The sequence below is a fragment of the Heptranchias perlo genome, chromosome 17 (assembly GCF_035084215.1).
Source record: "Heptranchias perlo isolate sHepPer1 chromosome 17, sHepPer1.hap1, whole genome shotgun sequence".
NCBI classification, from domain to species: domain Eukaryota; kingdom Metazoa; phylum Chordata; class Chondrichthyes; order Hexanchiformes; family Hexanchidae; genus Heptranchias; species Heptranchias perlo.
The window spans coordinates 63269303-63413014 of record NC_090341.1 but is presented as its reverse complement, the minus strand read 5'-3'; the positions used below and the strand labels follow the sequence as shown (position 1 = coordinate 63413014).

General features: G+C 50.3%; 1 pseudogene; it reads left to right on the top strand.

Moving 5' to 3' along the window:
• The first annotated feature begins 73054 nt into the window (after positions 1-73054).
• On the top strand, positions 73055-130624 carry LOC137333951 (zinc finger protein 229-like; annotated as a pseudogene).
• Positions 130625-143712: the final 13088 nt, after the last annotated feature.

Here is a 143712-nt window from a genome sequence, read left to right as displayed (position 1 = left end):
GCCTGCCTGAGTCCTCCCAGCCTGACTAAGTACTCCCAGCCTGAGTCCTCCCTGCTTGACTCCTCCAAGCCTGCCTGAGTCCTCCCAGCCTGCCTGAGTCCTCGCAGCCTGCCTGAGTCCTCCCAGCCTGCCTGATTCCTCCAAGCCTGCCAGATTCCTCCCAGCCTGAGTCCTCCCAGCCTGCCTGATTCCTCCCAGCCAGCCTGAGTCCTCCCAGCCTGCCTGAGTACTCCCAGCCTGAGACCTCCCAGCCTTCGTCCTCCCCGCCTGAAGGCTCCCAACCTGAGTCCTCCCAGCCTGCCTGTGTCCTCCCAGCCTGTGTCCTCCCAGACTGCCTGAGTCCTCCCAGCCTGCCTGAGTCCTGCCAGCCTGCATGATGCCTCCCAGCCTGAGTCCTCCCAACCTGAGTCCTCCCAGAGTGCCTGAGTTCTCCCAGCCTGCCTGAGTCCTCCCAGCCTGCCTGAGTCCTCCCAGCCTGCCTGAGTCCTCACAGACTGCCTGAGTCCAGCCAGCCTGCGTGAGACCTCACAGCCTGCCTGAGACCTCCCAGCCTGCCTGAGTCCTCCCAGCCTGCCTGAGTCCTCCCAGCCTGCCTGAGTCCTGCCAGCCTGCGTGAGACCTCACAGCCTGCCTGAGACCTCCCAGCCTGCCTGAGTCCTGCCAGCCTGCGTGAGACCTCCCAGCCTGCCTGAGACCTCCCAGCCTGCCTGAGTCCTCCCAGCCTGCCTGAGTCCTGCCAGCCTGCCTGAGTCCTCTCAGCCTGCCTGAGTCCTCCCAGCCAGACTGAGATCTCCCAGCCTGAGTCCTCCCAGCCTGCCTGAGTCCTCCCAGCCTGCCTGAGCCCTCCCAGCCTGAGCCCTCCCAGCCTGAGTCCTCCCAGAGTGCCTGAGTCCTCCCAGCCTGCCTGAGTCCTCCCAACCTGCCTGAGACCTCCGAGCCTGAGTTCTCCCAGCCAGCCTTAGTCCTCCCAGCCTGCCTGATTCCTCCCAGCCAGCCTGTGTCCTCCCAGCCTGCCCGATTCCTCCAAGCCTGCCAGAGACCTCCCAGCCTGATTCCTCCCAGCCAGCCTGAGTCCTCCCAGCCTGCCTGAGTACTCCCAGCCTGAAACCTCCCAGCCTTAGTCCTCCCCGCCTGAAACCTCCCAACCTGAGTCCTCCCAGCCTGCCTGTGTCCTCCCAGCCTGTGTCCTCCCAGACTGCCTGAGTCCTCCCAGCCTGCCTGAGTCGTCCCAGCCTGCCTGAGTCCTCCCAGCCTGAGCCCACCCAGCCTGCCTGAGTTCTCCCAGCCTGAGTCCTCCTAGCCTGCCTGAAACATCCCAGCCTGAGTCATCCCAGCCTGCCTGTGACCTCCCAGCCTGACTCCTCCAAGCCTGCGTGAGTCCTCCCAGCCTGATACCTCCCAGCCTGAGTCCTCCCAGCCTGTGTCGTCCCAGCCTGCCTGAGTCATCCGAGCCAGAGTCCTCCCATCCTGCCTGAGTCCTCCCACCCTGCCTGAGTCCTCCTAGCCTGCCTGAGTCCTCCCAGCCTGCCTGAGTCCTCCCAGCCTGCCTGAGTCCTCCTAGCCTGCCTGAGTCCTCCCAGCCTGGCTGAGTCCTCCCAGCCTGCCTGAGTCCTCCCTGCCTGCCTGAGTCCTCCCTGCCAGCCTGAGTCCTCCCAGCCAGAGACCTCACAGCCAGAGACCTCCCAGCCTGAGTCCTCCCAGCCTGAGACCTCCCAGCCTGTGTCGTCCGAGCCTGCCTGAGTCCTCCCAGCCTGCCTGAGTCATCCGAGCCAGATTCCTCCCAGCCTGCCTGAGTCCTCCCAGCCTGCCTGAGTATTCCCTGCCTGTCTGAGTTCTCCCATCCTGAGTCCTCCCAGCCTGCCTGAGTCCTCCCAGCCTGCGTGAGTCCTCCTAGCCTGCCTGAGTCCTCCCAGCCTGCCTGAGTCACCCCAGCCTGCCTGAGTCCTCCAAGCCTGCCTGAGTGCTCCCAGCCTGGCTGAGTCCTCCCAGCCTGCCTGAGTCCTCCCAGCCTGACTAAGTACTCCCAGCCTGAGTCCTCCCTGCTTGACTCCTCCAAGCCTGCCTGAGTCCTCCCAGCCTGCCTGAGTCCTCGCAGCCTGCCTGAGTCCTCCCAGCCTGCCTGATTCCTCCAAGCCTGCCAGAGTCCTCCCAGCCTGAGTCCTCCCAGCCTGCCTGATTCCTCCAAGCCTGCCAGATTCCTCCCAGCCTGAGTCCTCCCAGCCTGCCTGATTCCTCCCAGCCAGCCTGAGTCCTCCCAGCCTGCCTGAGTACTCCCAGCCTGAGACCTCCCAGCCTTCGTCCTCCCCGCCTGAAGGCTCCCAACCTGAGTCCTCCCAGCCTGCCTGTGTCCTCCCAGCCTGTGTCCTCCCAGACTGCCTGAGTCCTCCCAGCCTGCCTGAGTCCTGCCAGCCTGCATGAGCCCTCCCAGCCTGAGTCCTCCCAGCCTGAGTCCTCCCAGAGTGCCTGAGTCCTCCCAGCCTGCCTGAGTCCTCCCAGCCTGCCTGAGTCCTCCCAGCCTGCCTGAGTCCTCACAGACTGCCTGAGTCCAGCCAGCCTGCGTGAGACCTCACAGCCTGCCTGAGACCTCCCAGCCTGCCTGAGTCCTCCCAGCCTGCCTGAGTCCTCCCAGCCTGCCTGAGTCCTGCCAGCCTGCGTGAGACCTCACAGCCTGCCTGAGACCTCCCAGCCTGCCTGAGTCCTGCCAGCCTGCGTGAGACCTCCCAGCCTGCCTGAGACCTCCCAGCCTGCCTGAGTCCTCCCAGCCTGCCTGAGTCCTGCCAGCCTGCCTGAGTCCTCTCAGCCTGCCTGAGTCCTCCCAGCCAGACTGAGATCTCCCAGCCTGAGTCCTCCCAGCCTGCCTGAGTCCTCCCAGCCTGCCTGAGCCCTCCCAGCCTGAGCCCTCCCAGCCTGAGTCCTCCCAGAGTGCCTGAGTCCTCCCAGCCTGCCTGAGTCCTCCCAACCTGCCTGAGACCTCCGAGCCTGAGTTCTCCCAGCCAGCCTTAGTCCTCCCAGCCTGCCTGATTCCTCCCAGCCAGCCTGTGTCCTCCCAGCCTGCCCGATTCCTCCAAGCCTGCCAGAGACCTCCCAGCCTGATTCCTCCCAGCCAGCCTGAGTCCTCCCAGCCTGCCTGAGTACTCCCAGCCTGAAACCTCCCAGCCTTAGTCCTCCCCGCCTGAAACCTCCCAACCTGAGTCCTCCCAGCCTGCCTGTGTCCTCCCAGCCTGTGTCCTCCCAGACTGCCTGAGTCCTCCCAGCCTGCCTGAGTCGTCCCAGCCTGCCTGAGACCTCCCAGCCTGAGCCCACCCAGCCTGCCTGAGTTCTCCCAGCCTGAGTCCTCCTAGCCTGCCTGAAACATCCCAGCCTGAGTCATCCCAGCCTGCCTGTGACCTCCCAGCCTGACTCCTCCAAGCCTGCGTGAGTCCTCCCAGCCTGATACCTCCCAGCCTGAGTCCTCCCAGCCTGTGTCGTCCCAGCCTGCCTGAGTCATCCGAGCCAGAGTCCTCCCATCCTGCCTGAGTCCTCCCAGCCTGCCTGAGTCCTCCCAGCCTGCCTGAGTATTCCCTGCCTGTCTGAGTTCTCCCATCCTGAGTCCTCCCAGCCTGCCTGAGTCCTCCCACCCTGCCTGAGTCCTCCTAGCCTGCCTGAGTCCTCCCAGCCTGCCTGAGTCCTCCTAGCCTGCCTGAGTCCTCCCAGCCTGGCTGAGTCCTCCCAGCCTGCCTGAGTCCTCCCAGCCTGCCTGAGTCCTCCCTGCCAGCCTGAGTCCTCCCAGCCAGAGACCTCACAGCCAGAGCCCTCCCAGCCTGAGTCCTCCCAGCCTGAGACCTCCCAGCCTGTGTCGTCCGAGCCTGCCTGAGTCCTCCCAGCCTGCCTGAGTCATCCGAGCCAGAGTCCTCCCAGCCTGCCTGAGTCCTCCCAGCCTGCCTGAGTATTCCCTGCCTGTCTGAGTTCTCCCATCCTGAGTCCTCCCAGCCTGCCTGAGTCCTCCCAGCCTGCGTGAGTCCTCCTAGCCTGCCTGAGTCCTCCCAGCCTGCCTGAGTCCTCCCAGCCTGCCTGAGTCCTCCAAGCCTGCCTGAGTCCTCCCAGCCTGCCTGAGTGCTCCCAGCCTGGCTGAGTCCTCCCAGCCTGCCTGAGACCTCCCAGCCTGACTAAGTACTCCCAGCCTGAGTCCTCCCTGCTTGACTCCTCCAAGCCTGCCTGAGTCTTCCCAGCCTGCCTGAGTCCTCCCAACCTGCCTGAGACCTCCGAGCCTGAGTTCTCCCAGCCAGCCTTAGTCCTCCCAGCCTGCCTGATTCCTCCCAGCCAGCCTGTGTCCTCCCAGCCTGCCCGATTCCTCCAAGCCTGCCAGAGACCTCCCAGCCTGATTCCTCCCAGCCAGCCTGAGTCCTCCCAGCCTGCCTGAGTACTCCCAGCCTGAAACCTCCCAGCCTTAGTCCTCCCCGCCTGAAACCTCCCAACCTGAGTCCTCCCAGCCTGCCTGTGTCCTCCCAGCCTGTGTCCTCCCAGACTGCCTGAGTCCTCCCAGCCTGCCTGAGTCGTCCCAGCCTGCCTGAGACCTCCCAGCCTGAGCCCACCCAGCCTGCCTGAGTTCTCCCAGCCTGAGTCCTCCTAGCCTGCCTGAAACATCCCAGCCTGAGTCATCCCAGCCTGCCTGTGTCCTCCCAGCCTGACTCCTCCAAGCCTGCGTGAGTCCTCCCAGCCTGATACCTCCCAGCCTGAGTCCTCCCAGCCTGTGTCGTCCCAGCCTGCCTGAGTCATCCGAGCCAGAGTCCTCCCATCCTGCCTGAGTCCTCCCAGCCTGCCTGAGTCCTCCCAGCCTGCCTGAGTATTCCCTGCCTGTCTGAGTTCTCCCATCCTGAGTCCTCCCAGCCTGCCTGAGTCCTCCCACCCTGCCTGAGTCCTCCTAGCCTGCCTGAGTCCTCCCAGCCTGCCTGAGTCCTCCTAGCCTGCCTGAGTCCTCCCAGCCTGGCTGAGTCCTCCCAGCCTGCCTGAGTCCTCCCAGCCTGCCTGAGTCCTCCCTGCCAGCCTGAGTCCTCCCAGCCAGAGACCTCACAGCCAGAGACCTCCCAGCCTGAGTCCTCCCAGCCTGAGACCTCCCAGCCTGTGTCGTCCGAGCCTGCCTGAGTCCTCCCAGCCTGCCTGAGTCATCCGAGCCAGAGTCCTCCCAGCCTGCCTGAGTCCTCCCAGCCTGCCTGAGTATTCCCTGCCTGTCTGAGTTCTCCCATCCTGAGTCCTCCCAGCCTGCCTGAGTCCTCCCAGCCTGCGTGAGTCCTCCTAGCCTGCCTGAGTCCTCACAGCCTGCCTGAGTCCTCACAGCCTGCCTGAGTCCTCCAAGCCTGCCTGAGTCCTCCCAGCCTGCCTGAGTGCTCCCAGCCTGGCTGAGTCCTCCCAGCCTGCCTGAGTCCTCCCAGCCTGACTAAGTACTCCCAGCCTGAGTACTCCCTGCTTGACTCCTCCAAGCCTGCCTGAGTCCTCCCAGCCTGCCTGAGTCCTCGCAGCCTGCCTGAGTCCTCCCAGCCTGCCTGATTCCTCCAAGCCTGCCAGATACCTCCCAGCCTGAGTCCTCCCAGCCTGCCTGATTCCTCCAAGCCTGCCAGATTCCTCCCAGCCTGAGTCCTCCCAGCCTGCCTGATTCCTCCCAGCCAGCCTGAGTCCTCCCAGCCTGCCTGAGTACTCCCAGCCTGAGACCTCCCAGCCTTCGTCCTCCCCGCCTGAAGGCTCCCAACCTGAGTCCTCCCAGCCTGCCTGTGTCCTCCCAGCCTGTGTCCTCCCAGACTGCCTGAGTCCTCCCAGCCTGCCTGAGTCCTGCCAGCCTGCATGAGACCTCCCAGCCTGAGCCCTCCCAGCCTGAGTCCTCCCAGAGTGCCTGAGTTCTCCCAGCCTGCCTGAGTCCTCCCAGCCTGCCTGAGTCCTCCCAGCCTGCCTGAGTCCTCCCAGCCTGCCTGAGTCCTCACAGACTGCCTGAGTCCAGCCAGCCTGCGTGAGACCTCACAGCCTGCCTGAGACCTCCCAGCCTGCCTGAGTCCTCCCAGCCTGCCTGAGTCCTCCCAGCCTGCCTGAGTCCTGCCAGCCTGCGTGAGACCTCACAGCCTGCCTGAGACCTCCCAGCCTGCCTGAGTCCTGCCAGCCTGCGTGAGACCTCCCAGCCTGCCTGAGACCTCCCAGCCTGCCTGAGTCCTCCCAGCCTGCCTGAGTCCTGCCAGCCTGCCTGAGTCCTCTCAGCCTGCCTGAGTCCTCCCAGCCAGACTGAGATCTCCCAGCCTGAGTCCTCCCAGCCTGCCTGAGTCCTCCCAGCCTGCCTGAGTCCTCCCAGCCTGACTAAGTACTCCCAGCCTGAGTCCTCCCAGCCTGCCTGAGTCCTCCCAGCGTGCCTGAGTCTTCCCAGCCTGCCTGAGTCCTCGCAGCCTGCCTGAGTCCTCGCAGCCTGCCAGAGTCCTCCCAGCCTGCCTGATTCCTCCAAGCCTGCCAGAGACCTCCCAGCCTGATTCCTCCCAGCCTGCCTGAGTCCTCCCAGCCTGCGTGAGACCTCACAGCCTGCCTGAGTCCTCCCAGCCTGCCTGAGTCCTGCCAGCCTGCCTGAGACCTCCCAGCCAGACTGAGATCTCCCAGCCTGAGTCCTCCCAGCCTGCCTGTGTCCTCGCAGCCTGCCTGAGTCCTCGCAGCCTGCCAGAGTCCTCCCAGCCTGAGTGCTCCCAGCCTGCCTGAGTACTGCCAGCCTGCCTGAGTCCTCGCAGCCTGCCTGAGTCCTCCCAGCCTGCCTGATTCCTCCAAGCCTGCCAGAGTCCTCCCAGCCTGCCTGATTCCTCCAAGCCTGCCAGAGACCTCCCAGCCTGAGTCCTCCCAGCCTGCCTGATTCCTCCCAGCCAGCCTGAGTCCTCCCAGCCTGCCTGAGTACTCCCAGCCTGAGTCCTCACAGCCAGAGACCTCCCAGCCAAAGCCCTCCCAGCCAAATCCATCACAGCCTGAGCCCTCACAGCCTGAGCCCTCCCAGCCTGACTGAGTCCTCCCAGCCTGAGCCCTCCCAGGATTCCGGAGTCCTCCCATTCTGCATGAGACCTCCCAGCATTAGGCCACCCAACCTGCCTGAGTCCACCCAGCCTGCCTGAGTGCTCCCAGCCTACCTGAGTCCTCCCAGCCTGCCCGAGTCCTCCCAGCCTGACTAAGTACTCCGAGCCTGAGTCCACCCTGCTTGACTCCTCCAAGCCTGCCTGAGTCCTGCCAGCCTGCCTGAGTCCTCGCAGCCTGCCTGAGTCCTCCCAGCCTGCCTGATTCCTCCAAGCCTGCCAGAGTCCTCCCAGCCTGCCTGATTCCTCCAAGCCTGCCAGAGACCTCCCAGCCTGAGTCCTCCCAGCCTGCCTGATTCCTCCCAGCCAGCCTGAGTCCTCCCAGCCTGCCTGAGTACTCCCAGCCTGAGTCCTCCCAGCCTTCGCCCTCCCGGCCTGAAGCCTCCCAACCTGAGTCCTCCCAGCCTGCCTGTGTCCTCCCAGCCTGTGTCCTCCCAGACTGCCTGAGTACTCCCAGCCTGCCTGAGTCCTGCCAGCCTGCCTGAGACCTCCCAGCAGAGTCCTCCCAGAGTGCCTGAGCCCTCCCAGAGTGCCTTAGTCCTCCCAGCCTGCGTGAGTTCTCCCAACCTGCCTGAGGCCTCCCAGCCTGAGTCCTCCCAGCCTGGCTGAGTCCTCCCAACCTGCCTGAGTCCTCCCAGCCTGCCTGCGTCCTCTCAGCCTTCCTGAGTCCTCCCAGCCTGCCTATGTCCTCCCAGCCTGCCTGAGTCCTCCCAGCCAGACTGAGACCTCCCAGCCTGAGTCCTCCCAGCCTGCCTGAGTCCTCCCAGCCTGCCTGAGTCTTCCCAGCCTGACGAAGTACTCCCAGCCTGAGTCCTCCCTGCTTGACTCCTCCAAGCCTGCCTGAGTCTTCCCAGCCTGCCTGAGTCCTCGCAGCCTGCCTGAGTCCTCGCAGCCTGCCAGAGTCCTCCCAGACTGCCTGATTCCTCCAAGCCTGCCAGAGACCTCCCAGCCTGATTCCTCCCAGCCAGCCTGATTCCTCCCAGCCAGCCTGAGTCCTCCCAGCCTGCCTGTGTCCTCGCAGCCTGCCTGAGTCCTCCCAGCCTGCCTGAGTCATTCCAGCCTGAGTGCTCCCAGCCTGCCTGAGTACTGCCAGCCTGCCTGAGTCCTGCCAGCCTGCCTGAGACCTCCCAGCCTGAGTCCTCCCAGAGTGCCTGAGCCCTCCCAGCCTGCCTGAGTCCTCCCAACCTGCGTGAGACCTCCCAGCCTGAGTTCTCCCAGCCAGCCTTAGTCCTCCCAGCCTGCCTGATTCCTCCCAGCCAGCCTGAGTCCTCCCAGCCTGCCTGAGACCTCCCAGCCTTTGTCCTCCCAGACTACCTGAGTCCTCCCAGCCAGCCTGAGTCCTCCCAGCCTGCCTGAGTACTCCCAGCCTGAGTACTCCCAGCCTTCGTCCTCCCCGCCTGAAGCCTCCCAACCTGAGTCCTCCCAGCCTGCCTGTGTCCTCCCAGCCTTCGTCCTCCCAGACTGCCTAAGTGCTCCCAGCCTGCCTGAGTCATCCCAGCCTGAGTGCTCCCAGCCTGCCTGAGTACTGCCAGCCTGCCTGAGTCCCGCCAGCCTGCCTGAGCCCTCCCAGCCTGAGCCCTCCCAGCCTGAGTCCTCCCAGAGTGCCTGAGTCCTCCCAGCCTGCCTGAGTCCTCCCAACCTGCCTGAGACCTCCGAGCCTGAGTTCTCCCAGCCAGCCTTAGTCCTCCCAGCCTGCCTGATTCCTCCCAGCCAGCCTGTGTCCTCCCAGCCTGCCCGATTCCTCCAAGCCTGCCAGAGACCTCCCAGCCTGAGTCCTCCCAGCCTGCCTGAGTACTCCCAGCCTGAAACCTCCCAGCCTTAGTCCTCCCCGCCTGAAACCTCCCAACCTGAGTCCTCCCAGCCTGCCTGTGTCCTCCCAGCCTGTGTCCTCCCAGACTGCCTGAGTCCTCCCAGCCTGCCTGAGTCGTCCCAGCCTGCCTGAGACCTCCCAGCCTGAGCCCACCCAGCCTGCCTGAGTTCTCCCAGCCTGAGTCCTCCTAGCCTGCCTGAAACATCCCAGCCTGAGTCATCCCAGCCTGCCTGTGACCTCCCAGCCTGACTCCTCCAAGCCTGCGTGAGTCCTCCCAGCCTGATACCTCCCAGCCTGAGTCCTCCCAGCCTGTGTCGTCCCAGCCTGCCTGAGTCATCCGAGCCAGAGTCCTCCCATCCTGCCTGAGTCCTCCCAGCCTGCCTGAGTCCTCCCAGCCTGCCTGAGTATTCCCTGCCTGTCTGAGTTCTCCCATCCTGAGTCCTCCCAGCCTGCCTGAGTCCTCCCACCCTGCCTGAGTCCTCCTAGCCTGCCTGAGTCCTCCCAGCCTGCCTGAGTCCTCCTAGCCTGCCTGAGTCCTCCCAGCCTGGCTGAGTCCTCCCAGCCTGCCTGAGTCCTCCCAGCCTGCCTGAGTCCTCCCTGCCAGCCTGAGTCCTCCCAGCCAGAGACCTCACAGCCAGAGACCTCCCAGCCTGAGTCCTCCCAGCCTGAGACCTCCCAGCCTGTGTCGTCCGAGCCTGCCTGAGTCCTCCCAGCCTGCCTGAGTCATCCGAGCCAGAGTCCTCCCAGCCTGCCTGAGTCCTCCCAGCCTGCCTGAGTATTCCCTGCCTGTCTGAGTTCTCCCATCCTGAGTCCTCCCAGCCTGCCTGAGTCCTCCCAGCCTGCGTGAGTCCTCCTAGCCTGCCTGAGTCCTCCCAGCCTGCCTGAGTCCTCCCAGCCTGCCTGAGTCCTCCAAGCCTGCCTGAGTCCTCCCAGCCTGCCTGAGTGCTCCCAGCCTGGCTGAGTCCTCCCAGCCTGCCTGAGACCTCCCAGCCTGACTAAGTACTCCCAGCCTGAGTCCTCCCTGCTTGACTCCTCCAAGCCTGCCTGAGTCTTCCCAGCCTGCCTGAGTCCTCCCAACCTGCCTGAGACCTCCGAGCCTGAGTTCTCCCAGCCAGCCTTAGTCCTCCCAGCCTGCCTGATTCCTCCCAGCCAGCCTGTGTCCTCCCAGCCTGCCCGATTCCTCCAAGCCTGCCAGAGACCTCCCAGCCTGATTCCTCCCAGCCAGCCTGAGTCCTCCCAGCCTGCCTGAGTACTCCCAGCCTGAAACCTCCCAGCCTTAGTCCTCCCCGCCTGAAACCTCCCAACCTGAGTCCTCCCAGCCTGCCTGTGTCCTCCCAGCCTGTGTCCTCCCAGACTGCCTGAGTCCTCCCAGCCTGCCTGAGTCGTCCCAGCCTGCCTGAGTCCTCCCAGCCTGAGCCCACCCAGCCTGCCTGAGTTCTCCCAGCCTGAGTCCTCCTAGCCTGCCTGAAACATCCCAGCCTGAGTCATCCCAGCCTGCCTGTGTCCTCCCAGCCTGACTCCTCCAAGCCTGCGTGAGTCCTCCCAGCCTGATACCTCCCAGCCTGAGTCCTCCCAGCCTGTGTCGTCCCAGCCTGCCTGAGTCATCCGAGCCAGAGTCCTCCCATCCTGCCTGAGTCCTCCCAGCCTGCCTGAGTCCTCCCAGCCTGCCTGAGTATTCCCTGCCTGTCTGAGTTCTCCCATCCTGAGTCCTCCCAGCCTGCCTGAGTCCTCCCACCCTGCCTGAGTCCTCCTAGCCTGCCTGAGTCCTCCCAGCCTGCCTGAGTCCTCCTAGCCTGCCTGAGTCCTCCCAGCCTGGCTGAGTCCTCCCAGCCTGCCTGAGTCCTCCCAGCCTGCCTGAGTCCTCCCTGCCAGCCTGAGACCTCCCAGCCAGAGACCTCACAGCCAGAGACCTCCCAGCCTGAGTCCTCCCAGCCTGAGACCTCCCAGCCTGTGTCGTCCGAGCCTGCCTGAGTCCTCCCAGCCTGCCTGAGTCATCCGAGCCAGAGTCCTCCCAGCCTGCCTGAGTCCTCCCAGCCTGCCTGAGTATTCCCTGCCTGTCTGAGTTCTCCCATCCTGAGTCCTCCCAGCCTGCCTGAGTCCTCCCAGCCTGCGTGAGTCCTCCTAGCCTGCCTGAGTCCTCCCAGCCTGCCTGAGTCCTCCCAGCCTGCCTGAGTCCTCCAAGCCTGCCTGAGTCCTCCCAGCCTGCCTGAGTGCTCCCAGCCTGGCTGAGTCCTCCCAGCCTGCCTGAGTCCTCCCAGCCTGACTAAGTACTCCCAGCCTGAGTCCTCCCTGCTTGACTCCTCCAAGCCTGCCTGAGTCCTCCCAGCCTGCCTGAGTCCTCGCAGCCTGCCTGAGTCCTCCCAGCCTGCCTGATTCCTCCAAGCCTGCCAGAGACCTCCCAGCCTGAGTCCTCCCAGCCTGCCTGATTCCTCCAAGCCTGCCAGATTCCTCCCAGCCTGAGTCCTCCCAGCCTGCCTGATTCCTCCCAGCCAGCCTGAGTCCTCCCAGCCTGCCTGAGTACTCCCAGCCTGAGACCTCCCAGCCTTCGTCCTCCCCGCCTGAAGGCTCCCAACCTGAGTCCTCCCAGCCTGCCTGTGTCCTCCCAGCCTGTGTCCTCCCAGACTGCCTGAGTCCTCCCAGCCTGCCTGAGTCCTGCCAGCCTGCATGAGGCCTCCCAGCCTGAGTCCTCCCAACCTGAGTCCTCCCAGAGTGCCTGAGTTCTCCCAGCCTGCCTGAGTCCTCCCAGCCTGCCTGAGTCCTCCCAGCCTGCCTGAGTCCTCACAGACTGCCTGAGTCCAGCCAGCCTGCGTGAGACCTCACAGCCTGCCTGAGACCTCCCAGCCTGCCTGAGTCCTCCCAGCCTGCCTGAGTCCTCCCAGCCTGCCTGAGTCCTGCCAGCCTGCGTGAGACCTCACAGCCTGCCTGAGACCTCCCAGCCTGCCTGAGTCCTGCCAGCCTGCGTGAGACCTCCCAGCCTGCCTGAGACCTCCCAGCCTGCCTGAGTCCTCCCAGCCTGCCTGAGTCCTGCCAGCCTGCCTGAGTCCTCTCAGCCTGCCTGAGTCCTCCCAGCCAGACTGAGATCTCCCAGCCTGAGTCCTCCCAGCCTGCCTGAGTCCTCCCAGCCTGCCTGAGCCCTCCCAGCCTGAGCCCTCCCAGCCTGAGTCCTCCCAGAGTGCCTGAGTCCTCCCAGCCTGCCTGAGTCCTCCCAACCTGCCTGAGACCTCCGAGCCTGAGTTCTCCCAGCCAGCCTTAGTCCTCCCAGCCTGCCTGATTCCTCCCAGCCAGCCTGAGTCCTCCCAGCCTGCCTGAGTACTCCCAGCCTGAAACCTCCCAGCCTTAGTCCTCCCCGCCTGAAACCTCCCAACCTGAGTCCTCCCAGCCTGCCTGTGTCCTCCCAGCCTGTGTCCTCCCAGACTGCCTGAGTCCTCCCAGCCTGCCTGAGTCGTCCCAGCCTGCCTGAGTCCTCCCAGCCTGAGCCCACCCAGCCTGCCTGAGTTCTCCCAGCCTGAGTCCTCCTAGCCTGCCTGAAACATCCCAGCCTGAGTCATCCCAGCCTGCCTGTGACCTCCCAGCCTGACTCCTCCAAGCCTGCGTGAGTCCTCCCAGCCTGATACCTCCCAGCCTGAGTCCTCCCAGCCTGTGTCGTCCCAGCCTGCCTGAGTCATCCGAGCCAGAGTCCTCCCATCCTGCCTGAGTCCTCCCACCCTGCCTGAGTCCTCCTAGCCTGCCTGAGTCCTCCCAGCCTGCCTGAGTCCTCCCAGCCTGCCTGAGTCCTCCTAGCCTGCCTGAGTCCTCCCAGCCTGGCTGAGTCCTCCCAGCCTGCCTGAGTCCTCCCTGCCTGCCTGAGTCCTCCCTGCCAGCCTGAGTCCTCCCAGCCAGAGACCTCACAGCCAGAGACCTCCCAGCCTGAGTCCTCCCAGCCTGAGACCTCCCAGCCTGTGTCGTCCGAGCCTGCCTGAGTCCTCCCAGCCTGCCTGAGTCATCCGAGCCAGATTCCTCCCAGCCTGCCTGAGTCCTCCCAGCCTGCCTGAGTATTCCCTGCCTGTCTGAGTTCTCCCATCCTGAGTCCTCCCAGCCTGCCTGAGTCCTCCCAGCCTGCGTGAGTCCTCCTAGCCTGCCTGAGTCCTCCCAGCCTGCCTGAGTCCTCCCAGCCTGCCTGAGTCCTCCAAGCCTGCCTGAGTGCTCCCAGCCTGGCTGAGTCCTCCCAGCCTGCCTGAGTCCTCCCAGCCTGACTAAGTACTCCCAGCCTGAGTCCTCCCTGCTTGACTCCTCCAAGCCTGCCTGAGTCCTCCCAGCCTGCCTGAGTCCTCGCAGCCTGCCTGAGTCCTCCCAGCCTGCCTGATTCCTCCAAGCCTGCCAGAGTCCTCCCAGCCTGAGTCCTCCCAGCCTGCCTGATTCCTCCAAGCCTGCCAGATTCCTCCCAGCCTGAGTCCTCCCAGCCTGCCTGATTCCTCCCAGCCAGCCTGAGTCCTCCCAGCCTGCCTGAGTACTCCCAGCCTGAGACCTCCCAGCCTTCGTCCTCCCCGCCTGAAGGCTCCCAACCTGAGTCCTCCCAGCCTGCCTGTGTCCTCCCAGCCTGTGTCCTCCCAGACTGCCTGAGTCCTCCCAGCCTGCCTGAGTCCTGCCAGCCTGCATGAGGCCTCCCAGCCTGAGTCCTCCCAGCCTGAGTCCTCCCAGAGTGCCTGAGTCCTCCCAGCCTGCCTGAGTCCTCCCAGCCTGCCTGAGTCCTCCCAGCCTGCCTGAGTCCTCACAGACTGCCTGAGTCCAGCCAGCCTGCGTGAGACCTCACAGCCTGCCTGAGACCTCCCAGCCTGCCTGAGTCCTCCCAGCCTGCCTGAGTCCTCCCAGCCTGCCTGAGTCCTGCCAGCCTGCGTGAGACCTCACAGCCTGCCTGAGACCTCCCAGCCTGCCTGAGTCCTGCCAGCCTGCGTGAGACCTCCCAGCCTGCCTGAGACCTCCCAGCCTGCCTGAGTCCTCCCAGCCTGCCTGAGACCTGCCAGCCTGCCTGAGTCCTCTCAGCCTGCCTGAGTCCTCCCAGCCAGACTGAGATCTCCCAGCCTGAGTCCTCCCAGCCTGCCTGAGTCCTCCCAGCCTGCCTGAGCCCTCCCAGCCTGAGCCCTCCCAGCCTGAGTCCTCCCAGAGTGCCTGAGTCCTCCCAGCCTGCCTGAGTCCTCCCAACCTGCCTGAGACCTCCGAGCCTGAGTTCTCCCAGCCAGCCTTAGTCCTCCCAGCCTGCCTGATTCCTCCCAGCCAGCCTGTGTCCTCCCAGCCTGCCCGATTCCTCCAAGCCTGCCAGAGACCTCCCAGCCTGATTCCTCCCAGCCAGCCTGAGTCCTCCCAGCCTGCCTGAGTACTCCCAGCCTGAAACCTCCCAGCCTTAGTCCTCCCCGCCTGAAACCTCCCAACCTGAGTCCTCCCAGCCTGCCTGTGTCCTCCCAGCCTGTGTCCTCCCAGACTGCCTGAGTCCTCCCAGCCTGCCTGAGTCGTCCCAGCCTGCCTGAGACCTCCCAGCCTGAGCCCACCCAGCCTGCCTGAGTTCTCCCAGCCTGAGTCCTCCTAGCCTGCCTGAAACATCCCAGCCTGAGTCATCCCAGCCTGCCTGTGTCCTCCCAGCCTGACTCCTCCAAGCCTGCGTGAGTCCTCCCAGCCTGATACCTCCCAGCCTGAGTCCTCCCAGCCTGTGTCGTCCCAGCCTGCCTGAGTCATCCGAGCCAGAGTCCTCCCATCCTGCCTGAGTCCTCCCAGCCTGCCTGAGTCCTCCCAGCCTGCCTGAGTATTCCCTGCCTGTCTGAGTTCTCCCATCCTGAGTCCTCCCAGCCTGCCTGAGTCCTCCCACCCTGCCTGAGTCCTCCTAGCCTGCCTGAGTCCTCCCAGCCTGCCTGAGTCCTCCTAGCCTGCCTGAGTCCTCCCAGCCTGGCTGAGTCCTCCCAGCCTGCCTGAGTCCTCCCAGCCTGCCTGAGTCCTCCCTGCCAGCCTGAGTCCTCCCAGCCAGAGACCTCACAGCCAGAGACCTCCCAGCCTGAGTCCTCCCAGCCTGAGACCTCCCAGCCTGTGTCGTCCGAGCCTGCCTGAGTCCTCCCAGCCTGCCTGAGTCATCCGAGCCAGAGTCCTCCCAGCCTGCCTGAGTCCTCCCAGCCTGCCTGAGTATTCCCTGCCTGTCTGAGTTCTCCCATCCTGAGTCCTCCCAGCCTGCCTGAGTCCTCCCAGCCTGCGTGAGTCCTCCTAGCCTGCCTGAGTCCTCACAGCCTGCCTGAGTCCTCACAGCCTGCCTGAGTCCTCCAAGCCTGCCTGAGTCCTCCCAGCCTGCCTGAGTGCTCCCAGCCTGGCTGAGTCCTCCCAGCCTGCCTGAGTCCTCCCAGCCTGACGAAGTACTCCCAGCCTGAGTACTCCCTGCTTGACTCCTCCAAGCCTGCCTGAGTCCTCCCAGCCTGCCTGAGTCCTCGCAGCCTGCCTGAGTCCTCCCAGCCTGCCTGATTCCTCCAAGCCTGCCAGATACCTCCCAGCCTGAGTCCTCCCAGCCTGCCTGATTCCTCCAAGCCTGCCAGATTCCTCCCAGCCTGAGTCCTCCCAGCCTGCCTGAGTACTCCCAGCCTGAGACCTCCCAGCCTTCGTCCTCCCCGCCTGAAGGCTCCCAACCTGAGTCCTCCCAGCCTGCCTGTGTCCTCCCAGCCTGTGTCCTCCCAGACTGCCTGAGTCCTCCCAGCCTGCCTGAGTCCTGCCAGCCTGCATGAGACCTCCCAGCCTGAGCCCTCCCAGCCTGAGTCCTCCCAGAGTGCCTGAGTTCTCCCAGCCTGCCTGAGTCCTCCCAGCCTGCCTGAGTCCTCCCAGCCTGCCTGAGTCCTCCCAGCCTGCCTGAGTCCAGCCAGCCTGCGTGAGACCTCACAGCCTGCCTGAGACCTCCCAGCCTGCCTGAGTCCTCCCAGCCTGCCTGAGTCCTCCCAGCCTGCCTGAGTCCTGCCAGCCTGCGTGAGACCTCACAGCCTGCCTGAGACCTCCCAGCCTGCCTGAGTCCTGCCAGCCTGCGTGAGACCTCCCAGCCTGCCTGAGACCTCCCAGCCTGCCTGAGTCCTCCCAGCCTGCCTGAGTCCTGCCAGCCTGCCTGAGTCCTCTCAGCCTGCCTGAGTCCTCCCAGCCAGACTGAGATCTCCCAGCCTGAGTCCTCCCAGCCTGCCTGAGTCCTCCCAGCCTGCCTGAGTCCTCCCAGCCTGACTAAGTACTCCCAGCCTGAGTCCTCCCAGCCTGCCTGAGTCCTCCCAGCCTGCCTGAGTCTTCCCAGCCTGCCTGAGTCCTCGCAGCCTGCCTGAGTCCTCGCAGCCTGCCAGAGTCCTCCCAGCCTGCCTGATTCCTCCAAGCCTGCCAGAGACCTCCCAGCCTGATTCCTCCCAGCCTGCCTGAGTCCTCCCAGCCTGCGTGAGACCTCACAGCCTGCCTGAGTCCTCCCAGCCTGCCTGAGTCCTGCCAGCCTGCCTGAGACCTCCCAGCCAGACTGAGATCTCCCAGCCTGAGTCCTCCCAGCCTGCCTGTGTCCTCGCAGCCTGCCTGAGTCCTCGCAGCCTGCCAGAGTCCTCCCAGCCTGCCCGATTCCTCCAAGCCTGCCAGAGACCTCCCAGCCTGATTCCTCCCAGCCAGCCTGAGTCCTCCCAGCCTGCCTGAGTACTCCCAGCCTGAAACCTCCCAGCCTTAGTCCTCCCCGCCTGATTCCTCCCAACCTGAGTCCTCCCAGCCTGCCTGTGTCCTCCCAGCCTGCCTGAGTCCTCCCAGCCTGAGTCATCCCAGCCTGTCTGTGTCCTCCCAGCCTGACTCCTCCAAGCCTGCGTGAGTCCTCCCAGCTTGCCTGAGTCCTCCCAGCCTGCCTGAGTCCTCCCTGCCAGCCTGAGTCCTCCCAGCCAGACACCTCACAGCCAGAGACCTCCCAGCCAAAGCCCTCACAGCCTGAGCCCTCATAGCCTGAGCCCTCCCAGCCTGACCCTGTCCTTCCAGCCTTACTGAGTCCTCCCAGCCTGACTGAGTCCTCCCAGCCTGTGTCCTCCCAGCCTGCCTGAGTCCTCACACCCTGAGTCCTCTCAGCCTGCCTGATACCTCCCAGCCTGAGCCCTCCCAGGATTCCGTAGTCCTCCCAGTCTGCATGAGACCTCCCAGCCTTAGGCCACCCAGCCTGCCTGAGTCCACCCAGCCTGCCTGAGTGCCCCCAGCCTACCTGAGTCCTCCCAGCCTGCCTGAGTCCTCACTGCTTGCCTGATTCCTCCCAGCCGGCTTGAGTACTCCCAGTCTGAGCCCTCCCAGCCTGCCTGATTCCTCCCAGCCTGCCTGAGTGCCCCCAGCCTACCTGAGTCCTCCCAGCCTGCCTGAGTCCTCACTGCTTGCCTGATTCCTCCCAGCCGGCTTGAGTACTCCCAGTCTGAGACCTCCCAGCCTTCGTCCTCCCCGCCTGAAGGCTCCCAACCTGAGTCCTCCCAGCCTGCCTGTGTCCTCCCAGCCTGTGTCCTCCCAGACTGCCTGAGTCCTCCCAGCCTGCCTGAGTCCTGCCAGCCTGCATGAGACCTCCCAGCCTGAGTCCTCCCAGCCTGAGTCCTCCCAGAGTGCCTGAGTTCTCCCAGCCTGCCTGAGTCCTCCCAGCCTGCCTGAGTCCTCCCAGCCTGCCTGAGTCCTCACAGACTGCCTGAGTCCAGCCAGCCTGCGTGAGACCTCACAGCCTGCCTGAGACCTCCCAGCCTGCCTGAGTCCTCCCAGCCTGCCTGAGTCCTCCCAGCCTGCGTGAGACCTCACAGCCTGCCTGAGACCTCCCAGCCTGCCTGAGTCCTGCCAGCCTGACGAAGTACTCCCAGCCTGAGTCCTCCCTGCTTGACTCCTCCAAGCCTGCCTGAGTCTTCCCAGCCTGCCTGAGTCCTCGCAGCCTGCCTGAGTCCTCGCAGCCTGCCAGAGTCCTCCCAGACTGCCTGATTCCTCCAAGCCTGCCAGAGACCTCCCAGCCTGATTCCTCCCAGCCAGCCTGATTCCTCCCAGCCAGCCTGAGTCCTCCCAGCCTGCCTGTGTCCTCGCAGCCTGCCTGAGTCCTCCCAGCCTGCCTGAGTCATTCCAGCCTGAGTGCTCCCAGCCTGCCTGAGTACTGCCAGCCTGCCTGAGTCCTGCCAGCCTGCCTGAGACCTCCCAGCCTGAGTCCTCCCAGAGTGCCTGAGCCCTCCCAGCCTGCCTGAGTCCTCCCAACCTGCGTGAGACCTCCCAGCCTGAGTTCTCCCAGCCAGCCTTAGTCCTCCCAGCCTGCCTGATTCCTCCCAGCCAGCCTGAGTCCTCCCAGCCTGCCTGAGACCTCCCAGCCTGTGTCCTCCCAGACTACCTGAGTCCTCCCAGCCAGCCTGAGTCCTCCCAGCCTGCCTGAGTACTCCCAGCCTGAGTACTCCCAGCCTTCGTCCTCCCCGCCTGAAGCCTCCCAACCTGAGTCCTCCCAGCCTGCCTGTGTCCTCCCAGCCTTCGTCCTCCCAGACTGCCTAAGTGCTCCCAGCCTGCCTGAGTCATCCCAGCCTGAGTGCTCCCAGCCTGCCTGAGTACTGCCAGCCTGCCTGAGTCCCGCCAGCCTGCCTGAGCCCTCCCAGCCTGAGCCCTCCCAGCCTGAGTCCTCCCAGAGTGCCTGAGTCCTCCCAGCCTGCCTGAGTCCTCCCAACCTGCCTGAGACCTCCGAGCCTGAGTTCTCCCAGCCAGCCTTAGTCCTCCCAGCCTGCCTGATTCCTCCCAGCCAGCCTGTGTCCTCCCAGCCTGCCCGATTCCTCCAAGCCTGCCAGAGACCTCCCAGCCTGAGTCCTCCCAGCCTGCCTGAGTACTCCCAGCCTGAAACCTCCCAGCCTTAGTCCTCCCCGCCTGAAACCTCCCAACCTGAGTCCTCCCAGCCTGCCTGTGTCCTCCCAGCCTGTGTCCTCCCAGACTGCCTGAGTCCTCCCAGCCTGCCTGAGTCGTCCCAGCCTGCCTGAGACCTCCCAGCCTGAGCCCACCCAGCCTGCCTGAGTTCTCCCAGCCTGAGTCCTCCTAGCCTGCCTGAAACATCCCAGCCTGAGTCATCCCAGCCTGCCTGTGACCTCCCAGCCTGACTCCTCCAAGCCTGCGTGAGTCCTCCCAGCCTGATACCTCCCAGCCTGAGTCCTCCCAGCCTGTGTCGTCCCAGCCTGCCTGAGTCATCCGAGCCAGAGTCCTCCCATCCTGCCTGAGTCCTCCCAGCCTGCCTGAGTCCTCCCAGCCTGCCTGAGTATTCCCTGCCTGTCTGAGTTCTCCCATCCTGAGTCCTCCCAGCCTGCCTGAGTCCTCCCACCCTGCCTGAGTCCTCCTAGCCTGCCTGAGTCCTCCCAGCCTGCCTGAGTCCTCCTAGCCTGCCTGAGTCCTCCCAGCCTGGCTGAGTCCTCCCAGCCTGCCTGAGTCCTCCCAGCCTGCCTGAGTCCTCCCTGCCAGCCTGAGTCCTCCCAGCCAGAGACCTCACAGCCAGAGACCTCCCAGCCTGAGTCCTCCCAGCCTGAGACCTCCCAGCCTGTGTCGTCCGAGCCTGCCTGAGTCCTCCTAGCCTGCCTGAAACATCCCAGCCTGAGTCATCCCAGCCTGCCTGTGACCTCCCAGCCTGACTCCTCCAAGCCTGCGTGAGTCCTCCCAGCCTGATACCTCCCAGCCTGAGTCCTCCCAGCCTGTGTCGTCCCAGCCTGCCTGAGTCATCCGAGCCAGAGTCCTCCCATCCTGCCTGAGTCCTCCCAGCCTGCCTGAGTCCTCCCAGCCTGCCTGAGTATTCCCTGCCTGTCTGAGTTCTCCCATCCTGAGTCCTCCCAGCCTGCCTGAGTCCTCCCACCCTGCCTGAGTCCTCCTAGCCTGCCTGAGTCCTCCCAGCCTGCCTGAGTCCTCCTAGCCTGCCTGAGTCCTCCCAGCCTGGCTGAGTCCTCCCAGCCTGCCTGAGTCCTCCCAGCCTGCCTGAGTCCTCCCTGCCAGCCTGAGTCCTCCCAGCCAGAGACCTCACAGCCAGAGACCTCCCAGCCTGAGTCCTCCCAGCCTGAGACCTCCCAGCCTGTGTCGTCCGAGCCTGCCTGAGTCCTCCCAGCCTGCCTGAGTCATCCGAGCCAGAGTCCTCCCAGCCTGCCTGAGTCCTCCCAGCCTGCCTGAGTTTTCCCTGCCTGTCTGAGTTCTCCCATCCTGAGTCCTCCCAGCCTGCCTGAGTCCTCCCAGCCTGCGTGAGTCCTCCTAGCCTGCCTGAGTCCTCCCAGCCTGCCTGAGTCCTCCCAGCCTGCCTGAGTCCTCCAAGCCTGCCTGAGTCCTCCCAGCCTGCCTGAGTGCTCCCAGCCTGGCTGAGTCCTCCCAGCCTGCCTGAGTCCTCCCACCCTGCCTGAGTCCTCCTAGCCTGCCTGAGTCCTCCCAGCCTGCCTGAGTCCTCCTAGCCTGCCTGAGTCCTCCCAGCCTGGCTGAGTCCTCCCAGCCTGCCTGAGTATTCCCTGCCTGTCTGAGTTCTCCCATCCTGAGTCCTCCCAGCCTGCCTGAGTCCTCCCACCCTGCCTGAGTCCTCCTAGCCTGCCTGAGTCCTCCCAGCCTGCCTGAGTCCTCCTAGCCTGCCTGAGTCCTCCCAGCCTGGCTGAGTCCTCCCAGCCTGCCTGAGTCCTCCCAGCCTGCCTGAGTCCTCCCTGCCAGCCTGAGTCCTCCCAGCCAGAGACCTCACAGCCAGAGACCTCCCAGCCTGAGTCCTCCCAGCCTGAGACCTCCCAGCCTGTGTCGTCCGAGCCTGCCTGAGTCCTCCCAGCCTGCCTGAGTCATCCGAGCCAGAGTCCTCCCAGCCTGCCTGAGTCCTCCCAGCCTGCCTGAGTTTTCCCTGCCTGTCTGAGTTCTCCCATCCTGAGTCCTCCCAGCCTGCCTGAGTCCTCCCAGCCTGCGTGAGTCCTCCTAGCCTGCCTGAGTCCTCCCAGCCTGCCTGAGTCCTCCCAGCCTGCCTGAGTCCTCCAAGCCTGCCTGAGTCCTCCCAGCCTGCCTGAGTGCTCCCAGCCTGGCTGAGTCCTCCCAGCCTGCCTGAGTCCTCCCAGCCTGACTAAGTACTCTCAGCCTGAGTCCTCCCTGCTTGACTCCTCCAAGCCTGCCTGAGTCTTCCCAGCCTGCCTGAGTCCTCCCAACCTGCCTGAGACCTCCGAGCCTGAGTTCTCCCAGCCAGCCTTAGTCCTCCCAGCCTGCCTGATTCCTCCCAGCCAGCCTGTGTCCTCCCAGCCTGCCCGATTCCTCCAAGCCTGCCAGAGACCTCCCAGCCTGATTCCTCCCAGCCAGCCTGAGTCCTCCCAGCCTGCCTGAGTACTCCCAGCCTGAAACCTCCCAGCCTTAGTCCTCCCCGCCTGAAACCTCCCAACCTGAGTCCTCCCAGCCTGCCTGTGTCCTCCCAGCCTGTGTCCTCCCAGACTGCCTGAGTCCTCCCAGCCTGCCTGAGTCGTCCCAGCCTGCCTGAGTCCTCCCAGCCTGAGCCCACCCAGCCTGCCTGAGTTCTCCCAGCCTGAGTCCTCCTAGCCTGCCTGAAACATCCCAGCCTGAGTCATCCCAGCCTGCCTGTGTCCTCCCAGCCTGACTCCTCCAAGCCTGCGTGAGTCCTCCCAGCCTGATACCTCCCAGCCTGAGTCCTCCCAGCCTGTGTCGTCCCAGCCTGCCTGAGTCATCCGAGCCAGAGTCCTCCCATCCTGCCTGAGTCCTCCCAGCCTGCCTGAGTCCTCCCAGCCTGCCTGAGTATTCCCTGCCTGTCTGAGTTCTCCCATCCTGAGTCCTCCCAGCCTGCCTGAGTCCTCCCACCCTGCCTGAGTCCTCCTAGCCTGCCTGAGTCCTCCCAGCCTGCCTGAGTCCTCCTAGCCTGCCTGAGTCCTCCCAGCCTGGCTGAGTCCTCCCAGCCTGCCTGAGTCCTCCCAGCCTGCCTGAGTCCTCCCTGCCAGCCTGAGTCCTCCCAGCCAGAGACCTCACAGCCAGAGACCTCCCAGCCTGAGTCCTCCCAGCCTGAGACCTCCCAGCCTGTGTCGTCCGAGCCTGCCTGAGTCCTCCCAGCCTGCCTGAGTCATCCGAGCCAGAGTCCTCCCAGCCTGCCTGAGTCCTCCCAGCCTGCCTGAGTATTCCCTGCCTGTCTGAGTTCTCCCATCCTGAGTCCTCCCAGCCTGCCTGAGTCCTCCCAGCCTGCGTGAGTCCTCCTAGCCTGCCTGAGTCCTCCCAGCCTGCCTGAGTCCTCCCAGCCTGCCTGAGTCCTCCAAGCCTGCCTGAGTCCTCCCAGCCTGCCTGAGTGCTCCCAGCCTGGCTGAGTCCTCCCAGCCTGCCTGAGTCCTCCCAGCCTGACTAAGTACTCCCAGCCTGAGTCCTCCCTGCTTGACTCCTCCAAGCCTGCCTGAGTCCTCCCAGCCTGCCTGACTCCTCCAAGCCTGCCTGAGTCCTCCCAGCCTGCCTGAGTCCTCGCAGCCTGCCTGAGTCCTCCCAGCCTGCCTGATTCCTCCAAGCCTGCCAGATACCTCCCAGCCTGAGTCCTCCCAGCCTGCCTGATTCCTCCAAGCCTGCCAGATTCCTCCCAGCCTGAGTCCTCCCAGCCTGCCTGATTCCTCCAAGCCTGCCTGATTCCTCCCAGCCTGAGTCCTCCCAGCCTGCCTGATTCCTCCCAGCCAGCCTGAGTCCTCCCAGCCTGCCTGAGTACTCCCAGCCTGAGACCTCCCAGCCTTCGTCCTCCCCGCCTGAAGGCTCCCAACCTGAGTCCTCCCAGCCTGCCTGTGTCCTCCCAGCCTGTGTCCTCCCAGACTGCCTGAGTCCTCCCAGCCTGCCTGAGTCCTGCCAGCCTGCATGAGGCCTCCCAGCCTGAGTCCTCCCAACCTGAGTCCTCCCAGAGTGCCTGAGTTCTCCCAGCCTGCCTGAGTCCTCCCAGCCTGCCTGAGTCCTCCCAGCCTGCCTGAGTCCTCACAGACTGCCTGAGTCCAGCCAGCCTGCGTGAGACCTCACAGCCTGCCTGAGACCTCCCAGCCTGCCTGAGTCCTCCCAGCCTGCCTGAGTCCTCCCAGCCTGCCTGAGTCCTGCCAGCCTGCGTGAGACCTCACAGCCTGCCTGAGACCTCCCAGCCTGCCTGAGTCCTGCCAGCCTGCGTGAGACCGCCCAGCCTGCCTGAGACCTCCCAGCCTGCCTGAGTCCTCCCAGCCTGCCTGAGTTTTCCCTGCCTGTCTGAGTTCTCCCATCCTGAGTCCTCCCAGCCTGCCTGAGTCCTCCCAGCCTGCGTGAGTCCTCCTAGCCTGCCTGAGTCCTCCCAGCCTGCCTGAGTCCTCCCAGCCTGCCTGAGTCCTCCAAGCCTGCCTGAGTCCTCCCAGCCTGCCTGAGTGCTCCCAGCCTGGCTGAGTCCTCCCAGCCTGCCTGAGTCCTCCCACCCTGCCTGAGTCCTCCTAGCCTGCCTGAGTCCTCCCAGCCTGCCTGAGTCCTCCTAGCCTGCCTGAGTCCTCCCAGCCTGGCTGAGTCCTCCCAGCCTGCCTGAGTATTCCCTGCCTGTCTGAGTTCTCCCATCCTGAGTCCTCCCAGCCTGCCTGAGTCCTCCCACCCTGCCTGAGTCCTCCTAGCCTGCCTGAGTCCTCCCAGCCTGCCTGAGTCCTCCTAGCCTGCCTGAGTCCTCCCAGCCTGGCTGAGTCCTCCCAGCCTGCCTGAGTCCTCCCAGCCTGCCTGAGTCCTCCCTGCCAGCCTGAGTCCTCCCAGCCAGAGACCTCACAGCCAGAGACCTCCCAGCCTGAGTCCTCCCAGCCTGAGACCTCCCAGCCTGTGTCGTCCGAGCCTGCCTGAGTCCTCCCAGCCTGCCTGAGTCATCCGAGCCAGAGTCCTCCCAGCCTGCCTGAGTCCTCCCAGCCTGCCTGAGTTTTCCCTGCCTGTCTGAGTTCTCCCATCCTGAGTCCTCCCAGCCTGCCTGAGTCCTCCCAGCCTGCGTGAGTCCTCCTAGCCTGCCTGAGTCCTCCCAGCCTGCCTGAGTCCTCCCAGCCTGCCTGAGTCCTCCAAGCCTGCCTGAGTCCTCCCAGCCTGCCTGAGTGCTCCCAGCCTGGCTGAGTCCTCCCAGCCTGCCTGAGTCCTCCCAGCCTGACTAAGTACTCTCAGCCTGAGTCCTCCCTGCTTGACTCCTCCAAGCCTGCCTGAGTCTTCCCAGCCTGCCTGAGTCCTCCCAACCTGCCTGAGACCTCCGAGCCTGAGTTCTCCCAGCCAGCCTTAGTCCTCCCAGCCTGCCTGATTCCTCCCAGCCAGCCTGTGTCCTCCCAGCCTGCCCGATTCCTCCAAGCCTGCCAGAGACCTCCCAGCCTGATTCCTCCCAGCCAGCCTGAGTCCTCCCAGCCTGCCTGAGTACTCCCAGCCTGAAACCTCCCAGCCTTAGTCCTCCCCGCCTGAAACCTCCCAACCTGAGTCCTCCCAGCCTGCCTGTGTCCTCCCAGCCTGTGTCCTCCCAGACTGCCTGAGTCCTCCCAGCCTGCCTGAGTCGTCCCAGCCTGCCTGAGTCCTCCCAGCCTGAGCCCACCCAGCCTGCCTGAGTTCTCCCAGCCTGAGTCCTCCTAGCCTGCCTGAAACATCCCAGCCTGAGTCATCCCAGCCTGCCTGTGTCCTCCCAGCCTGACTCCTCCAAGCCTGCGTGAGTCCTCCCAGCCTGATACCTCCCAGCCTGAGTCCTCCCAGCCTGTGTCGTCCCAGCCTGCCTGAGTCATCCGAGCCAGAGTCCTCCCATCCTGCCTGAGTCCTCCCAGCCTGCCTGAGTCCTCCCAGCCTGCCTGAGTATTCCCTGCCTGTCTGAGTTCTCCCATCCTGAGTCCTCCCAGCCTGCCTGAGTCCTCCCACCCTGCCTGAGTCCTCCTAGCCTGCCTGAGTCCTCCCAGCCTGCCTGAGTCCTCCTAGCCTGCCTGAGTCCTCCCAGCCTGGCTGAGTCCTCCCAGCCTGCCTGAGTCCTCCCAGCCTGCCTGAGTCCTCCCTGCCAGCCTGAGTCCTCCCAGCCAGAGACCTCACAGCCAGAGACCTCCCAGCCTGAGTCCTCCCAGCCTGAGACCTCCCAGCCTGTGTCGTCCGAGCCTGCCTGAGTCCTCCCAGCCTGCCTGAGTCATCCGAGCCAGAGTCCTCCCAGCCTGCCTGAGTCCTCCCAGCCTGCCTGAGTATTCCCTGCCTGTCTGAGTTCTCCCATCCTGAGTCCTCCCAGCCTGCCTGAGTCCTCCCAGCCTGCGTGAGTCCTCCTAGCCTGCCTGAGTCCTCCCAGCCTGCCTGAGTCCTCCCAGCCTGCCTGAGTCCTCCAAGCCTGCCTGAGTCCTCCCAGCCTGCCTGAGTGCTCCCAGCCTGGCTGAGTCCTCCCAGCCTGCCTGAGTCCTCCCAGCCTGACTAAGTACTCCCAGCCTGAGTCCTCCCTGCTTGACTCCTCCAAGCCTGCCTGAGTCCTCCCAGCCTGCCTGACTCCTCCAAGCCTGCCTGAGTCCTCCCAGCCTGCCTGAGTCCTCGCAGCCTGCCTGAGTCCTCCCAGCCTGCCTGATTCCTCCAAGCCTGCCAGATACCTCCCAGCCTGAGTCCTCCCAGCCTGCCTGATTCCTCCAAGCCTGCCAGATTCCTCCCAGCCTGAGTCCTCCCAGCCTGCCTGATTCCTCCAAGCCTGCCTGATTCCTCCCAGCCTGAGTCCTCCCAGCCTGCCTGATTCCTCCCAGCCAGCCTGAGTCCTCCCAGCCTGCCTGAGTACTCCCAGCCTGAGACCTCCCAGCCTTCGTCCTCCCCGCCTGAAGGCTCCCAACCTGAGTCCTCCCAGCCTGCCTGTGTCCTCCCAGCCTGTGTCCTCCCAGACTGCCTGAGTCCTCCCAGCCTGCCTGAGTCCTGCCAGCCTGCATGAGACCTCCCAGCCTGAGTCCTCCCAACCTGAGTCCTCCCAGAGTGCCTGAGTTCTCCCAGCCTGCCTGAGTCCTCCCAGCCTGCCTGAGTCCTCCCAGCCTGCCTGAGTCCTCACAGACTGCCTGAGTCCAGCCAGCCTGCGTGAGACCTCACAGCCTGCCTGAGACCTCCCAGCCTGCCTGAGTCCTCCCAGCCTGCCTGAGTCCTCCCAGCCTGCCTGAGTCCTGCCAGCCTGCGTGAGACCTCACAGCCTGCCTGAGACCTCCCAGCCTGCCTGAGTCCTGCCAGCCTGCGTGAGACCGCCCAGCCTGCCTGAGACCTCCCAGCCTGCCTGAGTCCTCCCAGCCTGCCTGAGTCCTGCCAGCCTGCCTGAGTCCTCCCAGCCAGACTGAGATCTCCCAGCCTGAGTCCTCCCAGCCTGCCTGAGTCCTCCCAGCCTGCCTGAGCCCTCCCAGCCTGAGCCCTCCCAGCCTGAGTCCTCCCAGAGTGCCTGAGTCCTCCCAGCCTGCCTGAGTCCTCCCAACCTGCCTGAGACCTCCGAGCCTGAGTTCTCCCAGCCAGCCTTAGTCCTCCCAGCCTGCCTGATTCCTCCCAGCCAGCCTGTGTCCTCCCAGCCTGCCCGATTCCTCCAAGCCTGCCAGAGACCTCCCAGCCTGATTCCTCCCAGCCAGCCTGATTCCTCCCAGCCAGCCTGAGTCCTCCCAGCCTGCCTGAGTTCTCCCAGCCTGAGTCCTCCTAGCCTGCCTGAAACATCCCAGCCTGAGTCATCCCAGCCTGCCTGTGACCTCCCAGCCTGACTCCTCCAAGCCTGCGTGAGTCCTCCCAGCCTGATACCTCCCAGCCTGAGTCCTCCCAGCCTGTGTCGTCCCAGCCTGCCTGAGTCATCCGAGCCAGAGTCCTCCCATCCTGCCTGAGTCCTCCCACCCTGCCTGAGTCCTCCTAGCCTGCCTGAGTCCTCCCAGCCTGCCTGAGTCCTCCCAGCCTGCCTGAGTCCTCCCAGCCTGCCTGAGTCCTCCCTGCCTGCCTGAGTCCTCCCTGCCAGCCTGAGTCCTCCCAGCCAGAGACCTCACAGCCAGAGACCTCCCAGCCTGAGTCCTCCCAGCCTGAGACCTCCCAGCCTGTGTCGTCCGAGCCTGCCTGAGTCCTCCCAGCCTGCCTGAGTCATCCGAGCCAGATTCCTCCCAGCCTGCCTGAGTCCTCCCAGCCTGCCTGAGTATTCCCTGCCTGTCTGAGTTCTCCCATCCTGAGTCCTCCCAGCCTGCCTGAGTCCTCCCAGCCTGCGTGAGTCCTCCTAGCCTGCCTGAGTCCTCCCAGCCTGCCTGAGTCCTCCCAGCCTGCCTGAGTCCTCCAAGCCTGCCTGAGTGCTCCCAGCCTGGCTGAGTCCTCCCAGCCTGCCTGAGCCCTCCCAGCCTGACTAAGTACTCCCAGCCTGAGTCCTCCCTGCTTGACTCCTCCAAGCCTGCCTGAGTCCTCCCAGCCTGCCTGAGTCCTCGCAGCCTGCCTGAGTCCTCCCAGCCTGCCTGATTCCTCCAAGCCTGCCAGAGACCTCCCAGCCTGAGTCCTCCCAGCCTGCCTGATTCCTCCAAGCCTGCCAGATTCCTCCCAGCCTGAGTCCTCCCAGCCTGCCTGATTCCTCCCAGCCAGCCTGAGTCCTCCCAGCCTGCCTGAGTACTCCCAGCCTGAGACCTCCCAGCCTTCGTCCTCCCCGCCTGAAGGCTCCCAACCTGAGTCCTCCCAGCCTGCCTGTGTCCTCCCAGCCTGTGTCCTCCCAGACTGCCTGAGTCCTCCCAGCCTGCCTGAGTCCTGCCAGCCTGCATGAGACCTCCCAGCCTGAGACCTCCCAGCCTGAGTCCTCCCAGAGTGCCTGAGTCCTCCCAGCCTGCCTGAGTCCTCCCAGCCTGCCTGAGTCCTCACAGACTGCCTGAGTCCAGCCAGCCTGCGTGAGACCTCACAGCCTGCCTGAGACCTCCCAGCCTGCCTGAGTCCTCCCAGCCTGCCTGAGTCCTCCCAGCCTGCCTGAGTCCTGCCAGCCTGCGTGAGACCTCACAGCCTGCCTGAGACCTCCCAGCCTGCCTGAGTCCTGCCAGCCTGCGTGAGACCTCCCAGCCTGCCTGAGACCTCCCAGCCTGCCTGAGTCCTCCCAGCCTGCCTGAGTCCTGCCAGCCTGCCTGAGTCCTCTCAGCCTGCCTGAGTCCTCCCAGCCAGACTGAGATCTCCCAGCCTGAGTCCTCCCAGCCTGCCTGATTCCTCCAAGCCTGCCAGATACCTCCCAGCCTGAGTCCTCCCAGCCTGCCTGATTCCTCCCAGCCAGCCTGAGTCCTCCCAGCCTGCCTGAGTACTCCCAGCCTGAGACCTCCCAGCCTTCGTCCTCCCCGCCTGAAGGCTCCCAACCTGAGTCCTCCCAGCCTGCCTGTGTCCTCCCAGCCTGTGTCCTCCCAGACTGCCTGAGTCCTCCCAGCCTGCCTGAGTCCTGCCAGCCTGCATGAGACCTCCCAGCCTGAGTCCTCCCAGCCTGAGTCCTCCCAGAGTGCCTGAGTTCTCCCAGCCTGCCTGAGTCCTCCCAGCCTGCCTGAGTCCTCCCAGCCTGCCTGAGTCCTCCCAGCCTGCCTGAGTCCTCACAGACTGCCTGAGTCCAGCCAGCCTGCGTGAGACCTCACAGCCTGCCTGAGACCTCCCAGCCTGCCTGAGTCCTCCCAGCCTGCCTGAGTCCTCCCAGCCTGCCTGAGTCCTGCCAGCCTGCGTGAGACCTCACAGCCTGCCTGAGACCTCCCAGCCTGCCTGAGTCCTGCCAGCCTGCGTGAGACCTCCCAGCCTGCCTGAGACCTCCCAGCCTGCCTGAGTCCTCCCAGCCTGCCTGAGTCCTGCCAGCCTGCCTGAGTCCTCTCAGCCTGCCTGAGTCCTCCCAGCCAGACTGAGATCTCCCAGCCTGAGTCCTCCCAGCCTGCCTGAGTCCTCCCAGCCTGCCTGAGTCCTCCCAGCCTGACTAAGTACTCCCAGCCTGAGTCCTCCCAGCCTGCCTGAGTCCTCCCAGCCTGCCTGAGTCTTCCCAGCCTGCCTGAGTCCTCGCAGCCTGCCTGAGTCCTCGCAGCCTGCCAGAGTCCTCCCAGCCTGCCTGATTCCTCCAAGCCTGCCAGAGACCTCCCAGCCTGATTCCTCCCAGCCTGCCTGAGTCCTCCCAGCCTGCGTGAGACCTCACAGCCTGCCTGAGTCCTCCCAGCCTGCCTGAGTCCTGCCAGCCTGCCTGAGACCTCCCAGCCAGACTGAGATCTCCCAGCCTGAGTCCTCCCAGCCTGCCTGAGTCCTCCCAGCCTGCCTGAGTCCTCCCAGCCTGACTAAGTACTCCCAGCCTGAGTCCTCCCAGCCTGCCTGAGTCCTCCCAGCCTGCCTGAGTCTTCCCAGCCTGCCTGAGTCCTCGCAGCCTGCCTGAGTCCTGCCAGCCTGCCTGAGACCTCCCAGCCAGACTGAGATCTCCCAGCCTGAGTCCTCCCAGCCTGCCTGAGTCCTCCCAGCCTGCCTGAGTCCTCCCAGCCTGACTAAGTACTCCCAGCCTGAGTCCTCCCAGCCTGCCTGAGTCCTCCCAGCCTGCCTGAGTCTTCCCAGCCTGCCTGAGTCCTCGCAGCCTGCCTGAGTCCTCGCAGCCTGCCAGAGTCCTCCCAGCCTGCCCGATTCCTCCAAGCCTGCCAGAGACCTCCCAGCCTGATTCCTCCCAGCCAGCCTGAGTCCTCCCAGCCTGCCTGAGTACTACCAGCCTGAAACCTCCCAGCCTTAGTCCTCCCCGCCTGAAACCTCCCAACCTGAGTCCTCCCAGCCTGCCTGTGTCCTCCCAGCCTGCCTGAGTCCTCCCAGCCTGAGTCATCCCAGCCTGTCTGTGTCCTCCCAGCCTGACTCCTCCAAGCCTGCGTGAGTCCTCCCAGCCTGATACCTCCCAGCCTGAGTCCTCCCAGCCTGTGTCGTCCCAGCCTGCCTGAGTCCTCCCAGCCTGCCTGAGTCCTCCCAGCCTGCCTGAGTATTCCCTGCCTGTCTGAGTTCTCCCATCCTGAGTCCTCCCAGCCTGCCTGAGTCCTCCCAGCCTGCCTGAGTCCTCCCAGCCTGCCTGAGTCCTCCCTGCCAGCCTGAGTCCTCCCAGCCAGACACCTCCCAGCCAGAGACCTCCCAGCCAAAGCCCTCACAGCCTGAGCCCTCATAGCCTGAGCCCTCCCAGCCTGACCCTGTCCTTCCAGCCTTACTGAGTCCTCCCAGCCTGACTGAGACCTCCCAGCCTGTGTCCTCCCAGCCTGCCTGAGTCCTCACACCCTGAGTCCTCTCAGCCTGCCTGATACCTCCCAGCCTGAGCCCTCCCAGGATTCCGTAGTCCTCCCAGTCTGCATGAGACCTCCCAGCCTTAGGCCACCCAGCCTGCCTGAGTCCACCCAGCCTGCCTGAGTGCCCCCAGCCTACCTGAGTCCTCCCAGCCTGCCTGAGTCCTCACTGCTTGCCTGATTCCTCCCAGCCGGCTTGAGTACTCCCAGTCTGAGCCCTCCCAGCCTGCCTGATTCCTCCCAGCCTGCCTGAGTGCCCCCAGCCTACCTGAGTCCTCCCAGCCTGCCTGAGTCCTCACTGCTTGCCTGATTCCTCCCAGCCGGCTTGAGTACTCCCAGTCTGAGACCTCCCAGCCTTCGTCCTCCCCGCCTGAAGGCTCCCAACCTGAGTCCTCCCAGCCTGCCTGTGTCCTCCCAGCCTGTGTCCTCCCAGACTGCCTGAGTCCTCCCAGCCTGCCTGAGTCCTGCCAGCCTGCATGAGACCTCCCAGCCTGAGTCCTCCCAGCCTGAGTCCTCCCAGAGTGCCTGAGTTCTCCCAGCCTGCCTGAGTCCTCCCAGCCTGCCTGAGTCCTCCCAGCCTGCCTGAGTCCTCACAGACTGCCTGAGTCCAGCCAGCCTGCGTGAGACCTCACAGCCTGCCTGAGACCTCCCAGCCTGCCTGAGTCCTCCCAGCCTGCCTGAGTCCTCCCAGCCTGCGTGAGACCTCACAGCCTGCCTGAGACCTCCCAGCCTGCCTGAGTCCTGCCAGCCTGCGTGAGACCTCACAGCCTGCCTGAGACCTCCCAGCCTGCCTGAGTCCTCCCAGCCTGCCTGAGTCCTGCCAGCCTGCCTGAGTCCTCTCAGCCTGCCTGAGTCCTCCCAGCCAGACTGAGATCTCCCAGCCTGAGTCCTCCCAGCCTGCCTGAGTCCTCCCAGCCTGACTAAGTACTCCCAGCCTGAGTCCTCCCAGCCTGCCTGAGTCCTCCCAGCCTGCCTGAGTCTTCCCAGCCTGCCTGAGTCCTCGCAGCCTGCCTGAGTCCTCGCAGCCTGCCAGAGTCCTCCCAGCCTGCCTGATTCCTCCAAGCCTGCCAGAGACCTCCCAGCCTGATTCCTCCCAGCCTGCCTGAGTCCTCCCAGCCTGCCTGAGTCCTCCCAGCCAGACTGAGATCTCCCAGCCTGAGTCCTCCCAGCCTGCCTGTGTCCTCGCAGCCTGCCTGAGTCCTCGCAGCCTGCCAGAGTCCTCCCAGCCTGCCCGATTCCTCCAAGCCTGCCAGAGACCTCCCAGCCTGATTCCTCCCAGCCAGCCTGAGTCCTCCCAGCCTGCCTGAGTACTCCCAGCCTGAAACCTCCCAGCCTTAGTCCTCCCCGCCTGATTCCTCCCAACCTGAGTCCTCCCAGCCTGCCTGTGTCCTCCCAGCCTGCCTGAGTTCTCCCAGCCTGAGTCCTCCCAGCCTGTCTGTGTCCTCCCAGCCTGACTCCTCCAAGCCTGCGTGAGTCCTCCCAGCCTGATACCTCGCAGCCTGAGTCCTCCCAGCCTGTGTCGTCCCAGCCTGCCTGAGTCCTCCCAGCCTGCCTGAGTCCTCCCAGCCTGCCTGAGTCCTCCCAGCCTGCCTGAGTATTCCCTGCCTGTCTGAGTTCTCCCATCCTGAGTCCTCCCAGCCTGCCTGAGTCCTCCCAGCCTGCCTGAGTCCTCCCAGCCTGCCTGAGTCCTCCCTGCCAGCCTGAGTCCTCCCAGCCAGACACCTCACAGCCAGAGACCTCCCATCCAAAGCCCTCACAGCCTGAGCCCTCATAGCCTGAGCCCTCCCAGCCTGACCCTGTCCTTCCAGCCTTACTGAGTCCTCCCAGCCTGACTGAGTCCTCCCAGCCTGTGTCTTCCCAGCCTGCCTGAGTCCTCACACCCTGAGTCCTCTCAGCCTGCCTGATACCTCCCAGCCTGAGCCCTCCCAGGATTCCGTAGTCCTCCCAGTCTGCATGAGACCTCCCAGCCTTAGGCCACCCAGCCTGCCTGAGTCCACCCAGCCTGCCTGAGTGCCCCCTGCCTACCTGAGTCCTCCCAGCCTGCCTGAGTCCTCACTGCTTGCCTGATTCCTCCCAGCCGGCTTGAGTACTCCCAGTCTGAGCCCTCCCAGCCTGCCTGAGTCTGCCCAGCCTGCCTGATTCCTCCCAGCCGACCTGAGTCCTCCCAGTCTGAGCCCTCCCGTTGACTACCGGTCTGCACAGAGACACTGACTCCCGGTCTGTACAGTGTCACTGACTCTGAGTCTGTGTCGTGTCATTGACTCCCGGTCTGTGCAGAGTCGCTGAATCCAGGCCTGTACATAATCAATAATTCCCCATCTGTATAGAGTTACTGACTCCTGCTCTATACAGAGTCACTCAATTCGGTCTCTCCAGATTCACTGACTCCCGGTCTGTACGCAGTAACAGAATTCCGGTCTGGACAGAATTACTGATTCCCGGTCTGCACAGCATCACTGACTCCCGCTCTGTACAGTGTAACTGACTTCCGGTATGTGCAGAGTCACTGATTTCCGGCCTTTTCAGAGTCACCGACTCTCGGTCTGTGCAGACACACGGACGCCCGGTCTGCACAGAGTCACTGACTCCCGGTCTGTACAATGTCACTAACTCCCGGTCTGCACAGAGTCACTGACTCCCGGTCGCAAAGAGCCACTGACTCCAGGTTGGGGAGAGTTATAGAACAAAGAGATCTAGGAGTACAGGTTCATAGCTCCTTGAAAGTGGAGTCACAGGTGGATAGGGTGGAGTCGCAGGTGGATAGGGTGGTGAAGAAGGCATTCAGCATGCTTGGTTTCATTGGTCAGAACATTGAATGCAGGAGTTGGGATGTCTTGTTGAAGTTGTACAGGGCATTGGTGAGGCCACACTTGGAGTACTGTGTACAGTTCTGGTCACCCTATTATAGAAAGGATATTATTAAACTAGAAAGAGTGCAGAAAAGATTTACTAGGATGCTACCGGGACTTGATGGTTTGACTTATAGGGAGAGGTTAGACAGACTGGGACTTTTTTCCCTGGAGAGTAGGAGGTTAAGGGGTGATCTTATAGAAGTCTATAAAATAATGAGGGGCATAGATAAGGTCGATAGTCAAAATCTTTTCCCAAAGGTAGGGGAGTCTATAACGAGGGGGCATAGATTTAAGGTGAGAGGGGAGAGATACAAAAGGGTCCAGAGGGGCAATTTTTTCACTCAAAGGGTGGTGAGTGTCTGGAACGAGCTGCCAGAGGCAGTAGTAGAGGCGGGTACAATTTTGTCTTTTAAAAAGCATTTGGACAGTTACATGGGTAAGATGGGTATCGAGGGATATGGGCCAAGTGCAGGCAATTGGGACTAGCTCAGTGGTATAAACTGGGCGACATGGACATGTTGGGCCGAAGGGCCTGTTTCCATGTTGTAACTTCTATGATTCTATGATTAATTCCCCGTCTGTACAGAGTCACTCAATCCGGTCTGTCCATTGTCACTGACTCCCGGTATGTAGGCAGCAACAGACTTCCGGTCCGGACAGAATTACTGATCCCCGGTCTGCACAGAGCCACTGACTTCAGGTCTGCACAGAGACACTGACGCCCGGACTGTACAGAATCACTGGCTCCCGGTGTGTACTGAGCCACTGTCTCTTGGTCTTTACAGATTCACTGACTCCCTGTCTGTGCGGAGCAACTGATTCCGGTGTATATAGAGTCACTGACTCCCGGTCGCAAAGAGCCACTGACTCCAGGTCAGTACATAATCAATAATTCCCCGTCTGTACAGAGCAACTGACTCCCGGTCGTACCGAGTAACTGACACCCGGTATGCACAGAGTTACTGACTCCCGGTCTGTACAGAATCACTGACTCCCTGTTTGTCCAGGGTCAGTGATTCCCCGGTCTGCACAGAGTTACTGACTCCCGGTCTGTACAGAGTAATTGACTTCCGGTCTATGCAGAGTGAATGACTCTCGGTCCGTACAGAATAACTGACTCCCCGTCTGGACATAGCCACTGTCTCTCGGTCTGTACAGAGTATGTGCAGAGTCACTGATTTCCGGCCTTTTCAGAGTCATCGACTCTCGGTCTGTGCAGAGACAAGAACTCCCGGTCTGTACAGGGTCACGGACTCCTGGTCTGCACTTAGTCACTGACTCCCGGTCTGTACAGTGTCACTAACTCCCGGTCTGTGCAGATCACCACCTCCCGGTCTGCACAGAGTCACTGACTCTCGGTCTGTACAGTGTCACTAACTCCCGGTCTGTGCAGATCACCACCTCCCGGTCTGCACAGAGTCACTGACTCTCGGTCTGTACAGTGTCACTAACTCCCGGTCTGTGCAGATCACCACCTCCCGGTCTGCACAGAGTCACTGACTCTCGGTCGCCAAGAGCCACTGACTCCAGGTCAGTACATAATTAATAATTCCCTGTTTGTACAGAGTCACTGTCTCCCGGTCTGTACAGCGTCACTGACTCCCGGTCCAACAGAACCATTGGCTCTCGTTCTGTACAGATCCACTGTCTCTCGGTCTGTACAGATTCACTGACTCCCGGTCTGTTCAGAGTCACTGAATCCGGTCTGTACAGAGTCAATAATTCCACGTCTGTGCAGTGTCACCATCTCCCGGTGTCGAAAACTTGATTACCTATTATACACAATGCATTAACTCCAAACATTTATTTTCAGACAAGTAAGAATTTATTAAAAGAAGCTTGAGCTCAAGGGAAGCTGTGTTCCAAGCAATGGTTGGAACCACCTCTTCGCTGAGCAGATGAAACAGTTAACTTTTATACAGTTCAATTAGTAATGTCTGTCCATCATAGAATATGGGCGTACATGTACACTCTCATTGGTTCAAGTGGTTAGTCAATCAAAAATAGGGAACCCACCCTCTTGTTCTCATGTCTGTCTCGTGGTTCTTTAACAGAGTCTGGGAAACACGTTTCCCTTAGCAACACTGTTTTCTTATCAGTGGTTTTGTACCTAGCCTCAAGGCTATATGGTCATTCATTTCAGTTAGTCAGACAGTTATCTCATAAGCAGACAATAGCTCTTCTGTGTGTCTTTGCTGGGAACCGAACATAACCATTCTATTGTATTCATCTGGTCAGCTAACATGGTCAACTTTATCCATCATGCTTTGCAGCTTTATGGTTTAGGTGTATTAGAAAGTCAATTTTGGTCAGGCATTCCTTTATGGTTTTCCACATTCCCCCTTTTTTCCTATATATATATATATAAAAGGACAATGCTCTAATAGAGCATTATTCCATCCAGACGTTCAAGCTCCTCCTGTGTCACCTCATCCTGTGTCACCCCTACTTGCACCATCAAATTTGTGGGTGCTATATGTCTACCCAGATTGGACATCATAACACAGCAGCATTTGACAAAGCAATAGGCTATAAGAATTATAACAACAAATATGACTAGTCCCTGAACGAGAGAAGTCCCAGTAGAACCCAGCCATCCTGTTGCCCAGCCCCAAAGAGTGAATGAAGGGGGCTGCTTGAATTTCTCAACTTCCCTTTGGATGTGATCGGCCAAATCAGTAATATTCTCTGAACTATCAGGTACGTAGGTACAACATTCAGATCCAATTAGTGCGCATGTTCCTCCTTTCTCTGCCAATCGGTAATCAAGGGCCATATGGTTTTGTCAGGTGACCGTACGAATGGCTATCATTTCTGCGCTTATTTCCTTTAAGGCTTCTGCCGTATCATTAGCGACTATTTCCCAGATATTGGCTAATTTAATAATTTCTCTGGTGGCCATGCTCACTCCCCACCTAGGGAAAGCAATGGCCCAGGATCGGTCAGCCTTAGTAATTACCCTCTTTACTCGTTGCCCAGCAGGATATTGAGGCAGGGATGATGAGTGTTGGATATATGGGATCACATATCCCAAGTAACATGATCCTGTCCATCTTTGAGGCAACCATGGGTATGCCTTGTGGCCACAATTTTCACATCGTTCACCTGAGGAAGGAGGTAGCCTCCGAAAGCTTGTGAATTTAAAATAAAATTGCTGGACTATAACTTGGTGTTGTAAAATTGTTTACAACAAATAAAGTAGGTTTCATTATATGCAGTAATTGCAGGGGAATTCTTTATGTTTATTCTATCTATGTAAATTTGGCCACCTGTGCAAGGCTTCCATCTGATGGTACTGCTGATGCTGGTTACTGTCATATTTATATACTGAGTGCAATTACTCCATCCCACTATATCACCCCTTACTGAATTCTTACTCAAACATATTGCTCCATTAGTTCTTGGTGTATTTGTAAGGATTAGAAAAGGAGGTTTATGGGTCTGATCGTAATTAGGTTGGTACCACCCCCGAAATCTGGTTTCACATTTTGTTGTGATTGTGTACTCCTTCCATTGCTTTCTCACAAACATTGTCTTATTTGTTCTCGCACTCGTCCAGCCACTATCTCGCATTCTGTTCCCATTAATTTCAATTTGATTTATTACCCACTCTGCTATTTCTTGGGAAGTTCGGGGGACTGGTCTGAGTGGAATGCCTCCCTTGAATTGAACTGGGATATGTGAGCACACCCAGCAACTAGAGATACCTTGACGCTTTACATACATATATGACATGTATAAAAAAGTATTGACATGCAGTTCCCTTGAAACACGATTGAGTCTACTTGCAGCAGGGGTTGTAGCAGGTTTTATGCCGGTTCCCACCCACACGATCAGCCAATTATTCTCATTTGATTTAAAAGTTTAGGACATGCCATGCTGCAACAGTCTCTTATAACAGTTTAATTAATCAGTCAGTTTTTTTTTCTGGTACGCCACCGCCGGGGTCCTTGTATGGGGATTTATGGGTTAATTAATCAACTACTAGGCCTGACCTTTGAACTCGAGATTGGGACCCACCCCTTTATATCCCTTAATCAAATTTCATCCCTACAATATCCCGTTAGATGCTATACCTCATCTTAACCAGGTTCCCTTCGTGTTGGCCACCAGTCCTGGTGGAAGAGAGGCAGAGCATCTGATAGTCCTATCAAACTATGATTGTCTTCCCTTTTACATGCACCTTACCCCAGCGGGTGCTACTCCCGGTACCATTAAGATGTGTTCTTAGTTGAAATCACAGAGACAATGGGGACATTCTCACCCAGGCTCTGTTTTACTATCTTTGCCAAACCCTTCATCCTCTGCTTACATTTATTACATGCAATGAAAATCAAGAATCATATTGCAAAAAACTGCACTATGACTAATTCATGTGAAATTAATCTAATCTGAGGATGGATCTGTATATTCAGTCCCAAATTCCAGAGGTCATTCCACCAAGTGGTGACTTTAATTTGGTCAATGTCATGCTTAATATTTTTTATTGTCCTGTTGTAGGTTATAATAAACCTTCTGGGAGAGGCGTATCTCCATTCGCAATGCTTTCAAATATTTAGGCAACAGGGGTGTCAGATACCCAAATGTGTCCTGATATTCTTTTAAGTCCTTTTTGACATTCTCAGAAACTTGTAAGGTGGTGAGGTTATGCCGTTGTATCTCTACCAGTTCCTCGGGTCCAATCCAAACTGGGACTTCAGGAATGGAGCAGAACTCTGGACTTAAAATATCACAAGTTAAATTGGCATATTTAAATGTTTTCAAATTAGTTGTAACACAATATTCGCCCTCTCCGGCATATGCCACTTATGTGGGTTTTAGATCCGCCTCTAGGGCCTCCATGGTACAGTTAATATCCTGATTGGTACCGGTATTGTTAAACCCACATTGCTTCTGGGCTGTGTCCAACACTATGTGGACATACAGTGACAGCATGTCTAGTAATATCCCTTTAATTTTGTTCCAGCCAAATTCCCTTTAATTTTTTTCAGCATATGGTAACATATTGTGATGGGATATTTGCATTCCGTCCTTCACTACCCCAATATTCTGTACTTGGTACACCTCTCGTCCCTGGGTTTCAGGTGCCATCACCAGTATTACTAGTACCAACCCTAGGAGCCCTCCTCCGTCAGGATTACACTCCACTTGAGTGGGGCACACTCGCACCATGGCCCTGAATTGGCAAGGGGTGATGTTCTTGTTTGCTAACAGCCGGTTGGAGGTACCACCTCCATCATGCCCACAGGTCAGGTTCACCCTCAGTTTGTTGATTCGTTATTCATAAGGGCACTTCCCCTGCCTGTATCTGGGCTAGGTTCTCTCGTGTCTGTTCCACAATCCAGTTACCATATGTACTGCAGATGTCATTAGCAGCCGCCTGCTAAGATACGTTATATTCCTCTTTTATTTAATTTATTAATGGTTTGGGCATGTGTTTCTAGCACTGTAGCTATCCTTTGCAAATGTATGGTCAGCATTTGATCCTCAGACAATTCCTTATCTGTATTTTAATTTATTTTTTAAATATATCTTTAATGCGAGACCCTAAATCTCTGACCTTTTGATCTAATGTTGCCAAATCAATGTTACTGTCCGATACAATATTTACAGTCAGCTCCAATATCCCAAAATGTGTTTATTTTATGTAATTTCTTCTTGAACCGCTTTTCATTTCCCAAAATATCCCACTACATTGTGCCCAAGTCCCTTCTATCATTTCACAATTATCCCAACTTGAGAGCAGTATTGTTGGACTGACAGGACTTGTCAATGTAAAATTTTCTTCCCTCTCGAAAATAATTCTTCCTTGATACACAGCATTCAATAGGAACCATTTAGACTGGACTTCTTTTATTTTAAAATATAATTTGATTATCCCCTTAAATTACAAGAAAATTTTTCTTTCTCGAGTGCTTGAATAGCAACTCATATAAATTTTTCTTATCAATTCCAATTTCAGAAACAAATTATGTCCAGGCTTTGTGGTTTTATAGTAGAGATGTAGTGCTCATAATTACTTTTGGATGTAACTCCCATATCTTCCCACCTCGAGCACTCTGTTTCGGAAGACAATAAATGGGTTAAAACAAAACAAATCACAATGTTTTCAAAAGAAGATCACCACGCTGTGGCATTTGGTATCTGCTGATGTCTGCAGCTAAAGTCTTAAATTTTTAACACCACTGGATTGTTTCCTGCACCAAATTTCTCCAGCAAAGGTTGCACCGTAACTTTGTAACTACTCTTGGTAATCCTGCACCATCAACACTCACGTGGTCCCAAAAAAAACCAGGGTCACCTGTTCTAAAAGAAACACAGAAAATCCATTGCGGCTCTTCTTGAGAGCCCAAGGGGTTAATTTGTCAAATCATCATTTATTATTTATTTTGTCCAAAGGAATAATCCTTTTACCTGAAACAAATCCAGAAAACTAAACAGGAGAGAGAAATTGCCTAGTCTCTCGCTCTCTCTCTGGAGCTCGCAACCTGTCTGAAATAAACCCTGTCTCTCCCACATACAGATGTACGTAGGACTGCAGACTGGAATTTCCAACTCCAAGTCCTAATCTCCGTGCTTTCAAGATGTCCAAATCAATGGTGCTAACAACTGAGGCACCCGTATTAAAGGCAGTTGCTATATCACTTATCACAGATCTTTACGTCTCTATCTCTTTTACGATGTCCACCTCCATTCCATGTCACGCTTTGTTTTAACACTTGAGTTAGGAGGTGTTGATATAATTGTTGAGTTTTCTTAGCATTCTCAATGCGAGTTATATAATTTGTCAGGGAAGGTCTCCCTCTTTGGTCAGATCTTGTATTGGAGCGACTATTCATGAACAGTTTCAAATAAAATTGAATGGCCCCAGAACTTGTCGAACTTCCTTATCATACTGTGGCGGGGTAAAACTGATAGGCGTTTAGTACCCTGTGTCAGTACATAGCTTAAGTAATGGACTTCCAATTGTCTAACCTATGCTTTTTCTTCATACGATTTGTTTTACATTCCTTACTTATCAATTTTTTTTCTCAATGTAGCATTGTCTGTGTGGAAACTTATATCTCAGTCAATTGTAGCCTTTGGCATTTCCGAGTAATTGGGTCAATTTTAATAATATAACCGATACCAATTGTTACCTCATGTTCACCTGTGTTCTGGGCAAGCCTCAGACAGTTCTCAACCGATTGGGTCATTTCTATCTGTTTGAACTGCTCTTGGCATGACAGTCTGGCTTCTTGGGATGGAAGGGGTTAATATTAACTTGCTCTCATGGTAGCATTAATTCGATACTTTTCCCTTTGAGATTAAGTTTCCACATCCCACCTTCAAATTTTCTCTTCACACAGGTTTGACTGATTTTTTTTTCACATTTATGGATTGCTTTACACTATATATTTTGCACACTATTTTTGAGATTTATTTTAATCATAGTGTTTTATCAATCACAATAGCACAAAATGCTTCGAAGATCAGAGATCATCCTGCAACTGTAACTTGTAATTCTGCACTTTATCTTTTCTTTTACAATTAAACCTCATTTTGTTTTGGTGAATTGAAAACAGATGTCGGTGTCCTTGGAAGGGGTTCACTTTTTTTTTAACAAAACGACGGAGCGCAGCGTTCTCAGCATACGTCAACGTAATTTTCACATAAATTTTTTTTTAAATTCATACCGGGAAACAACATCTCCCATCGTACACTTCAGTTTATATCAACTTTTGTTTTAGGTACCCCTCAATTTTCACATTGCTTAGTAAGTTTTATAATTTGTTGTCCAATTCATTTTTTGTTTCACATACTTTTCGTGGGTATGAATATAACCAACTCTCCGAGCTGTTCCAGCTTTCCGACTTTCCCTATCATGGTGATACCAGATAGCTTTTTTTTATCTGTCCCATCAATGTTTTTTTAAACCACAGCCAATCACAAGATAAAAATTCAAAATGCCAATTTTTTTTTACTTTTTGCAGTTTATTTTAACAAAACATTTACATCCTGTCGACTACGCCAATTTGTTGTGGGAAAAATATGCTCTAATTCACCACTCAGAGTCAGACTTAAAGGTTCAACATGCAGTTGATTGGACAAAGCTTTGGGAGAAACGCTTGGCACCCCGCGGTGCTCGGAGAGTTTGATGCCGGATGGTCCTGACTACTTGTGCTTCACGATCCGAAGTACCCTTGTGCCTCTACGTCCACTTCATGGTCCTGACCTTTGCGTGGGGGATTTCCCCTCTTAACAACCGGTCTAAGGCTACGTGTTTGAGACAGGCACTTCCTTGTCCTTAGTCGATCAGCACAAGCAATCATTTCCTGTTTCTACCCAACAGTCCCATAACTTCCCCCAACTTTCCCCTGTTTTAACTGCATTGTTGGCTCAGTGTGACTCCCACAGTTCAATAATCTCTACTCCAGTTCGCCGATCGAGGCCAACCGATCAACTCACCAGCAGTGAGATCCTGCCGACTACGCCAATTTCTTTTTAAGATCCCATGTCTGGAATTTAACATGCTCGCATTTTATAAGAACCAGAATTTAATAGGTCACTTAACCTCAATAACTCCAATTTTAATTCAGCAATATCAGAATTAAACACAAGACAAAACAGATACATCACACAAAAGAAGAAAACACGTAAGACGCAGTAAGAAGGGGGCGTGGCCCACAACACCGACAGAAAACACTGATCAGGACAGGCTTTTTAAAGGGACAGTACACTAAAACAAAAGAACCTTTCTTTTTTGGGTCTCTGTCTTTTAAACATTTTTCTACTCACTTAATTCTATCCATATTAAATGTGCCGTCTTCGGGAAAGGGATATTTCTTAGTCCTGGTCCATTTGGACCAAACTATCAACTCGTCAGTTGTTTCTTTCCCAACGTTTCTGTACATGTAAGCAGCAGGTGTTCCCTTTGGAGAGATTTTGCTTATAGTTTATACAATCCTCCACACTGTAATTACACAACAATCAAGGCCTATCTTAACTATCACAATTCAATACTTGATAATTCAGCTGATTGGACAAGACGTCATGTGTTCTCTTCACCTACTTTAGGGTCCTGGCCCCAATAACCAGCCCAGGCTGGGTGTGTGAGAGAAACGTCTGCACTTAGTTGAATCAGCTGACTTACGCAAGACTTTTTTTTTAAAGTGCTCCTTCCCTTGAGCACTATCAGTGTTTCTACCTAAACACTTAATTCAGGTAAACCAGAATTTCACACTTTTCCAAATCCATGACATCCACTCCAGTCTGCGTTTGTCGCCACTACAGACTTGTAATTTCACACTTTTCCGAATTACACAACATCTAATCTGCGCTTGTCCAAATTACAACTTTATACTAAGAATTTTTTTTAAACAAGCCTGTAAGCTGATTACCTTTTCTGTTTTCCTGGCGCCTTTTCCACTAGCAGCTGACAGTTTGTTGGTCCTTACATCGACCTCAAGTTCAGTCTAATCACTGGTATCACAGATCTACTCCGTTATTGCTCTCTCTCAGTCCGTTACTACAACACCGCAGCTGACAATATCGAGTAATCTATCGCGCGTCTCTTTTTTTTCTGTCCCCTTTTTCTTTCCTTGTCTATACGAAACACATTTCCTATGATCGCCTTCCAATTCCTAAAGGCAAACAGAAGAATTAGTCACGTCAGTTAATGCATTCACTCATCAATCGCAGTGTGTCTGGGTTCGTACAGACAACTTGAGTCCGTACTTACCAGGGATCACAAGCGATCTCGGTGGGACCTCCAAGAAACTGTCAAAAACTTGATTACCTATTATACACAATGCATTAACTCCAAACACTTATTTTCAGACAAGTAAGAATTTATTAAAAGAAGCTTGTATACAAGGGAAGCTGTGTCCAAGACAATGGTTGGAACCACCTTTTCGCTGAGCAGAGTTAACTTTTATACAGTTCAATTAGTAATGTCTGTCCATCATAGAATATGTACATGTACACTCTCATTGGTTCAAGTGGTTAGTCAATCAAAAATAGGGAACCCATCCTCTTGTTCTCATGTCTGTCTCGTGGTTCTTTAACAGAGTCTGGGAAACACGTTTCCCTTAGCAACACTGTTATCAGTGGTTTTGTACCTCGCCTCAAGGCTATACGGTCATTCATTTCAGTTAGTCAGACAGTTATCTCATAAGCAGACAATAGCTCTTCTGTGTGTCTTTGCTGGGAACCGAACATAACCATTCTATTGTATTCATCTGGTCAGCTAACATGGTCAACTTTATCCATCATGCTTTGCAGCTTTATGGTTTAGGTGTTTCAGAAAGTCAATTTTGGTCAGGCATTTCTTTATGGTTTTCCACACCGGTCTATCCAGAGTCACTGACTCCAGGTCTGCACAGAGAAACCGACTCCAGGTCTGAACAGAGTCACTGACTCTCGGACTGTACAGAATCACTGGCTCCCGGTGTGTACTGAGCCACTGTCTCTTGGTCTGTACAGATTCACTGACTCCCTGTCTGTGCGGAGTAACTGATTCCAGTGTATATAGAGTCACTGACTCCCGGTCTATACAGAGTCACTGACTCCCGGTCTATACAGAGTCACTGACTCCCGGTCTATACAGAGTCACTGACTCCCGGTCTGTACAGAGTCACTGACTCCCGGTCCAACAGAATCACTGGTTCCTGGTCTGTACAGAGTCACTGACTCGCCCGGTCTGTACAGAGTCACTGACTCCCGGTCCAACAGAATCACTGGCTCCCGGTCTGTACAGATTCACTGACTCCCGGTCTGTACAGAGTCACTGAATCCGGTCTGTACAGAGTCACCGTCTCCCGGTCTGTACAGAGTCACTGAATCCGGTCTGTACAGAGTCACTGACTCCCGGTCTGTACGCAGTAACTAACTTCTGGTCCATGCAGTCTCACTGACTCCTGGTCCGGACAGAATCACTGACTCCCGGTCTGCACAGAGCCGCTGAATACCGGTCTGCACAGAGACACTGACTCTCGGTCCATGCAGTCTCACTGACTCCCGGTCCGCACAGAATCACTGAATCCTGTCTGTACAGTGTCACGGACTCCCGGTCTGCACAGAGCCACTGACTCCCAGTCCGAACAGAATAACAGACTCCCGTTCTGTACAGAACCACTGACTCCCGGTCTGTACAGAGAAACCGACTCCAGGTCTGTACAGAGTCGCTGACTCCCGATCCTTACGCTGTGGAGAGTCACTGAATCCGGTCCATACAGAATCACTTGTACGGAGTTTTTACCTCCCGGTCTGTAAAGATTCACTGACACCCTGTCTGTACAATGTCACTGACTCCCGGTCTGTACAGAGTCACTGACTCCCGGTCTGTACAGGGTCAGTGATTCCCCGGTCTGTACAGGGTCAGTGATTCCCCGGTCTGTACAGAGTCACTGACTCCCGGTCTGTACAGGGTCAGTGATTCCCCGGTCTGTACAGAGTCACTGACTCCCGGTCTGTACAGATTCATTGAATGCCTGTCTGTATAGAGTCACTGACTCCCGGTCTGTACAGTGTCACCGACACTAGGCCTGCACAGAGTCACTGACTAACGGTGGAACGTGAAGCCCACAGACAGCACGGCCTCCCAGTCCTTCCTGTCATCTATCTTGGAGGTTTTAAATGACAGCAAGTGGGAGAGTCTGGATCAGCTGCTATTTCTGGATGAACTGACAAAAGCCGTCTGATCCTTCAAGACAAGTAAAACTGAAAGGAAGCAATGGCTTAATGTTTGAGTTGTACTCAATTCTGTGGGACTGGAAAGGCCCAGACCTACTGGAAGTGGACGGGAGTAAGCTTCTGGCAAGTGGCATGTCAGAATCCATGAGGAAAGGCATCATCACCCCTCGTTTACAAAAGGAAGGGGGAGAGGGAAGAAATCAGAAATTGGCGTCCCATTTCCTTGCTTAATGTTAACTACAAAATTCTGTCCAAGGTCATCGCCAATCGGGTCAAGTCTGCCCTGGAGCGAGAGATTCACCCGGATCTGACCTGTCCTGTACCCAGCAGGAAGATCCCTGATAGCCTGGCACTACTCATGGATACAATCGCCTACGTGCAGGACAGGGGGGTGAACACCTGCCTCATCAGCCTGGACCAGGAGAAGGCCTTTGACAGAATATCCCACAAGTACATGATGGACGTGTTCTCCAAAATAGGGGTTGAGAAGGGAATCCACGACTGGATACAACTGCTCTACATCTGCAGTGAAGTCCTAATCAACGGGTGAGAATCAGAAAGCTTTCCAGTGAGTTCTGGAGTCAGGCCGAGCTGTCCTTTCTCCTCTGCCTTGTTCTTGTGTTGCATCGAAACCTTTGCCGAGTCCATCAGGAAGGACGCAGGTATCAGGGGGGTGATGATCCCAGGCAGTGGAGGTACTCAGGTCAAGGCCTCCCTGTACATGGACGATGTCACCGTCTTCTGCTCAGATCAGCTCTCGGTCCGCAGATTGATGAGCATCTGCGACCAGTTTGAACTGGCCTCAGGGGTCAGAGTTAATTGCAGCAAGAGTGAGGCCATGTTCATAGGGAACTGGACCGACCAATCCTTTGTCCCCTTCACCGTCAGGTCAGATTACCTGAAGGCGCTGGGAATCAGTTTTGGGGTGTGCACCAAGAACTGGGAGGAGCCTATTGCTGAAGTGAAGCAGAAAATGGGACTGTGGGATCGATGATTCCTCTCGATCGTGAGTAAGAACCTGGTTATCAGGTGCGAGGTGCTCTTGGTGTTGCTGCACGTGGCACAGGTCTGGCCCATACCTCGCTCCTGCGCCGCGACAGTCACCCGAGCCGTTTACCACTTTATCTGGAGATCAAAAATGGACCGTGTGCAGGGACAGGATGTACAAATCTCCAGAGAAAGGGGGGAAAACGTACCCAACGTCGTCCTCATACTGATTACCACCTCACATGATGAGGGACGCACTGGAGGTGGGTGCAGCCGTCGCAACGACTCTATGGGGAAAGGCTACAGTTTAGGGCTCTCCCCTCATTGCATACTGAGGGGCTAAAATCAGAGAAAAATGCCTTTGGGCCAAATGTGTAAAGACAAATTAATATAATGTATTGTACCCGTAATCTGTAGTGACTGTAATACAATGAGGCAACCTAGGGTGTCATGAACTGTAATGTACGATGTATGAATGTATGATGTGTAACTGTATTGTTTGTATCGTGACATTTGAAATGTACTGTATGTACCGTTGCAAATTGCATGACCTGTGTAGTATTGTTTGAAGTGTGATATTTGAATTGTACTGTAGGTACCTTGACAAATTTTATGAATAAAGTGTATTTTTCAAACAAAAAAAAGTGCTCGTGTAAAACAACTGTGTTCAGGAAGAATCATAGAAGTTACAACATGGAAACAGGCCCTTCGGCCCAACATGTCCATGTCGCCCAGTTTATACCACTAAGCTAGTCCCAATTGCCTGCACTTGGCCCATATCCCTCTATACCCATCTTACCCATGTAACTGTCCAAATGCTTTTTAAAAGACAAAATTGTACCCGCCTCTACTATTGCCTCTGGCAGCTCGTTCCAGACACTCACCACCCTTTGAGTGAAAAAATTGCCCCTCTGGACCCTTTTGTATCTCTCCCCTCTCACCTTAAATCTATGCCCCCTCGTTATAGACTCCCCTACCTTTGGGAAAAGATTTTGACTATCGACCTTATCTATGCCCCTCATTATTTTATAGACTTCTATAAGATCACCCCTTAACCTCCTACTCTCCAGGGAAAAAAGTCCCAGTCTGTCTAACCTCTCCCTGTAAGTCAAACCATCAAGTCCCGGTAGCATCTTAGTAAATATTTTCTGCACTCTTTCTAGTTTAATAATATCCTTTCTATAATAGGGTGACCAGAACTGTACACAGTACTCCAAGTGTGGCCTCACCAATGCCCTGTACAACTTCAACAAGACATCCCAACTCCTGCATTCAATGTTCTGACCAATGAAACCAAGCATGCCGAATGCCTTCTTCACCACCCTATCCACCTGTGACTCCACTTTCAAGGAGCTATGAATCTGTACTCCCAGATCTCTTTGTTCGATAACTCTCCCCAACGCCCTACCATTAACGGAGTAGGTCCTGGCCCGATTCGATCTACCAAAATGCATCACCTCACATTTATCTAAATTAAACTCCATCTGCCATTCATCGGCCCACTGGCCCAATTGATCAAGATCCCGTTGCAATCCCAGATAACCTTCTTCACTGTCCACAATGCCACCAATCTTGGTGTCATCTGCAAACTTACTAACCATGCCTCCTAAATTCTCATCCAAATCATTAATATAAATAACAAATAACAGCGGACCCAGCACCGATCCCTGAGGCACACCGCTGGACACAGGCATCCAGTTTGAAAAACAACCCTCTACAACCACCCTCTGTCTTCTGTCGTCAAGCCAATTTTGTATCCAATTGGCTACCTCACCTTGGATCCCATGAGATTTAACCTTATGTAACAACCTACCATGCGGTACCTTGTCAAATGCTTTGCTGAAGTCCATGTAGACCACGTCTACTGCACAGCCCTCATCTATCTTCTTGGTTACCCCTTCAAAAAACTCAATCAAATTCGTGAGACATGATTTTCCTCTCACAAAACCATGCTGACTGTTCCTAATTAGTCCCTGCCTCTCCAAATGCCTGTCGATCCTGTCCCTCAGAATACCCTCTAACAACTTACCCACTACAGATGTCAGGCTCACTGGTCTGTAGTTCCCAGGCTTTTCCCTGCCGCCCTTCTTAAACAAAGGCACAACATTTGCTACCCTCCAATCTTCAGGCACCTCACCTGTAGCGGTGGATGATTCAAATATCTCTGCTAGGGGACCCACAATTTCCTCCCTAACCTCCCATAACGTCCTGGGATACATTTCATCAGGTCCCGGAGATTTATCTACCTTGATGCGCGTTAAGACTTCCAGCACCTCCCTCTCTGTAATATGTACACTCCTCAAGACATCACTATTTATTTCCCCAAGTTCCCTAACATCCATGCCTTTCTCAACTGTAAATACCGATGTGAAATATTCATTCAGGATCTCACCCATTTCTTGTGGTTCCGCACATAGATGACCTTGTTGATCCTTAAGAGGCCCTACTCTCTCCCTAGTTACCCTTTTGCCCTTTATGTATTTGTAGAAGCTCTTTGGATTCACCTTTGCCTGATCTGCCAAAGCAATCTCATATCCCCTTTTTGCCCTCCTGATTTCTCTCTTAACTCTACTCCGGCAATCTCTATACTCTTCAAGGGATCCACTTGATCCCAGCTGCCTCTGCATGTCATATGCCTCCTTCTTCTTTTTGACTAGTTCCTCAATCTCCCGAGTCATCCAAGGTTCCCTGCTTCTACCAGCCTTGCCCTTCACTTTATAAGGAATGTGCTTACCCTGAACCCTGGTTAACACACTTTTGAAAGCCTCCCACTTACCAGACGTCCCTTTGCCTGCCAACAGACTCTCCCAATCAACTTCTGAAAGTTCCTGTCTAATACCATCAAAATTGGCCTTTCCCCAATTTAGAATTTTAACTTTTGGGCCAGACCTATCCTTCTCCATAGCTATCTTAAAACTAATGGAATTATGATCACTTGTCCCAAAGTGATCCCTCACCAACACTTCTGTCACCTGCCCTTCCTTATTTCCCAAGAGGAGGTCAAGTTTTGCCCCCTCTCTAGTCGGGCCATCCACATACTGAATGAGAAATTCCTCCTGAATACACTCAACAAATTTCTCTCCATCCAAGCCCCTAATGCTATGGCTGTCCCAGTCAATGTTGGGAAAGTTAAAGTCCCCTACTATTACCACCCTATTTTTCTTGCAGCAGTCTGTAATCTCCTTACATATTTGCTCCTCAATTTCCCGTTGACTATTTGGGGGTCTGTAGTACAATCCTATCAAAGTGATCTCTCCCTTCTTATTTTTCAGTTCTACCCATATAGACTCAGTGGGCGAACCCTCGGATATATCCCCTCTCACTACTGCCGTGATGTTCTCCCTAATCAAGAACGCAACTCCCCCTCCTCTCTTACCTCCTGCTCTATCTTTCCTATAGCATCTGTACCCTGGAACATTGAGCTGCCAGTCCTGCCCCTCCCTTATCCATGTTTCAGTAATAGCTATAACATCCCAGTCCCATGTACCCATCCATGCCCTGAGTTCATCTGCCTTGCCCATCAGACTTCTTGCATTGAAATAAATGCAGTTTAATCTAGACTTCCCTTGGTCTTTGCCCTGCTTTCTCAGACCATCTGTCCGGTCATGTTCTGTACACTCTCCCTTACTGCCTTTTGTTTCTGTCACCATTTTATTTCCCACTGACTTCCTGCATCGGTTCCCATCCCCCTGCCACATTAGTTTAAACCCTCCCCAACAGCACTGGCAAACACTCCCCCTAGGACATTGGTTCCAGTCCTGCCCAGATGCAGACCGTCCAATTTGTACTGGTCCCACCTCCCCCAGAACCGGTTCCAATGGCCCAGGAATTTGAATCCCTCCCTCTTGCACCATCTCTCAAGCCACGTATTCATCTTAGCTATCCTGTCATTCCTACTCTGACTTGCCCGTGGCACTGGTAGCAATCCTGAGATTACTACCTTTGAGGTCCTACTCTTTAGTTTAACTCCTAACTCCCTAAATTCAGCTTGTAGGACCTCATCCTGTTTTTTCCTCATGTCACCTTTGGTTCTTTTGCCAATCACCTTAAATCTATGTCCTCTGGTTCTTGACCCTTCCACCAATGGGAACAGCTTCTCCCTGTCTACTCTGTCTCGACCCTTCATGATTTTGAATATCTCTATCAAATCTCTTCTCAACCTTTCAGTTTCAAGGCCTTCACATCTTTCCTAAAGTGCGGTGCCCAGAACTGGATGCAATACTCAAGTTGTGGTCAAACCAGTGTTTTATAAAGGTTCATCATGACTTTCTTACTTTTGTACACTATGCCTCCATTAATAAAGCCTAGGATCCCGTATGCTTTCTGAACTGCTTTCTCAACCTGCGCTGCCACTTCCAACGATTTGTGCACATATACCCCCAGATCTCTCTGTTCCTGTATCCCTTTTAGAATTGTGCCCACTATATATTGCCTCTCCCCGTTCTTCCTACTGAAATGTATCACTTCACATTTTTCTGCGTTAAATTTCATCTGCCACGTGTCCGCCCATTCCACCAGCCTGTCTATATCCTCTTGAAGTCTATCACTATCCACCTCACTGTTCACTACACTTCCAAGGTTTGTGTCATCTGCAAATTTTGAAATTGTGCCCTGTACACCCAAGTCCAATTCATTAATATATATCAAGCAAAGCAAAGTACCAACCCCTGGGTAACACCACTGTACACCTGCATCCAGTCTGAAAAACAGCCGTTCACCACTACTCTCTGTTTCCTTTTATTTAACCAATTCTGTACCCATGTTGCTACTGCTCCCTTTATTCCATGGCCTTCCATCTTGATGACAAGCCTATTATGCGGCACTTTATCAAACGGCTTTTGGAAGTCCGTATACGCCACATCAACTGCATTGCCCTCATCGACCCTCTCTGTTACCTCATCAAAAACATCTATCAAGTTAGTTAAACACAATTTGCCTTTAACAAATCTGTGCTGGCTTTCCCTAATCAATCCACACTTGTCCAAGTGACTGGTCATTCTGTCCCAGATTATCATTGCTAGAACTTTCCCCACCACTGAGGTTAAACTGATTGGTCTGCACTTGTTGGGTTTTATCCTTTCACCCTTTCTTGAACAATGGAGTAACATTTGCAATTCTCCAGTCCTCTGGCACCACGCCCATATCGAAGGATGTTTGGAAGATTGTGGCCAGTACCTCTGCAATTTCCACCGTTACTTCCCTCAGCAACCTAGGGTGCATCCCACCCGGATTGGGTGACTTAGCTACTTTAAGTACAGCTAGCCTTTCAAGCACCTCCTCTTTATGAATTTTTAACCCATCCAGTATCTCAACTACATCTTCCTTTACTAACACCCTGGCAGCATCTTCTTCCTTGGTAAAGACAGATGCAAAGTATTTATTTAGTACCTCGGCCATGCCCACTGCCTCCATGAGTAGATCCCCTTTTTGGTCCCTGATCAGCCGTAGCCCTCCTCTTACTACCCGTTTACTGTTTACATGCCTATAGAAGACTTTTGAATTCCCTTTTATGTTTGCTGCTAGTCTATTCTCATACTCTCTCTTTGCCCCTCTTATTTCCTCTTTCACTTCCCATCTGAACTTTCTATATTCAGCCTGGTTTCACCTGCATTATCAACTTGACATCTGTCATACATACCTTTTTTCTGCTTCATCTTTCTCTCTATCTCTTTCATCACCCAGGGAGCTCTGGCTTTAGTTGCCCTACCTTTCCCCCTCGTGGGAATGTACCTAGACTGTACCCGAACCATCTCCTCCTTAAAGACCGCCCATTGTTCAATTACAGTTTTGCCTGTCAATCTTTGATTCCAATTTACCCGGGCCAGGTCTGTTCTCATCCCATTGGAATTGGCCCTCCTCCAATCCAGTATTTTTACTTTAGAGTGGTCCGTGTCCTTTTCCATAGTTATTCTAAACCTTATGATACCATGATCAGTGTCCCCTAAATGTTCCCTCACTGACACTTGCTCTACTTGGCCCGCCTCGTTCCTTAGAACCAAATCCAGGACTACCTCCTTCCTCGTTGGGCCGGAAACGTACTGGTCAAGAAAGTTATCCTGGACACATTTCAAAAATTCCTCCCCCTTTTTGCCCCTTATATTATAATTGTTATCACAGTCCATGTTAAGATAGTTGAAGTCCCCAGTTATCACTACTCTACGGCTTTTGCACCTCTCTGTAATTTCCCTGCAAATTTGCTCCTCTATATCCTTCCCACTAGTTGGTGGCCTATAGAATACACCTAGTAGTGTAATGGCACCTCTATTGTTTCTTAACTCTAACCATATAGATTTCTGTCCTTGACCCCTCCGGGACATCCTTTCTTTCCAGTACTACAATATTCCCCTTATTCAATAATGCCACCCCACCTCCTTCCCTATCTTTCCTGAGCACTTTGTATCCAGGAATATTTAGTACCCAATCCTGCCCTCTTTTGAGCCAGGTCTCTGTTATCATCACAACATCATATTCTCATGTGACTAAATGCACCTTATTTAACACGATTCGAGCGTTTACACCTATCTTAGTACTTCTTGTATTCTCTCTTAGTCTGATCCCACCAAATACCATACTATTCTTACTCTAGTGCTATCTTTCTCACCCAATCCTTTGTGCACCTTGGTACTCCTTTCTAATACTACATTCCCCTGCCAAATTAGTTAAACCCCACCGCACCCCCTCCCACCCACCACACACAGCACTAGCTTTTGCACCTCTCTGTAATTTCCCTGCAAATTTGCTCTCCTATCTCCTTCCCACTAGTTGGTGGACTATCGAAAACACCCAGTAGTGTAATGGCGCCTCTGTTGTTTCTTAAATCTAAACAAATAGATTTCTGTCCTTGAACTCTCCAGAGCATCCCCCCGTGAGGTGATTGGTCGCAGTTCAATTTAGGTGCTACCGGTTCGGCCTGTACAGGTCCCACCTCCCCGAGAACTGGTCCCAGTGCCCCAAGAATCTAAAGCCCTCCCTCCTGCACCATCTCTCCAGCCACGCATTCATCTGCTCTATCCTCCTCTTTCTATACTCGCTAGCACGTGGCACCGGGAGTAATCTAGAGATTACTACCTTTGAAGTCCTGCTTATTAATCTCTTTCTGAACTCCTAAAGTTCTGCCTGCAGGCTCTCATCCCTTTTCCTACTTATGTCGTTGTTACCGAAATGGACCACGGAACTGAAGATTGTAGGTTCGACTCCAACCTGAATGGAAAGTTTTTGCAAACTGTGGATTACTTTATGACTGTAGAGATGCTTTTTCTCCATCTCTCACCTCATCTTTCTGTCTTTGCTGGATGCCAAAATCAAGATCTTTTGCTTACTGCAGAACACCAAAAGATTTGCTGCCCCTTGACCTCTCTGTACCCAAACACACGGCGAAGCTTAGGAAATAAGTGGACGATGGGCTCACTGACAACACTTTTGTTTCTGTATAATTGCCCCAAAGAAAACGACGAGTGGAGAACACAGGGATTAATTTCACTATTTCTCACATGTTAAGTGAGCATTCTGCCAGTTGAGCTAATTCCCCATTTTCTGTGCATAAATTGTCCTTCACAGTTCCCGCCTCGCACTCACCTCCAGGGTGCTCCATGACCAGCAGAGAAATCTTGCCTTGGGTTGGCCCGCTCCTTGAATATATTAAATACTTTGCTCCAATCGGTGTTATCAAACATCAGCAAGCGAGCAACAGCAGAACGAGGAAGACACAGTAATCATGAATGATGCTGAGAAGAGCCTGACACTGGCAGGGCAGATGAAGTCACCAGAAAGCAACAGCTGCCCGAGCTTGAGGGAGCAGCGAGAGCCCTGTCTGAGTGACTGATCGAAGACTTTTTTGTCTGAAATTGAGGGTGGTTTGAAGTGTTGCTGCTCAAAGGCACTCCCTGTTGGTGAGCAGAGGGAAATACTCGAGTCAAACAGCCGTGTTCGGGCAGACACAGAGAGCTTTTAGGTTTGAGAAAGGAAAAGAGGTGTCCTGTGCCTGAGCGCCAACTTGTTAATCTGTAAGCTACCTATAAAGTTAGGAGAGCGACCTTGACGTATTTAATGCTTATTCCAAAAGCACACTCGCTCCTTCGAGCCAGAATTGAAACAGAGAACTAGAAATAACTTTGCTTTGATTCATCCTCTACAATCTTCTGCATTACCAGATGAGCTGTCGAAGGGAAGTGGCGAAAGTCCTTCCCTTTGATGATTGTTCACCATTCGCCTGTTGACACGCCTGAACTCATGGATTCATGTGCACATGACTGAGACTGACTCGGTACCTGCTCATATCACAGGGCTCTGTGAGTGTGAGCTGCTACTTATTGCTTATAACATGAGCCAGTGGCGCAATGGATAATCCGTCTGATTATGGATCAGCTGATTGTAGGTTTGACTCCAATGTAGCTTGGTTGTTTTTTTGCAAACTGTGCATTATTTTATGACTTTCAATACCTTGCAAGCTGTCCTAATTGGTGGTGCTGCCTGGCTCCATACCTGGTAAGTGCCTTCTTAGCGCAGTGAGCAGTGTCATAATCTGAAAATCCTGAATTCAATCTTCAGAGAAGGTATCAGGGATTAGGAAGCTTTTTTTCCATCTTTCACTTAATTTTTCCATCTTTGCTGCAAAACAAAATCAAGAACTTTTGCTTACTGCAGCAAATCTTGACCTCTCTACCCAAACACACAGTGAAGTTTAGGAAGTCCATGGGCTATGGACTCGCTGACAACACTCTTGTTTCTGTATAATTGCACCAAGACAATCGGTGAGTGGAGAATATAATCAACGATCCCGCTACTTCTCACAGGCCAAGTGAGCGCTCTACCAGTTGAGTTAATCCCCCGTTTGCTGTTTGTAAATTGCCCCTCATAGTTCCCGCCTTGCACTCGCCTCCAAGCTGCTCGATGACCAGCAGAGAAATCTTGCCTTGGGTTGGCCCACTCCCTGAATATATTAAATACTTTGCTCCAATCGGCAGTATCGAGCATCAGCAAGTGAGGAACAGCAGAACGGGAAGCCCCAGTAATCATGAGTGATGCTGAGAAGAGCCCGAGCCTGTGGAAGGAAGACGAGGTCACCGGAAAGCAACAGCCGGCCGAGCTCGAGGAGCAGCGAGAGCCCTGACTGACTGACTGATCGAAAACCATTTTCCCTGAAATTGGTGCGATTTGAGGTGTTGCTGCTCAAAGGCACTCCCTGCTGGTGAGCAGAGGGAAATGCTCGAGTGAAACAGCCGGACTCGGGCAGAGACAGAGAGCTTCAAGGTTTGAGAAAGGACAAGTGGTGTCCTGTGCCTTAGTGGCAACATGTTAATCTGTGAGCTGCCTGTAAAGTTAAGAGAGTGAACTTGAGGTAATTGCTGCTTACTCCAAAAGCACACTCCGTTCCTTCGAGCTGGAATGGAACCAGCGACTTCATGATGACTTTATTTGGTTTTTTTACTCTAGTCTTCTGCTCTACCAGCTGAGCTATTGAAGGGAAGTGATAAAAAATTATTATCTTTGGTGATTGTTCACCGTGTGCCTGTTGACACGTTCAGACTCGTGGAGTCCGGTGCTGATCGAAGACTTCTTTTGCCTGAAAGCGAGAGCTGAGTGTTTTGAAGTATTGCTGCTCAAAAGCACTCCCTGCTGGTGAGCAGAGGCAGAGCAGCCTTGTTTGGGCAGACACAGAAAGTTTTAAGGTTTGAGAAAGGACAAGTGGTGTCCTGTGCGTTCATGGCAACATGTTAATCTGTGAGGTGCCTGTAAAGTTAAGAGAGCGACCTTGAACTAATTGCTGCTTACTCCAAAATCACACGTTCTCCTTCGAGCAGGAATTGAACAAATGACGGAAGGATGACTTTGTCCTATTTTCCACAACAGTCTTGTCGCTCGACCAGCTGAGGTATCGAAGGGAAGCGGAAAAACTGTTTGGTGATTGTTCACCGTGCACCTTTGACACACCTGGACTCGTGGATTCCAGTGCTCATGACTGAGGCTGACTCGGTACCTGCTCATACCGCAGTGCTGTGGGAGTGGGAGCTGCTCCGTGTTCTCCACAGCCTGGGCCAGTGACACAATGAATAATGGGACTGATTATTGATCTGGAGATTGTGGGTTCAAGTCTACGGAGGGTGTAAAGTGGAAGGCCGGGCCTGGAGAGCATTGGAATAGTCGAGTCTGGAGATAAACAAAGGCACGGATGAGGGTTTCAGCAACAGAATTTCATTCTGGCAGTTGGGATTTGTTTCTGCTGATGTTAATAACCACTATAACTGGGCTGAAATTCAATATTCTGGATTGATGTCAAATAAATCAACTTTGTTTCAAACAGAATACGTCAATTACTTGATGAATTCAAGATAAGAGACTAATTGATGTCCTAATTACCGATTATTATGCCTTTTCTCCTATCTCACTCTAGATTATTTCAGTTCTCGTACCTTCAGTTTCTCTCATGGCCAAGTCCCAATTCCCCGGTCCTTCCCGAGTGCCTCTCCCAGCCTTGGGATCCAGGGAAGGTATCAGTAATGTACCCGGGATCACTAAACACAAAACCCAGTCTGTGAATCACTTTCAGCGACTGGACTTATCGTGTGTCCCACAGCATCTCTCTCATCTTCAATGTGTGAATAGAGCATCAGGCCTGGAAATCATGCTTTAAATTTAAATCCACTCACCAAAAGTATTTAACAAAATACAAACAAGTAAACACTTCACGGAACAATAATCCAGCACTAAATTCAAAGGAGTAAGTCTGTTATCAAATTACTTGAGTGGACAGAATAAAGAAAAATCCCAACTCTCAGATCGCCTCGAATCCTTTGCAAACCTTGACAGTAATCAACAAGTCTAATTGAATGTTGACCTTTATCTTGAGTGGGGTTGGAATACAGAAGTGATGCTTCAGTTGTAATGTAAACAATTTTACAACACCAAGTTATAGTCCAACAATTTTATTTGAAATTCACAAGCTTTCGGAGGCTTCCTCCTTCCTCAGGTGAATGTTGTGGAAATGAAATCCTCGAACCCTTCGCATTTATAAATCACAGAACAATACCTGGTGATTACAGATAGTTTTTCCAACTGCCCGTTGCCAAGGCAATCACAGTGTGCAGACAGAGAGGTATTACCTACAAGGCCACCGAATATACAGACACCCAAAAAAAAAAACAGAGAGAGAGAGGCAGAAACATAGAAACATCCGGAAGGAAGAGAAAGACAGCAAATGACCCGTTATATTAAAAACAGATAACATTTGTTCGCTGGTGGGGTTACGTGTAGCGTGACATGAACCCAAGATCCCGGTTGAGGCCGTCCTCATGGGTGCAGAACTTGGCTATCAATTTCTGCTCGACGATTTTGCGTTGTCGTGTGTCTCGAAGGCCGCCTTGGAGTACGCTTACCCGAAGGTCGGTGGCTGAATGTCCTTGAATGATGAAGTGTTCCCCGATTGGGAGGAAACCCTCCTGTTTGGCGATTGTTGCGCGGTGTCCGTTCATCCGTTGTCGCAGCGTCTGCATGGTCTCGCCAATGTACCATGCTCTGGGGCATTCTTTCCTGCAACGTATGAGGTAGACAACGTTGGCCGAGTCACAGGAGTATGAACCATGCACCTGGTGGGTGGTGTCCTCTCGTGTGATGGTGGTATCTGTGTCGATGATCTGGCATGTCTTGCAGAGGTTACCGTGGCAGGGTTGTGTGGTGTCGTGGACGCTGTTCTCCTGAAAGCTGGGTAATTTGCTGCAAACGATGGTCTGTTTGAGGTTGGGTGGCTGTTTAAAGGCGAGTAGTGGAGGTGTGGGGATGGCCATAGCGAGGTGTTCGTCGTCATTGAGGACATGTTGAAGGCTGCGGAGAACATGGCGTAGTTTCTCCGCTCCAGGGAAGTACTGGACGACGAAGGGTACTCTGTTGGTTGCGTCCCGTGTTAGTCTTCTGAGGAGGTCTATGCGATTTTTCGCTGTGGCCCGTCGGAACTGTCGATCGATGAGTCGAGCGTCATATCCCGTTCTTACTAGGGCGTCTTTCAGCGTTTGTAGATGTCCATCGCATTCCTCCTCGTCTGAGCAGACCCTGTGTATTCGCAGGGCCTGTCTATAGGGGATGGCCTCTTTGACGTGGTTAGGGTGGAAGTTGGAAAAGTGCAGCATCGTGAGGTTGTCCGTGGGCTTGCGGTAGAGTGAGGTGCTGAGGTGCCCGTCTTTGATGGAGATTCGTGTGTTCAAGAAAGAAACTGATTCTGAGGAGTAGTCCATGGTGAGCTTGATGGTGGGATGGAACTTGTTGATGTTATCGTGTAGTCTCTTTAGTGATTCCTCGCCGTGGGTCCATCGAAAGAAAATGTCGTCGATGTATCTGGTGTATAGTGTTGGTTGGAGGTCCTGTGCAGTGAAGAAGTCCCGCTTGAACTTGTGCATGAAAATGTTGGCGTATTGGGGTGCGAATTTGGTCCCCATGGCTGTTCCGTGTGTTTGGGTGAAGAACTGGTTATCGAAGGTGAAGACATTGTGATCCAGGATGAAGCGGATGAGTTGTAGGATGGTGTCTGGAGATTGGCTGTTGTTGGTGTTGAGTATTGATGCTGTCGCAGCAATGCCGTCATCGTGGGGGATACTGGTGTAGAGTGCCGAGATGTCCATCATGGTGAGAAGTGTTCCTGGTTCAACTGGTCCGTGGGTGCTGAGTTTTTGTAGGAAGTCTGTCGTGTCGCGACAGAAGCTGGGGGTTCCCTGTACGATGGGTTTCAGGATGCCCTCGATGTATCCAGAGAGGTTCTCACACAGGGTTCCGTTGCCTGATACGATAGGACGTCTGGGTGTGTTGGCTTTGTGTATCTTTGGGAGGCAGTAGAAGTCTCCCACGCGGGGAGTGCGTGGGATGAGAGTGCGTAGGATGCTTTGAAGGTCTGGATCGAAGGTTTTGATCAGTTTGTTGAGCTGGTGGGTGTGTTCTTTGGTCGGATCTGCGGGTAACCGTCTGTAGTGTTCCTGGTTGTCCAGTTGTCGGTATGCTTCTTTGCAATAGTCCGTTCTGTTCTGTATGACTATGGCTCCTTCTTTGTCTGCTGGTTTGATGACGATGTTGCGGTTGGTCTTGAGAGCGTTGATGGCGTTGCGTTGAGCTCGGGTGACATTCTGGACTGTCTTCTGAGTGCGGCTGATGAATCTGGCATTGACGCATTTCCTGACAGCTTGAGCATACATGTCAAGCTGAGGGCAGCGACCCTCCGGAGGAGTCCAGTATGACTCTTTCCTCTTCGGTTGCTGTACTGCGGATCCCTCTGTCTGCTGTTCTGGATCATTGATTGTCTCATTGGGTTCGTTGCTGAAATCTTGGGATTTGTGGAAGAATTCCCGGAGCCTCATTCTCCTGATGAATTCCTCTGTGTCCGCCGCGAGACTAGTGGGGTCCATTTTGGTGGTGGGGCAGAAATTGAGCCCTCGGCTGAGAACTTCGATTTCGTCTGGTTGAAGGGTGTTGTCGGACAAATTGACGATGGACTTCCCTGTGGTTGCAACCGTGGTACCAGGGGAAGCTTGGTCGATGCTGGTGGTGATGCCGAGTTTCTCAAGCTTCCTGCTCTTGGTTTTAATGTAGGCAGCGTAGTTCCGTTGCCTCGTCTGTTTGGCGGTATCTCGTAGCTGGTCTGCTGTGTCCTGAGTACAGGTTGAGAGTATGGACTCTATCTTAGTTTCGAGGTTGCGGCGTCTGCTGTAGGACGCAACACGGGATGCAACCAACAGAGTACCCTTCGTCGTCCAGTACTTCCCCGGAGCGGAGAAACTACGCCATGTTCTCCGCAGCCTTCAACATGTCATCAATAACGACGAACACCTCGCTATGGCCATCCCCACACCTCCACTACTCGCCTTTAAACAGCCACCCAACCTCAAACAGACCATCGTTTGCAGCAAATTACCCAGCTTTCAGGAGAACAGCGTCCACAACACCACACAACCCTGCCACGGTAACCTCTGCAAGACATGCCAGATCATCGACACAGATACCACCATCACACGAGAGGACACCACCCACTAGGTGCATGGTTCATACTCCTGTGACTCGGCCAACGTTGTCTACCTCATACGTTGCAGGAAAGAATGCCCCAGAGCATGGTACATTGGCGAGACCATGCAGACGCTGCGACAACGGATGAACGGACACCGCGCAACAATCACCAAACAGGAGGGTTCCCTCCCAGTCGGGGAACACTTCAGCAGTCAAGGACATTCAGCCACCGACCTTCGGGTAAGCATACTCCAAGGCGGCCTTCGAGACACACAACGCAAAATCGTCGAGCAGAAATTGATAGCCAAGTTCCGCACCCATGAGGACGGCCTCAACCGGGATCTTGGGTTCACATCATGCTACACGTAACCCCACCAGCGAACAAATGTTATCTGTTTTTAATATAACGGGTCATTTGCTGTCTTTCTCTTCCTTCTGGATGTTTCTATGTTTCTGCCTCTCTCTCTGTTTTTTTTTTGGGTGTCTGTATATTCGGTGGCCTTGTAGGTAACACCTCTCTGTCTGCACACTGTGATTGCCTTGGCAACGGGCAGTTGGAAAGACTATCTGTAATCACGTATTGTTCTGTGATTTATAAATGCGAAGGGTTCGAGGATTTAATTTCCACAACATTCACCTGAGGAAGGAGGAAGCCTCCGAAAGCTTGTGAATTTCAAATAAAATTGTTGGACTATAACTTGGTGTTGTAAAATTGTTTACAATTGTCAACCCCAGTCCATCACCGGCATCTCCACATCAGTTGTAATGAACCTTGGACCGACCCCATCTGGAGAACTGGGCACCGAACCTAAGGAGAGATAAATCGGTCTTGGAAAAGATACATTGCATATTCACCAGAATGATGCTGGGGTTAAAAGGATTAAATTATGAGGATAGGTGGCATAAACTTGGATTTTATTACAATGAGTTTAGAACATTGAGATGTGATCTCATCGAGATGTTTCAAATAATAAATGTATACAATAAGGTAGATACAGAGAAATGATTTCTTCTGGAGGGGGAATCCAGAACAAGAGGGCATAAGAAATAGGAGCAGGAGTGGGCCATACGGCCCCTCGAGGCTGCTCTGCCATTCAGTAAGAACATGGCTGATCTTCTATGTTAACTCCACTTTCCTGCCCATTCCTTGAGTCCCTCGGTGTCCAAAAATCTCTCGATCTCATTCTTGTACATACTCAACGACTGAGCAGCCACAGCCCTCTGAGTTAGAGAATTCCAGATATTCACAACCCTCTGAGTGAAGAAATGTTTCCTCATCTCAGTCCTAAATGGCTGATCTCTTATCTTGAGACTATGCTCCCTAGTTCTAGACTCTCCAGCAGGGGGAAACAGCCTCTCAGCATCTAACCTGTCAAGCCCTCTAAGAATGTTAGACATTTCAATGAGATCACCTCTCATTCTTCTAAACTCCAGAGAATATTCTGCTCAATCTCTCCTCATACAACAACCCTCTCATCGCAGGAGTCAATCTAGTAAAATTTTGTTGCACCCCATCAAACGCAAGTAAATCCTTCCTCAGGTAAGGAGACCAAAACTGGACGCAGTACTCCAGGTGTGGTCTCACCAAAGCCATAGAGTCATAGAGTTATACAGCACGGATAGAGGCCCTTCGGCCCATCATGTCCGCGTCGGCCATCAAGCCCTGTCTACTCTAATCCCATATTCCAGCATTTGGTCCATAGCCTTGTAAGCTATGGCATTTCAAGTGCTCATCCAAATGCTTCTTGAATGTTGTGAGGGTTCCTGCCTCCACAACCCTTTCAGGCAGTGAGTTCCAGACTCCAACCACCCTCTGGGTGAAAAAGTTCTTTCTCAAATCCCCTCTAAACCTCCCGCCTTTTACCTTGAATCTATGTCCCCTTGTTATAGAACCCTCAACGAAGGGAAAAAGCTCCTTAGTATCCATCCTATCTGTGCCCCTCATAATTTTGTACACCTCAATCATGTCCCCCCTCAGCCTCCTCTGCTCCAAGGAAAACAAACCCAATCTTCCCAGTCTCTCTTCATAGCTGAAGCGCTCCAGCCCTGGTAACATCCTGGTGAATCTCCTCTGCACCCTCTCCAAAGCGATCACATCCTTCCTGTAGTGTGGCGACCAGAACTGCACACAGTACTCCAGCTGTGGCCTAACCAGTGTTTTATACAGCTCCATCATAACCTCCTTGCTCTTGTATTCTATGCCTCGGCTAATAAAGGCAAGTATCCCATATGCCTTCTTTACCACCTTATCTACCTGTTCCGCCGCCTTCAGGGATCTGTGAACTTGCACACCAAGATCCCTCTGACCCTCTGTCTTGCCTAGGGTCCTCCCATTCATTGTGTATTCCCTTGCCTTGTTAGTCCCACCAAAGTGCATCACCTCGCACTTTTCCGGGTTAAATTCCATTTGCCACTGTTCCGCCCATCTGACCAACCCATCTATATCGTCCTGCAGACTGAGGCTATCCTCCTCGCTATTTACCACCCTACCAATTTTTGTATCATCAGCGAACTTACTGATCATACCTTTTACATTCATATCCAAGTCATTAATGTAGACCACAAACAGCAAGGGACCCAGCACCGATCCCTGTGGTACCCCACTGGCCACAGGCTTCCAGTCACAAAAACAACCTTCGACCATCACCCTCTGCCTTCTGCCTTCTGCCACTAAGCCAGTTTTGTATCCAAAGTGCCAAGGCACCCTGGATTCCATGGGCTCGTACCTTCTTGACCAGTCTCCTGTGCGGGATTTTAACGAAGGCCTTACTGAAATGAACATTGTAATAGGAACCTTATGGCCAATATGGGGATTGAACTCGAGGCCTTGGCATTATTAGCACCACGCTCTAACCAACTAAGCTAACCGGCTATACACCCTATATAATTGCAGCAAGGATTCCTTACTCTTATTCTCCAACTCACTTGCAACAAAGATCAACATTCTATTTGCTTTCCTAATTGTTTGCTGTACCTGCATATTAACTTCCTGTGATCCGTGCACAAGGACACCCAAATCCCTCTGGACACCAACATTTCTGAGTCTCTCACCTATTCAAAAAATATTCTGCTTCCCTATTCCTCCTACCAAAGTGAAAAATTTCCACATTTCCCCACATTGTACTCCATCTGCCACCTTCTTGATAATCTTACAATTAGAGCTAGGTCATTTACGAGCAAAATAAGGTAACAATTTTTCACACAAAGGGTGGTGGAAATTACAAACTCACTTCCCCGAAAGGCTGTGGATGCTGGGGGTAATTGAAATTTTCAATATTGAGATTGATAGATTTGTGTTGTGTGAGGGTTGAAAGGGATATGGAGCAAAGGCGAGTAAATAGAGTTGTGGCACAGACTAGTCCTGATCTAATTCAACGGTAGAGCAGACTTGAGGGGCTAAATGGCTAATTCCAGTTCCTGAACCCAGTCACTGACACCAATCTCCTCCTGTCTGATATAAACCAACCCCACACTCACTGACACCAATCTCCTCCTGTCTGATATAAACCAACCCCACACTCACTGACACCAATCTCCTCCTGTCTGATATAAACCAACCCCACAGTCACTGACACCAATCTCCTCCTGTCTGATATAAACCAACCCCACAGTCACTGACACCAATCTCCTCCTGTCTGATATAAACCAATCCCACACTCACTGACACCAATCTCCTCCTGTCTGATATAAACCAATCCCACACTCACTGACACCAATCTCCTCATGTCTGATATAAACCAATCCCACACTCACTGACACCAATCTCCTCCTGTCTGATATAAACCAACCCCACAGTCACTGACACCAATCTCCTCCTGTCTGATATAAACCAACCCCACACTCACTGACACCAATCTCCTCCTGTCTGATATAAACCAACCCCACAGTCACTGACACCAATCTTCTCCTGTCTGATATAAACCAACCCCACAGTCACTGACACCAATCTCCTCCTGTCTGATATAAACCAACCCCACAGTCACTGACACCAATCTTCTCCTGTCTGATATAAACCAACCCCACAGTCACTGACACCAATCTCCTCCTGTCTGATATAAACCAACCCCACAGTCACTGACACCAATCTCACTGAACGGTGGAACAGGATCGAGGGGCTGAATGGCCTACTCCTGTTCCTAATGTTCCGATGTCACACTGAAGTTGCTAACATTCCTCTTCACAGTTCTTAATGCTCCCTATCTTGATGTTGTCAGGAAATGTTGATCTTATGCCCTTGTACCCAAGCCCAGGTCATTGCTCTGTATTGAGAGGAGCAATGGTCCCAACACTGCCCCTGGGGACACCACTGTTTATATCCCCACTGTCTGAAAAACATCCATGAACCACTACTCTGCCCTTTATCAAACTTCCCATCCACACTGACCCACTCCCTTTAATACCGTGAGCTTTAATCTTATCAACAAGCCTCCTGTCCGGCATCTTATCAAACACTTTTTAACAATCCATCTTCACAACACCCATTGCATTTTATCCCTACACTGTGTTATTTCCTCCAATAATCCCTGCTGTCTGTCCTGAATTAATCCATTTTATCCCTACACTATTGTTTGCTCCAATAATTCCTGCTGTCTGTCATGAAGCGGAGCGGATCGGAGCAGAGGGAGCATCCGATAAAAGGCGGGACTTCAGAGGGAGCTGCAACGGATTTCGAAGTGACATCAGGAATCAGAAAGGGACGCGACACAGGGAAGGCACCTGATTGGTGAGTAGGTTCAGGTGAGTATTTCTACTTATCGACAGTAACTAAAGCAAAAAGAAAGGGAAGGTCTGCAGGTCTTATAGCAAGTTGCGTTTTTTTTAGTGAATCAAGGTCCCTAGTGTAGTTAACATTCTCTAAATTAAGAATAATTTAAAGGAGTAAACTCCTTAAAGGGAGTGGTAAGTAGTTTTTCTTTCCTTTTTTTCTCTTGACATTGTAGTTGTTGTTAAGCTAACTTAAGGGTTAAGTCATGGCAGGAGATCCCAGCGCCGTGTCATGTTCCTCTTGTGGGATGTGGGAATTCAGGGATCCTTCCTGTATCCCTGATTCCTTCACCTGCGGGAAGTGTGTCCAGCTGCAGCTATTGTTTGACCGCTTGACGGCTCTGGAGCTGCGGATGGACTCACTTTGGAGCATCCGCGATGCTGAGAAAGTCGTGGATAGCACGTTCAGTGAGTTGGTCACACCACAGATAAAAATTACCGAGGGAGACAGTGAATGGGTGACCAACAGACAGAGGAAGAGTAGGAAGGCAGTGCAGGGGTCCCCTGCGGTCATCTCCCTCCAAAACAGGTATACCGTTTTGGATACTGTTGGCGGAGATGGCTCACCAGGGGAAGGTGGCAGTGGCCAGGTTCATGGCACCGTGGCTGGCTCTGCTGCACAGGAGGGCAGGAAAAAGAGTGGCAGAGCTATAGTGATAGGGGACTCGATTGTAAGGGGAATAGACAGGCGTTTCTGCGGACGCAACCGAGACTCCAGGATGGTATGTTGCCTCCCTGGTGCAAGGGTCAAGGATGTCTCGGAGCGGCTGCAGGACATTCTGGAGGGGGAGGGCGAACAGCCAGTTGTCGTGGTGCATATAGGCACCAACGATATAGGTAAAAAACAGGATGAGGTCCTACAAGCTGAATTTAGGGAGTTAGGAGTTAAACTAAAGAGTAGGACCTCAAAGGTAGTAATCTCGGGATTGCTACCAGTGCCACGGGCTAGTCAGAGTAGGAATGACAGGATAGCTAGGATGAATACGTGGCTTGAGAGATGGTGCAAGAGGGAGGGATTCAAATTCCTGGGCCATTGGAACCGGTTCTGGGGGAGGTGGGACCAGTACAAATTGGACGGTCTGCATCTGGGCAGGACTGGAACCAATGTCCTAGGGGGAGTATTTGCTAGTGCTGTTGGGGAGGGTTTAAACTAATGTGGCAGGGGGATGGGAATCGATGCAGGAAGTCAGTGGGAAGTAAAGTGGTGACAGAAACAAAAGGCAGTAAAGGAGAGTGTACAGAACATGACCGGACAGATGGTCTGAGAAAGCAGGGCAAAGACCAAGGGAAGTCTAGATTAAACAACATTTATTTTAATGCAAGAAGTCTGATGGGCAAGGCAGATGAACTCAGGGCATGGATGGGTACATGGGACTGGGATGTTATAGCTATTACTGAAACATGGCTAAGGGAGGGGCAGGACTGGCAGCTCAATGTTCCAGGGTACAGATGCTATAGGAAAGATAGAGCAGGAAGTAAGAGAGGAGGGGGAGTTGCCTTCTTGATTAGGGAGAACATCACGGCAGTAGTGAGAGGGGATATATCCGAGGGTTCGCCCACTGAGTCCATATGGGTAGAACTGAAAAATAAGAAGGGAGAGATCACTTTGATTGGATTGTACTGCAAACCCCCAAATAGTCAATGGGAAGTTGAGGAGCAAATATGTAAGGAGATTACAGACAGCTGCAAGAAAAATAGGGTGGTAATAGTAGGGGACTTTAGCATTCGGGGCTTGGATGGAGAGAAATTTGTTGAGTGTATTCAGGAGGAATTTCTCATTCAGTATGTGGATGGCCCGACTAGAGAGGGGGCAAAACTTGACCTCCTCTTGGGAAATAAGGAAGGGCAGGTGACAGAAGTGTTAGTGAGGGATCACTTTGGGACCAGTGATCATAATTCCATTAGTTTTAAGATAGCCATGGAGAATGATAGGTCTGGCCCAAAAGTTAAAATTCTAAATTGGGGAAAGGCCAATTTTGATGGTATCAGACAGGAACTTTCAGAAGTTGATTGGGAGAGTCTGTTGGCAGGCAAAGGGACGTCTGGTAAGTGGGAGGCTTTCATGTCCATGTCGACCAGTTTATACCACTAAGCTAGTCCCAATTGCCTGCACTTGGCCCATATCCCTCTATACCCATCTTACCCATGTAACTGTCCAAATGCTTTTCAAAAGACAAAATTGTACCCGCCTCTACTACTGCCTCTCGCAACTCGTTCCAGACACTCACCACCCTTTGAGTGAAAAAATTGCCCCTCTGGACCCTTTTGTATCTCTCCCCTCTCACCTTAAATCTATGTCCCCTCATTATAGTGCAGCTCCAACAACACTCAAGAAGCTCGACACCATCCAAGATAAAGCAGCCCGCTTGATTGGCACCCCATCCACCACCCTAAACATTCACTCCCTTCACCACCGGCGCACTGTGGCTGCAGTGTGCACCATCCACAGGATGCACTGCAGCAACTCGCCAAGGCTTCTTCGACAGCACCTCCCAAACCCGCGACCTCTACCACCTAGAAGGACAAGGGCAGCAGGCGCATGGGAACAACACCACCTGCACGTTCCCCTCCAAGTCACACACCATCCCAACTTGGAAATATATCGCCGTTCCTTCATTGTCGCTGGGTCAAAATCCTGGAACTCCCTTCCTAACAGCACTGTGGGAGAACCGTCACCACACGGACTGCAGCGGTTCAAGAAGGCGGCTCACCACCACCTTCTCGAGGGCAATTAGGGATGGGCAATAAATGCCGGCCTTGCCAGCGACACCCACATCCCGTGAACGAATAAAAAAAAAAAATAGACTCCCCTACCTTTGGGAAAAGATTTTGACGATCTACCTTATCTATGCCCCTCATTATTTTATAGACTTCTATAAGATCACCCCTTAACCTCCTACTCTCCAGGGAAAAAAGTCCCAGTCTATCTAACCTCTCCCTATAAGTCAAACCATCAAGTCCCGGTAGCATCCTAGTAAATCTTTTCTGCACTCTTTCGAGTTTAATAATATCCTTTCTATAATAGGGTGACCAGAACTGTACACAGTATTCCAAGTGTGGCCGTACTAATGTCTTGTACAACTTCAACAAGACATCACAACTCCTGTATTCAATGTTCTGACCAATGAAACCAAGCATGCCAAATGCCTTCTTCACCACCCTATCCACCTGTGACTCCACTTTCAAGGAGCTATGAACCTGTACTCCTAGATCTCTTTGTTCTATAACTCTCCCCAACGCCCTACCATTAACGGAGTAGGTCCTGGCCCGATTCGATCTACCAAAATGCATCACCTCACATTTATCAAAATTAAACTCCATCTGCCATTCATCGGCCCACTGGCCCAATTTATCAAGATCCCGTTGCAATCCTAGATAACCTTCTTCACTGTCCACAATGCCACCAATCTTGGTGTCATCTGCAAACTTACTAACCATGCCTCCTAAATTCTCATCCAAATCATTAATATAAATAACAAATAACAGCGGACCGAGCACCGATCCCTGAGGCACACCGCTGGACACAGGCCTCCAGTTTGAAAAAGAACCCTCCACAACCACCCTCTGTCTTCTGTCGTCAATCCAATTTTGTATCCAATTGGCTACCTCACCTTGGATCCCGTGAGATTTAACCTTATGTAACAACCTACCATGCGGTACCTTGTCAAAGGCTTTGCTGAAGTCCATGTAGACCACGTCTACTGCACAGCCCTCATCTATCTTCTTGGTTACCCCTTCAAAAAACTCAATCAAATTCGTGAGACATGATTTTCCTCTCACAAAACCATGCTGACTGTTCCTAATCAGTCCCTGCCTCTCCAAATGCCCGTAGATCCTGTCTCTCAGAATACCCTCTAACAACTTACCCACTACAGATGTCAGGCTCACCGGTCTGTAGTTCCCAGGCTTTTCCCTGCCACCCTTCTTAAACAAAGGCACAACATTTGCTACCCTCCAATCTTCAGGCACCTCACCTGTAGCTGTCGATGATTCAAATATCTCTGCTAGGGGACCCGCAATTTCCTCCCTAACCTCCCATAACGTCCTGGGATACATTTCATCAGGTCCCGGAGATTTATCTACCTTGATGCGTTAAGACTTCCAGCACCTCCCTCTCTGTAATATGTACACTCCTCAAGACATCACTATTTATTTCACCAAGTTCCCTAACATCCATGCATTTCTCAACCGTAAATACCGATGTGAAATATTCATTCAGGATCTCACCCATCTCTTGTGGTTCCGCACATAGATGACCTTGTTGATCCTTAAGAGGCCCTACTCTCTCCCTGGTTACTCTTTTGCCCTTTATGTATTTGTAGAAGCTCTTTGGATTCTCCTTTGCCTTATCTGCCAAAGCAATCTCATGTCCCCTTTTTGCCCTCCTGATTTCTCTCTTAACTCTACTCCGGCAATCTCTGCACTCTTCAAGGGATCCACTTGATCCCAGCTGCCTATGCATGTCATATGCCTCCTTCTTCATTTTGACTAGGGCCTCAATCTCCCGAGTCATCCAAGGTTCCCTACTTCTACCAGCCTTGCCCTTCACTTTATAAGGAATGTGCTTACCCTGAACCCTGGTTAACACACTTTTGAAAGCCTCCCACTTACCAGACGTCCCTTTGCCTGCCAACAGACTCTCCCAATCAACTTCTGAAAGTTCCTGTCTAATACCATCAAAATTGGCCTTTCCCCAATTTAGAATTTTAACTTTTGGGCCAGACCTATCATTCTCCATAGCTATCTTAAAACTAATGGAATTATGATCACTGGTCCCAAAGTGATCCCTCACTAACACTTCTGTCACCTGCCCTTCCTTATTTCCCAAGAGGAGGTCAAGTTTTGCCCCCTCTCTCGTCGGGCCATCCACATACTGAATGAGAAATTCCTCCTGAATACACTCAACAAATTTCTCTCCATCCAAGCCCCGAATGCTATGGCTGTCCCAGTCAATGTTGGGAAAGTTAAAGTCCCCTACTATTACCACCCTATTTTTCTTGCAGCTGTCTGTAATCTCCTTACATATTTGCTCCTCAACTTCCCATTGACTATTTGGGGGTTTGTAGTACAATCCTATCAAAGTGATCTCTCCCTTCTTATTTTTCAGTTCTACCCATATAGACTCAGTGGGCAAACCCTCGGATATATCCCCTCTCACCACTGCCGTGATGTTCTCCCTAATCAAGAAGGCAACTCCCCCTCCTCTCTTACTTCCTGCTCTATCTTTCCTATAGCATCTGTACCCTGGAACATTGAGCTGCCAGTCCTGCCCCTCCCTTAGCCATGTTTCAGTAATAGCTATAACATCCCAGTCCCATGTACCCATCCATGCCCTGAGTTCATCTGCCTTGCCCATCAGACTTCTTGCATTAAAAAAAATGTTGTTTAATCTAGACTTCCCTTGGTCTTTGCCCTGCTTTCTCAGACCATCTGTCCGGTCATGTTCTGTACACTCTCCTTTACTGCCTTTTGTTTCTGTCACCACTTTACTTCCCACTGACTTCCTGCATCGGTTCCCATCCCCCTGCCACATTAGTTTAGACCCTCCCCAACAGCACTGGCAAACACTCCCCCTAGGACATTGGTTCCAGTCCTGCCCAGATGCAGACCGTCCAATTTGTACTGGTCCCACCTCCCCCAGAACCAGTTCCAATGGCCCAGGAATTTGAATCCCTCCCTCTTGCACCATCTCTCAAGCCACGTATTCATCCTAGCTATCCTGTCATTCCTACTCTGACTAGCTCGTGGCACTGGTAGCAATCCTGAGATTACTACCTTTGAGGTCCTACTCTTTAGTTTAACTCCTAACTCCCTAAATTCAGCTTGTAGGACCTCATCCCGTTTTTTACCTATATCGTTGGTACCTATATGCACCACGACAACTGGCTGTTCACCCTCCCCCTCCAGAATGTCCTGCATCCCTGACCCTTGCACCAGGGAGGCAACATACCATCCTGGAGTCTCGGTTGCGTCCGCAGAAACGCCTGTCTATTCCCCTTACAATCGAGTCCCCTATCACTACAGCTCTGCCACTCTTTTTCCTGCCCTCCTGTGCAGCAGAGCCAGCCACGGTGCCATGAACCTGGCCACTGCCACCTTCCCCTGGTGAGCCATCTCCCCCAACAGTATCCAAAACGGTATACCTGTTTTAGAGGGAGGTGACCGCAGGGGACCCCTGCACTGCCTTCGTCCTCTTCCTCTGTCTGTTGGTCACCCATTCACTGTCTCCCTCAGTAATTTTTATCTGTGGTGTGACCAACTCACTGAACGTGCTATCCACAACTTTCTCAGCATCGCGGATGCTCCAAAGTGAGTCCATCCGCAGCTCCAGAGCCGTCAAGCGGTCAAACAATAGCTGCAGCTGGACACACTTCCCGCAGGTGAAGGAATCAGGGATACAGGAAGGAGCCCTGAATTCCCACATCCCACAAGAGGAACATGACACGGCCCTGGGATCTCCTGCCATGGCTTAACCCTTAAGTTAGCTTAACAACAACTACAATGTCAAGAAAAAAAAAGGAAAGAAAAACTACTTACCACTCCCTTTAAGGAGTTTACTCCTTTAAATTATTCTTAATTTAGAGAATGTTAACTACACTAGGGACCTTGATTCACTAAAAAAACACTACTTGCTATAAGACCTGCAGACCTTACCTTTCTTTTTACTTTAGTTGCTGTAGATAAGTAGAAATACTCACCTGAATCTACTCACCAATCAGGTGCCTTCCCTGTGTCGCGTCCCTTTCTGATTCCTGACGTCACTTCGAACTCCGTCGCAGCTCCCTCTGAAATCCCACCTTTTTATGGGATGCTCCCTCTGCTCCGATCCGCTCCTCTCAGCTGTTCTCAGCGCTCTGAAGAACTCAATCAAATTCGTCAGACATGATTTTGCTTTTAACAAATCTATATTGGTTGTCATTTATTAACCCATGTTCTTCCAAGTGAGAATTAATTTTAACCCGGATTCTGGTCTCTCGACGTTTCCCACCACCGATGTTAGGCTGACTGGCCTGTAATTGCCAGATTTAATCCTCTCCCATATTTATGAACAGGGGTGTGACACTTGCAATCCTCCAGTCCTCAGACACCACTCCCATATCCAAGGAGGATTGGAAGATTGTGGTCAGAGCCTCCTCTATCTACACCCTTACTTCCCTCAGTAATCTCGGAGGCATCCCATCTGGACCGAAAGACGTTTTTACTTTGAGCACTGCCAATCTTTTAAGTACCTCCTCTTTATTTATTTTTATCATCTCCAATATCACTACTACCTCCTCCTTTACTGTTACAATGCCAGAATCCTCGTCTCTGGTGATGATGGATGTAAAGTATTCATTTAGTGCCTCAGCCATGCCCTCTGGCTCCACAAGGAGATCTCCTTTTTTGTCCCTAATCGACCCCACCCTTCCTCTGACTCCCCTTTTACTGTTTGTATGTTTATAAAAGACTTTTGGATTCCCTTTTATGTTAACCACCAATCTATTCTCATACTCCCTCTTTGCACCTCTTATTCCCTTTTTTCGATCTCCTCTGTACTTTCTTTGTTCAGCCTGGTTCTCTACTGTATTATGAACCTTACATTCGTCATAAGCCTCCCTTTTCTGTTTAATTTTAATCTCTATCTCTTTAGTTATCCAGGGAGCTCTAGCTTTGGATGCCCTTCCTTTCTCCCCCGTGGGGATCTGTCTACTCTGTACCTGAACCAACTCCTCCTTGAAGGCCCCCCATTGTTCAATGACTGTTCTGCCTGCCAATTTTTGATTCCAATCCACCTGGACAAGATCCCTTTTTAACTCACTGGAATTAGCCCTCCGCCAGTTAAGTATTTTCACATTTTTTTGTTCCTTGTCCTTTTCCATAACTATTCTAAACCTAATGAGATTATGATCACTGCTGCCCCACTGAAACAAGCTCCACTTCATTATCCACACCGAGCCCACTGCTGCACTCACGTTCACTCTCTCACGTTCACTCTCTCACGTTCACTCTCTTACGTTCACTCTCTCACATTCACTCTCTCACGTTCACTCTCACATTCACTCTCTCACATTCACTCTCACGTTCACTCTCACATTCACTCTCTCACATTCACTCTCTCACGTTCACTCTCTCACGTTCAATCTCACGCTCTCTCATTCATTCTCTCACATTCACTCTCTCACATTCATTCTCTCACATTCACTCTCTCACATGCACTCTTTCACGCTCTCTCACATTCACTCTCTCTCGCTCTCTCAGCCTTTCACTCGTGGTTTAGGGCCACTGAAAGATGATGTAATGGGTTTGGATTTCAGCACAGGGTGGAGAGAGAGTGTGAGGGACGGGGATTTACAACTTTGGGGGAACAAGAGAGGAAAGAATGTTCCGTAGAAACTAGAATAGCCTGTTCTGAATTTCTATCCTGTATTTACAGTGATAACTTTTGTAAACTCCTTTTACAGGATAATAGAAGGGGAGGATTTGCAGACAGGAAACTCAAACCAAAGATCACGTCAAGATCTGACAGAGTCACTCGATTCATCAGGACTTGAATATCATCGGCCTTTGAATGTGGAAGGAGAAATGTTTGTCTGTTCTGTCTGTGGGAAAAGATTTGAAACATCAGTGTGAGTGGAAAAGCACCGAGACTCTCAGACCCGAGTGAGAGTGTTCCAGTGCACTGAGTGTGGAAAGAGCTTTAACCAGTTACACAGCCTGAAAAAACATCACACCATTCACAGCGGGGAGAAACCGTACACGTGTTCTGTGTGTGGACGAGGCTTCAACTGATCGTCCAACCTGGAGAGACACAAGGACACCCGGACCATGGAGAAACCGTGGAAATGTGGGGACTGTGGGCAGGGACTTAATTACCCGTCAGAGCTGGAAACTCATCGACACAGTCACACTGGGGAGAGGCCGTTCTCCTGCTCCGTGTGTGGGAAGGGATTCACTCCGTCATATGGCCTCCTGATACACCAGCGAGTTCCCACTGGGGAGAGGCCGTTCTCCTGCTCCATGTGTCAGACGAGATTTACTCGGTCATCCCACCTTCTGTCACACCAGCAAGTTCACTCTGATGAGAGACCTTTGAAATGTTCTGACTGTGAGAAGAGATTTAAAAGCAGAAAAAAACTGCTGAGACATCATGGCACTCACACTGGGGAGAGGCCGTTCTCCTGCTCCGTGCGTAAGAGATTTACTCGGTCATCCCACCTTCTGTCACACCAGTAAGTTCACACTGGGGAGAGACCTTTAAATGTTCCGACTGTGAGAGGGTTTTAAAAGCACAAATGATGAAACACCAATGCACTCACACTGGGGAGAGACTGTTCACCTGCTCCCTGTGTGGGAAGGGATTCACTATTTCATCCCACCTTCTGAGACGGGTTGCACCCAAGCAGAACTGGGACCAATATCCTCGTGGGGGCATTTGCTCGTTCTGTTGGGGAGGGTTTAAACTAGTATGGCAGGGGGATGGGAACCAAAGGGCAGGTATAGATAGGAGAAATTCAGACCAGGTAACGGGAAGCAGAAAAGCAGTTAGTTACATAGTTAGTGACTCAGAAAGGGAAAAGAAGGAAAGGTTAAATAGTGTTCAGCACAGGAATTTGACGGGGTTAAAGGGCATATACTTCAATGCAAGGAGTATTACAAACAAAGCAGATGGGGTGATATAAATCGTGTACAAAATTATGAGAGGCCGGGATAGAGTAGACAGGAAATACCTGTTTCCCTTCGCGGGGAGTTCAAGAACTAGAGGACATAGATTTAAGCTGATTGGCGGAAGGATTAGAGGGGACATGAGGAAAAACTTTTTTACCCAGAGGGTGGTGGGTGTATGGAATTCGCTGCCCGACTTGGTGGTAGAGGCAGGGACCCTCAACTCTTTTAAAAAGTACCTGGACCTGCACCTAAAGTGCTGTAAGCTGCAGGGCTATGGACCAGGTGCTGGAAGGTGGGATTAGAATGGGCACCTGGTTGTTCTTTGAGCCGGCGAGGACACGATGGGCCGAATGGCCCCCTTCTGTGCTGTATCATTTCAATGGTGCTATGGTTCTATGAGCTGAGGGCACAGATAGACACATGGCAGCATTATGTTATTGCTATAATGGAAACCTGGCTTAAAGAGGGGGATAATTGGCAGCTCAATATTCCTGGATATGGTTTTCAGGCAGGATAGAGTGGGTGATAAGAAAGGAGGGGGGGTAGCATTATTGGTTAAAGAGTCAATTACAGTTGTGAGAAGGGATGATATTCTAAATGGATCATCAATCGAGGCCATATGGGTTGAGCTAAGAAATAAAAAGGGGGCAGTCACACTACTAGGAGTGTACTATAGACCCCCGAATAGTGAAAGGGAGATAGAAGAACAAATATGTAGGCAAATTTCTGAGTGCAAAAATAAGAGGGCAATAATAGTCGGGGACTTCAACTACCCTAACATCGATGTGGAGATGCCGGTGATGGACTGGGGTTGACAATTGTAAACAATTTTACAACACCAAGTTATAGTCCAGCAATTTTATTTTAAATTCACAAGCTTTCGGAGGCTTCCTCCTTCCTCAGGTGAACGTTTGTTGGAACAAGTGAAATTCTACGGGTACAATGCAGACACGTCCCCTCAAAGAAAAAGGGTGACACTGCCAAATTTAGAGCCCCCTAGCTGTCTAAGATAAAGCAGAAAAAGAAAGCTTATGACTGTCACAGAATTCTAAATATTGCAGAAAGCCTAGAGGAGTATAGAAAGTACAGGGATGACGTAAAAAAGGAAATAAGGAAAGCAAAGAGAGGGCATGAAAAAATATTAGCTAGTAAGATTAAAGAAAACCCAAAGATGTTTTATTAGTACATTAAGAATAAGAGGATAGCTAAGGAAAGGGTGGGACCTATCAGGGATGATAAGGGTAACTTGTGTGTGGAAGCAGATGATGTGGGTAGGGTTTTAAATTAATATTTTGTCTCCGTATTCACAAAGTAAAGGGATGATCTGGACGTAGTAGTTGAAGAGAGATGTGAAATACTGGATAAGGTAAACATAACGAGAGAGGAAGTACTAGAGGGACTGGAATCCTTGAAAGTTGATAAGTCACCAGGGCCGGATGGATTGTTTCCTAGGCTATTGAACGAAGCCAGGGAGGAAATAGCGGATGCTCTGAGGATCATTTTCCAATCCTCACTAGATACAGGGGAGGTACCGGAGGACTGGAAGACTGCAAACATAGTACCATTGTTTAAAAAGGGTACGAGGGTAAGGCCGAACAATTATAGGCCGGTCAGTCTTACCTCGGTGGTGGGCAAACTATTAGAATCAATACTGAGAGATAGGATAAACTGTCACTTGGAAAGGCATGGTTTAATCAGGGATAGTCAGCATGGATTTGTTCAGGGAAGGTCATGCCTTACAAATCTGATTGAATTCTTTGAGGAAGTGACAAGGAGGATTGATGAGGGTAGTGCAGTCGATGTTGTCTACATGGATTTTAGTAAGGCATTTGACAAGGTCCCACATGGCAGACTGGTCAGAAAGGTAAAAGCCCATGGGATACAGGGAAATGTGGCGAATTGGATCCAAAATTGGCTCAGTAACAGGAAACAAAGGGTAAAAGTCGATGGATGTCTTTGCGAATGGAAATCCGTTTCCAGTGGTGTGCCACAGGACTCAGTGTTGGGTCCCTTGCTGTTTGTGGTATATATTAATGATTTGGACTTGAATGTAGGGGGGCATGATTGGCAAATTGCAGACGACACAAAAATTGGCCGTGTAGTTGACAGTGAAGAGGATAGCTGTAGACTCCAAGAAAATATCAATGGGTTGGTGGAGTGGGCGGAAAAGTGGCAAATGGAGTTCAACCCGGAGAAGTGTGAGGTAATGCACTTAGGGAGGGCAAACAGTAAAAGGGAATACGCAGTAAACGGGAATATATTGAGAGGGGTAGAGGAAGTGAGAGACCTTGGAGTGCATGTGCACAGGTCCCTAAAGGTGGCAGTACAGGTAGGTAAGGTTATGAAGAAGGCATACGGAATGCTCTCCGTTATTAGCCGAAGTTTAGAGTACAAAAGCAGGGATGTAATGATGGAACTGTATAAAACGTTGGTAAGGCCACAGCTGGAGTATTGTGTGCAGTTCTGGTCACCACATTACAGGAAGGATGTAATTGCTCCAGAGAGAGTGCAGAGAAGATTTACAATAATGTTGCCAGGGCTTGAAAATTGCAGTTATGAGGAGAGATTGGATAGGCTGGGGTTGTTTTCCTTGGAGCAGAGGAGGCTGAGGGAAGACTTGATTGAGGTGTACAAAATTATGAGGGGCCTCGATAGAGTAGACAGGAAGTACCTGTTTCCCCTAGATGAGAGTTCAAGAACTAGAGGGCATAGATTTAAGCTGATTGGCGGAAGGATTAGAGGGGACATGAGGAAAAACTTTTCTACCCAGAGAGTGGTGGGTGTATGGAATTCGCTGCCCGACTTGGTGGTAGAGGCAGGGACCCTCAACTCTTTTAAAAAGACCTGGACCTGCACCTAAAGTGCTGTAAAGTGGGATTAGAATGGGCACCCAGTTGTTCTGCGAGCCAGCCCGAACACGTTGGGCAGAATGGCCCCTTCTGTGCTGAATCTTTTCTATTGTTCCATGGCTACCTTATATCCAGTAATACCAGGTTATGGCTGTTGTCAGAAATAGTCCCTTCGTGGTCACCAATTGTAGGATTTAAACCACTATTTTCAGGATTATAATCTAATCCAATCTAAGGACTGGTTCCTGACAACAACAAGATCACCACAGTACTGGTATTATGGTTAAAGGCAAAACAGATTTAGTAAGCACAATTAGTACAAAAAGGTGATATGTAACAAAGAGAAATAGTCACAGTGTTCCTTGAAACCTCGGAAGTATCCCTCCAAGTGATGCGGCGCGGACTCTCTCCCTCTCTCTCTTTCTCTCTTGCTGTGTTCTATTGACTGAAGAGTTCTCTTCTTCCTTGCCAGAATCTTGTGCGCCTTCCTCAGCTTTTGAAGTCTCTTCTTTTCCCCTTTCTCAGTCTATGTGGCGGATCACTATCACATCCACATCTCTCAGACTTAACATTATTCATGTCTCTCAACCTTCAGAAGTTACATTCCAAGCATAACTCCTGGTACCATCCGTGCCTTGTTATTACAGACTTAACGGTACCTTATCTTAGAGTTTACATTGCCAGCCTTCACAGAACCGTTTGTATAAACAGACTTCTCCTCACTCGCTTGCGGAGGCTCGAGATAGAGAGGCCGAAGCCTGCGTGACTCCTTGATTTAATTAACCTTCAGTCCCAGTTATCTCCATGTCTTTTAGACATTATGCTATTCCAGCTCATTCCTCCCTTAGCGCCTGTGATTTCTCCAAGGTCTGTTAATTCCCACTTTACTGTTGTCAGCATCCTTTTAGTTTTAACTGCAAATTTGACTATAATAACCATCATGCATCCTTCTCGGCCCACCAGCACTTTCTTATTGAACACACGTTACATGGTTCATACTATATTAATACACAGTACAGTTTACATTTACAGATACATAGAATCATAGTACATTTCGTTCTACTTCTACTATTGATTATAATTATACAAAATTTTTTCTGTTATTGGGTTAATCCTTACACGTTGTTCTTCCTGACTCTAAACACCATTGTAAAGGAGCCTTCTGTTCTGTGCCTAAAAGCTCTGAACCATGGAAGAGAGCGGCTGGGACACATTTCTTACACGCCTCAAGATTAACCCACATGGCGACTTTGCTGTCAGTGAAGAGAGACGGGAAAGACCAAAGTGCCGTTTGCCTCTCTCGGTGTGGCCCTGAAGGACTGTGTCCAGGCTGAAGTTCTGTTTCCACCAGACGATCCTCCCCCAGATTGTCCTTTCTGAGCTCCAGTCAGGTGATGCTAAACACTCAGGTGGGAAAGACCAAAATCTACAACAGGGTGTTTGAAACAAAGCTGATTTATTTAACAGATATCCAGAATATTAATAACCCCTATAACTGGGCTGGAGTTTAACATCAGCAGAAACAAGCCCCAACTGTCAGAATGAACATGGTTCAGTCCTGGATGTGATTAACAGCAGAATCCAACCCCTGCAGTCATATGTGAACTCGCTGGTGTCTCAGCACGTGTGATGACTGAGTGAATCCCTTCCCACACACGGAGCAGGTGAACAGTCTCTCCCCAATGGGTGTGAGTTGATGTGTCAGCAGTTCATTTCTGCTTTTAAAGCTCTTCTCACAGTCAGTGAATTAAAAGGTCACTCAATAGTGTGAACAAGTTGATGTTTCAGAAGGTGGGATGATCGAGTGAATCCCTTCCCACACACGGAGCAGGTGAACAGTCTCTCCCCAGAGTGAGTGCGTTGGTGTTTCAGCAGATCATTGGTGCTTTTAAAGCCCTTTCACAGTCAGAACATTTAAAGGTCTCTCCCCAGAGTGAACTCGCTGGTGTGACAGCAGTTTGGATGAAATAGTGAATCCCTTCGCTCACACAGAGCAGGTGAACGGCAGGTGTAACACCGTTATTTAAAAAGGGTAGTAGGCAGAAGGCTGGAAATTATAGGCCAGTTAGCTTAACATCTGTGGTGGGTAAAATTTTGGAGTCTATTATTAAGGAGACAGTAACGGAACATTTAGATAAGCATAATTTAATAGGACAAAGCCAGCATGGCTTTATGAAGGGGAAGTCATGTCTGACAAATTTGCTTGAGTTCTTCGAGGATATAACGTATAGGGTGGATAAAGGGGAACCAGTGGACGTAGTGTATTTAGACTTCCAGAAGGCATTCGACAAGGTGCCACATAAAAGATTATTACTTAAGATAAAAAATCATGGGATTGGGGGTAATATTCTGGCATGGGTGGAGGATTGGTTATCAAACAGGAAGCAGAGAGTTGGGATAAATGGTTCATTTTCGGACTGGCAACCAGTAACCAGTGGTGTTCCACAGGGGTCGGTGCTGGGTCCCCAACTCTTTACAATCTATATTAACGATTTGGAGGAGGGGACCGAGTGCAACATATCAAAATTTGCAGATGATACAAAGATGGGAGGGAAAGTAGAGAGTGAGGAGGACATAAAAAACCTGCAAGGGGATATAGACAGGCTGGGTGAGTGGGCGGAGATTTGGCAGATGCAATATAATATTGGAAAATGTGAGGTTATGCACTTTGGCAGGAAAAATCAGAGAGCAAGTTATTTTCTTAATGGCGAGAGACTGGAAAGTACTGCAGTACAAAGGGATCTGGGGGTCCCAGTGCAAGAAAATCAAAAAGTTGGTATGCAGGTGCAGCAGGTGATCAAGAAAGCCAACGGAATGTTGGCTTTTATTGCTAGGGGGATAGAATATAAAAACAAGGAGGTATTGCTGCAGTTATATAAGGTATTGGTGAGACCGCACCTGGAATACTGCATACAGTTTTGGTCTCCATACTTAAGAAAAGACATACTTGCTCTCGAGGCAGTACAAAGAAGGTTCACTCGGCTAATCCCGGGGATGAGGGGGCGGACATATGAGGAGAGGTTGAGTAGATTGGGACTCTACTCATTGGAGTTCAGAAGAATGAGAGGCGATCTTATTGAAACATATAAGATTGTGAAGGGTCTTGATCGGGTGGATGCAGTAAGGATGTTCCCAAAGATGGGTGAAACTAGAACTAGGGGGCATAATCTTAGAATAAGGGGCTGCTCTTTCAAAACTGAGATGAGGAGAAACTTCTTCACTCAGAGGGTGGTAGGTCTGTGGAATTTGCTGCCCCAGGAAGCTGTGGAAGCTACATCATTAGATAAATTTAAAACAGAAATAGACAGTTTCCTAGAAGTAAAGGGAATTAGGGGTTATGGGGAGCGGGCAGGAAATTGGACATGAAGCTGAGTTCGGATCGGTCAATGCCCTGTGGGTGGCGGAGAGGGCCCAGGGGCTATGTGGCCGGGTCCTGCTCCGACTTCTTGTGTTCTTTAGATTTGTGGTTGGGATCAGATCAGCCATGATCTTATTGAATGGCGGAGCAGGCTCGAGGGGCCGATTGGCCTACTCCTGCTCCAATTTCTTATGTTCTTATGTTCTTATGTTCTCTCCCCAGTGTGAGTACGTTGGTGTGTCAGCAGATTCCTTTTGCTTTTAAACCTCTTCTCACAGTCAGAACATTTAAAAGGTCTCTTATCAGAGTGAACTCGCTGGTGTCTCAGCAGGTGGGATGACCGAGCAAATCTCTTCTTACACACGGAGCAGGTGAACAGTCTCTCCCCAGTGTGAGTGCGTTGGTGTCTCAGCAGTTCATTTCTGCTTTTAAACCTCTTCTCACAGTCAGAACATTTAAAAGGTCTCTCATTGGAGTGAACTCGCTGGTGTATCAGCAGGGTGGATGACTGAGTGAATCTCTTCCCACACACAGAGCAGGAGAACGGCCTCTCCCCAGTATGAACTCGCTGGTGTATCACCAGGTGGGATGACCGAGTAAATCTCTTCTTACACACAGAGCAGGTGAACGGCCTCTCCCCAGTGTGAGTACGTTGGTGTGTCAGCAGATTAATTTTGCTTTTAAACCTCTTCTCACAGTCAGAACATTTAAAGGGTCTCTCATCGGAGTGAAGTCGCTGGTGTGTCAGCAGGGTGGATGACTGAGTGAATCCCTTCCCACACATGGAGCAGGTGAACGGCCTCTCCCCAGTGTGAACTCGCTGGTGTGTCAGCAGGGTGGATGACCGAGTAAATCTCTTCTTACACACGGAGCAGGAGAACGGCCTCTCCCCATTGTGAGCGCTTTGATGTCTGAGCAGATTAATTTTGCTTTCAAACCTCCTCTCACAGTCAGAACATTTAAAAGGTCTCTCATCAGTGTGAACTCGCTGGTGTCTCAGCAGGTTGGATGACTGAGTGAATCTCTTCTTACACACAGAGCAGGAGAACGGCCTCTCCCCAGTGTGAGTGCGTTGGTGTGACAAAAGGTGCGATGACAGAGTGAATCTCTTCCCACATACGGAGCAGATGAATGGCCTCTCCCCAGTGTCACTGCGTTGATGTCTCAACAGTTCGTTTCTGCTTTTAAAGCTCTTCCCACAGTGAGAGCACTTGAAAGGTCTCTCATCGGAGTGAACAAGCTGGTGAGTCAGCAGGTTGGATGACTGAGTGAATCTCTTCCCACACATGGAGCAGGTGAACGGCCTCTCCCCAGTGTGACTGTGTCGATGAGTTTCCAGCTCTGACGGGTAATTGAATCCCTTCCCGCAGTCCTGACATTTCCACGGTTTCTCCGTGGTCCGGGTGACCTTGTGTCTCTCCAGGTTGGATAATCAGTCCACACACAGAACACGTGTACGGTTTCTCCCTGCTGTGAATGGTGTGATGTTTTTTCAGGCTGTGTAACTGGTTAAAGTTCTTTCCACACTCAGTGCACTGGAACACTCTCACTCGGGTGTGTGTGTCTCGGTGCTTTTCCACTCACACTGATGTTTGAAATCTTCTCCCACAGACAGAACAGACAAACATTTCTCCTTCCACATTCAAAGGCCGATGATATTCAGGTCCTGGTGAATCAAATGAATCTGTCAGATTTGACGTGATCTTTGGTTTGAGTTTCGCTCTGCAAATCCTCCCCTTCCAATACCCTGTAAAAGGAGTTTCTAAAAGTTATCACTGTAAGTACAGGATAGAAATTCAGAACAGACAATTCTAGTTTCTATGGAACAATCTTTCCTCTCTTGTTCTCCAAAGCTGCAAATCCCCGTCCCACACACTCTCCCTCCTCCCTGTGCTGAAATCTAAACCCATCGCATCATCTTTCAGAGGCCCTAAACCATGAGTGAAAGGGTGAGAGAGTGAATGTGAGTACAGCAGTGGGCTGGGTGTGGAGAATGAAGTGGGGCAGGTGGAGCATGTTTCAGTGGGGCAGCAGTGATCATAATCTCGTTCGGTTTAGAATAGTTATGGAAAAGGACAAGGGTCAGTCAAATGTGAAAATTTTTAACTGGAGGAGGGCTAATTCCAGTGAGTTAAAAAGGGATCTTGTCCTGGTGGATTGGAATCAAAAATTGGCAACAAAACACTAATTGAACAATGGGAGGCCTTCAAGGAAGAGTTGGTTTGAGTGCAGAGTAAACAGATTCCCACGAGGAGGAAAGGAACGGCATCCAAAGCTAGAGCTCCCTGGATGATTAAAGATATAGAGATCACTATTTGTCCTTCATTTACAGACGCTCCCTAACCGATCACCATTTCGCCATCATTTACAGACGCTCCCTGACCGATCACCATTTCACCATCATTTACAGACGCTCCCTGACCAATCACCAGTTCTCCATCATTTACAGACGCTCCCTGACCGATGACCATTTCTCCTTCATTTACAGACGCTCCCTGACCGATCACCCTTTCTCCTTCATTTACAGACGCTCCCTGTCCGATCACCCTTTCTCCTTCATTTACAGACGCTCCCTGACCGATCACCATTTCTCCTTCATTTACAGACGCTCCCTGACCGATCACCATTTCTCCTTCATTTACAGACGCTCCCTGACCGATCACCATTTCTCCTTCATTTACAGACGCTCCCTGACCGATCACCATTTCTCCTTCATTTACAGACGCTCCCTGACCGATCACCATTTCCCCTTCATTTACAGACGCTCCCTGACCGATCACCATTTCTCCTTCATTGACAGACGCTCCCTGACCGATCCCCATTTCCCCTTCATTTACAGACGCTCCCTGCCCGATCCCCATTTCTCCTTCATTTACAGACGCTCCCTGACCGATCACCATTTCTCCTTCATTGACAGACGCTCCCTGACCGATCACCATTTCTCCTTCATTGACAGACGCTCCCTGACCGATCCCCATTTCTCCTTCATTGACAGACGCTCCCTGACCGATCCCCATTTCTCCTTCATTGACAGACGCTCCCTGACCGATCCCCATTTCTCCTTCATTGACAGACGCTCCCTGACCGATCCCCATTTCTCCTTCATTTACAGACGCTCCCTGACCGATCGCCATTTCTCCTTCATTTACAGACGCTCCCTGACCGATCCCCATTTCCCCTTCATTTCCCGGCGGGTAGTGAGGGGGGGATAATGTTCACTGTTTTATATTCGGGTCTGGGGCCGCACTCGGGGTTTGTGAAGCCTGAGCCTGGGCCTGAGCCCGGACCCGGGCCCCGGGGTTTATTGATCCTCTTGCTCCGATCCTCTCACCTGCACCGAACGCGCTCCTCCCGCAGCCTCGACTGGCCGCGCATGCTCAGGACACACTGACCGATAATGAGTCACTACTGCGCCTGCGCGCTGTTCTCCACTGATTCAGATGGGGCACAATCTGTACCGCGCTGCATGCTGGGTGATGCAGCCGCCATTGCTGATCTTACTATCAGGCCGAAAAACAAAGACATTGGGAGCAGGGAGAGAGCGTTTGGACCAAGGATAATAAAATAAACTGAAACCCCAGCCCTTCGTGCCATTTAAACCGGCACAAACACACAGCGTAGACTCGCCCCTGCCCCACTTTGGTGAACTCCAGAAAATATTTTTTTAGGTAACTTTTATTAATTTCGTTTTATTAATTGTTGCAACTGATGTGTTCAATTAATGTTTATTTTCCAACTGCACCTCAGGACCGTCAGCCTCACCATTAATCCCGCCCTGGTGATTAAGGAGAGTTCCGGACCAGTAGGAGGAACGGAAATTAATAGGAATTTCCTATAACTAGTGGGGTGCCGCAAGGATCAGTGCTGAGGCCTCAACTATTTACAATATATATCAATGGCTTGGATGAAGGAACAGAATGTCTTGTGGCCAAATTTGCTGATGATACAAAGATAGGTGGAAAAGCAAGTTGCAATGAGGACACAAAGGGATATTGACAGGTTAAGCGAATGGGCAAAAATTTGGCAGATGGAATATAATGTGGGAAAATGTGAAGTCATCCACTTTGGGAGGAAAAATAAAAAAGCAAAATATTATTTGAATGGAGAAATACTACAAAATGCTGCGGTACAGAGGGATCTGGGTGTCCTCGTACATGAAACACAAAAAACCAACATTCACGTGCAGCAGGTAATCTGGAAGGCAAACGGAATATTGGCCTGTATTTCAAGGGGGATGGAGTATAAAAGCAGGGAAGTCGTGCTACAACTGTACAGGGTGCTGGTGAGACCGCACCTGGAGTACTGCGTACAGTTCTGGTGCCCTTATTTAAGGAAGGATATACTTGCATTGGAGGCAGCTCAGAGAAGGTTCACTCGGTTGATTCTGGGTATGCAAGGGTTGTCTTATGAGGAAAGATTGAACAGGTTGGGTCTATACTCATTGGAGTTTAGAAGAATGAGAGGAGATCTTATTGAAACATACAAGATTCTGAGGGGACTCGATAGGGTCGATGCTGAGAGGTTGTTACCCCTCATGGGGGAATCTAAAACTAGGGGGCATAGTCTCAGAATAAGGGGTTGCCTGTTGAAATGAGGAGGAATTTTTGGAATTCTTTACCCCAAAAAGCTGTGGAGGCTGAGTCATTGAATACATTCAAGGCTGAGTTAGACACATTTTTGATCAGCAAGGGAGTCAAAGGATATGGGGAAAGGGCGGGAAAGTGGAGTTGATGTAAAAATCAGATCAGTCATGATCTCATTAAATGGCGGAGCAGGCTCGAGGGGCCGAATGGCCCACTCCTGCTCTTATGGTCTTATGTTCTTATGGTAAATGGACTTGAGGGATGAGCAGACAGTTGGTCCTCCAACCAATTGGAGTGTGTGAGGGGCGGGATTTGCAGCTCCGAATGGGTGGGTCTAAGCCCAGATGTCCCCATTGTCTGAAACATCATTTTTAAAAATTAATTTATCTTAAGCTCCAGGAGAAAACGCGACCTTTCTATTGTGGCTTGAAACAGATGAAACCAGATGAGATGGAGCCAACATTTCAACATGTGTTAGAAAAACACATTAATTAAGAACAGCCGCATGGATTATTTGAGATAACTCAAGTCTATTGATAAAGAGAATGTAGTGGATGTTGTGTAGGTGGATTGTGAAAAGGTGTTTGATAAGATGTCGGACAGGAGGCTTGTTGATAAAATTAATACCCACGGCATTGAAATGAATGGGGCAGTGTGGATAGGAAGTTGTGCAAAGGGCAGAAAACAGAGAGTAGTGGTTAATGGATGTTCTTCAGACTGGAGGGATGTAAACAGTGGTGTCCCCCAGGGTCAGTGTTGGGACCATTGCTCTTCTCAATATGGAGAATGATCTGAGCTTGGGTATGTGGGACACATGGTGAAAATCTCTCGATGACGCCAACATTGGCAGCGTGGGGAACTGTGAAGAGGAGTCAGTGACGTCATTGTGACGTCCACAGGTTCGGAAACAGGCAGGTGAAATTTAATGCAGAGAAATGTGACGGGATTTATTTTGAGAGGAAGAAAAATGAGATGAAACGTAAACTAAATGGTCAAAGTTTTAAAGTAGAGGAGCGGAGAGACTTAGGGGTGGAAGGTTCTAACTAATGCATTGTCTTATTAATTAACAAGTCTGAGAGTCAGCAACTTTAATACCTCATTAAGAAATATATGAGCAAATTCTCTTTCCTCTACTGTACCAGAGTAAACATACAAGTCCCCCGTGTACACGACATGATCCCTCTGGATGGAACCTCAGGCACCCTGAGCTTGATCTCCGGTCTCCAGTCCCGACTGCCCCTTACATCAGTATCCTCTCACTTTTATACCCTGTCGTGATCCATCTCTGTCACTGGAGCTGGAACTTCCCGAGTCTGTGGTTTATAAGGACACATTGCTTGGTTCCCAGCAGTTATTTTTCTTCAGTAGCATTCTCATGACCCCTGAACGACCCTGCCTACTGTTAATTAGAATCATAGAATCAAAGAAAATTATGGCATAGAAAGAGGCCATTCGGCCCATCATCTCTGTGCAGGCTGAAAAAGAGCTATCCAACTTAATCCCACTTTTCAGCTCTTGGTCTGTTGCCTTGTAGGTTACGGCACTTCAAGTACACACCCACATACTCTTTAAATGCGATGAGGGTGTCCGCCTCTACCACCCTTTCAGGCAGTGAGTTCCAGACACCCACAACCCACTGGGTGAAAGAATTTCTCCTCAGCTCCCAACTAATCCTTCTACCAATCACTTTAAATCTATGCCCTTGGTTATTATCCTCTCTGCTAAGGGAAATAGGTCCTTCCAATCCACACTAGGCCCTTCATAATTTTGTACACCTCAATTAAATCTGCCTTCAGCCTCCTCTGTTCCAAAGAAAACAACCCCAGCCTATCCAATCTTTCCTCGTAGCTAAAATTCAGCAGTCCAGACAACATCCTTGTAAATCTTTCTTGCCTTGTATAAAATGTCTGCTATTTGAAAGTCGTGACACTGATCAAAGTCTGCGTTAAGTTTTCTTGCCATTTGTGTCAAGATTTGGAAAAGACCTGCTGCCTGACACTTTAAATGTTGTCCTCCGTCTCCTTAATAACACTAGCTGATCACAGCAATGTTTTCATGAAATGGAATCCCAGTGAGAAAAATTGCACAATTTCAAAGCGAAGCAACATAGGCAAGATTGGTGGGAGATGCGACAGGAGGTAATGGGCCTGGGGCAGTGAGAACATCTCTTGAGCATTAAGATATTCAGTATCCGAAAGAAGCAGGGAGATGAGATCATTGTGTCTATTTATCCTGGCATCTGCCAAACCCATCATCTCTCAATGCCCAGCTTCATTCTTCCCATCTCCTGCTTTCCAATTAAGGTTTTTTTCTCGATAATTCGCAGTATTTGCTTTGAACATCTAATTCACCGGCATCTGGAGGAGCAGAGGAAGCTGGAGATAAAGTAGTGATAGAAACAGAAGGAGATGGCTCGTGATGGCAGAATCTTGTGTGTGCCAGTTGCTTCAAGTCAGACATGACAGTCCTGCATTGCCTTGCACCTTTCCAAGGAACTGCACTGATTAGGTGTGTGAGTTTTGGAAATGGGAACAGTTACACCAGCAGCTTGTGGTAATATTTCCCATCATCGTCCATTTCATGTACCTGCCTACCCGCACTTGGTGCTGTTGTTGTCTGAACAAGTCTTTCATGTTCTAACAGTAAATTCCATTTTGTGCGAGCAACTTGTCTGGGGCAAAAGTGACGTGAGTTTCAAAGGGACAAGTCGGAAAGGCAGCGTTGGTCTGCTTGCTTGAATGAAAATTGCAGCAGATTCGCTGGTAGTCGAGTGCTGAGGATTCGGCGATCTCACCAGATCGCCTCATGTTTGATTCCCGATCAGGAAACTTGACTTTCCTGGTGTTGTTCAAAATAGCACCAACCAAATTCCCCCGACTGAGCACAAAGCTCGCTCCTGATCAACATGAGAAATTTCACCGCTCCTGCCTGAACAGCCAGCAGTCCATCATTCTTCAATTTTACAATCCATAAGAGCGATACACAATGTACTTTCTTGCCTTCTGTAAAATGCCTCCTGTTTGAAAGTCGTGCCATTCATCAAAGTCTGCATGAAGTTTTCTTGCCATTTCTGTCATGATTTGGAAAAGATCTGCTGCCTGACACTTTAAATGTTACCGACCTTTAACTGTAGCTCACAGTGTCTGAACAGTCACTGTTATCATTGGCCTTTTATGTATCTTCTTGTCCTCCATTTCCTGAACAACACCAGCTGATCACAGCATCGCTTTCTTCAAAGTGAATCCCAGTGTGAAAAAATGCACAATTTCAAAGCTAAGCAACGTGTGCAAGATCGGAAGGAGAGTGTGAGTGGAGATAATTGGCTTGGATCAGTGATCTCTTGAGCATTAACACATTCATTATCTGAAAGAAGCGGGGAGATGAGATTTTTGTCTGGATTTATCAGTGTAGAAAAGAAGCAGGGAGTTGAGATCCTTTTGTCCATTCATCTTGCTATCTACATAATCCTTCGCCTCTCAATGCCCAGCATCTTTTTTTCCAACTCCCTGCTCTGCAGGGAAGTCTTGGTTTCATTAATTCTCTGTGTTTGCAGCAAACATTTCGTTCACCTGGCAGATCTGGCCGTATCTTCTTGTCATAAGTCATCCCAATGTGCTGACATCATGTTAGCAACTCAAGATAAGCTGTTTTATGTTCATGGAATGCATTTGAGACAGTTTTCCAGATCAATATGTCGAGGAACCAAAAAGGGAACAGGTTATTTTAAATCTCGTATTGTGTAACGAGACAGGGTTAATTAGTAATCATATAGTAAATGATCCTCTGGGGAAGAATGATCATAATATGATAGAATTTCATATTGAGTTTGAGAGTGATGTCGTTAAGTGCGAAACGAGGGTCTTAAATTTAAACAAAACCAATAACGTAGTTATGAGGGGTGAGTTGGCTAAGGTAGTTTGGGAGTTTAGATTAAAAATATGATGGTAGATAAGCAATGGTGAACATTTAAAGACATAATTCATTATTCCTCAACAAAATTACATTCCCTTGAGGATTAAAAACTCCACCGGAAAAGTGGTCCAACCTTGGCTAACTGGAGAAATTAATGATGGTATTTGGTTAAAAGAGGCTTACAATGTTGCTAAAGAGAGTAGTAAGGCTGAGGATTAGGAGGGTTTTAGAAATCAGCAAAGGATGACCAAAAAATTGATAAAATGTGAGAAAATAGGACGAGGGTAAACCAGCAAGAAATATATGTATAAAGGAAGTATGCATTAAGGAAGAGATTAGCGAAAGTAAACATAGCTCCCTTAGAGACAGAGACAGGAGAATTTATAATGGAGAATAAGGAAATGGCAGAGACGTCAAACAAGTATTTTGTATCTGTCTTCACAGTCGAGGACACAAAAATCATACCGGAAGTATTGGGGAACCAAGGGTCCAATGAGAGTGAGGAACCTAAAGCAATTAAGATTAGTAAAGAAGAAGTACTGGAGAAATTAATGGGACTAAAAGCTGACAAATTCATTGGACCTGATGGCCTACATCCTAGGGTTTTAAAAGAGGTGGCTGCAGGGATAGTGGATGCATTGGTTTTATCTTCCAGAATTCCCATGATTCCAGAAAGGTCCCCATGGATTGGAAGGTAGTAAATGTATCCCCGCTATTCAAGAATGGAGGGAGAGAGAAAACAGGGAACTACAAGCCATTTAGCCTGACAATAGTGGTAGGGAAAATGCTCGAATCTATTACTAGAGACGTGGTAACAGGGCAGTTAGAAAATCATAATATGATTAGACACATGCAACACGGTTTTATGAAAGGGAAATCATGTTTGACAACTCTATTAGAGGTTTTGAGGGTATATGTAGCAGGGTAGATAACAGAGAACCAGTGGATGTAGTATATTTGGATTTTCAATAGGCATTCGGTAAGGTGCCACACAAAAGGTTGTTACACAAGATTAGGGCTCATGGGATTGTGGCTAATATATTAGCATGGAGTGGAGATTGGTTCATGTACAGAAAACAGGAAGTCGGAATAAAAAGGTCATTTTCGGGTGTTTTTTATTATTTCATGGGATGTGGGCGTCGCAGGCAAGACCAGCATTTATTGCCCATCCCTAATTGCCCTTGAGAAGGTGGTGGTGAGCCGCCTTCTTGAACCGCTGCAGTCCATGTGGTGAAGGTTCTCCCACAGTGCTGTTAGGTAGGGAGTTCCAGGAATTTGACCCAGCAATGATGAAGGAACGGCGATATATTTCCAAGTCAGGATGGTGTGTGACTTGGAGGGGAACGTGCAGGTGGTGTTGTTCGCATGTGCCTGCTGCCCTTGTCCTTCTAGGTGGTAGAGGTGGCAGGTTTGGGAGGTGCTGTCGAAGAAGCCTTGGCGAGTTGCTGCAGTGCATCCTGTGGATGGTGCACACTGCAGCCACTGTGCGCCGGTGGTGGAGGGAGTAAATGTTTAGGGTGGTGGATGGGATACCAATCAAACGGGCTGCTTTGTCCTGGATGGCGTCCAGCTTCTTGAGTGTTGTTGGAGCTGCACTCATCCAGGCAAGTGGAGAGTATTCCATCACACTCCTGACTTGTGCCTTGTAGATGGTGGAAAGGCTTTGGGGAGTCAGGAGGTGAGTCACTCGTCGCAGAATACCCAGCCTCTGACCTGCTCTCGTAGCCACAGTATTTATGTGGCTGGTCCAGTTGAGTTTCTGGTCAATGGTGACCCCCAGGATGTTGATGGTGGGGGATTCGGCAATGGTAATGCCGTTGAATGTCAGGGGGAGGTGGTTGGACTCTCTCTTGTTGGAGATGGTCATTGCCTCGCACTTGTCTGGCGCGAATGTTATTTGCCACTTTTGAGCCCAAGCCTGGATGTTGTCCAGGTCTTGCTGCATGCGGGCTCGGACTGCTTCATTATCTGAGTTCTTCAGTTGTGAATGGAACTGAACACCGTGCAATCATCAGGGAACATCCCCATTTCTGACCTTATGATGGAGCGAAGGGCATTGATGAAGCAGCTGAAGATGGTTGGGCCTAGGACACTGCCCTGAGGAACTCCTGCAGCAATATCCTGGGGCTGAGATGATTGGCCTCCAACAACCACTACCATCTTCCTTTGTGTTAGGTAACACCTCTGGAATTCAGCTCTTTTGTCCATGTTTGGACCAAGGCTGTAATGAGGTCTGGAGCCGAGTGGTCCTGGCGGAACCCAAACTGAGCATCGGTGAGCAGGTTATTGGTGAGTAAGTGCCGCTTGATAGCACTGTCGACGACACCTTCCATCACTTTGCTGATGATTGAGAGTAGACTGATGGGGCGGTAATTGGCCGGATTGGATTTGTCCTGCTTTTTGTGGACAGGACATACCTGGGCAATTTTCCACATTGTCGGGTGGATGCCAGTGTTGTAGCTGTACTGGAACAGTTTGGCTGGAGGCACGGCTAGTTCTGGAGCACAAGTCTTCAGCACTACAGCCGGGATGTTGTTGGGGCCCATAGCCTTTGCTGTATCCAGTGCACTCAGCCGTTTATTGATATCACGTGGAGTGAATCTGAATTGGCTGAAGACTGGCTTCCGTGGTGGTGGGGATATCGGGAGGAGGCCGAGATGGATCATCCACTCGGCACTTCTGGCTGAAGATGGTTGCAAATGTTTCAGCCTTGTCTTTTGCACTCACGTGCTGGACTCTGCCATCGTGAGGATGGGGTGTTTACAGAGCCTCCTCCTCCCGTTAGTTGTTTAATTGTCCACCACCATTCACGACTGGATGTGGCAGGTCTGCAGAGCTTTGATCTGATCCGTTGGTTGTGGAATCGCTTAACTCTGTCTATAGCATGTTGCTTCTGCTGTTTAGCATGCATGTAGTCCTGAGTTGTAGCTTCACCAGGTTGGCACCTCATTTTTAGGTACGCCTGGTGCTGCTCCTGGCATGCTCTTCTGCACTCCTCATTGAACCAGGGTTGATCCCCTGGCTTGTTGGTAATGGTAGAGTGAGGAATAGCCGGGCCATGAGGTTACAGATTGTGCTGGAATACAAATTTGCTGCTGCTGATGGCCCACAGCGCCTCATGGATGCCCAGTTTTGAGCGGCTGGATCTGTTCTGAATCTATCCCATTTAGCACGGTGGTAGTGCCACACAACACGTTGGATGGTGTCCTCAGTGCGAAGACGGGACTTCATCTCCACGAGGACTGTGCGGTGGTCACTCCTACCAATACTGTCATGGACAGGTGCATTTGCAACAGGTAGATTGGTGAGGACGAGGTCAAGTAAGTTTTTCCCTCGTGTTGGTTTGCTCACCACCTGTCACAGACCCAGTCTGGCAGCTATGTCCTTCAGGACTCAGCCAGCTCGGTCAGTAGTGGTGCTACCGAGCCACTCTTGGTGATGGACATTGAAGTCCCCCACCCAGAGTACATTCTGTGCCCTTGCTCCCCTCAGTGCTTCCTCCAAGTGGTGCTAAACATGGAGGAGGACTGATTCATCAGCTGAGGGAGGGCGGTAGGTGGTAATCAGCAGGAGGTTTCCTTGCCCATGTTTGACCTGATGCCATGAGATTTCATGGGGTCCAGAGTCAATGTTGAAGACACCCAGGGCCACTCCCTCCTGACTGTATATCACTGTACCGCCACCTCTGGTGGGTCTGTCCTGCCGGTGGGACAGGACATACCCAGGGATGGTGATGGAAGAGTCTGGGACGTTGGCTGAAAGGTATGATTCTGTGAGTATGGCTATGTCAGGCTGTTGCTTGACTAGTCTGTGGGACAGCTCTCCCAATTTTGGCACAAGTCCCCAGATGTTAGTGAGGAGGACTTGGCAGGGTCGACTGGGCTTGGTTTGCCTTTGTCGTGTCCGGTGCCTAGTGGTCCGATGCCAGGTAGTTCTGGGCGCCACGCGTGAGGGAGGATATATTGGCCTTGGAGGGGGTGCAGCGCAGATTCACCAGAATGATACCAGGCCTAAAATGGTTAAATTATGAGGACAGGTTGCGTGGACAAGGTTTGTATTTCCTTATGTATAGAAGATTAAGTGATGATGTAATCGAGTTGTTGAAGATGATTAAATGAGCCAATCATTTGTCTGAACTGTGAAACACCTTGAAATCCCAATCCTCTCCACCACTGGGGACTGAGTCTTCCAACATAGAGGGATTTTCATTGGTGCAAGTTTCATCCACATTTTCTGCTCTTCATTTCTCCGACCTGCTTATTGCGCCTATCCCTTCAATTCAGGATTTACAAACCATAAGAGATAGGAGCAAGAGTAGGCCATTTGGCCCCTCCACCCTGCTCCGCCATTTAATGAGATCATGGCTGATCTTATTTTTACCTCAACTTCACTTTCCCGCCCTTTCCCCATATCCTTTGACTCCCTTGCTGATCAAAAATTTGTCTAACTCAGCCTTGAATGTATTCAATGACTCAGCCTCCACAGCTTTTTGGGGTAAAGATATCCAAAGATCACAACCCTCTGGGAGAACAAATTCCTCCTCATTTCCGTCTTAAACGACCGACGCCTAACTCCGAGACTATGCCCCCTAGTTTTAGATTCCCCCATGAGGGGTAACATCCTCTCAGCATCTACCCTATCGAGTCCCCTCAGAATCTTGTATGTTTCAATAAGATCTCCTCTCATTCTTCTAAACTCCAATGAGTATAGACCCAACCTGTTCAATCTTTCCTCATAAGACAACCCTTCCATACCCAGAATCAACCGAGTGAACCTTCTCTGAACTGCCTCCAATGCAAGTATGTCCTTCCTTAAATAAGGGCCCCAGAACTGTATGCAGTACTCCAGGTGTGGTCTCACCAGCACCCTGTACAGTTGTAGCATGACTTCCCTGCTTTTATACTCCATCCCCCTCGAAATAAAGGCCAATATTCCATTTGCCTTCCGGATTACCTGCTGCACCTGTATGTTGACTTTTTGTGTTTCATGTACGAGGACACCCAGATCCCTCTGTACCACAGCATTTTGTAGTATTTCTCCATTCAAATAATATTTTGCTTTTTTATTTTTCCTCCCAAAGTGGATGACTTCACATTTTCCAACATTATATTCCATTGCCAAATTTTGCCCATTCATTTAACCTGTCAATATCCCTTTGCAGACACTTTGTGTCCTCATCGCAACTTATTTGTTACCAGCACTGAGCCCTGCGGCACCCCACTAGTTACAGATTGCCATTTTGAAAATTACCCTTTTATCCCGACTCTTTGTTTTCTGTTAGTTAGCCAATCCTCAATCCATGCCAGTATATTACCCCCAACACCATGAGCTCTTATCTTGTGCAGTAATATTTTATGTGGCACCTTATCGAATGCCTTTTGGAAATCCAAATATATACATCCATTGGTTCCCCTTTATCCACCCTGCCCGTTACTTCCTCAAATAACTCTAATAAATTTGTCAGACATGATTTCCCCTTCATAAAACCATGTTGACTCTCCTTGATTGTATTATGAGTCTCCAAATGTCCTGCTACTACTTCCTTAATAATGGATTCTAGCATTTTCCCAATGACAGATGTTAGGCTAACTGGTCTATAGTTACCTGCTTTCTCTCTCACTCCCTTCTTGAATAGGGGTGTTATGTTTGCAGTTTTCCAATCCGCTGGGACCTTTGCAGAATCTAGTGAATTCTGGAAGATTACAACCAATGCATCCACTATCTCTGAAGCCACTTCCTTTAAGACCCTCGGATGCAAGCCATCAGGTCCAGGGGACTTGTCAGCCTTTAGACCCATTAGTTTACCTAGTACTTTTTCTCTAGTGATAGTGATTGTTTTTAGTTCCTCCCTCCCCTTTGCCCCTTGATTTTCTACTATTATTAGTGTATTCTACTGTGAAGACAGATACAAAATATCTGTTCAATTCCTCTGCCATTTCCTTGTTTTCCATTATTATTTCCCCAGTCTCATCCTCTAAGGGACCAATGTTTACTTTAGCTACCCTCTTCCTTTTTATAAACTTGTAGAAGCTTTACTGTCAGTTTTTATATTTCTTGCTAGTTTACACTCATAATTTATTTTCTCCCTCTTTATTATTCTTTCAGTCATCCTTTGCTGGTTTTTAAGTTTTCCCAATCTTTGGGCTTACCAGTAATCTTTGCCATGTTGTATGCTTTTTCTTTTAATCTGATACCATCCTTGACTTCCTTAGTTAGCCATGGTTGGTTCACCCTTTTTGTGGAGTGTTCCCTCTTCACAGGAATATATTTTTGCTGCGAGTCATAAAATATCTTTTTAAATATTTGCCACTGTTTATCCACCATCAAACCATCTAGTCTGTTTACCCAGTCCACTTTAGCCAATTCCGCCCTCATTCCTTTATAATTGCCCTTATTTAAGTTTAATACAGTAGTTCAGTCCCAAGATCCACGCTCTCAAACTGGATGTGAAATTCTATCATGTTATGATCACTGCTTCCCAAGGGATCCTTTACTTTGAGATCATTAATTAATCCTGTTTCGCTACTCATTACCAGATCCAAAATGGCCTGTTCCCTGGTTGGTTCCCCGACGTATTGGTCTAAGAAACAGTCCCTAATACACTCTATGAACTCCCCCTCAGGGCTATTTTTGCCAATTTGATTTGTCCAATCTCTGTGAAAGTTAAAATCGCCCATGATTATTGCATTACCATTTTTACAAGCCCCCCTTATTTCCTGATTAATATTTTGCCCTACAGTGTAACTACTGTTAGGGGGCCTATATACTACTCCCACCAGTGATTTCTTTCCCTTGCTATTTCTTACCTCCACCCAAATTGATATGTTAATCTTTTGAGCCAAGATCATTTCTCACTATTGTACCAATTTCATCCTTTATTAACTGAGCTACCCCACCACCTTTACCTTTTTTCCTATCCTTCCAAAATGTTAAATAACCCTGAATATTTAGCTCCCAACCTTGGTCACCTTGTAACCACGTCTCTGTAATGGCCACGAGAACAGACCCATTTGTTTCTATTTGTGCCGTCAATTCATCTGTCTTATTACGAATGCTGCGTGCATTCAGATAAAGAACCTTTAATTTTGTCTTTTTACCATTCTTTCCTACCCCGGCCCCATTTGCTAGTGCACTCTGATGTTTGTACGCTCTGTCCCTTCCTGACACACTCTGTTTATCATTACCCCCATCACTTTCCTGTACTATTTCCTTGTCTTTTCTCTTTATCAATCTACACTTCACCCCAGCTTTGACCCCCCCCCCCACCCCCCGCATTTAGTTTAAAGCCTTCTCTACCTCCCTAGTTATTCAGTTTACCAGAACTCTGGTCCCAGCACGGTTCAGGTGTAGTCCGCCCAATGGAACAGCTCTCTCTCTTTCCCCAGTACTGGTGCCAGTGTCCCATGAATCGAAAATCACTTCTCCCACACCAATCTTTGAGCCACGCATTCATCTCCCTGATCCTATTGGCCCTGTGCCAATTTGCTCGTGGCTCAGGTAATAATCCGGAGATTATTACCTTTGTGGTTCTGCTTTTTAATTTAATCCCTAGCTGCTCAAACTCTCTCAGCAGAACCTTTTTCTTAGTCCTACCTATGATGTTGATACCTACGTGGACCACGACAACTGGATCCTCCCCCTCCCACTCCAAGTTTCTCTCCAGCCCTGAGGAGATGTCCTTAACCCTGGCACCGGGTAGGCAACACAGCCTTCGGGACTCTCGCTCCTGGCTGCAGAGAACAGTGTCTATCCCCCGAATTATACTGTCGCCAACTACAACCACCTTCCTTTTTACTCCCCCCACTTGAATGGCTTCCTGTACCACGGTGCTGTGGTCAGTTTGCTCGTCCTCCCTGCAGTCCCCGCACTCGTCCACAAGGGCTGCAAGAACCTCAAATCTATTGGACAAGTGGAGGGACTGAGGCTCCTGCAGTACTACCTCCTGGATCCCCATACCTGCCTCACTCACAGTCACACCCTCCTGTCCCTGACCACCTGTCAATTCTGCGGTATTTAGTCTAAGGGGTGTGGCTGCCTCCTGGATCAAAGTGTCCAGGTCACTTTCTCCCTCCCTGATGCCTCGCAATGTTTGCAGTTCGGACTCCAGCTCCTCAACTCGGAGCTGAAGTTCCTCGAGCTGCAGACACTTACCGCAGATGTAGTCGCCCTGGACAAAACTGTCCAGTAGCTCCCACATATTGCAGCAGCAACATATCTCCTGCCCTGTCATAACTATTTTATTTATTTAATTGATTACTACAATGCCAATCAAATTATTTTTAGATTGAATGTTTTATGCTATAAGTTACTGAGCCCACAGTCCGAAGAAAGAAGAAAACAGAAGAGATTCTCACCACCAACCACCGACCTGCTTTACCTGTGACTTCACACTGCAGTTTTGTTTTGTTGTTGATATGACCCGCTCTCGGTACGCTCCTCTCCGCTCCTCTCCGCTCCTCTCCGCTCTCGGTACGCTCCTCTCTGCTCCTCTCCGCTCCTCTCCGCTCTCGGTACGCTCCTCTCCGCTCCTCTCCGCTCCTCTCCGCTCTCGGTACGCTCCTCTCCGCTCCTCTCCGCTCCTCTCCGCTCCTCTCCGCTCCTCTCCGCTCCTCTCCGCTCCTCTCCGCTCTTCTCCGCTCCTCTCCGCTCCTCTCCGCTCTCGGTACGCTCCTCTCCGCTCTTCTCTGCTCCTCTCCGCTCCTCTCCGCTCCTCTCCGCTCCTCTCCGCTCTTCTCTGCTCCTCTCTGCTCCTCTCCGCTCCTCTCCGCTCTTCTCTGCTCCTCTCTGCTCCTCTCCGCTCTCGGTCCGCTCCTCTCCGCTCTTCTCTGCTCCTCTCCGCTCTTCTCTGCTCCTCTCCGCTCCTCTCCGCTCTTCTCTGCTCCTCTCCGCTCCTCTCCGCTCTTCTCTGCTCCTCTCCGCTCTCGGTCCGCTCCTCTCTGCTCCTCTCCGCTCCTCTCCGCTCTTCTCTGCTCCTCTCCGCTCCTCTCTGCTCCTCTCCGCTCCTCTCCGCTCTTCTCCGCTCTTCTCTGCTCCTCTCCGCTCCTCTCCGCTCCTCTCCGCTCCTCTCTGCTCCTCTCCGCTCCTCTCCGCTCTTCTCTGCTCCTCTCCGCTCCTCTCCGCTCTTCTCTGCTCCTCTCCGCTCTCGGTATGTTCCTTTCTGCTGTCGGTACGCTCCCCTCCGTTGACTGATCAAATGGAACCCACCCCTGCACTGCACCAAATCCCCTCACTCACCAAATTCCCAATTATATACTCTGTCGACACCAGACTCCGTCGACAGCTGCCACTCTGTGCTCCCTCACTCCATGGCCTTGACATCCTAGTGTAAGACGCCCAAAACCTTACACAACTGCAGCTTAACCAATGATTTGGACAGTTTTACATGTACTCTTTTGTACTCTTTACCTCGATTTGTAAAACCGAGGGTTCCATGTGCTTTTTCAAGCACTTTATCAACTAGTCCTCCCACTTTTAAGGATTTGTGTACCTGAACACTTTGTAGATTTTAGAAATATTAATATAAAATGGCTAAAATACATTGACATCAAATGTCTGATATAATGTGTATTTTGGGAAAGAGGAGTTTAGTCTGAGTTAGAAACTCAAACAAGCGCTTCACAGCAGACAGGTCGACATGGCAACACTGATCAGACATTCCATTCCACAGAATCGGTCAGTTGGAAACTTGAATCAAGTAAGGAGAAAGAACATAGAAACATAGAAACTTAGAAAATAGGAGCGAGAGTAGGCCATTCGGCCCTTCGGGCCTGCTCCGCCATTCAAAATGATCATGGCTGATCATCTAACTCAGTACCCTGTTCCTGCTTTTTCCCCATATCCCTTGATCCCTTTAGCATTAAGAAATATATCGATCTCCTTCTTGAATACATCTAATGACTTGGCCTCCACTCCCTTCTGTGGTAGAGAATTCCACAGGTTCACCACCCTCTGAGTGAAGAAATTTCTCCTCATCTCGGTTCTAAATGGCATACCCTGTATCCTGAGACTGTGACCCCTGGTTCTGGACTCCCCAGCCATCGGGAACATCCTCCCTGCATCTAGTCTGTCTAGTCCTGATAGAATTTTATATGTTTCGATGAGATCACCTCTCATTCTTCTAAACTCAAGTGAATATAGGCCTAGTCGACCCAATCTTTCCTCATACTTCAGTCCTGCCATTCCAGGAATCAGTCTGGTAAACCTTTGTTGCACTCCCTCCATGGCAAGGACATCCTTCCTCAGATAAGGAGACCAAAACTGCACACAATACTCCAGATGTGGTCTCACCAAGGCCCTGTATAACTGCAGTAAGACATCCCTGCTCCTGTACTCAAATCCTCTTGCGATGAACACCAACATACCATTCGCCTTCCTAACTGCTTGCTGCACCTGAATGCTCACTTTCAGCGACTGGTGTACAAGGACACCCAGGTGGCTACAAGAGCAGGTCAGAGGCTGGGTATTCTGCAGCGAGTGACTCATCTCCTGACTCCCCAAAGCCTTTCCACCATCCACAAGGCACAAGTCAGGAGTGTGATGGAATACTCTCCACTTGCCTGGATGAGTGCAGCTCCAACAACACTCAAGAAGCTCGACGCCATCCAAGACAAAGCAGCCCGCTTGATTGGCACCCCATCCACCACCCTAAACATTCACTCCCTTCACCACCAGCGCACTGTGGCTGCAGTGTGTACCATCCACAGGATGCACTGCGGCAACTCGCCAAGGCTTCTTCGACAGCACATCCCAAACCCACGACCTCTACCACCTAGAAGGACAAGGGCAGCAGGCACATGGGAACAACACCACCTGCACGTTCCCCTCCAAGTCACACACCATCCTGACTTGGAAATATATCGACGTTCCTTCATCGTCACTGGGTCAAAATCCTGGAACTCCCTTCTTAACAGCACTGTGGGAGAACCTTCACCACACGGACTGCAGCGGTTCAAGAAGGCGGCTCACCACCACCTTCTCAAGGGCAATTAGGGATGGGCAATAAATGTCGGCCTCACCAGCACTGATCCCTGCGGTACCCCACTAGTCACTGCCTGCCACCCGGAAAAAGACCCATTTATTCCTACTCTCTGTTTCCTGTCTGTCAACCAATTCCCAATCCATGTCAGTATATTCCACCCAATCCCATGTGCTTTAATTTTGCACACTAACCTCTTGTGTGGGACCTTATCAAAAGCCTTCTGAAAATCCAAGTACACCACATCCACTGGTTCTCCCCTATCTATTCTACTAGTTACATCCTCAAAAAACTCCAGTAGATTTGTTAAGCATGATTTCCCTTTCATAAACCCATGCTGACTTTGTCTAATCCCGTTAATGCCCTCCAAGTGTTTTGTTATCACATCTTTTATAATAGACTCTAGCATTTTCCCCACTACTGATGTTAGGCTAACTGGTCTGTAATTCCCTGTGTTTTCTCTCCCTCCTTTTTTAAATAGTGGGGTTACATTTGCCACCCTCCAATCTGTAGGAACTGTTCCAGAGTCTATCGAATTTTGGAAGATGATCACCAATGCATCCACTATTTCCAGGGCCACTTCCTTTAGCACTCTGGGATGTAGGTTTTCAGGCCCTGGGAATTTGTCAGCCTTTAGCCCTATTAAATTCCCTATTTTTTTACAATACTGGTTTCCTTCAGTTCCTCCCTCTCACTAGACCCTTGGTTCCTTAACATCTCTGGCAGGTTATTTGTGTCCTCCTTTGTGAAGACAGAACCAAAGTATGTGTTTAATTGTTCTGCCATTTCTTTGTTCCCCATTATAATTTCCCCCATTTCTGACTGTAATAGACCTACATTTGTCTTCACTATTCTTTTTCTCTTTATATATTTATAGAAGTTTTACAGTCAGTTTTTATGTTCCCTGCTAGTTTACTCTCATACTCTATTTTTCCCCTCTTAATCAATCTCTTTGTCCTCCTTTGCTGAATTCTGAACTGCTCCCAATCCTCATGCCTGCCGCTTTTTCTGGCAATTTTATATGCCTCCTCTTTGGATCTAATACTATCCCTAATTTCTTTTGTAAGCCACGGTTGAGCCACCTTTCCTGTTTTATTTTTGTGCCAGATAGGAATGAATAATTGTTGTAATTCCTGCACACGTTCTTTAAATATTAGCCATTGCCTATCCACCGTCATCCCTTTTAGTAAAGTTCCCCAATCTATCATAGCCAACTCGCACCTCATACTTTCATATTTTCCTTTATTTAGATTCAGGACCCTAGTTTTGGATTCAACTAATTCACTCTCCATCTTAATGAGGAATTCTATCATGTTATGATCGCTCTTCCCTAAGGGACCCCACACAACAAGATTGTGAATTAATCCTTTCTCATTGCACAATACCCAGTCTAGGATCGCCTGTTCTCTAGTTGGTTCCTCAACGTATTGGTCTAGAAATCCATCACGTACACACTCCAGGAATTCCTCCCCCACAGTATTATTGCTAATTTGGTTTGACCAATCTATATGTATATTAAAGTCACGCATGATTATAGTTGTACCCTTCTTGCATGCATCTCTAATTTCTTGTTTAATGCCCTCCCCTACATCTCCACTACTGTTTGGGGGCCTATAGACAACCCCCACCAACGTTTTCTGCCCCTTGGTGTTTCCACCCATACAGATTCCACATCGTGTTTTTCTGAGCCAATATCCTTCTTCACCATTGCGTTGATTTCGTCCTTTACGAACAATGCTACCCCACCTCCTTTCCCTTTTTGCCTGTTCTTCCTAAATATTGAATACCCCTGGATGTTCAGTTCCCATCCTTGGTCACCCTGCAGCCATGTCTCCGTAATCGCAACTATATCATAACCGTTAATATCTACCTGCGCTGTTAATTCATCGACCTTATTGCGAATGCTCCGTGCATTAAGACACAATGCCTTTAGACTTGTCTTTTTAAGATTGCTAGTCATCTGAGTTTTATTTTGCACTATGGCCCCATTTGTTTTTTGCCCTTGTTTTCTCTGCCTTCCACTATTGTTTCTTCCCTTTCTGTCTTTTGTTTCTATCCTTGATTCCCCCTCCTCTGTCTCCCTGCTCAGGTTCCCATTCCCCTGCCATTCTAGTTTAAACCTAGTTTAAACAGTTAAACAGGAGTTTGGCTGTTATTAACCTCAATACAAACTTAAACCAGAGTGAGAAATAGAACAGATTAGGTTGTAATGCATGATGTTTATATCCATAATTGTGAAAATATAAGAAATAACATAATTAACAGTAGGCAGGGTAGTTTGGGGATAACGAGAAAATTACTGAAGAAAAATAACCGCTGGGAACCAAGGAATGTGTCCTTGTAAATCACAGATCAGAGAAGTTACAGCTGGCTTTTCCTCGCTTCCTACATAAACCCAGCAGAGAAGATAAAGAAGAGTCAGGTGTCAGAGATGGATCACTACAGGGTATAAAGTGAGGGGACACTGATGGAAGGAGCAGTCGGGACTAGAGACACCGGAGATCAAGCTCAGGGCGCCCCAGGTTCTATCCAGCGGGCTGACCTCGTGTAAGTGACTGTGGACACACGGGACTTGCACGTTTGCACTGATTGATGGATCAATATAAGATACGGTAGACGACAGAGAATCTGCTCATCTTGTATTTCTTAATAAGGTATTAAAGTTGCTGACACCAGACTCTCGAATCTGCTAATTAATAAGACAAGGCGTCAGCTAGAATGTTAAACCACGCTATTGTTCTGCTCCTTTACTCCCTTCACACGTTCATCATTTAGTATATGTTTTATCTTTTTTAAATCATAAAACGTATCACCTCATATTGCTCTGCGTTAAATTTCATCTGACACCTCCCTGCTCCATGTGCTAACCGATGTATGTCACACTAAATCAAATGTAAACAATGTTACAACACCAAGTTATAGTCCAACAATTTTATTTGAAAATCACGAGCTTTTGGAGGCTTCCTCCTTCGTCAGGTGAATGTCAGGAAATCCTTGAACCTTTCGTATTTATATTCAGAGAACAATACCTGGTGATTACAGATAATCTTTCCAACTGCGCGTTGTCACGGCAATCAAAGTGTTCAGACAGAGAGGTGTTACTTACAGGACCACCGAATATACAAACGGTCAGAACACAAAACAGAGAGAGAGAGGGAGAAACATCCGAAAGGAAGAGAAAGACTGAAAATGACCCGTTGAATTAAAAACAGATAACTTTTATTCGGTGGTGGGGTTACGTGTAGCGTGACATGAACCCAAGATCCCGGTTGATCAAAACTGCTCAAGACCTTCGATCCAGACCTTCAAAGCATCCTACGCGCTCTCATCCCACGTACTCCCCGCGTGGGAGACTTCTACTGCCTCCCAAAGATACACAAAGCCAACACACCCGGACGTCCTATCGTATCAGGCAACGGAACCCTGTGTGAGAACCTCTCTGCATATGTCGCGGGCATCCTGAAACCCATCGTACAGGGAACCCCCAGCTTCTGTCGCGACACGACAGACTTCCTACAAAAACTCAGTACCCACGGACCAGTTGAACCAGGAACACTTCTCACCACGATGGACGTCTCGGCACTCTACACCAGTATCCCCCACGATGACGGCATCACTGCAACAGCATCAATACTCAACACCAACAACAGCCAATCTCCAGACGCCATCCGACAACTCATCGGCTTCATCCTGGATCACAATGTCTTCACCTTCGACAACCAGTTCTTTACCCAAACACACGGAACAGCCATGGGGACCAAATTCGCACCCCAATACGCCAACATTTTCATGCACAAGTTCGAGCAGAACTTCTTCACTGCACGGGACCTCCAACCAACGCTATACACCTGATACATCGACGACATTTTCTTTCTATGGACCCACGGCGAAGAATCACTAAAGAGACTACACGATAACATCAACAAGTTCCATCCCACCATCAAGCTCACCATGGACTACTCCTCAGAATCAGTTTCGTTCTTGGACACACGAATCTCCATCAAAGACGGGCACCTCAGCACCTCACTCTACCGCAAGCCCACGGACAACCTCATGATGCTGCACTTTTCCAGCTTCCACCCTAACCACGTCAAAGAGGCCATCCCCGATGGACAGGCCCTGCGAATACACAGGATCTGCTCAGACGAGGAGGAACGCGATGGACACCGACAGACGCTGAAAGACGCCCTCGTAAGAACGGGATATGACGCTCGACTCATCGATCGACAGTTCCGACGGGCCACAGCGAAAAATCGCATAGACCTCCTCAGAAGACTAACACGGGATGCAACCAACAGAGTACCCTTCGTTGTCCAGTACTTCCCCGGAGCGGAGAAACTACGCCATGTTCTCCGCAGCCTTCAACATGTCATCGATGACGATGAACACCTCGTCGACGATGACGCTAAGGCATCAAACTGGATGCCTGTGTCCAGCGGTGTGCCTCAGGGATCGGTGCTGGGTCCGCTGTTATTTGTTATTTATATTAATGATTTGGATGAGAATTTAGGAGGCATGGTTGGTAAGTTTGCAGATGACACCAAGATTGGTGGCATTGTGGACAGTGAAGAAGGTTATCTAGGATTGCAACGGGATCTTGATAAATTGGGCCAGTGGGCCAATGAATGGCAGATGGAGTTTAATTTAGATAAATGTGAGGTGATGCATTTTGGTAGATCGAATCGGGCCAGGACCTACTCCGTTAATGGTAGGGCGTTGGGGAGAGTTATAGAACAAAAAGATCTAGGAGTACAGATTCATAGCTCCTTGAAAGTGGAGTCACAGGTGGATAGGGTGGTGAAGAAGGCATTCGGCATGCTTGGTTTCATTGGTCAGAACATTGAATGCAGGAGTTGGGATGTCTTGTTGAAGTTGTACAGGGCATTGGTGAGGCCACACTTGGAGTACTGTGTACAGTTCTGGTCACCCTATTATAGAAAGGATATTATTAAACTAGAAAGAGTGCAGAAAAGATTTACTAGGACGCTACCGGGACTTGATGGTTTGATTTACAGGGAGAGGTTAGACAGACTGGGACTTTTTTCCCTGGAGAGTAGGAGGTTAAGGGGTGATCTTATAGAAGTCTATAAAATAATGAGGGGCATAGATAAGGTCGATAGTCAAAATCTTTTCCCAAAGGTAGGGGAGTCTATAACGAGGGGGCATAGATTTAAGGTGAGAGGGGAGAGATACAAAAGGGTCCAGAGGGGCAATTTTTTCACTCAAAGGGTGGTGAGTGTCTGGAATGAGCTGCCAGAGGCAGTAGTAGAGGCGGGTACAATTTTGTCTTTTAAAAAGCATTTGGACAGTTACATGGGTAAGATGGGTATAGAGGGATATGGGCCAAGTGCAGGCAATTGGGACTAGCTTAGTGGTATAAACTGGGCGACATGGACATGTTGGGCCGAAGGGCCTGTTTCCATGTTGTAACTTCTATGATTCTATGATTCTATGATAAGGCCATCCCCACACCTCCACTACTCCCCTTTAAACAGCCACCCAACCTCAAACAGACCATCGTTCGCAGCAAATTACCCAGCTTTCAGGAGAACAGCATCCACGATACCACACAACCCTGCCACGGCAACCTCTGCAAGACATGCCAGATCATCGACACTGATACCACCATCACACGAGAGGACACCACCCACCATGTACATGGTTCATACTCCTGTGACTCGGCCAACGTTGTCTACCTCATACGTTGCAGGAAAGGATGCCCCGGAGAATTGTACATTGGTGAGACCATGCAGACCCTGCGACAACGGATGAACGGACACCACGCGACAATCGCCAGACAGGAGGGTTCCCTCCCAGTCGGGGAACACTTCAGCAGTCAAGGACATTCAGCCACCAATCTTCGGGTAAGCGTACTCCAAGGCGGCCTTCGAGACACACGACAACGCAAAATCGTCAAGCAGAAATTGATAGCCAAGTTCTGCACCCATGAGGACGGCCTCAACCGGGATCTTGGGTTCATGTCGCGCTACACGTAACCCCACCAGCGAATAAAAGTTATCTGTTTTTAATTCAACGGGTCATTTTCAGTCTTTCTCTTCCTTTCGGATGTTTCTCCCTCTCTCTCTTTGTTTTGTGTTCTGGCCGTTTGTATATTCGGTGGTCCTGTAGGTAACACCTCTCTGTCTGAACACTTTGATTGCCTTGACAACGGGCAGTTGGAATGATTATCTGTAATCACCAGGTATTGTTCTCTGAATATAAATACGAAAGGTTCAAGGATTTCCTGACATTCACCTGACGAAGGAGGAAGCCTCCGAAAGCTTGTGATTTTCAAATAAAGTTGTTGGACTATAACTTGGTGTTGTAAGATTGTTTACATTTGTCAACCCCAGTCCATCACCGGCATCTCCACATCACACTAAAGTCACTTCATCGTTAGCCCTGGTTCCTCTTCTGGCATCAACTGGTGATTTTCATCCTGTGCCCCATATACCCAAGCCCAGATCATTTCTTCATATTGAGAAGAGCAATGGTCCCAACACTGACCCTGGGGGACACCACTCTTTACATCCCTCCAGTTTGAAGAACATCCATTATCCACTACTCTCTGTTTTTGGCCCTCAACCCAACTTCCTATCCGCCCTGTCCCACTCCCTTTAATTACTTCAACCTTAATTTTATCAACAACGGCACCCTATCAAACACCTTTTCACAATCCATCTGCACAACATCCACTGCATGTCCTTTATCACCACACTTGAGTTCTTATCTCAAATAATCCATGGTGTCCTTAATGAATCCATTTTACTAACAAATGTTGAATCGTTAGCTCCATCACACAGGGTTTCATCTGTTTAAAGCCACAATATAAAGGTCCGGTTTTCTCCTGGTGTTTAAGATCAATTAAGTTTTAGAAATGATGCAGAGTTTCAGACAATTCGGGTCATCCGGGTCAGACCCGCCCACTCTGTGCCCCTCACACGCTCCGACTGGTTGGAGGACCAACCGTCCGCTCGGTCCTTCAGTCCCTCTCCGCTCTTCCAATAGTTCGGAACTCTCCTTCGTCACCAGGGCGGAGATAGTAATGAGAGTGGCGGTCCTGAGGGACAGTTGGGAAACAAACATTAATTGAACCCGTCAGTTACAACGAAATTAATAGTCACAGGAAGAAATCATATGTGGAGTTAACCAAAGTAGCGGGTCGCGGCTGCGCTGAGTGTTTGCTGCGGTTTTAAGGGCACCAAGCGTTGCGGTTTCAGTTTATTTGATTATCCTTGGTCCAAACGCGTTCTGCCTGATTCCAATCTCTTGGCAGTCAGACTGGAGATTAAGACCAACAATGGCGGCTACAGCACCCAGCATGCCGCGCGGTACAGAATGTGCCCTATCTGAATCAGTGGAGCCCAGCGCGCAGGCGCGGGAGAGGCAGTGTGTCCTGAGCATGCGCGGCCAGTGGAGGATGCGGGAGTCGGAGCAGGTCAGAGGATCGGAGGGAACAGGTGAATAAAGCCCGGGGGGCCCGGGTTCAGGCTTCTCAAACACCGAGTGCGGCCCCGGGCCCCGGGCCCCGGACAGTGAACATTATCCCCCCGACCCACCCCGCCAGATTCCGGTTTCTCCCCTTTCGCTTCGGCCCAACCCTCAACCAAAGGCCCGCGGCCCCGCGCATGCGCCAAACTCCGAGACAGACTGGAGGGGCTGGGAATTCTCAGGGAGCGTCTGTCAATGAAGGAAAAATAGTGATCGGTCAGGGAGCGTCTGTCAATGAAGGAGAAATAGTGATCGATCAGGGAGCGTCTGTCAATGAAGGAGAAATAGTGATCGATCAGGGAGCGTCTGTCAATGAAGGAGAAATAGTGATCGATCAGGGAGCGTCTGTCAATGAAGGAAAAATAGTGATCGATCAGGGAGCGTCTGTCAATGAAGGAGAAATAGTGATCGATCAGGGAGCGTCTGTCAATGAAGGAAAAATAGTGATCGACCAGGGAGCGTCTGTCAATGAAGGAAAAATAGTGATCGGTCAGGGAGCGTCTGTCAATGAAGGAGAAATGGTGATCGATCAGGGAGCGTCTGTCAATGAAGGAGGAATGGTGATCGATCAGGGAGCGTCTGTCAATGAAGGAGAAATGGTGATCGATCAGGGAGCGTCTGTCAATGAAGGAGAAATGGTGATCGATCAGGGAGCGTCTGTCAATGAAGGAGAAATGGTGATCGGTCAGGGAGCGTCTGTAAATGAAGGAATAATGGTAATCGGTCAGGGAGCATTTGTTAATGATGGAAAAAAAGATGATGTGCCAGGGACCATCTGTAAATGAAGGAGGACTGGTAATCGGTCAGGTTGCGTCGGTAAATGAAGCAGGAATGGTGACCAGTCAGGGAGGGCCTGTAAATGATAGGGGAATGGTGATTTGCCAGGGAGCATCTGTAAATGAAAGAGAAATGGTGACAGGTCGGCGAGCGTCTGTAAATGAAGTTGAAATGATGACTGGTCAGGGAGCGTCTGTAAATGAAGTTGAAATGGTGACTGGTCAGGGAGCATCTGTATATGAAGGAGAATTGGTGACTGCAGGTGAGGCAGGAGAGTCCGAGAGGTGAGCACCGTATAAAAGGAGAGACCAAGAGCGGGAGGAGAGTCTGAGAGGTGAACGCAGGTAAATCTAAGGCAAGTCATGGCAGCAGAGCTCGCACCTGTGATATGCTCCTCCTGCACTATGTGGGAAGTCATGGACAGAGTAGGCAGAGTAAAAGGACGAGGCAGGTAGAGCAGGAGTCTGCTGGGGCCATCTCCCTCTCAAACAGATATTCTACTTTGGATACTGTTGGGGGAGATGGCTTATCAGGGGAAAGCAGCAAGAGCCAAGTTCGCGGCACGACGGGTGGCTCTGCTGCACAGGAGGGGAGGAAGAAGAGTGGCAGGGCTATAGTGATAGGGGATTCCATTGTAAGGGGAACAGATAGGCGTTTCTGCAGCCATAAACGTGACTCCAGGATGGTATGTTGACTCCCTCGTGCTAGGGTCAAGGATGTCACGGAACGGCTGCAGGGCAGTCTGCAGGGGGAGGGTGAACAGCCAGTAGTCATGGTCCATATCGGTACCAACGACATAGGTAAAAAATGGGATGAGGTCCTGCAAGGTGAATTCAAGGAGTTAGGAGATAAATTAAAAAGCAGGACCTCAAAGGTAGTGATCTCAAGATTACTACCAGTGCCACGTGCTAGTGAGTATAAGAACAGGAGAATAGACAGGATGAATGCGTGGCTGCAGGGATGGTGTTGGAGGGAGGGATTTAGATTCCTGGGACATTGGGACCGGTTCTGGGGAAGGTGGGACCTGTACAAGATAGACGGATTACACCCGAGCAGGACCGGGACCAATGTCCTCGCGGGGGTGTTTGCTAGTGCTGTTGGGGAAGGTTTAAACTAGAGTGGCAGGGGGATGGGAACCTTCGCGGGGAGTCAGAAGGGAGTAAAATTGAGAGCAGCAAGAGAGGGGAAGACCCAGGGGAAATTTACAATACAAATAGTACAAACAGTTGTTCAAGAACAAGTGAAAGGGAAAAGCGTAGAGCAGCAGAAAGTGTACTTTAGGCACTACAGATAAAGTGAAAACTAGAAGGCGTAAGGCGATTAACCCAGCATCAAAGCTGAAGGTCAGGCTAGGGTGTGTGGCCCAACTAAGAGTTCTATATACAAATGCACGGAGTATAAGGAATAAATTAAATGAACTACAGGTTCAAATTCAAATTGGAGGGTATGACATGATAGCTATTACTGAGACATGGCTGCAGGATGGTCAGGATTGGGAACTAAATATACCGGGTTATAAGGTCTACAGGAGAGATAGGGAAAATGGAAGAGGGGGAGGAGCAGACTTAGTGATTAAAGATGAAATCAATTCAATGATAAAGGAGGATATAACGAGGAGTAAGCAGCCAACAGAGACATTATGGGTTGAATTGAGAAATAGGAAAGGATCTAAGACTATAGTGGGAGTTGTGTATAGGACCCCTGGCAGCAGCTCTGAAGTGCTAGATTGTATAAATGCAGAGATTAGACAAGCGTGTAAGAAAGGCATAGTGGTCTTAATGGGGGACTTTAACCTTCACATAGATTGGGAAAAGCAGACTGGCAACTGTCAGAAAGGTAGTGAATTTCTTGAGTGTGTCCGGGATAGTTTTCTACAGCAGTATGTCCGAGAGTCAACAAGGGGGCAAGACATACCAGATTTAGTAATGAGTAATGAACCAGATTTAGTTAACAGCTTAACTGTGTGTGAACATCTATCCAATAGTGATCATAACATGATCGAGTTCAATGTAGTGTTTGAAAGGGAAAAAAGTGAATCAGCTGCTAAGATTCTAGACTTGGGTAAGGCCGACTTCAATGGGATGAGACAGAGACTGTCCACAGTAAACTGGGCAAATCTGTTAATGGGTAAAACGACTGATGATCAGTGGGAAATGTTTAAAGAAACATTTAACGAGATACAGAACTGGTTTATACCCCTGAGGGGCAAGAACTCTACTTGCCAAAAAAAACAGCCAAGGACAACTAAAGAGATAAGGGACAGTATAAGACATAAGGAAAGGGCATACAAAAAGGCAAAAAATGGCACAGATCCTGGCGAATGGGAAGATACAAAGATCAACAAAGGGTCACAAAACAGATAGTAAGAGAGCATGAAAAGAAACTTGCAAGGGATATCAAAACCAATACGAAGAACTTTTATAGTTATATTCGGAAAAAGAGGGTGGTCAGGAGCAGTATTGGCCCCTTAAAAACTGAAAGTGGGGATATTGTCATTGACAATGGGGAAATGGCGGACATGTTGAACGATTACTTTGCGTCAGTATTTACAGTAGAAAAAGAGGATAGCATGCCGGAAATCCCAAGAAAACTAATACTGAATCGGGGACAGGGACTCGATAAAATTAACATAAGTAAAGCAACAGTAATGAAGAAAATAATTGCACTAAAGAGTGACAAATCCCCAGGACCAGATGGTTTCCATCCCAGGGTTTTAAAGGAAGTAGGTGAGCAGACTGCAGATGCCCTAACTATAATCTTTCAAAGTTCTCTGGATTCAGGAACTGTCCCTCGAGATTGGAAAATTGCACATGTCACTCCGCTTTTTAAGAAAGGAGAGAGAGGGAAACCAGGGAATTATAGACCAGTTAGCCTAACATCTGTTGTGGGGAAAATGCTGGAGTCTATAATTAAGGATAGGGTGACTGAACACCTTGAGAATTTTCAGTTAATCAGGGAGAGCCAGCATGGATTTGTGAGAGGTAGGTCGTGCCTGACAAACCTGATTGAATTTTTTGAAGAGGTGACCAAAGTAGTGGACAGGGGAATGTCAATGGATGTTATTTATATGGACATCCAGAAGGCATTTGATAAGGTCCCACATAAGAGGCTGTTAGCTAAGTTAGAAGCCCGTGGAATCGAGGGAAAAGTACGGACTTGGTTAGGAAATTGGCTGAGCGAAAGGCGACAGAGAGTAGGGATAATGGGTAAGTATTCACATTGGCAGGATGTGACTAGTGGAGGCCCACAGGGATCTGTCTTGGGGCCTCAATTATTCACAATATTTATTAACGACTTAGATGAAGGCATAGAAAGTCTCATATCTAAGTTTGCCGATGACACAAAGATTGGTGGCATTGTAAGCAGTGTAGATGGAAACATAAAACTACAAAGGGATATTGATAGATTAGGTGAATGGGCAAAACTGTGGCAGATGGAATTCAATGCAGACAAATGTGAGGTCATCCACTTTAGATCAAAAAAGGATAGAACTTTCTAAATGGTAAAAAGTTAAAAACAGTGGATGTCCAAAGGGACTTCGGGGTTCAGGTACATAGATCATTGAAGTGTCATTAACAGGTGCAGAAAATAATCAAGGCGGCTAATGGAATGCTGGCCTTTATATCTGGAGGACTAGAGTACAAGGGGGCAGAAGTTATGCTGCAGCTATACAAAACCCTGGTTAGACCGCACCTGGAGTACTGTGAGCAGTTCTGGGCACCGCACCTTCGGAAGGACATATTGGCCTTGGAGGGAGTGCAGTGTCGGTTTACTAGAATGATACCCGGACTTCAAGGATTAAGTTACAAGGAGAGATTACACAAATTGGGGTTGTATTCTCTCGAGTTTCGAAGGTTAAGGGGTGATCTGATCGAAGTTTATAAGATATTAAGGGGAACGGAAAGGGTGGATAGAGAGAAACTATTTCACTGGTTGGGGATTTTAGCAGTAGGGGGCACAGTCTAAAAATTAGAGCCAGACCTTTCAGGAGTGAGATTAGAAAACATTTCTACACACAAAGGGTGGTAGAAGTTTGGAACTCTCTTCTGCAAATGGCAATTGATACTAGCTCAATTGCTAAATTTAAATGTGAGATAGATACCTTTGTGGCAACCAAAGGTATTAAGGGATATGGGCCAAAGACGGGTATATGGAGTTAGATCACAGATCAGCCATGATCTTATCAAATGGCAGAGCAGGCACGAGGGGCTGAATGGCCGACTCCTGTTCCTTTGTTCCTATGACTGATCAGGGAGCGTCTGTAAATGAAGGCGAAATGGTGACTGCTCAGGGAGTGTCTGTAAATGAAGGAGAAATGGTGACTGGTCAGAGAGTGTCAGTAAATGAAGGAGAATTGGTGACTCCTCAAGGAGTGTCAGTAAATGAAGGAAAAATGTAATGTGTCAGCGAGTGTCTGTAAATGAAGGGGAAATGGTGACATGTCAGGGAGCATCTGTAAATGAAGGAGAAATGGTGATGTATCAGGGAGTGTCTGTAAATGAAGAAGGAATGGTGATAGGTCAGGGTGCATTTGTAAATGAAGGTTAATTGGTGGTGGATCAGGGAGCATCTGTAAAGGGAAGCAAATGGTGACAGGCCAGGGAGCATCTGTAAAGGGAAGCAAATGGTGACAGGCCAGGGAGCATCTGTAAATGGAAGTGAAATGGTGATGGGTCAGGGAGAATCTGTAAATAAAGGAGAAATGGTGATGGGTCAGGGAGAATCTGTAAATAAAGGAGAAATGGTGATCGGTCAGGGAGCGTCTGTAAAGGAAGGTGAAATGGTGACTGGTCAGAGAGAGCCCTTCAGCAGAGCTGGGAGATATTACAGATGGTCAGCTTACAGGGAGGGACAGAGTGATGAGACGTGGGGAGGGAGACAGAGAGAGAACATATTGATAGAGGGAGACAATTGAATATGAGAGTAAACTAGCAAGAAATATAAAAAACAGATTGTAAGAGCTTCTACAGCAAGTAAAAATGAAGAGATTAGCAAAACGAAATTTGGGTCCCTCACAGGCTGAGACAGGGGAAATTATAATGGTGAATCAGGAAATGGCAGAGACGTTAAACACATTTTAATCGGTCATCGCAGTGGAAAACACAAAAACATACCAGAAATAGTGGGGAACCAAGGGTCTAATGAGAGTGAGGAACCTAAAGCAATTAAGATTAGTAAAGAAAAAGTACTGGAGAAATTAATAGGACTAAAAGCTAACAAATCCCATGGACCTGATGGCCTGTATCCCAGGGTTTTTAAAGGGGTGGCTGCAGAGATAGTAGATGCATTGGTTTTATCTTCCAAAATGCCCTAGATTCTAGAACGGTCCCCATGGATTGGAAGGTAGTAAATGTAACCACGCGATTCAAGAAAGGAGGGAAGAGAGAAAACAGGGAACTATAGGCCAGTTACCCTGACGGCAGTAGTAGGGAAAATGCTAGAATCTACTATTAAGGACGTATTGGCAGGGAACTTAGAAAATCATAATATGATTAGGCAGAGTCAACACTTTATGAAAGGGAAATCGTGTTTGACAAATCTATTAGAGTTTTTTGAGGATGTAACTAGTAGGATAGATAAGGGGGAACCAGTGGAAGTAGTATGTTTGGATTTTCAAAAGGCATTTGATAAGGCACTACATAAAAGGTTGTTACACAAGATTGGAGGTAATATATTAGCATGGATTGAGGATTGGTTAATGGACAGAAAACAGAGAGTAGGGATAAACAGGTCATTCTCAGGTTGGCAGGCTGTAACCAGTGGGGTGCCGCAAGGATCGGGTGCTTGGGCCTCAGCTATTTACAAGCTTTATTAATGACTTAGATGAAGGGACCGAGTGAAATGTATCCAAGTTTCCTGACGATACAAAGCTAGGTGGGAAAGTAAGCTGTGAGGAGGACGAATAGAGGCTGCAAAGGGATAGAGACAGGATAAGTGAATGGGCGAGAAGGTGGCAGATGGAGTATAATGTGGGGAAATTTGAAATTATTAACTTTGGTAGGAAGAATAGAAAAGCAGAATATTTTTTAAAAGGTGAGGGACTAAGAAATGTTGGTGGTCAGATGGATTTGGGTGTCCTTGTTTCCGGATCACAGAAAGTTTACATGCAGCTGCAGCAAGCAATTAGGAAGGCAAATAGTATGTTCGCCTTTATTGCAAGGGGGTTGGAGTACAAGAATAAGGAGGTCTTGCTGCAATTGTACATGGCTTTGGTAAGACCTCACCTGGAGTACTGGGTACAGTTTTGGTCTCTTTATCTACAGAAGGATATACTTGCCTTAGAGGGGGCTTACCAGAGAGAGCTGTCCTATGAGGAGAGATTGTCTAGAATGGGCCTGTATTCTCTGGAGTTTAGAAGAATTAAAGGTAATCTCATTGAAATGAATAAAATTCTGGACAGGGTAAATGCTGCGAGGCTGTTTCCCCTGGCTGGAGCGTCGAAAACTAGAGGCCATAGTCTTAAAATAAGGGGTCGGCCATTTAGGACTGAGATAAGGAAAAATCTCTTCACTTACAAGGTTGTGAATATTTAGAATTCTCTACCCCAGAGGGCTGTGGATGCTCAGTCATTGAGATTGAAGACTGAGATCGATAGATATTTGGGCACTAAGGGAATCAAGGGATATGGGGATCGGATGGGAAAGTGGAGTTGAGGTAGAAGATCAGCCATGATCTTATTGAATGGCAGAGCAGGCTCGAGGGACTGTATGGCTCCTATTTCTTACGTAACAGCAGAGGGAAATATTTAAAATGGTGATTAATAGAGATCAGGAGAAACATATTCCTCTAAAAAGCAAGAACAAACGAGCCCACAATGAAACACAATGGATGAATAAAGAGATACGGTTAAAATTGAAACTGAAGAAAAAGGCATACTCTAAATACACAGACAATAGAGGAGAGGGTGACAAAGGGGAACACGAAGAGGTTAGGAAAGAAGTAAAAAAAAACAATTAGGAAAGCAAAGGGGAGCTAGGAAATTAAATTATCAATGAATATAAAAAGAAATAGTAAAGTACTCTACAGACACATAAATAACAAAAGAAACATCAGAATAGGGATCGGGCCAGTAAGGGATGCACACGGTAAACTCACAGGTAATGACAGTGAAATGACCTGACAGTAGAAGAGATCAAAAAAAGATATAAAGACATGTAAGATAGAACGGGGTAGATAATTGATAAAATAATCAAAATTAGAGAATAGTTGGAGTGAGAGCTGACACTGTGAGTGAGTTTAGTCCCTGGTTACAGTCCATCAGTGGGAATGATGTGGAGATGCCGGTGATGGACTGGGGTGGACAAATGTAAGGAATCTTACAACACCAGGTTATAGTCCAACAGTTTTATTTGAAAATCACAAGCTTTCGGAGGCTTTCTCCTTCGTCAGGTGAGTGTGGGATTCCATGGAAGGTACCGCATATATAGTCAGAGAACAATGCCTGGTGATTACAGATAATCTTTCCAACTGCCCATTGTCAAGGCAATCAAAGGAGTCGAATAGTGTTCAGACAGAGAGACATTACATACAGGACCACTGAATATACAAACGGTCAGAGCCCAAAGACAGACAGAGAGAGAGAGAGAGAAACATCCGAAAGGAAGAGAAAGAGAGAGAATGATCAGTTGTATTAAAAACAGATAACTCTTTTTTCGCTGGTGGGGTTACGTGTAGTGTGACATGAACCCAAGATCCCGGTTGAGGCCGTCCTCATGGGTGCGGAACTTGGCTATCAATTTCTGCTCGACGATTTTGCGTTGTCGTGTGTCTCGAAGGCCGCCTTGGAGAACACTTACCCGAAGATCGGTGGCTGAATGTCCTTGACTGCTGAAGTGTTCCCCAACTGGGAGGGAACCCTCCTGTCTGGCGATTGTTGCGCGGTGTCCGTTCATCCGTTGTCGCAGTGTCTGCATGGTCTCACCGATGTACCAGGCTCGGGGGCATCCTTTCCTGCAACGTATGAGGTAGACAACGTTGGCCGAGTCACAGGAGTATGAACCATGTACCTGGTGGGTGGTGTCCTCTCGTGTGATGGTGGTATCTGTGTCGATGATCTGGCATGTCTTGCAGAGGTTGCCGTGGCAGGGTTGTGTGGTGTCGTGGACGCTGTTCTCCTGAAAGCTGGGTAATTTGCTGCGAACGATGGTCTGTTTGAGGTTGGGTGGCTGTTTGTACAGAGTACCCTTCGTCGTTCAGTACTTCCCCGGAGCGGAGAAACTACGCCATATTCTCAACAGCCTTCAACGTGTCATCGATAACGACGAACACCTCGCTAAGGCCATCCCCACGCCTCCACTACTCGCCTTCAAACAGCCACTCAACCTCAAACAGACCATCGTTCGCAGCAAATTACCCAGCTTTCAGGAGAACAGCGTCCACGACACCACACAACCCTGCCACGGTAACCTCTGCAAGACATGCCAGATCATCGACACAGATACCACCATCACATGAGAGGACACCACCCACCAGGTACATGGTTCATACTCCTGTGACTCAGCCAACGTTGTCTACCTCATACGTTGCAGGAAAGGATGCCCCGAAGCATGGTACATTGGCAAGACCATGCAGACACTGCGACAACGGATGAACGGACACCGCGCAACAATCGCCTGACAGGAGGGTTCCCTCCCAGTCGGGGAACACTTCAGCAGTCAAGGACATTCAGCCACCGATCTTCGGGTAAGCGTTCTCCAAGGCGGCCTTCGAGACACACGACAACGCAAAATCGTTGAGCAGATATTGATAGACAAGTTCCGCACCCATGAGGACGGCCTCAACCGGGATCTTAGGTTCATGTCACGCTACACGTAACCCCACCAGCGCAAAAAGAGTTATCTGTTTTTAATACAACTGATCATTCTCTCTCTTTCTCTTCCTTTCGGATGTTTCTCTCTCTCTCTCTGTCTTTGGGCTCTGACCGTTTGTATATTCAGTCATCCTGTATGTAATGTCTCTCTGTCTGAACACTATTCGACTCCTTTGATTGCCTTGACAACGGGCAATTGGAAAGATTACCTGTAATCACCAGGCATTGTTCTCTGACTATATATGCGGTACCTTCCATGGAATCCCACACTCACCTGACGAAGGAGAAAGCCTCCGAAAGCTTGTGATTTTCAACTAAAACTGTTGGACTATAACCTGGTGTTGTAAGATTCCTTACATTCATCAGTGGGACTTACTGTGGGAGGAGCCGGAGTGAGAGCTGACACTGTGAGTGAGTTTAGTCCATATAAAAGGTGGAATGGAGAGAACAATTTAATGTTACACTGAGTAGAAATGATAATGGAATCTTTACACAAAAATAGAATAGAAAAACATCTAGAAAATGAATATATAATAGAATTTTCAGCACTGATTTCAGAAGGGAAACCCATGCTTGACCAAACTTATTGAATTCTTTGAAGAAATAACAGAAAGAGTTGACAGGGGTAATGCAGTAGATGTAATATATTTGGATTTTCAAAAGGCCTCAAGGTACCACATTGTAGACTCAAGACTAAGGTCAGAGCATGTGGAGTTGGGGACAGGTAGCAGAATGGATGACAAGCTGGTTATAAAATACAAAACAGAGACTCGGGGTTCAGGCTCGCTCCTTAGACTGGCAAAAGGTGGGAAGTGGTGTTCCACAGGGATCGGTGCTGGGACCACTGTTGTTCACAATTTTCATTAACGATATCAATTCGGGAATCGGAAGTCCAATTTCAAAATTTGTGGATGACACCGAATTGGGGAGTACAGTTAATACAAAGGAAGAATGTGTCAAAATACAAGGGGACATTAATAAACTTGCAGAATGGGGGTATAATTGGCAAATGACTTTCAATATAGGTAAGTGTGAGGTGGTGCATTTTCGTAGGAAGAACAAGGAGACCACATTGGATAATAAGAGTCTAAATGGGGTGCAGGAGCAGAGGGATTTGTGGGTACAGATACACAAATCACTAAAAGTAGCGATGCAGGTTAATAAGGCCATTCAAAAAAAAAGGCAAATCAAGCACTGGGGTTCATTTCTATAGGGTTAGAATTGAAAGGCAGAGAAGTTATGTTAAACTTGTATAGAGCCTTGGTTAGACCACACTTGGAGTACAGTGCACAGTTCTGGTCTCCATATTATTGAAAAGATATAGAAGGATTGTTGCGAGTGCAAAAAAGATCCACAAGGATGATACCAGAACTGAGAGAATATTCATTTCTTTGATGAAGTAACGGAGAGGGTTGATGAGGGGAGTGCGGTTGATGTTATGTATACCGACTTTCAAAAGGCATTTGATAAAGTACCACATAATAGATTTGTAAGAAAAATTAAAGCTCATGGGATTGAAGGAACAGTGGGCAGTGTGGATACAAAATTGGTTAAGAGACAACAAGCAGAGAGTAGTGGTGAACGGTTGTTTTTCAGACTGGAGGGAAGTATACAGTGGTGTCCCCCAGGGGTCAGTATTAGGACCACTGCTCTTTGTGATATATGTTATCGACCTGGACTTGGGTATACAGGAAATAATTTCAAAGTTTGCAGACGACATAAGACTCGGGAATGTAATAAACAATGTGGAGGATAGTAACAGACTTCCGGAGGACATAGACAGACTGGTGAAATGGGCAGACACATGGCAGATGAAATTTAACGCAGAGAAGTGTGAAGTGATATATTGTGGTAGGAAGAATGCGGAGAGGCAATGTACACTAAATGGTACAATTTTAAAGGGGGTGCAGGAACAGAGGGACCTGGGGGTGTATGCACACAAATTTTTGAAGGTGGCAGGACAAGTTGAGAAGGCTGTTTTAAAAAAAAAAGCATATGGGAACATGGGCTTTATTAATAGAGGCATAGAGTACAAAAGCAAGGAATTTGTGCTAAACCTTTAAAGAACACTGGTTCGGCCTCAGCTGGAGTATTGTGTTCAATTCTGGGCACCACACTTCAGGAAGGATGTCAAGGCCTTAGAGAGGATGCAGAAGAGATTCATTAGAATGGTACCAGGGATGAAAGATTGCAGTTGTGTGAATAGACTGGAGAAGCTGGGATTGTTCTTCTTAGAGCAGAGAAAGTTAAGAGGAGATTTGATAGAGGTGTTCAAAATCATGAAGGGTATTGATAGAGTAAATAAGGAGAAACCGTTTCCAGTGGCAGAAGGGTCGGTAACCAGAGGACACAGATTTAAGGTGATCAACAAAAGAACCAGAGGCCACATGAGGAAACGCCTTTTTTACGCAGGCAGTTACTATGAACTGGAATGCGCTGCCTGAAAGGGCGGTGGCAGCAGATTCAATAATAACTTTCATAAGAGAATTGGATAAATAAATGAAGGGAAAAAAAATACAGGGCTGTGGGGAAAGAGGAGGGGAGTGGGACTAATTGGATAGCTCTTTCACAGAGCCGGCACAGGCACGATGGGCCGAACGGCCTCCTTCTGTGCTGTAGCATGTATGATACTATGATACACTTATCATGAATGGCTGAACAGGCTAGGGCTCTTTTCTGTAGAAAAAAGAAGGCTGAGGGGTGACCTGATAGAGGTCTTTAAGATAATGAAAGGGTTTAATAGGGTAGATGTAGAGAAACCATTTCCACTTGGGGGAGTCTAAAAGTAGAAGTCATAAATATAAAATAGTGGCTAATAAATCCAATAGGGAATTCAGGAGAAGCTTCTTTACCCAGGAGGCTCTGGAGCTGAGCCCTACCCTCGAGTGCCTGTCTGTCGGGGACGCCGAGACTGACACCCAACAAACGGCTGGTGACAGAACTTTAACATTCAGCACACACAGTATGAATTGATGTTAACATGTCTTGCCACCTTCAGCACTTCAACATCTGTTATCGTGCGTAATATTGTCTTCTGTTCTCTTCCAGTGCCTTCAGGGACCGCTGTGACGGCGGAGGGAGATTCCTCAGGGGACCTGCCGGCCTCTGAGGAGACACCATCACATCTGAGCGAGCTTTCCATCAGAGCAGATAGACACATCTTGATGGGTCCCAGTCCGCAGTTAGTTGGGGTCGCACATGGTGAGTCACCACACATGTGAGCACGAGCAGACACTGGTGGCAGGGGCAGCTGTGGAGAGTCCACGTCAGTGGGTGCATTCCTCTCCAGGCTCTGCTCAGCTGGACACAGATGCTGAACCCTGGGTGCCATCCTTTGAAAGGAGAATGATCGAGGGGCAGCAGCACATTTGCTGGAACAGGTGCCACGCGCACTCTCCACAATAGCGCAGAGGATGGAGGAGTCCAACTCCTGCATGAGTGGAATGGTGGCACAGGTACAGGAGGGAACCTCTGAGATACTGTCACAGGGACATAAGGGCAACTCCGAGATAGTGTCGTGGGTAAGTGCGGGAATGTCTGCGATGGAGAGAAGGCTAGCCTCCATGGAGCTTCAAGCGCGGCTCACAAATGAGTCCATTCAGACCTGACAACGGCCCTTCGGACTCAGGGTGAGCAACTTTCTGCCGCCTTAAACAGGCAGGCAGATACACTAGCACTGGCCTTACAAGGCTTCACACATGTCGTCCAAACTGTCGTCCAGCAGGGTGGTAGGAGTGATGTGGGCCTGGCCCAGGGGAGGGATGATGGCGAAAGGAGAAGTGGAAATGGGGACGCCACTCAAATCACCCCCACATCTCACCCGTTGCCCCCTCTCAACCAGTATCCGCAATGCTGCCCCCTCTCCAGGTGGTCGAGTCTGCCCCTGCACAGGTGCAGGTGAAGCAGTCTTTGCAGAGGCCCTCACGGGCACCGAAACCCAGAGGGCGTCGGCCCAAAGCATCTAATCGGTCAGGGCATGAAAAAGAGCAACCTGTCACTACCTCTGCTGCAGCTACAGGGGATGCACCACGTAGAAGTAGTCAGAAAGGCGAAGGATTTGTAAGCTCAAAGGGGATGCACAAGGGTGTTCACGGTTGGTCGCGTTTTTTATTTATATTTACTTTTTATTAAACACACATTAAATATTATTATTGTCACCACTACTGCCACACCTTGGCCATGCTTGATTGGCTTCTGTAATAAGGCCCTTTCATGAGGTTCACCATGAAAGCCCACACTTGATGCCACACATTGGGTCACCCTACAGTGGACGTATTGTGTCATTGCAGGACTGTGTTGTGCAGGGAGGGGTGAGGGGACTGGTGTGGGCGCTGCTCTGTCCAGGTGGTGAGGACTGGACTCTTCACACTGTCTGATGTTAGGAGAACTGTTCACATATCAGTGGCTCCCTGGCCTCACGAGCAGCCAGGTGAGCCGCTGTTCTGCCCGTGGGTTGCTGCTCCTCCTCGATGTGGATGGGACCTCCTCAAGCGGCACCCCTCTCTGTTGAGCCATGTGTCCCACTCTGTCTGGTGCGTATTGAAGCGCTCCCCCAGAATGATCGAGGCACCTGAAGCGCATCTTGAGCAGCCCTATCGCATGCTCGATTGTAGACCTGGGCCTGCAAAGTAGGTAACTGCTTGCACAGCAGAGTTTTGGGAGGAAAGTAAGAATTTAGTGGAAACACAAAGGTCTTGCAGCCAAAACTTTGTCTGAAGTGACAAGAGTGCTCTGCTGCAATAAATGACGTTTTCTTCCCACCTGTCAAATAATCATTTGCATTTCCCACTGGCTGCTGGCTGAAACACGTCTGTTGCAACAGGGAGTGTTTCCCACAGCACGGCAAACACGCTGAGGATCCTTCAAAATCGCACCCCTGCAAAAATGTCGACTCAATCAAGTATTTCAAGTACTTTAACTATCCGTCAAACTGTGCAAATGATTATTCCGCCGGCTTTAATTGCCGGTGGGACTCCCGCATTCCGGAGGCGCGTGCGCCCGAACGCGTCACTGGCGAACCCGGAAATCAGCAGGTTAGAGCCGGGCTCCGAACCCACTCCAGATTTCTACGATTTTAGGAGCCCCTCAACGCACCCACTCCGCCATCCGAAAATCGGCCCCATTGTTTATCACAGTTGTCTGGTCCTTACAATTATCTCACAGTTCTCTCAATCTCTCTCATTGCAGTGTTTCGAATTAACTTATCCATTTAAGGTGGTAACATCATGTTTGAACCTCATGGTGCTGTAAGGTTCAGTCTTAGTTCAAACTTTCACCATTTTAGAATGTCCGTGTAGCTCTACAATTGGAATTACTTTAAGATATTATAATATCTGTTGCTGAAACCCTCATCCATGCTTTTCTATCTCCACAATCGACTACTCCAATGCTGCCCTGCCCGCCCTCCCACCTTGCACTCTCATTAATCTTCAGCTCATCCAAACCTCTACTGCCCGTATCCTAACTCACACCAAGTCCCATTCACCCATCACCCCTGTGCTCGCTGACCGACATTGGCTCCCGGTCCGGGGACACCTCACATTTAAAATTCTCATCCTTGTTTTCAAAGCCCTCCATGGCCTCGCCCCTCCCTATCTCTGTAACCTCCTCCAGCCCTACAACCCCCTGAGATCTCTGTGATCCAACAATTCTGGCCTCTTGTTCATCCCTGATTTTAATTGCTCCACCATTGGCGGCCGTGCCTTCAGCTGCCTGGGCCCGAAGCTCTGGAATTCCCTCCCTAAACCTCTCTGCCTCTCTACCTCTCTCTCCTTTAAGACACCCCTTAAAACCTTCCCCTTTGACCAAGCTTTTGTTCACCTGACTTAATATCTCCTTATGTGGCTCGGTGTCAAATTTTGTTTGATAACGTGAAGCGCCTTGGGATTTTTTACGACATTAAAGGCGCTATATAAATGCAAGTTGTTGTTGTTGTATTACAATTTTAGAATCATACTTCCCTGTTTAACAAACAAAGGCTCAATGTTAAACATAGGACAATATGGATACAAATCATTCGCATTCTTCATCAGATCACTTCAAGTCAGTTTGCTAATCTCTGTTGCGAGTCTGATTAACCCTTTCCTTAAAGAGAGACAACTCCTCCTACCTCCCCCTGGACTGTGACCTCACTACTAAACACCACACCATCAATCCTCAGACCATCACTGACCTCATCTCTTCTGGAGGAGAAACCAGTGAGTGTGGAACTGAACCCAGCTGGAGTCAGCACCTTCAGGGGAGGAGAGAGAGGGGAACCAGTGAGTGTAGAACTGAACCCAGTCAGAGTCAGCACCTTCAGGGGAGGAGAGGGAGAGAGGGGAACCAGTGAGTGCAGAACTGAACCTAATCAGAGTCAGCACCTTCAGGGGAGGAGAGAGAGGGGAACCAGTGAGTGTAGAACTGAACCCAGTCAGAGTCAGCACCTTCAGGGGAGGAGAGGGAGAGAGGGGAACCAGTGAGTGCAGAACTGAACCTAATCAGAGTCAGCACCTTCAGGGGAGGAGAGGGAGAGGGGAATCAGTGAGTGTCGAACTGAACCCAGTCAGAGTCAGCACCTTCAGGGGAGGAGAGAGAGGGGAACCAGTGAGTGCAGAACTGAACCCAGTCAGAGTCAGCACCTTCAGGGGAGGAGAGGGAGAGGGGAACCAGTGAGTGTCGAACTGAACCCAGTCAGAGTCAGCACCTTCAGGGGAGGAGAGAGAGGGGAACCAGCGAGTGCAGAACTGAACCCAGTCAGAGTCAGCACGAGAGGGGAGGAGAGAGAGAGGGGGAACCAGTGAGTGTAGAACTGAACCTAGTCAGAGTCAGCACCTTCAGGGGAGGAGCAAGAGAGAAAGAGAGAGAGAGAGGGCAACCAGTGAGTGTAGATCTGAACCTAATCAGAGTCAGCACCGGGTTATAAGGTCTACAGGAGAGATAGGGAAAATGGAAGAGGGGGAGGAGTAGCCTTAGTGATTAAAGATGAAATCAATTCAATGATAAAGGAGGATATAACGAGAGGTAAGCAGCCAACAGAGACCTTATGGGTTGAATTGAGAAATAGGAAAGGATCTAAGACTATAGTGGGAGTTGTGTATAGGACCCCTGGCAGCAGCTCTGCAGTGCTAGATTGTATAAATGCAGAGATTAGACAAGCGTGTAACAAAGGCATAGTGGTCTTAATAGGGGACTTTAACCTTCACAAAGATTGGGAAAAGCAGACTGGCAACTGTCAGAAAGGTAGTGAATTTCTTGAGTGTGTCCGGGATCGTTTTCTACAGCAGTATGTCCTAGAGTCAACAAGGGGGCAAGACATACCAGATTTAGTAATGAGTAATGAACCAGATTTAGTTAACAGCTTAACTGTGTGTGAACATCTGTCCAATAGTGATCACAACATGATCGAGTTCAATGTAGTGTTTGAAAGGGAAAAAAGTGAATCAGCTGCTAAGATTCTAGACTTGGGTAAGGCCGACTTCAATGGGATGAGACAGAGACTGTCCACAGTAAACTGGGCAAATCTGTTAATGGGTAAAACGACTGATGATCAGTGGGAAATGTTTAAAGAAACATTTAACGAGATACAGAACTGGTTTATACCCCTGAGGGGCAAGAACTCTACTTGCCAAAAAAAACAGCCAAGGACAACTAAAGAGATAAGGGACAGTATAAGACATAAGGAAAGGGCATACAAAAAGGCAAAAAATGGCACAGATCCTGGCGAATGGGAAGATACAAAGATCAACAAAGGGTCACAAAACAAATAGTAAGAGAGCATGAAAAGAAACTTGCAAGGGATATCAAAACCAATACGAAGAACTTTTATAGTTATATTCGGAAAAAGAGGGTGGTCAGGAGCAGTGTTGGCCCCTTAAAAACTGAAAGTGGGGATATTGTCATTGACAATGGGGAAATGGCGGACATGTTGAATAATTACTTTGCGTCAGTATTTACAGTAGAAAAAGAGGATAGCATGCCGGAAATCCCAAGAAAACTAATACTGAATCGGGGACAGGGACTCGATAAAATTAACATAAGTAAAGCAACAGTAATGAAGAAAATAATAGCACTAAAGAGTGACAAATCCCCAGGACCAGATGGTTTCCATCCCAGGGTTTTAAAGGAAGTAGGTGAGCAGACTGCAGATGCCCTAACTATAATCTTTCAAAGTTCTCTAGATTCAGGAACTGTCCCTCGAGATTGGAAAATTGCACATGTCACTCCGCTTTTTAAGAAAGGAGAGAGAGGGAAACCAGGGAATTATAGACCAGTTAGCCGAACATCTGTCGTGGGGAAATTGCTGGAATCTATAATTAAGGATAGGGTGACTGAACACCTTGAGAATTTTCAGTTAATCAGGGAGAGCCAGCATGGATTTGTGAAAGGTAGGTCGTGCCTGACAAACCTGATTGAATTTTTTGAAGAGGTGACCAAAGTAGTCGACAGGGGAATGTCAATGGATGTTATTTATATGGACATCCAGAAGACATTTGATAAGGTCCCACATAAGAGACTGTTAGCTAAGTTAGAAGCCCGTGGAATCGAGGGAAAAGTACGGACTTGGTTAGGAAATTGGCTGAGCGAAAGGTGACAGAGAGTAGGGATAATGGGTAAGTGTTCACATTGGCAGGATGTGACTAGTGGAGTCCCGCAGGGATCTGTCTTGGGGCCTCAATTATTCACAATATTTATTAACGACCAAGATGAAGGCATAGAAAGTCTCATATCTAAGTTTGCCGATGACACAATGATTGGTGGCATTGTAAGCAGTGTAGATGAAAACATAAATTTACAAAGGGATATTGATAGATTAGGTGAATGGGCAAAACTGTGGCAGATGGAATTCAATGTAGACAAATGTGAGGTCATCCACTTTGGATCAAAAAAGGATAGAACAGGGTACTTTCTAAATGGTAAAAAGTTAAAAACAGTGGATGTCCAAAGGGACTTAGGGGTTCAGGTACATAGATCATTGAAGTGTCATGAACAGGTGCAGAAAATAATCCAGGCGGCTAATGGAATGCTGGCCTTTATATCTAGAGGACTAGAGTACAAGGGGGCAGAAGTTATGCTGCAGCTATACAAAACCCTGGTTAGACCGCAGCTGGAGTACTGTGAGCAGTTCTGGGCACTGCACCTTTGGAAGGCCTTGGAGGGAGTGCAGCGTAGGTTTACTAGAATGATACCCGGACTTCAAGGATTAAGTTACCAGGAGAGATTACACAAATTGAAGTTGTATTCTCTCGAGTTTTGAAGGTTAAGGGGTGATCGAAGTTTATAAGATATTAAGGGGAACGGATAGGGTGGATAGAGAAACTATTTCCGCTGGTTGGGGATTTTAGGAGTAGGGGGCACAGTCTAAAAATTAGAGCCAGACCTTCCAGGAGTGAGATTAGAAAACATTTCTACACACAAAGGGTTGTAGAAGTTTGGAACTCTCTTCCGCAAACAGCAATTGATACTAGCTCAATTGCTAAATTTAAATGTGAGATAGATAGCTTTTTGGCAACCAAAGGTATTAAGGGATATGGGCCAAAGGCAGGTATATGGAGTTCGATCACAGATCAGCCATGATCTTATCAAATGGCGGAGCAGGCACGAGGGGCTGAATGGCCGACTCCTGTTCCTATATACCCAGCCAGAGTCAGCATCTTCAGGGGAGGAGAGAGAGAGAGAGAGAGGGGAACCAGTGAGTGTAGAACTGAACCCAATCAGAGCCAGCACCTTAGGGGAGGATAGAGAGGGGAACCAGTGAGTGTAGAACTGAACCCAGTCAGAGTCAGCACCTTCAGGGGAGGAGAGAGAGGGGAACCAGTGAGTGTAGAACTGAACCCAGTCAGAGTCAGCACCTTCAGGGGAGGAGAGAGAGGGGAACCAGTGAGTGTAGAACTGAACCCAGTCAGAGTCAGCACCTTCAGGGGAGGAGAGAGAGAGAGGGGAACCAGTGAGTGTAGATCTGAACCTAATCAGAGCCAGCACCTTCAGGGGAGGAGAGAGAGGGGAACCAGTGAGTGTAGAACTGAACCCAGCCAGTGTCAGCACCTTCAGGGGAGGGCGAACACTCAGAGCGCAGGGAAAAATGTTGGTTTGGATTTCAGCACAGGGAGGAGGGAGAGTGTGTGGGACGGGGATTTACAACTTTGGGGAACAAGGGAGGAAAGATTGTTCCATTAGAATTGTTTGTTCCGAATTTCTATCCTGTGTTTACAGTGCTAACATTTATAAACTCCTTTTACAGGGTATTGGAAGGGGAGGATTTGCAGACGGGAATCTCAAACCAAAGATCACATCAAATCTGACAGTCACTCAATTCATCAGGACCTGAATATCATCGGCCTTTGAATGTGGAAGGAGAAATGTTTGTCTGTTCTGTCTGTGGGAGAAGATTTCAAACATCAGTGTGAGTGGAAAAGCACCGAGACACACACACCCGAGTGAGAGTGTTCCAGTGCACTGAGTGTGGAAAGAGCTTTAACCAGTTACACAGCCTGAAAAAACATCACACCATTCACAGCGGGGAGAAACCGTACACGTGTTCTGTGTGTGGACGAGGCTTCAACTGATCGTCCAACCTGGAGAGACACGAGGACACCCGGACCACGGAGAAACCGTGGAAATGTGGGGACTGTGGGAAGGGATTCAATTACCCTTCAGAGCTGGAAACTCATCGACACAGTCACACTGGGGAGAGGCCGTTCACCTGCTCCGTGTGTGGGAAGGGATTCACTCAGTCATCCAACCTGCTGATACACCAGCGAGTTCACACTGGGGAGAGGCCGTTCACGTGCTCCTTGTGTGGGAAGGGATTCGCTCGATCATCCCACCTGCTGATACACCAGCGAGTTCACACTGGGGAGAGGCCGTTCACCTGCACCTTGTGTGGGAAGGGATTCACTTGTTCTTCCCATCTCATTGAACACCATCGAGTTCACACCGGAGAGAAACCATTTGTGTGCTCCGTGTGTGGGAAGGGATTCACTCGTTCATCCCACCATCTGAGACACCAGCGAGTTCACACTGAGGAGAGGCCATTCTCCTGCTCCGTTTGTGGGAAGGGATTCATTACTTCAACCCAACTAGTGACACACCAGCGAGTTCACACCGGGGAGAGGCCGTTCACCTGCTCCATATGTGGAAAGGGATTCACTTTTTCATCCGGCCTCAATGCTCACCGACTTGTTCACTCTGGAGAGAGACCCTTAAAATGTTCGGACTGTGAGAAGAGCTTCAAAAGGAAAAGTGAACTGCTGAGACACCAGCGTGTTCACACTGGGGAGAGGCCGTTCACCTGTCCCGTGTGTGGGAAAGGATTTAAGCGATCATCCAACCAGCTGGCTCACCACCGAGTTCACATGTAACTGCGGTTCTGCTGTTAATCACATCCAGGACTGAACCATGTTCATTCTGGCAGTTGTGGTTTATTTCTGATGTCATGGATTTCTGGATTTAGCGTGTGTTCCACAGAATCTCTCTCACCTTCGATGTGTGAATTGAGTATCAGGCCTGCAAACCTTGTTCAAAATATCAATACACTCAGCAAATGTATTGAACAAAAGATGAACAAGTAAACACATCACAGCCCAATCATCCAGGTCCGTATTGACAGGAGAAAGTCTGTTCTGTAACTCAAGGACGAGGCCGTGTAAGCTCTGAATGTTGGTGACCACACGGAGACTTGAGTTATTTGATAAACGGGCCATTCAAAGCTGTTAACGTGTCAGCTTTCGAAGGAATTTCTCTTAAAGTAATCTCACCAATTTAAAACCTCAGATTCTGGTCCCTGTTGTTATTAATACTCAGCATTCATTAGTGCTGATTTACAGTGATTCACTGAATTACCTGTGTAATGTTTGCTACTGGTTTTGTTAAGTACTTTTGTTAAGTAAGTCTGTCCATTTATCATTTGCTGCCCAACTGCTAGATAACTCTGATTACATTTATACATGTCTATTAAGCATTGTGGAAAACCATAAAGAGATGCCTGACCATATTAACTTTCTAATACACCTAAACCATAAAGAGATGCCTGACCATATTAACTTTCTAATACACCTAAACCATAAAGAGATGCCTGACCATATTAACTTTCTAATACACCTAAACCATAAAGAGATGCCTGACCATATTAACTTTCTAATACACCTAAACCATAAATGTGGACTTGACCATATTAATTTCCTAATACCCTTAAAACCAAAAAAAAGAAATGCATGATAGATAAGTTGACCATGTTAACTGACCAGCTGAATATAATAGAAATCTTATGTTTTAGTTCTTACCAAAGACATACAGAAGAGCTATTGTTCACTCATATTGATAACTGTCTGACTAACAGAAATGAATGACCATATAGCCTTGAGACTAGGTACAGACCCACTGATGAGAAAGACTGTTTATTAAGGAAAATTACTTACCCAGACAGTGTTTAAAAAATCACGAGGCAGTCATGAGGAACCAGAGGGTGGGTTCCCTATTTTGATTGACTAACCACTTGAACCAATAAAGAATGTACATGTATGCCCATATTCTATGACAGGTAGACATTACTAATTAAACTGTATAAATGTGAACTTTGTTCAGTGAAGAGGTTGTTCTGACCATTGTTCAGAACATAGTTTCCCTTGTATACAAGTTTCTTCTAATAAATTCTTACTTGTCTGAAAATAAGTGTTTGGAGTTAATGCATTGTATTAAGTTTTCAACAGTTCTTGGAGGTTCCACCGAGATCGCTTGTGATCCCCGGTAAGTACGGACACATGTTGTCTGTGCAAACCCAGACACACAGCGATTGATAAGTGTATGCATTAACTGACGTGACTAATTCTTCTGTTTGCCTTTAGGAATTGGAAGGCGATCATAGGAAATGTGTTTCGTATAGACAAGGAGAAAAAAAAGGGAAAAAAAGAGAGAGACGCGCGACAGATTACTCGATATTGTCAGCTGTGGTGTTGTAGTAACGAGCTGAGAGAGAGCAATAACGGAGTAGATCTGTGATACTGGTGATTACTAGAGTGACGTTGAGGTTGCTGTATGGGACCAACAGACGGTCAGCTGCTAGTGGAAAAAAAAAGGCGCCAGGAAAAGAGAGAGGTAATCAGGTTATGGACTTGTGTAAAAAATTTCAAGTGTGAAGTTGTAATTTGGACAAGCGCAGATTAGATGTTGCGTAATTCAGAAAAGTGTGAAATTACAAGTCTGTAGTGGCGACAAACGCAGACTGGAGTGGATGTCGCAGATTTGGAAAAGTGTGAAATTCTGGTTTAACTGAATTAAGTGTTTACATAGAAACACTAATAGTGTTCCCCCTTCTCAAAAGGAGAAGCACTGATAGGAAACAGTGTTCCCCCTTCTCAAAAGGAGAAGCACTTTTGAAAAAAAAAATCTTGCGTAAGTCAGCTGATTCAACTAAGTGCAGACGTTTCTCTCACGCACCTAGCCTGAGCTGGTTATTAAGAGGGTTTTAACCCCACGTGAAGGCCAGGACCCTAAAGTAGGTGTAGAGAACACATGACGTCTTGTCCGATCGGCTGAATTATCCAAGTGCGGATCGGCGACCGTGATATCGTTGTGTTATATATTGTAGTGATTGTAAATAGAAGCTATGGGCGCCAGTGCATGCAAAATCCCTCCAAAGGGAACACCTGCTGCTTATATGTACAGAAACTTTGGGAAAGAAACAACTGATGAGTTGATAGTTTGGTCCAAATGGACCAGGACTAGAAAATATTCTTTTCCCGAAGTCGGCACATTTAATGTGGATAGAATTAAGTGATTAGAAAAATGTTTAAAAGACAGAGACCCGATAAAGAAAGGTTCTTTTGTTTCAGTGTACTGTCTCTTTAAAAAGCCTTATTGTGAGTGTTTTCTGTCGGTGTTGTGGGCCACGCCCCCTTCTTACTGCGTCTTACGTGTTTTCCTCTTTTGTGTGATGTATCTGTTTTGTCTTGTGTTTAATTCTGATATTGCTGAATTAAAATTGGAGTTATTGAGGTTAAGTGACCTATTAAATTCTGGTTCTTATAAAATGCGAGCATGTTAAATTCCAGACATGGGATCTTCACAGAAAAAAATTGGCATTTTGAATTTTTATCTTGTGATTGGCTGTGGTTTTAAAAAAAAGGGTTAAAAAAAAAATAACGGGACAGATAAAAAAAAGCTATCTGGTATCACCGTGATAGGAAAAGTCGGAAAGCTGGAACAGCTCGGAGAGTTGGTTATAATCATATCCTCTAAAAGTATGTGAAAAAATAATGAATTGGAACGAAAACTAAAATGTACGATGGGAGATGTTATTTCCCGGTATGAATTTTTTTTTAAAAGAATTTGTGAAAATTACGTTGACGTATGCTGAGAACGCTGCGTGCATCCGATATCTGGCTCCGTCGTTTTGTTTCTGAAAAAAAAGTTAACCCCTTCCAAGGACACAGACATCTGTTTTCAATTCACCAAGCAACAACCTTTGCATTTATATAAAATAATTGACAAAATGAGGTTTAATTGTAAAAGAAAAGATAAAGTGCAGCTTTAAAGAATTACAAGTTACAGTTGCAGGATGATCTCTGGTTATAAATTAATTTGATCTTCGAAGCATTTTTGTGCTATTGTGATCGATTCTTCCCCTACCCCTTAAGGTTTTTTACAAGCAAGAAATAACTAACCCTTATTCCGTATTGCTGAAGTTAAGAGTTTGGACTGCACTAGTTTTTTTAAGATGTTGATCTGATACCTTACACTGCATTGCATTCTGAAGGTGGAAAGAGCAAGTACTGTTTCAACAGTTTTAAACTGTTTTATTGTCTCTTGATAAAAACAATGATTTTTGTGAATTTTGAAGGGAGACACCTGTTCCATCCCAAGAAGCTAGACTGTCATGCCAAGAGCAGTTCAAACAGATAGAAATGACCCAGTCGGTTGAGAACTGTCTGAGGCTTGCCCAGAACACAGGTGAACATGAGGTAACAATTGGTATAGGTTATATTATTAAAATTGACCCAATTACTCGGAAATGCCAAAGGCTACAATTGACTGAGATATAAGTTTCCACACAGACGATGCTACAGTGAAAAAAAAATTGATAAGAAAGGAATGTAAAACAAATCGTATGAAGAGAAAGCATAGGTCGGACAATTGGAAGTCCATTACTTGAGCTATGTACTGACACAGGGAAATGTGGAGACGTAAAAGATCTGTGATAAGTGATATAGCAACTGCCTTTAATACGGGTGCCTCAGTTGTTAACACCATTGATTTGGCAACGTTAGATCAAAAGGGTCAGAGATTTAGGGTCTCGCATTAAAGATATATTTAAAAAATAAATGAAAATACAGATAAGGAATTGTCTGAGGATCAAATGTTGACCATACATTTGCAAAGGATAGCTACAGTGCTAGAAACACATGCCCAAACCATTAATAAATTAATAAAAGAGGAATATAACGTATCTTAGCAGGTGGCTGCTAATGACATCTGCAGTACATATGGTAACTGGATTGTGGAACAGACACGAGAGAACCTAGCCCAGATACAGGCAGGGGAAGTGCCCTTCTGAATAACGAATCAACAAACTGAGGGTGAACCTGACCTGTGGGCATGATGGAGGTGGTACCTCCAAGCGGCTGTTAGCAAACAAGAACATCACCCCTTGCCAATTCAGGGCCATGGTGCGAGTGTGCCCCACTCAAGTGGAGTGTAAACCTGACGGAGGAGGGCTCCTAGGGTTGGTACTAGTAATACTGGTGATGGCACCTGAAACCCAGGGACGAGAGGTGTACCCAGTACAGAATATTGGGGTAGTGAAGGACGGAATGCACATATCCCATCACAATATGTTACCATATGCTGAAAAAAATTAAAGGGAATTTGGCTGGAACAAAATTAAAGGGATGTATTACTAGACATGCTGTCACTGTATGTCCATTGTAAACAATTTTACAACACCAAGTTATAGTCCAACAATTTTATTTCAAATTCACAAGCTTTCGGAGGCTTCCTCCTTCCTCAGGTGAATGTTGTGGAAATGAAATCCTCGAACCCTTCGCATTTATAAATCACAGAACAATACCTGGTGATTACAGATAGTCTTTCCAACTGCCCGTTGCCAAGGCAATCACAGTGTGCAGACAGAGAGGTGTTACCTAAAAGGCCACCGAATATACAGACACCCAAAAAGAAAAGAGAGAGGCAAAAACATAGAAAAGACAGCAAATGACCCGTTATATTAAAAACAGATAACATTTGTTTGCTGGTGGGGTTACTTGTAGCGTGACATGAACCCAAGATCCCGGTTGAGGCCGTCCTCATGGGTGCGGAACTTGGCTATCAATTTCTGCTCGACGATTTTGCGTTGTCGTGTGTCTCAAAGACCGCCTTGGAGTACGCTTACCCGAAGATCAGTGGCTGAATGTCCTTGACTGCTGAAGTGTTCCCCGACTGGGAGGGAACCCTCCTGTCTGGCGATTGTTGCGCGGTGTCCGTTCATCCGTTGTCGCGGCGTCTGCATGGTCTCGCCAATGTACCATGCTCTGGGGCATCCTTTCCTGCAACGTATGAGGTAGACAACGTTGGCCGAGTCACAGGAGTATGAACCATGCACCTGGTGGTGCATGGTTTTAAACAGCCACCCAACCTCAAACAGACCATCGTTCACAGCAAATTACCCAGCTTTCAGGAGAACAGCGTCCACGACACCACACAACCCTGCCACGGTAACCTCTGCAAGACATGCCAGATCATCGACACAGATACCACCATCACACGAGAGGACACCACCCACCAGGTGCATGGTTCATACTCCTGTGACTCGGCCAACGTTGTCTACCTCATACGTTGCAGGAAAGGATGCCCCAGAGCATGGTACATTGGCGAGACCATGCAGACACTGCGACAACGGATGAACGGACACCGCGCAACAATCGCCAAACAGGAGGGTTCCCTCCCAGTCGGGGAACACTTCAGCAGTCAAGGACATTCAGCCACCGACCTTCGGGTAAGCGTTCTCCAAGGCGGCCTTCGAGACACACGACAACGCAAAATTGTCGAGCAGAAATTGATAGCCAAGTTCCGCACCCATGAGGACGGCCTCAACCGGGATCTTGGGTTCATGTCACGCTACACGTAACCCCACCAGCGAACAAAAGCTATCTGCTTTTAATATAACGGGTCATTTGCTGGCTTTCTCTGCCTTCCGGATGTTTCTGCCTCTCTCTGTTTTTTTTTCCTGTTTGTTTTTTTTGTTGAATGTATATTCGGGGGTTCTGTAGGTGACACCTCTCTGTCTGAACACGGTGATTGCCTTTGCAACCGGCAGTTGCAGGGGCAGTCTGTAATCACCATGTATTGTTCTCTGATTTGTAAATGCGTAGGCTTCGAGGAATTCCTGACATTTACCTGAGGAAGGAGGAAGCCTCCGAAAACTTGTAGATTTCAAATAAAATCATTGGACTATAACTTGGTGTTGTAGAACCGCACATGCGCAGCCATCTTGTGACCGGGAACAAAGAGTGGGCGGGGCTTCAGCGTCCCAGTGACCAGGAGCAGAGTGGGCGGGGCTTCAGGGTCCCAGTGACCAGGAGCAAAGAGTGGGCGGGGCTTCAGAGTCCCAGTGACCAGGAACAAAGAGTGGGCGGGGCTTCAGAGTCCCAGTGACCAGGAACAAAGAGTGGGCGGGGCTTCAGAGTCCCAGTGACCAGGAACAAAGAGTGGGCGGGGCTTCAGAGTCCCAGTGACCAGGAACAAAGAGTGGGCGGGGCTTCAGGGTCCCAGTGACCGGGAACAAAGAGTGGGCGGGGCTTCAGGGTTCCAGTGACCAGGAGCAGAGTGGGCGGGGCTTCAGGGTCCCGGTGACCAGGAACAGAGTGGGCGGGGCTTCAGGGTCCCAGTGACCTGAGCAGAGTGGGCGGGGCTTCAGGGTCCCAGTGACCAGGAGCAAAGAGTGGGCGGGGCTTCAGGGTCCCAGTGACCTGGAGCAGAGTGGGCGGGGCTTCAGGGTCCCAGTGACCTGGAGAGGAAATCATTGCCCCATTTATTTTATCCTCACTCTTCACAGGGGATTTATCACCATCTCGACTGGAGGAATCGGTAAGTGGCCGGGTTACGGTTTACATCCAGCAGAATTGCAGCAGAAGAGACCCAGAGTTGGGCCCCCGTGTACAGTCCCGGGGTCAGAATCCCAGTGTACGGTCCCGGGGTCAGAATCCCAGTGTACGGTCCCAGGGTCAGGATCCCAGTGTACGGTCCCAGGGTCAGAATCCCAGTGTACGGTCCCAGGGTCAGGATCCCAGTGTACAGTCCCGGGGTCAGAATCCCAGTGTACGGTCCCAGGGTCAGAATCCCAGTGTACGGTCCCAGGGTCAGAATCCCAGTGTACGGTCCCAGGGTCAGGATCCCAGTGTACAGTCCCGGGGTCAGAATCCCAGTGTACGGTCCCAGGGTCAGAATCCCAGTGTACGGTCCCAGGGTCAGGATCCCAGTGTACAGTCCCGGGGTCAGAATCCCAGTGTACGGTCCCAGGGTCAGAATCCCAGTGTACGGTCCCAGGGTCAGAATCCCAGTGTACGGTCCCAGGGTCAGGATCCCAGTGTACAGTCCCGGGGTCAGAATCCCAGTGTACGGTCCCAGGGTCAGAATCCCAGTGTACGGTCCCAGGGTCAGGATCCCAGTGTACAGTCCCGGGGTCAGAATCCCAGTGTACAGTCCCAGGGTCAGAATCCCAGTGTACGGTCCCAGGGTCAGAATCCCAGTGTACGGTCCCAGGGTCAGAATCCCAGTGTACAGTCCCAGGGTCAGGATCCCAGTGTACGGTCCCAGGGTCAGGATCCCAGTGTACGGTCCCAGGGTCAGGATCCCAGTGTACGGTCCCAGGGTCAGGATCCCAGTGTACAGTCCCAGGGTCAGGATCCCAGTGTACGGTCCCAGGGTCAGGATCCCAGTGTATGGTTCCAGGGTCAGGATCCCAGTGTACGGTCCCAGGGTCAGGATCCCAGTGTACGGTCCCAGGGTCAGAATCCCAGTGTACAGTCCCAGGGTCAGGATCCCAGTGTACGGTCCCAGGGTCAGGATCCCAGTGTACGGTCCCAGGGTCAGGATCCCAGTGTACGGTCCCAGGGTCAGGATCCCAGTGTACAGTCCCAGGGTCAGGATCCCAGTGTACGGTCCCAGGGTCAGGATCCCAGTGTACGGTCCCAGGGTCAGAATCCCAGTGTACAGTCCCAGGGTCAGGATCCCAGTGTACGGTCCCAGGGTCAGGATCCCAGTGTACGGTCCCAGGGTCAGGATCCCAGTGTACGGTCCCAGGGTCAGGATCCCAGTGTACAGTCCCAGGGTCAGGATCCCAGTGTACGGTCCCAGGGTCAGGATCCCAGTGTACAGTCCCAGGGTCAGGATCCCAGTGTACAGTCCCAGGGTCAGGATCCCAGTGTACGGTCCCAGGGTCAGGATCCCAGTGTATGGTTCCAATGTTGGAATTTCCTTGTCCAGGTCGAGTGCTGGAAACCAGAGCGAGTGGGGGAGTTTAGTTGGAGGGATGGAGATTGGAACTCAAGAGGTTATGGGGAAGGAATTCCAGAAGGATTGGAGGGGGAAGCTGCAAAGGGCAGCAGATTAATGGCTTAAAGAGCAGCTGTTGATGATGGGGTAGAGGGAACAGGGAGCAAGGGGGATCCAGGTGGAGTGTTGGAGGCGCAGGCAGGGACACATGGCTGCAGGATATCACTCGTGTAAGGTGGGGTGAGACCATGGATGGATGGGAAAGGGAGGACGTGATGTGTTTCCTGGGACATTACAGAGATAGCTTTAGTCTTTGATCTGCCCTGGGAGTGTTTGATGGGACAGTGTAGAGGGAGCTTTACTCTGTATGTAACCCATGAGGCACCTGCCCTGCGTGTATTTAATTGGACAGTGTAGAGGGAGCTTTACTCTGTATCTAACCCCATGCTGTACCTGCCCTGGGAGTGTTTGATGGGACAGTGTAGAGGGAGCTTTACTCTGTATCTAACCCGTGCTGTACCTGCCCTGGGAGTGTTTGATGGGACAGTGTAGAGGGAGCTTTACTCTGTATCTAACCCCGTGCTGTACCTGCCCTGGGAGTGTTTGATGGGACAGTGTAGAGGGAGCTTTACTCTGTATCTAACCCCGTGCTGTACCTGCCCTGGGAGTGTTTGATGGGACAGTGTAGAGGGAGCTTTACTTTGTATCTAACCCCATGCTGTACCTGCCCTGGGAGTGTTTGATGGGACAGTGTAGAGGGAGCTTTACTTTGTATCTAACCCCATGCTGTACCTGCCCTGGGACTGTTTCATGGGACAGTGCAGAGGAACATAGGAACAGGAGCAGGCCATTCAGCCCCTTAAGCCTGTTCTGCCGTTCAATGAGATCATGTCTGATCTTTATCTTACTCCATCTACCCGCCTTGCCTGACAAAAGTGTAGACATCTCAGTTTTGAAATTTTCAATTGACCCCCAGCCTCAACAGCATTTTGGAGAAGAGAGTTCCAGATTTCCACTACCCTTTGTGTAAAGTAATGTTTTCTAACATCACCCCTGAACGGCCGAGATCTAATTTTAAGGTCATGTCCCCTTGTTCTGGACTCTCCCACCAGAGGAAATAGTTTCTCTCCATCTGCCCTATGAGATCTTTTAATCTTCTTAAACAGTTCAATCAGATCACCCGTTAATCTTCTATACTCAAGGGAATACAAGCCTAGTCTATGCAACCTCTCATGGTGCAGTATCGTAGTAGGTACTGCGGAGGAGGAGGCCATACGGCCCATTGTGCCTGTGCTGGCTCTTTGAAAGAGCTATCCAATTAATCCCATTCCCCTGCTCAAAGGCTACTACACAAAATAAGAACTCATGGTGTAGGGGGTAACATATTAGCATGGATAAAGGATTGGTTAGCTAACAGGAATCAGAGAGTAGGTATAAATGGGCCATTTTCAGGTTGGCAAGATGTAACGAGTGCAGTGCCACAGGGATCAGTGCTTGGTCCTCAGCTATTTACAATCTATATCAATGACTTGGATGAAGGGACCAAATGTATGGTTGCTAAATTTGCTGATGACATGAAGTTAGGTAGGAAAGTAAGTTGTGAAGAAGACATAAGGAGTCTGCAAAGGGATATGGATAGGTTAAGTGAGTGGACAAAAAATTGGCAGATGGATTATAATGTGGGAAAATGTGAACTTATTCCCTTTGGCAGGAGGAATAGAAAAGCAGTATATTATTTAAATGGAGAGAGATTACAGAACTCTCAGTTACAGAGGCATCTGGGTGTCCTGGTATGCAGGTACAACAAGTGATGAGGAAGGCAAATGGAAAGTTGTCATTTATTGCAAGGGGAATGGAATATAAAAGTAGAGATGTTTTACTACAGTTGTACAGGGCATTGGTGAGACCACATCTAGAATACTGTGTGCAGTTTTGGTCTCCTTATTTAAGAAAGGACATAATTGCTTTGGAGGCAGTTCAGTTGACTGATTCCTGGGATGAGGGGGTTATCTTATGAGGAAAGTTTGGACAAGTTGGGCCTGTATACACTGGAGTTCAGAAGAATGAGAGGTGATCCAAAGTCAGGATGGTTCAGTACATCTCAGGAGGATGGGGACCCATCACTGTTCTGCCCTTTTCTCTTCTACAGTTACTGACCTGACATAGGAACAGGTATTCACTGGAAATACTATGAGACAAAAGATTCAGCAAAATGTTTCAACCATCCTGCCCCCACTCCCAAAGATGAATTGACGAGTAATGGAGATCGCTCTTTGGGGTTAGTTGTTCCGTTCTTGGTTTGAATTGCCCGTTGAGACTGAGTGACTCCTTCATTGACAATTTCATTCATATACCCAGCACTGGGCTGAAATCAGGTACATGCCACACACTCAGAGATCAGCACAAGGGCAGGAAACATCCCAGTCACAGGAACAGACCATGGGAAGGTGCAGCACAAACTGTCCAGGTAGATGAGTAACCTCCAGAGATCAGACCATGGGAAGGTGCAGCACAAACTGTCCAGGTAGATGAGTAACCTCCAGAGATCAGACCCTGGGAAGGTGAGCACTAACTGTCCAGGTAGATGAGTAACATCTAGAGATCAGACCCTGGGAAGGTGCAGCACTAACTGTCCAGGTACATGAGTAACCTCCAGAGATCAGACCCTGGGAAGGTGAGCACTAACTGTCCAGGTAGATGAGTAACCTCGAGAGATCAGACACTGGGAAGGTGCAGCATCAACTGTCCAGGTACATGAGTAACCTCTGGAGATCAGACCCTGGGATTGTGCAGCATCAACTGTCCAGGTACATGAGTAACCTCTAGAGATACGGGTACGGTAGCATAGTGGTTATGTTACTGGACTAGAAATCCAGCGGCCTGGACTAAAATCCAGAGTCATGAGTTCAAATCCCGCCACGGCAGCTGGGGAATTTAAATTCAATTAATTAATTAAATTCAATTAAATAAAAATCTGGAATTAAAATGCTGGTATCAGTAATAATGGCCACGAAACTACCGGATTGTTGTAAAAACCCATCTGGTTCACTAATGTCCTTTAGGGAAGGAAGCCTGCCGCCCTTACCCGGTCCGGCCGAAATGTGACTCCAGACCCACAGCAATGTGGTTGATTCTTAATTGCCCTCTGAAATGGCCGAGCAAGCCACTCAGTTGTAAAATCTCGCTAAAAAAAGTCATAATAAGAATAAAACCGGACGGACCACCCGGCATCGGACCACTAGGCACCGGACATGACAACGGCAAACCAAGCCCAGTCGACCCTGCAAGGTCCTCCTTACTAACATCTGGGGACTTGTGCCAAAATTGGGAGAGCTGTCCCACAGACTAGTCAAGCAACAGCCTGACATAGCCATACTCACAGAATCATATCTTTCAGCCAATGTCCCAGACTCTTCCATCACCATCCCTGGGTATGTCCTGTCCCACCGGCAGGACAGACCCACCAGAGGTGGCGGTACAGTGATATACAGTCAGGAGGGAGTGGCCCTGGGAGTCCTCAACATAGACTCTGGACCCCATGAAATCTCATGGCATCAGGTCAAACATGGGCAAGGAAACCTCCTGCTGATTACCACCTAACGTCCTCCCTCAGCTGATGAATCAGTCCTCCTCCATGTTGAGCACCACTTGGAGGAAGCACTGAGGGTAGCAAGGGCACAGAATGTACTCTGGGTGGGGGACTTCAATGTCCATCACCAAGAGTGGCTCGGTAGCACCACTACTGACCGAGCAGGCCGAGTCCTGAAGGACATAGCTGCCAGACTGGGCCTGCGGCAGGTGGTGAGCGAACCAACACGAGGGAAAAACTTACTTGACCTCGTCCTCACCAATCTACCTGTCACAAATGCATCTGTCCATGACAGTATTGGTAGGAGTGACCACCGCACAGTCCTCGTGGAGACGAAGTCCCGTCTTCGCACTGAGGACACCATCCAACGTGTTGTGTGGCACTACCACCGTGCTAAATGGGATAGATTCAGAACAGATCTAGCAGCTCAAAACTGGGCATCCATGAGGCGCTGTGGGCCATTAGCAGCAGCAGAATTGTATTCCAGCACAATCTGTAACCTCATGGCCCGGCATATTCCTCACTCTACCATTACCAACAAGCCAGGGGATCAACCCTGGTTCAATGAGGAGTGCAGAAGAGCATGCCAGGAGCAGCACCAGGCGTACCTAAAAATGAGGTGCCAACCCGGTGAAGCTACAACTCAGGACTGCATGCTAAACAGCGGAAGCAACATGCTATAGACAGAGCTAAGCGATTCCACAACCAACAGATCAGATCAAAGCTCTGCAGTCCTGCCACATCCAGTCGTGAATGGTGGTGGACAATTAAACAACTAACGGGAGGAGGAGGCTCTGCAAACATCCCCATCCTCAATGATGGCGGAGTCCAGCACGTGAGTGCAAAAGACAAGGCTGAAGCGTTTGCAACCATCTTCAGCCAGAAGTGCCGAGTGGATGATCCATCTCGGCCTCCTCCCGATATCCCCACCACCACGGAAGCCAGTCTTCGGCCAATTCGATTCACTCCACGTGATATCAAGAAACGGCTGAGTGCACTGGATACAGCAAAGGCTATGGGCCCCGACAACATCCCAGCTGTAGTGCTGAAGACTTGTGCTCCAGAACTAGCTGCCCCTCCAGCCAAGCTGTTCCAGTACAGCTACAACACTGGCATCTACCCGACAATGTGGAAAATTGCCCAGGTATGTCCTGTCCACAAAAAGCAGGACAAATCCAATCCGGCCAATTACCGCCCCATCAGTCTACTCTCAATCATCAGCAAAGTGATGGAAGGTGTCGTCGACAGTGCTATCAAGCGGCACTTACTCACCAATAACCTGCTCACCGATGCTCAGTTTGGGTTCCGTCAGGACCACTCGGCTCCAGACCTCATTACAGCCTTGGTCCAAACATGGACAAAAGAGCTGAATTCCAGAGGTGAGGTGAGAGTGACTGCCCTTGACATCAAGGCAGCATTTGATCGAGTGTGGCACCAAGGAGCCCTAGTAAAATTGAAGTCAATGGGAATCAGGGGGAAAACTCTCCAGTGGCTGGAGTCATACCTAGCACAAAGGAAGATGGTAGTGGTTGTTGGAGGCCAATCATGTCAGCCCCAGGGCATTGCTGCAGGAGTTCCTCAGGGCAGTGTCCTAGGCCCAACCATCTTCAGCTGCTTCATCAATGACCTTCCCTCCATCATAAGGTCAGAAATGGGGATGTTCGCTGATGACTGCACAGTGTTCAGTTCCATTCGCAACCCCTCAAATAATGAAGCAGTCCGAGCCCGCATGCAGCAAGACCTGGACAACATCCAGGCTTGGGCTCATAAGTGGCAAGTAACATTCGCGCCAGATAAGTGCCAGGCAATGACCATCTCCAACAAGAGAGAGTCGAACCACCTCCCCTTGACATTCAACGGCATTACCATCGCCGAATCCCCCACCATCAACATCCTGGGGGTCACCATTGACCAGAAACCTAACTGGACCAGCCATATAAATACTGTGGCTATGAGAGCAGGTCAGAGGCTGGGTATTCTGCGGCGAGTGTCTCACCTCCTGACTCCCCAAAGCCTTTCCACCATCTACAAGGCACAAGTCAGGAGTGTGATGGAATACTCTCCACTTGCTTGGATGAATGCAGCTCCAACAACACTCAAGAAGCTCGACACCATCCAAGATAAAGCAGCCCGCTTGATTAGCACCCCATCCACCACCCTAAACATTCACTCCCTTCCCCACCGGCGCACAGTGGCTGCAGTGTGTACCATCCACAGGATGCACTGCAGCAACTCGCCAAGGCTTCTTCGACAGCACTTCCCAAACCCGCGACCTCTACCACCGAGAAGGACAAGAGCAGCAGGCACATGGGAACAACACCACCTGCACGTTCCCCTCCAAGTCACACACCATCCCGACTTGGAAATATATCGCCGTTCCTTCATCGCCGCTGGGTCAAAATCCTGGAACTCCGTTCCTAACAGCACTGTGGGAGAACCGTCACCACACGGACTGCAGCGGTTTAAGAAGGCGGCTCACCACCACCTTCTCAAGGGCAATTAGGGATGGGCAATAAATGCTGGCCTCGCCAGCGACGCCCACATCCTGTGAACGAATGAAAAAAAAAGATCAGACCCTGGGAAGGTGCAGCATCAGCTGTCCAGGTACATGAGTAACCTCTGGAGATCAGACTCTGGGAAGGTGCAGCATTAACTGTCCAGGTACATGAATAACCTCTGGAGATCAGTCTCTGGGAAGGTGCAGCACTAACTGAACTGGTACATGAGTAACCTGTAGAGATCAGACTCTGGGATTGTGCAGCATCAACTGTCCAGGTAAATGAGTAACCTCTAGAGATCAGACTCTGGGATTATGCAGCATCAACTGTCCAGGTACATGAGTAACCTCTGGAGATCAGACCCTGGGAAGGTGCAGCACTAACTGTCCAGGTAGATGAGTAACCTCCAGAGATCAGACCCTGGGAAGGTGCAGCACTAACTGTCCAGGTAGATGAGTAACCTCTAGAGATCAGACCCTGGTAACGTGCAGCACTAACTGTCCAGGTAGATGAGTAACCTCTAGAGATCAGACCCTGGGAAGGTGCAGCACTAACTGTCCAGGTACATGAGTAACCTCCAGAGATCAGACCCTGGTAACGTGCAGCACTAACTGTCCAGGTAGATGAGTAACCTCTAGAGATCAGACCCTGGGAAGGTGCAGCACTAACTGTCCAGGTACATGAGTAACCTCTAGAGATCAGACCCTGGGAAGGTGCAGCACTAACTGTCCAGGTACATGAGTAACCTTTGGAGATCAGACCCTGTCCGCTCCCATCCTACTTGATGATTTTCTTGTGTTTGCTGTTGGAATATTGAGGGTGTGTGATGTCAAATCTGAGGAATTTTCCACCTTTTGATCTCTTCAATTCTTCTATTTCAGCTTATCTCTGAAGACCAGGACTTTCCTTCAGACATCACACATTTCCTGACAGCAGATTTCCAGAACTGGACAAGGGACAAGAGAGTGAACCCAGAGAGGTAGGACATGTTCAGTCACACTCACCAACATCCATCTTGCTCATTGATCCAATGGCACCAACACTGCCCTTGGGACATTCTCCTCCATCACCAGCAAAACATCTCTTTATCCTTTCCTACTTTAAAACATCAGCTTGTCATTTCTTTGGGAAGAAGAAGCAAGAGGTGGATGTGGGGACATTGAATAGTGCGACCTCACAACAGGAGGTTGGGACACTGGATTCATCAAGGGTAACAATGGGAGGCTGTGCTCCCTGCCTGGGGCGTCGTTACATTGGAGATGGGGTCGGAGACAGGCCCATAAAACGATTGGTCCGATTCTGTAACCTGAGCTCCAGTCCAGGGAGACTGAAGACCAGGAGCAGAGCCTGGTCATGTGACCCTGTAAGACCTCAAGTGGGAGGGGCTCCGGCTGCTTTGTGACATCATTCCTGGCTGTTGTGTGATTGGCTTCTGGCTTCTTTGTGATGTCACCTGGAGTTAGGTTTGCACCCCTGGTAACAGTCCATCAGTGGGATGTCTGTGGGAGGAGCC